At 47.0% G+C, this 121,896-nt stretch overlaps 1 protein-coding gene, 1 long non-coding RNA gene, 1 other non-coding gene and 1 pseudogene across 10 annotated transcripts in view; 2 read left to right on the forward strand and 2 right to left on the reverse strand.

Annotated features, from left to right (window-relative positions):
* LOC140615738 (uncharacterized) overlaps nucleotides 1–32,769 on the reverse strand; it is a 41,044-nt gene extending 8,275 nt beyond the window's left edge. Inside the window, exons 1-2 of one of the 4 annotated variants that reach the window (XR_012016223.1) lie at nucleotides 32,628–32,769; nucleotides 849–1,002 (exon numbers count right to left, since the gene is read on the reverse strand). This is a non-coding gene — a long non-coding RNA (uncharacterized lncRNA). Of the gene's footprint in view, nucleotides 1–848; nucleotides 1,003–1,847; nucleotides 2,513–2,552; nucleotides 2,845–32,611 lie in introns of those variants that run through there. The other 3 variants (XR_012016221.1, XR_012016220.1, XR_012016222.1) reach the window with 3 other exon arrangements.
* A 17,991-nt stretch (nucleotides 32,770–50,760) lies between these two features.
* ALOX5AP (arachidonate 5-lipoxygenase activating protein) lies at nucleotides 50,761–120,474 on the reverse strand. 5 transcript variants are annotated; one of them, XR_012016225.1, is made up of 7 exons: nucleotides 120,348–120,474; nucleotides 113,025–113,124; nucleotides 106,149–106,219; nucleotides 101,696–101,777; nucleotides 74,780–74,886; nucleotides 72,293–72,514; nucleotides 69,003–69,279 (listed from the first exon to the last, which is right to left on the reverse strand). XR_012016225.1 is itself a non-coding variant. In XM_072795573.1 (6 exons), exons 1-5 carry the CDS (start codon nucleotides 120,415–120,417, stop codon nucleotides 74,787–74,789), a joined length of 423 nt encoding a protein of 140 aa, XP_072651674.1. In that variant the 5' UTR covers nucleotides 120,418–120,474; the 3' UTR covers nucleotides 50,761–54,759; nucleotides 74,780–74,786. The 5 variants fall into 5 exon arrangements, 4 of the variants coding, with proteins under 4 accessions (XP_072651674.1, XP_072651673.1, XP_072651671.1 ...); XM_072795573.1 differs by lacking the exons at nucleotides 69,003–69,279; nucleotides 72,293–72,514 and adding an exon at nucleotides 50,761–54,759; XM_072795572.1 differs by lacking the exon at nucleotides 72,293–72,514.
* On the forward strand, nucleotides 76,473–76,576 carry LOC140616651 (small nucleolar RNA U13). Its single transcript, XR_012017067.1, has one exon. It is a non-coding gene; the product is annotated as a small nucleolar RNA U13 (small nucleolar RNA).
* On the forward strand, nucleotides 84,918–85,010 carry LOC140616654 (U2 spliceosomal RNA; annotated as a pseudogene).
* Nucleotides 120,475–121,896: the final 1,422 nt, after the last annotated feature.

The following is a 121,896-nucleotide window of genomic DNA, read 5'->3' on the forward strand; positions in this document are numbered from 1 at the left end:
TAATTAGTCGGGTAGCTATTTTCATAGTCAAGGGATGCTGAAAACATTGAGCTTATTGCAAACACATATCAACCTTTCTTCAGAATCAAGTGGATAGAGAGTGCTTGAGTGCAAGGTTCAGTTCCAAATCCTCAGATACAAGTTACATGAACGCGAACACCCACTGAACTCTGACTGTGTGCCAAGTACTGTTAGCTCCTGAGAGATAAATGAAGAATACTGTAGTGGGCTAAGGGGTGACCTCCCCCAAAAAGGATACAACTACAGCCTAATCCCTAGAAACTGTGAATGGGATCTTATTTGAAAAAAGTCTTTGCAAATGTAATAAGTGAAGGACTTTTAGAAGAGCTCATGCTGGATTAGCTGTGTGGTCCCTAAATTCAATGACAAGCGTTGTCCTAAGAGATGCACAGGGAGGAGGAGACACAGGGACAGGAGTGGTACAGCCACAGGTCAAGGAATATCTGGAGTGAGCCACCAGAAGCTGGGAGGAGCAAGGAAGGCTTCTCCCCTAAAGCCTTCAGAGGGAGTCACAACTGAGCTAATGCCTTCACTCTGGATCTCTGGCCTCCAGAACTGTGAGAGAATAAATTTCTATTGTTTTTAAGCCACCAAGTCTGTGTCCGTTTGTTACCAGCTCCAGGAGACTAATACAAACACCATCTCAACATCCAGGAGCTTAAAGACAATATTCAGGGCAGGGAAAGGTCTGATAAAATTTACTTTATAAGTAGCTTCTTCATAACAAAGAAAACAATAGGCAGAAAAAAAAATTTTTTTTTGATTAATGGTATGGTTTTTTTTTTTTTTTTGAAAATTCAAGCTAGATGGGGGCTCCCACATCCAACCTTGAGCGCTGGAGTCCTGGGCTGCCTGGAGTTGGGTCCAAGATCACGGCACAGTGTCTTTCCCAGCAGAGCTGGAGCGGTCTTTGCAAGGGGCCCCGAGGAACAGGCTTGAGGAGGAAATACTTTCTTGCACGCGCTTATTGGTATACAGCCTCTGCAGAATAAGGGATCTGATGGTTGTTGTGCACGCTGGGGTGGGCCTGGGCTACACCCACTGCATGCACGCGGGCTTCAGGCCAGGACTGGGTGTGTCCGGCACACTAGTGAATTGTGGACTGGATCCAACAGTTAAGAAAGCAAGACTAAGAAAATTCTTGCAAGACAATTCTTTCCTAGGAGGATTCTTCCTCAGAGGCCCAGGCATGGACTTCTAAAGTCTGTGAACATCTGTCTCTGAAGTGCTGGCATGTGTGCCTGTGCTCTTCTGGGACCTCACCTTTTCCAAAGGCTCTATACCCTTCCCTCACCTCGCCCCCATAGTAGTTAGGGTTTGTGTCCTCAGAACCGAGAGGAACTCAGAGAGCATGATGCCTTAGGACAGCCTCCATTGTCAGAGAAGAGTAGGTTTCCAGGTACAAAGATGCAGCTTTGACCCAGGGGGGCAGGGCTGGGCCCAAGGTGATGAGAGAAGACCTAAGCAATAATCGAAAGGCTGAGAGACGAGAGCCCAAACAGCCTGGCTTCTGGGGTCCCATGAGGCCTAAGGAATTCTCCATCCCTCCACCTTGCACCCAGGAAAGGATGAGCACACTGAGCCTTCAGGAGCCACCAGTGGAGAACGCCTGCACCTGCAGCACAGCATGCTCGTGAGATGCCCCTGGAGACACCCAGAAACCTGCAGGTAAAGCTGAGCACCCTGCTGCAGGAGGTAATGGGGTCAAGCAGAATTCAGGTGGTAATGTTTTATAAACCCCTTTCCTCCCACAGACATGGGAACATTTGGGTGACACACCACTATGTCACAGGATCTGTACCCCCCAAAAGACTACACAAATGTACCTGTGTCAATCAGTGCTCATTACATTGGTGACACATTTTAATATTCAACCCCATTTGCAAAAATCCCTGCTCAGATTCTCGTGACCAACACAACAAGAACGGTAATGCTCATTCCCTAACGTGCCAGAGGACTAGAATGTTCCCTGAACACTACAGAATGAAGAACCGCTCTGTGCATGTGGAGAGCCCTGGGGTTATGAGGACTCGCGCATCCCCACGGCCGCGGTTGCGCGCATCTCCAGGGTGCTGGGCTGGGAGGCCTGCTGTGTGGACGTGGGCAAGCCAGGCCTCCGCAGCAGCGCGGCTCCACCGCCCAGAGCCCTCGCCTCGAGGTGAACCAGAAAACAGGCTCTTTTCTCAAAACACTTACAAAAAACCCCAAACCCAAACCCCAAATGCCAAGTTGCCGTTTTGCTTGTTTTTTTTTTTTACGCTCTCATCAGAGCCAGGTAAGGGCTAGAATTTACATTTACACAGAATGGTTTTTTGATAAAATAGAAAAGGAGCTTAGGGAGTTTCCATTTTGTGATTTGCTTAAAAAAACAAAAAAGCTAAAGCCTCAGCCCTAGTCTCTATTGAAAAGGGGTGGAAAAAACGGCAGAAAAGAGGAACTTGTTGCAAAGTGGAGTGAATGCTGGCTTCTTCCCTCCGGCCCACTCCAGCCCGTCACCATGGAGATTCCTGAAGGTTCCAGGAATGACTCACGCGATTCGCTGGCGAAGCCTTTGAAATGGAAGCAGCGCCGCGGCACAAAGGCAAGTTAGACCGCAGCCCTTGAAGAAAGAGCCTTTGACTTCTGACTGACTGACTGACTGACTGACGACTGACTGACTGACTGACTGACTGACGACTGGCTGACTGACTGGCTGACTGGCTGCCCGGGCAGCTCGGCCTTCCCCCTTCCCTCCGCCCCGGGGCCTCGTTCCCCGGGCCCTTGCTCACCAGAGCAAAGATCAGAAAACACTTTAGCCTCGGATGAGGCTGTCCCCACTGTGGGAGAAACAGGGGTGTCAGCCTCACCTGGGAGGGCAAAGGCTGGAAAGGGGAGGTGGCCTGGAGGCTGGGGTGGGAGTGGGGTGGGAGGCCTGGCTCAGAGCCTAGGGAAGGCCGGTTCCAGAAGCACAGGGCTGGGAGTCCACACAGAGAAGGGGGTGATCAGCATCTTCCTGAGGAGACTCCCCTGCCACGTCCCCGGGGGCTTCTCTCTTCAGGACCTCACTGACACAGCAGGGCCTCTTTCCCCAGGGCGCCTTGTCAGCGCCCCACCTCAGGGGTGACCCCGGGTGCCAGTGGCTGCTGCCCGTGCCCTACGTGCCCCGGGGCGCTCCCTGCCAGGGGACTTGTCTGAGGCGTTGGGGCTCCCTTGGGCAGCTGTCATGACCAGCTGGGCTGTCCCCGGCTAACGGCTCCAACGCCTGCCAGCCACAGGGGAAAACCTAAGGACACGGAGAAATTTCTGGCCTTGTCTCTGACTGAACAAAAGCACTAGCCTGAGACCCCGCGCGAACACACCAGGTTTGCCTCCACCACACTTTTCCAAGACAGAAGCTCACCAGAATTCGAGTCCAAGAGGCAGGGAAACTGCCCCCTTTCTTCCCTCGAAGGGGAGGACCAAGGGGGAAGACGTGTACTCTTTCCTCCTCGCCCCTAAATCTACATGCTGGTGACTGCAGACCTGCTTAAGGCAAACAAATAAGAAATAAAGGTCTGAGCAGAAGCCCCAGACGTCTCCTCTCAACTATTTATTCTGATTTCTCGACAAGTGAGTTAATTGGATGGGCCCCCGTGACAGACATTCCATACTAAAATTCATAGCTTTCTGCCAAAACAACATATTGTGCGCTGCTATATTTTCCACGTTGGAACTTGGAACTGACGTGGATCCTGAGCAGTTTTATGTGGGAAAAGGGAGACCGAAGGCGTAGAAACGCAGGCGGCAGCTCCAGAGGTTCCGGGCCAGCCTGGGAAGGGCAGCAGCCTGTCCCCTGCCCTCGGCCACAGCACCTGCTTCTTTGCAGTTTCCTCACTGCTGGGGCTTTACAGGGTTGCGGTTCAAAGGAAGCCACAGGGAGTGAAGAGCAGATGCGTCCCCAGCTGGGACCTCCCTGAAGCCTGGGAAGGCCTCCATGGGCCTGGCCGTGCCTGGCACAGTCAAGTCCCTGCCATGAGACCCTGTCCCTTGTCCCCAGCCCTGTGCTCAGGGCCCAGAAACAGGCACCTGGATTTGGGGGGACAGTATGGTGCCTGCTGACTGCTTCCCCATGGAGGCAGGGCTGGTCCTGGCTGCCCAGAGGGAAAGGCATGGGCAGGAGCAGGCTCAGGGCTCCAGGAAGGTGCTGGCCAACCTTCAGCGACCCATCTGCAGCCCCCAGTGCTGTCTGGTGGCTTCCCTTCCCTTTCATACTCCCATAATCCAGCGATGTTTCCCCTCTGAAATATATCTCTCTTCATTTTCCAGGATTTTCTATCTCAGCATCCTGCCATCCATCTGCCAGGGTCCCTTAGTGTCCACCATCCTCCTGCCTCCTGGGCCCTTTCTCTGGTCCCCTCACATTCAAGGAGCGCCATGTAGTGATGCCAGGGCCGTGGCTCTCCTCCCAATACTTGGGGCTGCCCCCACCCCCACTTCTCCACCCTCTGTAGCATGTGCTCTCAGCACTAAACAGGCAGAGACAGGCCATAGTCTCCCTGGGAGGCAGCAGCCTGGAGCTTTGCTTCCCACTGCAGGCCCCAGAACACTGAGCAGCGAGCAAGCAGATGCCAGACTGGAGTGCACTTGCCAGAGACAAAAAGCAAGCCCCTGACTCTGCAGAGCTGCAGAGCCCCACCAGCTTACCCCAGTGTGCACCACTGAGCCATGTGGGTTCTCCAGACCTCTGCTGTCACTCTCTCCCTGCTCCCAAAGGGGTTCACCTATAGACTTCATACAGCGTTCTTCTCCACGAACTCAAGGAACACCTAAGAGCATCCTCCTCATTCTAGAGTGAAGTCCTTGGTGTGGGGTCTTCCCTCCAGCTCTCTTGATGCACCATCTCACTTTTCTCCCTGGCTCACCTCACCCCTGAGCCTCCAGTTTGGAGTCTCGGTCCTCTTGTGGTCCCTTCTCCCCTAAAGCTACCCTCTCCCTGGGCAACCTCACCCACGTTTGGCTGCCACTGCTGCTTCCAAGCAGAGACTCTCCAACCAAGAATCCAAACCCAAAAAAAAAAAAAAAAAAAAGAATCCAAACCCATACATCAATGTCCAGCTGGACCTTTACCTCAAAGTTCTGAGGTCACTTAAATTCGGTGTGTAATGAATTAAACAGAGCACCTATCTCTCAACCCTGTTCTTTCTCTGGTGTCACCTGTCTTGATGAACTGCCCCACTACGCACCAGTCACCCAGACACTGGAGCCACCCCAGATCCTCCTTCCCATTATCACCACCATGCCTGGTCTGTCACCTGAAGTGGACCTGCCGAACTACCACATGCCAGGGCCTGAGCTGAGCACTTAGAGCATTCCACTCACTTCCCACCACACTCGAGAGGAAACACTATCTTAATCCCTATCTTGAAGATGAGAACGTCAAGATTTAGAAAGACTAACAAACGAGCCCCAAAGCTCACAAGTGGGGAGCAGCGGCATTGAGAACCACACTCGGATGAGCTGAACCCAGAAGAGATGCACGGTTGTCCCTGCACTCAGCCAGAGCCTGCTCTGCACAGGAGAGGACCCGCGAGCTAGAGAGAAGCCATCTCATAAGGGAGAAAACCAAGGTTCAAAGCCATTGGAGACCTGTCCTGGGCCCGCCAGAGCTACAACTCTTCTCAAGCCTTTGAGGGAATGCTTCCAGAGCATTCAACCCTGCTTTCTGCTGTTAAATGCCAACTGAGTTTAACATTCTTGTGTGAGTGATGGTTATTCCCGCGATGGTGAACAGTTGTTCTGAATTTCCACTGACAGAGAATAAAAAGATATAGTATAAGTTGCAGCATGAAAGATCTCCATTAGACTGTACTCCCTTGCTAAGAGTGTCTAGGAAACCTCTCTCATACTCTTGTGGGAAATCCTTACAAATGGCTCAGAGACCTGGTATAGGAATGAGTTTGGAAGAATCCACAAGGAAGGTAGCTCCACCGCTATATACCACAGGCCTTTGGCCTGTACACACATTTGATTTGGCACCTCTAGTGTTTCATGAAAATCCCAATTTCTGGTTTCTCTTGAAAGATCAGTTGGTATGACCACCCTGGGCTCTCTGTCCCAGTTGGCAACAGCTCCTGGTAGAGCAGGGGCAGCCCGGCTCCTTGGACGGGGCCCACTCACTTCAGCTGCTCAGCCGCTCCAGCCAGCTTAGCTACTGATGTTACCTTCCTGGCCTCTTTAGCATGGTGAGGTGGTGACATCAGACGACACTAGGAAGGGTCAGTCTTTCATATGTAGACAAAATCTGACCTGTGCCAAACTTTGTTAGACAGCATTAGCGCACAGACTGCAAGTTGCTTTGCGTTTGGATCAGTGGGCCTGATTGCCACACTCCCATTTTATTTCTCCATGAAAATATAGCTGAATCAAGTTATCTTCCTGCTTACCTTCTGAGAAAAATCAGAAGTATTTACCAGGTGTGGAAATACAAACGTATTTCTCAGAATTGCCAACTTCACTGCATTGAGTCACATGTTGATCTCTGCCTAATGAAAAATCCAGAGCAGGCTGGAGTCTGATAGATAGAGCCCAATCGGCTGTTTACTCTGGTGCTAATCACAATCATGTTTACAGGAAAATGCCCTCATCTGCTTCCAGCAGCTCCAGCCACTCAGCCATGTGAGAGCTGTCTTCAAAGTCAATTGCCTGTCATTTTGCTGATTTATGTTGAGCAACTGCAAGGACCCCTCGAGGTATTTGTAGCTAGCTTGATGATTCCCGGCTTATAAAGTGGCAGTGGGCAGAGTATTTCAGTTCAAATTCCCATCAAGACAGAATTTAAATCCCTAGCTCTGCTGCTCATATTTGCAATGTGAGCACTTCAGATAAGCAGAAACCATCATACCCTAAATGCTGGGGGATGTACAACCTGGGTTTCTTCAAATGGAGAAGCCTGAACCCAAATCTTCTAGACCGTGGCTAGCAAAGTGATTCTAACAGTCTTTAAAATCGTGATCACATATGCTGTTTCCCAAGAAATACTGATGATGGAGGCAGGATGGAGGCTATCAGGTAAGATTGGAGAAGCATTCTCTTACTGTCTGCCTGGATTCTAACATTTCTGCCGGCAAAATCTAATTTCTGTGGAATAACTCGCCTCTTTTAAAAATGAAAATATTACTGGAAAGGGTGACCTATTCGATTACTAACCCATTAGCTTCTGGTTTAACTTCATTTTTAATGGGGCACAACCTCCCTTCTATGGCGATGCCCTCTCAACACCTACCCTCCTCCCCCACCCCGCCCCCCGGGATTCCCCCCAGGAAAGTGCTGGAAGGTTCCAGATCCCAGGGAGCTGGCCCTTCTCTACTGATGCTGAAAGGTGAAACTGCAGGTTCTTTCTGAGAATCACCACATCCTGCGGGGATACTGTCCCAGCACCGAAACTCCAGAAGGTGAAAATGGATGCATCTCTTATGTCCTCCCTTACAGCATTTGGAAGTTGAACATGGATGATTTAAGGATTGCCCACGGCTTACATTGCCTGCATTTCTGCATTGCTTGCTCATTCGGCATCTCAGATAATAAAGCCGCACAATGTTAGGGCTGAAGGGAGATCCAGAGGTCTAGATCAGCCCATTTGGGTCCGGTGACATCCCCCAAATAGGTAGAGCTCAGGGATCCTTAAGAACCCAGACATGTGAGAGACTGAGTCATCCAAATTGAGGCCAACTCCAAAAAGAGTGCCATTGACTCATCCTCCCGTCATCGTTCTCCTACTCTCTCTTACAGAAAGTGTGTGTTTCTTCCATTTAGAAGAAGACTGCTCAGATGTACTATGCCATTAGCTTCCTTACCCTTCTCTTTATAATTCAGCCACCTTTCTCCGGGTTTCTGTCACCTACCCTAATTAGCCAGCTCCAACCTAGCTATCTGTCTTCGTGCCACGCAGGGTGCTTTTCCGCAGCTGGCCTCACGGTCCTTGGACAGCTTTCACACATCTCTCCCTCTTCCCCTTCAGCTTATAAAACTGGGTTCCTGGCTCCCTTGCCGGTGTGCTGTGATGCCTGGGGCCTGCCACTGGGTGGCAGTGTTTCAGAGCAGTCCCGAGCCCTGCGACGTGGCCTTGGGCTGGGTTGGGCTGCTAAGGGTTTGTCTTTTCCAGCACAAACAGGGCTGTGGAAACAGGCAGAGCATAGGGAGACGCTCATGGTGCTGGGGAAATCGAGTATTAGATATTATGGTAACGAGGGACAGAGGTCTGCGTACTGTCTGTGTATGCTCAGAGCTTGCTCTAGTCACAAAGCTGACATCTGCCATCGTTCTAACAAAGGAATCTCAAATCCTAAGGCTGTTTGAGAGGTGTCCTTGGAGAGAATGGCCATAACCCTCTGCCCTCCTCGTTTTGATTTTTTAACCGACCATTGGGCCCCGACTCATCCATAAAAACAACAACCAAAGGGAAAAAAGGCAATCCTCATGAGCATTATGTGTTTGCTGGACAGGATAGTAATGGCCTAATCCTTCTAATGGCTTTGGTCACTGCAGGATATTAGCTATTAGAAGGGTCTGTTTACAGGGGGGCGGTGGGGGAAGGTAGGGCCATCTGCTGATTACAGCATGCATGAGGAATGGAAAGAACATTTAAAGAGACACTGTCCGTCTCCTTGGACACAAATAATCTCCCTGTCATTTAAAAGGTTTATTTAGGGCTTGGATTTTAGTATCTGAATTATTTGCATGGCCCAAACTCTAAGCGCAGTGTTTCAGACTGGAGACGGTCCCAGGAACTATTTGTTTCCACCCTCGTGCTTTCTGAAAAGAACTTCTCTGGGGACTAAAAGGAATGTGGCCTAAACACTTGAGCATTTACATCATGGGCTGATTTCTGGGGAAGTCAAACCAAATGTTTTTATTATAAACAAGTCAGCCCAAGACCAAACCGTGAAGCACCGGTTTGATTTCCAAGCTTCCCACCCCAGCGCCAGCCTCCACACAGGAAACAGTCCTCTGTGTCCCACCAGGGGCCAGGACCCCTCTCCAGCTCCTCTTTCATTGCTTGCAAGCTGTACACCTTCCCTTCCAGGTCTGACAGGCAACTGAAATCTTCCTGACTATCAGGAGGGACAAGTGTCTCTCGCTTTTTGGAAGTTCACGTCAAGCTACTTGGCTTTCACGAAAGATCTGCCTGAGTACCTGTTTTCATTAACCATAAGACATCAGAATTGGATTTTCGCTTTTACGCAAAAAGGTGAAAAGAGAAAATAGCACTGAGCGTATGTTTGCAGTGAGCAAGATAGAGGCAGCTCGGACTCCAAGAGGCGAGAGTGGCACGGCCAACCTCCTTCCCCTGGAGCATCTCCGCATCAAGCTGCCACCGCTTTGAACTGTTTCTGTGAGCATCTGTGCTTTATCTCAAGAAATCTTGTGCCTCCACTAGCAAGATGTGTCCTAAGATATCAGAAAAGCCTAAGAGAGGTTATTTGGGGGGACTGAGAGTGCTCAAATTTTTTTCCAGAGAAATTAATGGTGATTGCTTCTTTGCTTTACATCGTTTCAGCTTACAAAAGATTTCATAGGAACGCTCTACTTTCCAATAGCAAGGGAAGCCTGTATCAGGAAATGAATGTAGGTACCCATTCAGAAAAGCTAGAGGCAGGCAGACTTCACATCCCAGAAGGGGTTAAGCCTAGACAAAGAGGTGAGCAGATCCCCGGCTTTCCCTCCTGGCCAGGCCCTGGCTCAGTAAGGCAACAACTGTTGTCTCATCTGCAGGTTTTATATCCCAGCTCAATGAAGAGGAAGATGTCAAGGATATATTTGGTATCATTTCATCCCATCATCACACAAAATCAAATGTTTGGTCCCTGAACCAAGAGAATGTGAAAGCTCAGGGAGAGAGAGCTCCTGAATATTGAGAGGTGAATGCTGAGTAATGGAAGGTGGCAGACACTGTCCCGTAAACAGCCCAGGCGGGAGTTGATGCCAGTATCCAGAGAAAGGCCTCGCTGCTATGATAGTGACATCAGGTAAGCCTCAAAGGAGAGGTGAGACTCAAACTGGATCTTGGGGGAAGAGTAGATTAGCCAACCATGCTACAGTGGAGGGAGGAGGAGGGCATTCCTGCAGTTAGAGCTTGGATTAACAAGATTCAGAAGACAGGCACATTTCTGGATAAAAAGACATCCTGTGTGGTTGAGGCTGAAGGGTCTGAGAAGCACAGTCAGAGAAAAGGCAGGAAAAGTCGGTACAGGTCACATCTGCAATCCTGTAGCTGGCTTTTTTAGATGGCGAGAAGGAGAGCCACTCAAATTACCTTAAGTGAAGGGTGGTGAATCCAAGACAGGAGAGGTGAGGAAGAGCACAGAGATAAAGCAGGGATAGCCACACTGCCGAGCTCCCTAGACATAGGAGTGTGGTGTGGGAATGGAATGTTTGAAAGTATAGCATATTAATAGAAAACTTGAGGTTTGCTAGGCCAACAAATCAGAAGATGATTGCTACTGAAAAGACAGCTTGTTACTCAGAGTTCCCAAGAGAAGGGGACATAACACACCACACAGGGCCACACAGGAAAGCACAGGGCCAGTCAGGGGGCAGGAGGAGGAGGGGAGAACTGAGGGCAAGAGCCTTTATTGTGGTGCATGTGAGAAGGAAGGGGTGAGACCAAGGTAAGCCCGTTTAGGATGGGCTTATCTGAATAATTTCAGCAGGCTCTGGGGCACCAGGCTGTCTCGTTGTGTGGTACCTGGCCCTGGAGTGTTTAGTGGAGGTGAACAGGGGCCCAGGGTGTGAGAACAGAGAGAGGAGGTGGTGGGGGTGTGAGTTCTGGACCAGTTGGTTTGTATTTGAAAAGCTCCCAGATGTGTACTAGCTCTTGGTCTTGGCTCACCCTGGGAAGGGCAGTCCCTTCAGGGTTTGCAAGGCCCTAGATGTCAAGGCATCAGACTACAGAAAAATAAAAGACCTGGTTAAGACACCAGGAGATCACTCAGGACACTGTGTGGTTCTAGCAATGCTGCCGTCTTGTCCCTATGGCTGCCACTCTAGTGCAGATTGGGTGACTCATCCCCACCCCTTGCTGACTCTCCTCTACTGTCCTGTCTGCAGTTGGACTCCCAGGAGAGGAGCAGATTGGCCAAGTGGCCTCCATCCAGCACCAGCTGTTCCAGTGAGGCAGATCTTTAGGCCAGGCCACCCACACTGGCTGCCCATAAATCAAGTGCCCACTCATGGGCTAACCGATTAACTAGTGGATCTCATGGCTTGGCAAGCTATGCCTTGAGCCCACTGGCCAGGGAGATCTGGAGGGGGAGGTAGATTGACATCCTGAGGATTCCCAGAAGGAGAAAACACAACCAGCCACCCCTCTCCCCGGCATAAAGCTTCTGAAAGCCAGAAATGAATCTGAGTTACAACTGCAGATACACCCAAGGAGTTCAAGCAGGATGGGACAAAAAAGACAAATCTGGCAAAAACATAATAAGAATGGATGGGAGAGGGCAGAGCCTGGAAACTGGAAAATGATGAGGATCCTATAATAGGTCCTCATGGCTCCAGGCACCTGGAGTGGATAGTGACTATGGGGACAGGGAGGAAGGGGCAGTTCCCAGAAATAGGCTAAAGGAAGCATTGATGGAACTTAGTAGCTGAGTAGTCAAAGAAGAAAAGGGAGAAGGGTGCCCTAAGGTCAACATAGAAGCTTTGAAAGTGGGGGGAGGTGGGAACCTCATTAACAGAAATAGAAAATAGAAAGCGAACAGATCTGAGGGGAGCTTGCTTAGATATATGAACTCGCGTCTGGTGATGCACACCAGTAGCCCTCCAACAATTGCTGCATAGGAAACAGTGCGGCCCTAGCAGTGAGTCACCTTGCTGAGTAGACAGCTTAGTAATGCTCTGCTTTACTCACGAATCCAGGAACTCCAAGAACACAACTACCACTTTCTAGATTTTGCCCAGTTTTCTTAGATTCCTCAAAGGCTGGGACTGGGTCCCCAAGCAACTAAGTGCCAACCACACTTCTCTGATCTCCTCCACCCACCCCTGTCCAAGTGATTTTTTTTTAATGATGTTTAAATCATTAAAAGCACAGCTCTCCTGCAAATATATACTGAGAGCATGCCGAAGAGTTCTTTTACACACTAATGAGGAAACCAGCAGGATGGTAAAACTGGTTCAAAGAGCATTTGTGGAACAGACGTGTATATGCTCTCTCAGGAAAAGAATGTTGAAATAATTTTGCCAAGTTGGATCCAAAGCAAGTTAATGTCCTATAGAGCAATGCAGCTGTAACCTGTTAGGCTGTCTTTTCAACTGGACGGAACTGTTTGCAACTCTACTAGACAAAAGTCATTTGCCACTTAACAATTGTCTACAAGATAACGTCTAATTTCACACAGCTTTGGCCTTGGTCAACAGTTAATAGTAGGTCAAATTTGGTACATTCCTCTAAAGAGCTACACAGTTCTTGCGTGGACTTTTCCACAATGTTACAGTTTGGCACTGAAAGGTCATGCCATCACCCTCTTGCTTTATTTCCAAGTTTTGGATGATTCTTAACATTTGTCTTCCATCCTTCCTCAAGATGGAAGATCTTAGCTCAAGCATCATTTCCTCCCATAAGCCTTCCTTGACTTCCCCGATGAGATCAGATCCCCATATTTGTTTGCTTCCACAGCCCGGAGCTTTTCACCTTCACAGCAGTTAGGGTATGGAGAAATTCTTCTGATCCTCACTACAATGGTAATGAAGACTCACTCAGAATTATTGCAATAGGTGTCAAGACTATCATAGGGAAGAGAGATGAGGCTCAATGCTTAATATCAGGACAAGTGGGAGTTTACAGGCAATGAGCAGAGGCGGCAGGGGATGGAAAGTCACTAAGAGGATACATTAGGGGCAGGGAGATTCTTGCTAAACCCACTTAACTAGATTCAAGCTGAAGGCAGGCCAGGGAGATCAGATCTCAAGGAGAGTGGGGAGTGGGGGGGGGGGGGGGTTCCCTAAACTAATTTAGCAGGATTCTTGCTAAGACTGGACAATGAGGTCAGGTAGGTGGCATGGACTGGGATTGACTAGAAACAGACACCAAGTAAAAATGGGAGGGGTTCAAAAACCATTTTGACATATTGCTCAGGAGGTCACTGGGGAGAGGATTGAGAATTGATACCCAAATCCTACTCCTGGTATTTTGTTCTTAAAGAAGTTGTTTCCTGAAAAAAGGATCCCTTTCTCAATCCTTGGTGCTCAGCAAACCTCTCTCTACCCTCCCTCTCCCAAGCAAATTAAATAATGGAACAATGAAATGGCCACTGGGTCCTCACTGGCCCCCTCTGCCCCTCGGCCCCCAACATAAGGCTGGCAGGGGATCCCAAAGCCCCTGGAAAATGAGGAAGGAACAAGAGGCAGAGGGCAGGCTGTACAAACCATCTGCACCACAGACTAAGGTTAGCTGCTTCCCAGTCTTTGATCAGTGTGTTTAGGCCTCAGCAGGCAGAGCTGGTTGAGTCAGCATCAGCAAGCTGCGGGAGCAAACAGTTTGACTTTGCTCCGAGTCCCCCTGGAGCTGAATTCCCAGCCAGGCAGTCAAATGAGAAAAGGTGCAATTAAGCAAATAGAAACAAAGAAGGGAAATAATGACAGCCAGGCAGAGAATTAGCTGCAGTGTGTGGACAACTGTTTCTTGCCTTCCAGGGCAATTCCCCTGCTGAGCATCCTGGGCATTCATTCATTCATTCATTCATTCATGAAATAGTTACTGAGCACCTTCTATGCTTCAAGTCCAGTATAGGTGCTGGGATGGGACAGTGAACAGAAGCTGGCAATGGCCTTGTCCTCGGGGAGATTATCATCTAGAAGAGGAGGCAGATGCAAATGACATGGTTGCACAGATACATAAAAATTAGAGGAGTGGTAAAACTCTCTCCTTGACCCAATTTTAGATAGGCTCTCTGAGCCCTCTTTTTGACTCAGCTTCAACCTGGCTCTCATCCTGTCCTTGCTGGCCTGCGTTGTCTAGTCTTTTTTTTTTTTTTCTTAAGATTTTATTTACTTATTCATGAGAAACACAGAGAGTCAGAGACATCGGCAGAAGGAGAAACAGACTCCCCGTGGGAGCCTGATGCAAGACTATCCCAGGACCCAGGATCATGACCTGAGTGAAAGGCAGACGCTCAATCACTGAGCCACCCAGGTGCCCCAAGAAGCTGTGTTTTCATCTGAAGATTCTACCAGAGGAGACCCATTTCCAAGCTCACTCATGTGGCTGTTGGCAGGATTCAGTTCTTTGCAGCTATCATTGGACCTACGGCCTCAGATCCTCACTAGTTGCTGGCTAGAAGGAGCTCCCGGTTCCTGGCCATGTGGGCTTCCGTAGGGTAGCTCACAGCACGGCACCTGGCCTCCATCACGGTGAGCAGGTGAGAGACGAAGAGAGGGTCAACAGAATGGAAGGCAAATCTTGGATCAGCAACATCCCATCACTTTGGCAGTATCTTATTTGCTAGATTCAGCCTCCACTCAACAGGAGTCATAAACACCAGGAGTGGGGATCACTGGGGTCACCCTAGAAGAGGCTGCCTTCCACAAGATGTGAGCTTGGTGTTCTGGGAAGAGGGCTGGGCTGCACACAGACATTCCTGAGCTGCCAGGCCAGTTAGAGATGAGATAGCAGGGATCAAATGTCCAGACTGGAGAAGAGCTCTGAGCCCTCCAGCCTTTAGGAGTCGCCATCTGGGAAGGAACAGAAGGAACAGAAGAAGACAGCTTCTTGATTACAGCCCTACAAAAGTCCCCAAACCCTGAATCAGAGGACCCAGCTAAGCCATACCCAGAAACCTGCCCCACAGAAACTGTGAGATACTGAATGTTGTTTTAAACCAGTTAAGTTTAAGGATAATTCGTTGCACAGCAATAAATAACTAATATTATATATAACTATCCACTGAGACATCAAAAGGACTTCTCAAATGTAATATCTAAACCAATCTTGATTTCCTATCCTCAGAGGAGAGAGAACAGAATATGTCAATCCTAAAGCAGTACAGACAGGGCGGCGTGGAAGCACCATGCTGCAGATAGTGCTGAGGGTCAGGGGATGGACCTGTAGGAGAAATCTCACGGCAGGAAGTAGCATGCCAGTGAGATGAGAAAATTACAGTTGGCTCACAGATGCAGGGCGGGCACCCCAACTCAGGGTGACAGCCTGACAGTCACATGATAAACACCCAGCCTTCCCCATCCTTGTCTGGCCTGGCTCTCTCTATCGTGAGTGCCAGTTTCTGCACTCAACCAAACCTGTCGATTATCCCACTAAGTCATGTGGATTGGCTGAAGTGGCTCACTTAATGCTGCCTGCACTGATACTGTCCACTGGACAGACATACAGACCACCGAGCTGAGAAAGGACAGACTTCAGCACCGTAAGAAAACCCACAGACACTCAAAGCCAAGTGCGTGTCATTTAAACATTTCAAAAAATCTAACTGAGCACTAACTACAGAGAAGTGGAGAAATGCTTTCAGCTTCCTTCTTAAGTGAGCAATTTTGAAATTTTATTCCAAGTCTCCCTCAATAAAAATGGCAAAAAAAAATTGAGCTCATCTCCAACACACCTCCATTCCAGGCAGAGATGGGGGGAATCCTAAATCTGAAAATTTAAAGATAAGCTCCCTCTGTGTATTTCGTGTTTTAGTAACACCTTATATGGAGATTGCGTGTGAAATAAAGTGTGTTCTTTCACATATGCTTGCTCATTTGAGCCTCACACAAGCTGTGGAAGAAATGGAAATCATGACTTCATTGCCATTTTAAGTGGAAACTGATGCTCAGAAAAGTCAGAGACTTGCCTTAAGGTCACACAGCTGGTCCATTCTGGAACCTGCTCTAGAATCAGCTTTCCTGATGCCTGAGCCAGATAGTCACCCGTTCCTTTGCAGTGGAAGCCTAGCCCGATCTGAAGCTATGTCCATCCTGGGATTCATCTGGCCTTTTGGAAGAATAGGACTATAACTATAATCATGTTATAGTTATGTTCATCAAGGCACTACACTTCAACAGTGCTGAAAGCAGGACCAGGAGAAAAGGGGCTTGGCTGTGGACCTCATATGCCCACCACCTCACGGTCTACAGATCTTTGCAAGACTGGAGTCCACAACAAAGCAACCAAAGATGCTGAGTTCAGGGTCCAACTGTGGTGAGAGGGAGGTGGCACTCTTGGGTAGGGAGAGTGGAAGAGAACCAGGAGTGATGATCTGAGGCTCTGTGCAAAATCAGTGGGGACTTGGGACATCGCAGCTCTCGAAGTGGAGGTTTGAGGCATCTTATCCTAAAATCTGGGGAGGTCCCAATGTCCGATTACCCTGATAATGAAATTAAGGCCTGAAAGGTTTAAGGACCTGCCCAGATCATTGAACTCCCAAGGCAGTGCTCTTTTCACTGTATCATGAATTTACATGACACATCAGATCACTCGACTCTGTGGGATTTCCCCAGCCCACTCTGGGTGACAGCCTGACAGTCACATGATAAACATCCAGCCTTCCCCATCCTTGTCTGGCCTGGCTCTCTCTATCGTGAGTGCCAGTTTCTGCCTGTCCTGTGCCTGTGGACTCAGTCTAAAGGAATGCTCATTTTCTAAAGGTTTGCTCTCATTATACAGTCAGTGACAGGACTTTGCAAATCCATCCCTAGCTTATTGATTCTGACAGCATGCTCCAAGGGGGCATGGGGCGAGCACAGATCTCCTGTGTGAGGACCACCCAGGAGCAGCCTCCGTGATCTCTGGCTGAGCCTGCCTGCTAGAGCAAGGCTTCACTGGCCATGGACGGCACGTTGTTCACTCCTTAACAGCTAATCCAACAGCAGCGATCCGAGGCCTCGATCTAGAAGGGCAGGTCATGGAGCTCTTGACTCTTTTATAGCACTTCCCCAAAAATGGAGGCTGGAGACAGTTTAAATCACCCGGCAACGTGGTCACATTCACAGCGGCCAGTCATGACTTCCTTCAACACATGCTTATTAAGTGGAAGTATGTGCCAAGCACTGACCTATATGCCCAGAATTCACTGGTGAGCAAGATTGACACGTGGTCTGGTCCCAAGGCAGAAATGTGGAGAAGACAGAGAAGCAGCAGTTAGAGCTGTGCTGGGGAAGCATGCAGCCCAGGTACTGACCAGTGGGGGTGGGAGAGTGGGGGGACCAAGCCGGTGAGAATCCACACAAAGTTAGCTGTGGCAGGACAAGTTGAAGGTGCCGACACAGTGGCCAGAAATGGATTTGTTAGACACATCAGGCTGTGAAGAAGCTGGTTCTCTGAGACTTAAGAGTCACTTTTCAACCCTAACTCCTGGGAACCCTTTGGCAAATATGGTGAGTAAGGAGATATATGACATATACTTCCGTGTTCATTTCTCCAAAACTCCCTGGCTAGGCTTCTCTCACTTCAGTGAGCCTGGTGAGACCTCATATTATGGCATTGAAACCACAGATTATGGAAACAGACCCAGCTCTGCCTCTCACTAGCTGGGTGACAGGGCAGGTTCCCTAATGACAACGCCTCTGAGACCCAAACTCCTCAACTGCAAAAATGGAGATAATCGTAGGATTGCCAGAAGTTTCGTTAGTCCAGATTCCCCAGAAACACAGAATCTCTCTCTACCTCTCTATCTCCTTCATGTATATCACAGATTTATTTGAAGATGCTGGCTCATACGGCATGGGGACTGCCAAATCAGAAGCCCATAGTGCAGGATGGAAATGCAGGCAGGATTTGATGCTGGCAGTCTTGATACAGAATTTTTTCTCCAGGAAACCTCAGTTTTTGCTCCTAAGGTCTTTTAACTGATTGAGAGAGACTCACCTATATTATGGTGGGTAATCTCCCCTTGCTTAAAATCAACAGGTGCGCCTGGGTGGCTCAGTAGGTTATGCGTCTCACTCTTGATTTCAGCTCGGGTCATGGTCTCAGGATGGTGGGACTGAGCTCCATGTCGGGCTCCATGGTCAGCATGCAGTCTGCTTGAGATTCACTCCCTCTCCCTTCTGCTCTTCCTCCTCCCACTTGCACTTTCTCTCTCTCTCAAAAAAAAAAAACAACTGATAGCTGATGTTAGCCATATTTACCAAATACCCTCACAGCAACACCTAGATTTGTTTGATTAAGTAACTGGGTGCTATAGCCTAGCCAAGTTAAAATATAAAACTAACCATCACAGAGCACGAAAATGAGGTAAGATAAGCGTAACACTTAATCCCAGTCCCCACCACAGAAAGTGCTCAATATATTGAAGAGATTCTTATTTTTAATTTATTTGGAGATATCTGGTGGAGGAAGTACATCTAATTTCACCCATGTTGTGAGAGAATATTAGTACCCTACTACTACCTAGTTTGGTGTCCAGATCTAGTACCCTGCTCCTCTCTGAGCCAGCTCCTGACCGTTTGTGCCTCTAAAAGCCTCTCTCTGTACTGGTCAGAGGGTATCTCTTCATCACAAACTTCACTGCCGCAGGAAGCTATTAATAAAGAGCTCTGTAAATGCTACCAGAATTCTACTCCTCACTCAGACATTGAAGGGAGCTCAGGACTACATCTCTCTCTGTTAGAGCCAATATGAGGGCTTTTATTTTTAACCAAGACCTTTATTAGTATTTTCACAAGCTAGAATTCTAATACCTTGAAGGAAAGAAAAAAGAGAATCTGCTTTCCTCCTGTCTGGTGAAATTCCTTTCCTCGTCTTATTTTCAATGGTGCAAAAACTTTTGGCCGATGGAGGAGGTATGGGAACTAGAGCAGCAGAGGCATGTAAAACCAGAAATACAATTAAAGTTTACTTTACTAATGCCTTTGCCTTTAATAGGATGTAGCTGGTAGACCAGTATCCCATCTCCAAAAAAAAAAAAACAAAAAACAAAAAAAAACATAAGCATCTGGAACAATAGGCACTATAATGGTGGCTATAGTCCTTTTCATGGAATTTCTTTCCTTTTCTATGCCTTGATCTAGAATTCAAAGATACTTGGAGGGGCGGAGCGGGGCACAGATGTCTGTCCTTCTTCTATTTAGTTCCTCCATGGTTGAGATCAGAGCAAATATAAGCCACATACAAATCACAGATGTGAGAAGGTTTGCCCTAAATGAAGGATGCTGGGAGGCTGCTCACAGGAGGAACACCTTGATTCTTTTAGAGAGAGGTCCTGCATCCTATGGTCAAGGGTACAGGCCTGAGTCAGATTTTGAGTTCAAATCCTGACTCTGCTACTTACTGCTTGAGTAATTTGGACAAGTTACTTAACCTCTCTATTTGTGCCTCAGTTTCTTCATCTGTAAAGTGGGTTACTGTAGGAATAAAAGTTCTCTGAGTATAGAGAACTTTGCACATAGTAAACATTTAGTTTAACTACATTATTAGTATTAATATTATTTTCACTACTCTTAGTGGTAGTAGATCTGAACTCAAGCAAACATAAACACACACACACACACACACAACACAGGAATTTAATTAGAAAAACAATGACTATTTTATAGAATCCAAGGATTAGACTTTAGGAAGGCATGAGCCAAGGCAGCTCCAGGAGCCTCAGGGGGGAGGGTGCCCAGCATGTTCACATCTTTTTCCTCTCTGCCTTTCTTTTTTTTTTTTTTTAAATTTTTATTTATTTATGATAGTCACAGAGAGAGAGAGAGGCAGAGACACAGGCAGAGGGAGAAGCAGGCTCCATGCACCGGGAGCCCGACGTGGGATTCGATCCCGGGTCTCCAGGATCGCGCCCTGGGCCAAAGGCAGGCGCCAAACCGCTGCGCCACCCAGGGATCCCTCCTCTCTGCCTTTCTCTATCTGTTGTTCTCATGCATGGGTGGCTCAGTCAGTTAAGCATTTGCCTTTGGCTTAGGTCATGATCCCAGAGTACCAGGATCGAGCCCCGCATTGGGCTCCCTGCTCAGTGGGGAGTCTGTTTCTCTCTCTCCGTCTGCCCTTCCCTCAGCCCCTGTCCTCTCACTCTTGTTCACTGTCCGTCTCTTAAATAAATAAAATATTTTAAAAATGCATATATAGGTTTTTTCTCTTTCATGCTACACATTCATCACCATTTGGCTGTTGCCCAGCTCCACATCATCTTCCCCCAGGGAGTCAGGCTAAAGGAGCAGCATCTTGTTGCCAGAACAAAGAGAAAAGGAAGAAAGGCTGACCAGTCAGTGCTGCCAAAAGCTGCTGCTCAAAACTGTGGCACCAGTCATATTTGCTCCCAGGTTCCATGGCCAGGCCTGAGAGCAATAGGGTGGAAATGCATAATCCTCCTGCAGGAGAAGTATTGCCAGTGGAAGAAGAATAAAACAATCTACTGCAAGAGTCATTGAAAAGATTTCCCTTCAGTTGGACCATATGGGTAGAGCGTTATAGAGGGGCAGATCCTCTCAACAGAAGTGAAGAAGAACGCTATGTGTTTTCTAAGGGAATTCTATGCTAAAATGCTGTGTACACACACACACACACACACACACAAACACACCTCAGATGGTACACAAATAAAAAGAAACAAGAAAGCTGATTCACCATGGGGCCCCTGGCTGGCTCAGTCAGCAAAGCATGCAACTCTTGATCTTGAGGTTATAAGTTTAGGACCCATAATTGAGTATGGAGATGACTTAAAAATAAAATATTTTAAAAAAAGAAAGAAAAAGAAAGCTGATTCACCAAAGCAAAACTCATGAATGAAGATGATCTGACTGGCAGGAAGGAAGCCACATTAGTAATTAGAAATATTTAGAACAGGCAGTTAAACGTACTCGAAATCAAAGGTTACCATAAAAACAACATAAGAATCTCGGAAAGGCATTCACCAGGGGACACTGTTAACTGGGGAGAATGCTATGTCTCAGGAGGCCAAAGCTGCCCTGAGAACATTCTGGTCCAAACTTAGGACCAGGATCTGGAGAAACAAGGCAGATTTAGGCTTCCTCATGAGCATCCAGATTACACAATCAGAGACTTGACTGGGTCTAGACAATGGACCCAAAGAAGGAGTGAAACCAGAGACAACATGCAAACACATTCAGTACCAAGACTGAGGTGTCCCAGCCAGGCAATCCAGCTGTGCCTGTGCTCCGAATTTCCATTCTGCTTCAAAACACTTCTAGGATTCAAAACAACTGACTCAACACACACCACTGAAATATGTCAGAGTTTTAAAAAAGTGAAAATGAAATTGCAGAAATTCTACTCACAGAGAAGTCATTGAACCCCTTGTGGGTGAGGTGGCTGAGGACCAGCCAGCCACTGAAGAGGTAGTTTTGGTTTTGGTTCCATTGTTTCGAGGGGTCTTGATCCAGTACTATCCAAAAAGAAAGAGGTAATAATAATACTTACTTACTTGACAAGTATTTATTGTCTGTGGTGTTCTAGGAGTTGAGGATACAGCCGTGAGCAAAAAGACAAAATTGTGTGACCCTGTGGAATGTACTTCCTACCTGGGAAAGACTGACAAAAAAAACTAGTGTGGTATATATGATGTTGGAAAGTTGTGTGTCCTATGGAACAAATAGCAAAGAGGACGGAGACTGAGAGTGTTGCCGGGATAAGGTCTGAGATTTTAACAACAGAGGTCAAGGAACCCTTTACCAAGAGTTCAATTAAAGACCTTGAGGAAGTGAGGAGTCGGCCAGCTGTGCACCTGGGGAAAAGCGGTCCAGGACACAGAAAAACAGGACAAGCAAAGGCCCTTGGGTAGAGCCCACTTGGTGTGTTGAGGCACAAGGAGGTGAAGGTGGGTGGGCTTGGTAAATGGAGAATAGAGGAGGTGATGTGGGGGTGGGGTGCGTATCGTGTGGGACGTTGGCCGATCCATACCAGCATCTTGCAATGACAACTCTGAGATCTGCTGTTGATAACCCCAGGGAGGCTAAGTCACAGAGCCAACATGCAAAGGGGTCAAGACACACACATAAGTGTGCTGCTCCAAAGTCCTCACTTTTCCACTGCTCACCACTCACATCCTTCCTGTCACACTTAACCAGGCACCACTCACCAGCATGGTTGCTAGCTACAGCTCCACACACACCACCGTGTGGCCCTGGGCAGCTTACTTCACCTCTGTGAGTCTCCGTGTCTCATCTGTAAGGTGAGTCTGCTAATACTTCCTAGGATTCTCCCAGGATTAGGTAAGATACCGACTCAGCAATGAACTGAGTATGCTTGTGTGTTTCCAAGCTACTCTGGGGCTTTTTGCCCATCGCATGAAATTTTTGAAAAAAAAATTTTAAATTTATGATTCACACATACACACGGGTGCACGAAGAACTCAAACCAGACCATAAAAAGAAATAGAAAGAACAAGAGGACAGAAATGGAGAGACAGAAATGGGAGACGTGACTAAGAAAGAAGCAGAGAAGGAGGTCCTAAGGAGGATGGCAGGCAGGAGTCCCAGGGTGGGGACACAGACACTCAGGAAGATAGGACAAGCATGACAAAGCTGAGACAGACCGCGTTGAGTGCCAGCACCTCCCAGCGCAGCACGCTCTGCATTTCCAGCCCACACAAGGCCTTTCCTGTTGGATGCTGCTCTTACCATGTCTCAGAAGCCCCGCTGGAGTGGCCATGCCTGTCCTCTTTTGATCCCACAGCTCTAGTCTCCCTAGCAATCAAGGACCACAGTGCAGGCTCTTGGGGCTCTGGGGGCTCTGGGTTGTTCATTTGTTCCCCAGCAAAGATATATAGAAGGACTGGCTGCAAACATTCAGTCTCCGACTGCTGTGGCAGAAATATCTGTCTCCCTCTGAATTCATATGTTGAAAGCCTAACCCCGAAAGGTGATGGTATTTAAAGGTAAGCCCTTGGGGAGGTGCCTAAATCATGAAGGTAGAGCCTTCAGGAGTGGGATTGGCGCCCTCATGCAAGCAGCCCTGGAGAGCTCTCTACCTGCATAGCCTTCGTAAGCATGTGAGGATATAGCCAGAAGCCTGGCATCTGGACAAAGGCTCCCACCAACCATGACACACCCTGATCTTGGACTTCCCATCTCAGAACTGTTGTTCCTAAGCCACTTTGTTATCACAGCCTGGATAGACTAAGACACCTACCTGGCTACCTTCACTCTCTGTTGTCTATGAAGTATCATGGGAAAAATTTAAAGCTACCAAAGAATGGAATAATTGGAGAAGAGATCACTTGACTGGATGAAGGTACTGGGGAGGCAGATGCATGGGTGTGAGCATGCCTGCACATTCTTGCTGCCTGTGCCAGATGGCAGGGCTTTACCCCTCTCGGATGCCGACCGGCTCCTGAGCTACTCACACTAAGTAGGTCAAGGTGTGTACAGTGTGACTCCCATGCAAGTGTTCACTCCCCAGGAGGAGGGGGAATGGCTTGTCATCTGCTTGCTACAAGACTTTCTGCTCACTCAAAAGGTGCATCTGCTGCTGTGCCCCCAGTGGGTGCACATCACCCATCCAAGCCCATCCTGTTGCTCTGCAGACTTGGGGGTGGGGGGAACTGGCGTCTGCACCAGTCTGCTGACCCTCTGTGAGGTGAGGCTGCTGTGAATAACAAGTTTCTCTTCTCTGATCCAGGAGACCCATGTCTTCTGACAATTCATCAAATGCCTTGCTCGCAAGGAGGTAAAATCGCAGCCTCTCCATGGATCTTGACATGAGAACACAGCTATTATTCTCAAGTATAACTAGTGTGTGTTACAAAGCAGTCATCAATCCCCTAACAAGGGAACTTGTGATTTGGGAGCTGGACACCTAGTAATGAACACTAATGGCTCTTTTAACAAAGGACATGAGCTTCTATTTAATTTGGATCTTGGACTGTTGGGCATAAGATGACATTAATATGAAGGAAAGAATCAAAATGTAGTCAGTCTTTTCTTTTTGAAGCGTTTCTTGTGATTACAATGTTCTTGGCAAATTAACGATGCTTTGTTTTAAAAATGAAAACTCCTATAACTAAAAGTCTTGCCATAAAGGAAGAACATAAGCTTAGGAATCATCCATGAGGTGATTTTCCTGAGAAGCAAGGATGCTTTGGACAGGTGGCTGTCTTTAGGGTGAATTCCCACTGAATTCAGGAGGCACAGCAGTCTCCCAAGAATCTGGGCAGGTTGTTGAGGGGGTGTTGGCTGTGGCTGGGTGGTGGGCTAGCCCAGAACTGACCTGCACGATTCTCATCTGAAGCGGCTGTCAGTTAACAGTGACGTGGTCTCTCAATCACGGGGAAGTGTGGACGATGCCCTGGTAAGTACAGTGAGTGGAACACGCAAGACCCCTCATTTCCCTGTGTCTCTTTCAAGTGCTTCTTCCTTGCACCTGTATTGAACTTTAGCCTCAACATCAGTCCTTGGCCACAACCTCCTCAAAAGGCTCCTCCTGTGGGCATTTGATGATGGTGACAGGAAGACAGGCCCTATGTGAAAGGGTGGTTCAAACCCTTTCCCTTGACAGTTTTAGTTTTTGACTTGCTCATAAGTGAGTCTCGCCGCAGCTAGTCTTGAAACAGACACAGAACAATATGATGGGCTTGGATGGGTGATGTGCACCCACATGGTGCACAGCGGCAGATGCACCTTTTGAGTGAGCAGAAAGTCTTGTAGCAAGCAGATGACAAGCCATTCCCCCTCCTCCTGGGGAGTGAACACTTGCATGGGAGTCACACTGTACACACCTTGACCTACTTAGTGTGAGTAGCTCAGGAGCCGGTCGGCATCCGAGAGGGGTAAAGCCCTGCCATCTGGCACAGGCAGCAAGAATGTGCAGGCATGCTCACACCCATGCATCTGCCTCCCCAGTACCTTCATCCAGTCAAGTGATCTCTTCTCCAATCATTCCATTCTATGGTAAATTTAAATGATGTCCGTGATACTTTGTAGACAATGGAGATTCTGGACTGAGAACCATATCTCCCAGGCAACCCATCTCTCTCTCTCTCGAGAACATAACCCTTCTCAGAAGAGCAAATTAGAATTAAACATAAAATCAAGGTTTTTGCATCATATTCATGTACCTGGCCTATGCTGATTTATTTCATTTACAGAGTCCCTGGGGCCAAGAGAGATACTCATTTTATGGCATTGCTGGGGGAGTGGATTGCTGGGGGTGGAGGGGGTAGCTATGTATACTCTGTCGTTACATGTAGCTCTTAAAGCAGATGACTAAGTTAAGTGCTGGGTGGTAGGTATGTTGGGATATCTATTAACAACATAGCTCACAAATGCTTTTCAAAATGTCATTAGGCATCTTTCCTCTAAGCATGGTTGAACTTTAGGTCACCTTGAGGTGCCCAGTGTGGAAATCTGTTACACAAGGTGGCAATTCATTAACTGTGTCTTTTACTTTTCTGCATTCTGATGCTTTGACATGTGGGGCCTTGCTGGCCCTAGAGGGACTGACCCCACCGCCCTCAGGGTTAATCAAGTCCCAGAGCCAGGAAACAACCGGCCCAAGAGCATGCTTCTCAAACACAAACCAGCTAATGAAAGCCCACCCTTTCACCTTCCTCTGGTAGGCTCTTCCGCCCTGGGAAGGTCCATGCCACCTACACCTGTCCACCTACACTGATCACCTACACTGTCCTGTCCACCTACACTGATCACCCCAGAGCTGGGTACAGACAACCTGGGTCAGCCATATACCCCAGAGCCTGCTGAAACTACTCAAACTAGCCAACTGTAAATCTGCTTACCCTGCCTCACCTGTTCTTTCCCACAGGAACTACAATATCTTAAGATCCTTGCCCATAGTTCTCCCCTCCCCACTCTGTCTCCTGACTGACCCTGGTGCTTCCCTATGTGGCCCTCCATGACATGGCACGCCCCCTCTTCCTCCAAACTGGGTCTAGTAAATTGTCTTTCAATGGCAATCATCTCTGTTGGCCTTACTGTGCCCTCAGGTAGCCTATCAATACACTATATTTTAAGACAGGCAGTAACATTCATACTTGGCCTTTGAGTGAAAGGAGAGAAGTTGCGTTGTGTTAAGGTCTCCTGCTTCTCTCTAGGTGCAACAGGGAGGTTCTGCTCACCTTATATTGATACCACAGAGATCCAGATACTATATCCAGTTGCCCATCCGGCATCTCTGCTGGCATTCCAAAGGTAGCTCTACCTGCACTGTACCAAACTGAACCCTAAAGCTCCCCCGAAATATGTGTGTGCATGTGCGTGCGCACACACACACACACACACACACACACACACATGCTCACAGTCTATTCCTGCCTTCCTGGCATCTCATTCAGTAAGTTGCTTAAGAAAACTCGCTGTCATCCTTGACCCTTCTTCTTCCTCCATTCCAGTCTACCACCCAATGTCACCAATCATACCACCAAGATATCTCTCCACTGTACCATCTCTCTTCCTGTCTGCCACCCTAGTCTGAGCCACTATCATTTCCAGCCTGGACTATTTCAATAGTCTCTTCCTCCATTTCTCCATATAATAGCCCAAACCACTTTTTAAACCAATGAATCATACACCCAGAATTCATTCCTTTAAAACATTCATCTGTACTTAGAATAGAACACATAAACCTTCCTGTATAAGATCTGAGCCTGGGACGCCTGGGTAGCTCAATGGTTGAGCGTCTGCCTTTGGCTCAGGTCATGATCCCAGGGTCTTGGGATCGAGTCCTGCATCGGGTTCCCCACAGGGAACCTGCTTCTCCTTCTGCTTATGTCTTTGCCTCTCTCTGTGTGTCTCTCATGAAAAAATAAACAAAATCTTAAAAAAAAAAAAAAAGATCTGAGCCTGACCACATCTTCAAATTAACTCGCACTGCTTAACCTTTGCTCACTACGCTCCATCTACCCCATCTTTCCTTCCCCGCCTGGAATGCCCTTCTCCCCATTCCTGGCCTATGTGGTAGACATTACGGGCATTCACCAAGATTTCTGTTCCCTATCCTTCTGGGCTCATGTTTCCTTGAAATTAGGCAGAACCATGAGACTTTCTTTGGCAGTGAAATGTCAGGGGACACATGTCACTTCAGAAGCAGTCAGAATGGGAGGCATTTCCATGCTATTCCCTGCCGCAGAGCTCTTGGAAGACAAGTTAACATGGAGGTGCCATAAGATCAAAGCCTCCTAGAGCCACTGAGCCACACGTGGAGGGCAGCTGCCCTGAAGAGTTACCCAGAACTTCAGCCAATTGAATGTGAATGAAAAGCAAAAGTTTAATGTTATGCCACAGAGATCTGGGGTTGGTTCTTACTACCTATTTTGACTATCACAGTCTGGCTGGGAAATTTTCATGCTCCATTAAGAAGGCTTCCCTGACTCTGTCTTAAGGAATCACATCACACACATACACACACACTTCCCTAAATTCAGTTCCCCTCTGTTACAGCCTTCTTTAGTCTTCCTTCATAGATAGGCTTTATCAAAATTTGTCATGATGTATTTAATTTGTATTTATTTGCTCATCATTTGCCTTGCCTACCAGGTTATAAACTCCACCTGAGTTGGAACCTTATGTGATTTGCTTATCAGGGAGCCTCCACTGAGCCTGTGCACAGAGCCTGCACATAGTAGGCGCTTTACATTTTCCAAATGAGTGGATGAGTGAGTGAATGAATGAACGAACAAGGGTATGAACACTCTGCGGAAAGAACTGCTGCCTATGGCAGGCATGACAGCTTGCATCCCCTTCCACTGAACCCACATCCACCCTCTCTTCCCCTCCCGCCTCCTTGTCTCCTCCTACTCCTTCCTGTGCCTGTACTCCCTCAGGCTCCTTTCTTTCTTCCTTCTTGTCTTTCTTGCCTTTTCTCCACTTTTGTCCCTACCTCGGATGGTGAGAGAGACCAAGAGGCAGGATTGCCTTGCCATCTTCACTAACCGGATGGTAGATTTTAATCTCAAGACGAGTGAAAGGCAAAAGAGCTAGAAGTCTCTTCTCACTGTTCGCCTTGGGGCTCTGAAGGAGAATCTCCAATTCCCGTTTCCTCTGCCTTCTGCACATGTGTGCCCACCTGCAGGCTGTGCCCCTCTACCTTCTCCTTCTCAGAGAGTGACAGGACCAGCTAGAAATCTCAGGTTCTTGCCTCTCCCCTCCAGGCCATACTCAATAGGTCACTTTGTCCTATACACTCTATCTCCAAAGCATGAATCCTGCCCATCCCCTTCCCTGTACCCCATCCTGCCAGTTCATGCTCACTCTCCCACCTGAACACATTGCACCTCCTCCTAACTGGCCTTGCAGGCTCTAAACTAACCCCATGATGGCTTCTGATCTAGTTTGACTGGGCATACCTCCGCTTAGATCCACCGCTCCTCTGCCCCTAAGATAAGATGCACATGGTACAGCCTGGCTTGCAGGGTCCTTCAGACTGAGCTCAGCTGACCTTGTCATCTCTGGCTCTTGCCTTTTGCCTCCCCACACCCAACATTGTGGCCACATTGGACCCTGGCATTGTCAAAACCGTGTGACACCCATCCTGCTAAGAAGAGTTTTCTTATCTTATGTTAAGACATTCCTCCTCAGGGAAGAACTGCCTACACTTAGCAAAATACCTAGTAAACTGCTTTGGGATAGAAAAGTAGGCTCTAAGATGTAGTTAGAAGGAGGTAAATAAGAGATAGCTGAACCACACTACATAAGAAATGAACAGGAATTTTTTCCTTCTTTTTTTTAAGATTTTATTTATTTATTCATGAGAGACACAGAGAGATAAGCAGAGACATAGGCAGAAGGAGAAGCAGGCTCCCCATGGGGAGCAGGATGCAGGACTTGACCCCAAGACCCCAGGATCATGACCTGAGCCAAAGCCAGATTGCTCAACTATTGAGCCACCCAGGTACCTTCTTTTTTTTTTTTTAATGTAAGGTGTATTAATACATATAGAAGAGTGAGCAAGTGACATATATTCAGTTTAAAAAATAATTAACAAGCAAATCTCCATGTAGACATCACTAAAGTCAGGACAGAACACGAGCAGGATCTCAAAAGCCCTCCCCTCATGAGTCCCTCCTGGTCACAGTGTCCCATGAGTCTGAGGCAAGGTCACACTGGAGGAGAGAACACCTGAGCAGGGGGACGACACCACGGAAGGCTCGAGAAGACAGTGGTGGAAATGGCCAAAAGAATTTTTAAGTACAGAAAGCCTAATATTTGTGTTTCAATTACCTGATGTGTGTCTTTGCCATATAGGCCTTCTTGGCTTCGATTTTCAGGAGAATGTTCCGTGTATTTGATCATTCAAATGGGGGCAGGGATGGGTGCTGCAGGGAAATCAAGGGGGGTTGGGTCTGTCCTGTGCTTGAGCTGTCTAGGGGCAGAGGTCAAGGGATGTCTGCAAGGAAAATTCGGGAGAAACTGGGATCTGGAACCAGAGGAGATCCAAAGTCTTGATGTGGAGGCACGGCCACCCTTGGCGCTCTTCTTCACACTCACATCCTGATCTCTGCTTCCCCGTTCTCTCTTCGTAGGGTTCTATAATATCCTCTTGTTGGCCCTATGCATGCATGATGCTCAGATATTGGCTGTTGGAACCTAGCTGTTGGGATGTTGTCATAGGGACACAAGTGCCAAGAATGTTGAGAGCCCTTAGATCCATCGGGGCCTATTTTGGGGGTCAAATGCAAGCATCAAATCCTGTCAAGGGCCTACAAGAAGAAGATAAGAAACCCCCATACAGAAATACAAGAGCACCCCCATTCCAGATATGTTGACTGTGGCTGACTGCTTATTCTGGGATACAGGTTGTTATGGAGATAAGAGAGAACTCAAGTGGGGAAACATTGCAATGTAGAGAAATGCATTGCTTGTATAAATTTTATGAAAGTTTACTCCTCTCAATCAGGTTGGAGGTATCACACAGGATAGTTACTACTAGCTGTACTAGTTAGTGCTCTAAGGTTGCACACAATTCTGCAAATCTGGTTAGTTTTCTTCTTGTATACGCAACCCCAGGAACTTGGGAGAATATGACTAGCAAAGGAAGGGGTGGCGAGAGAAGCTCCAGCCCCGTTAAAGCTTCTGTGATGGAGGATGACCAGATCCAGCTCAGAAGAGGTATGTACTTCCTCACCCTGAGCCCAGACTGAGAAGGAAGCATGAGATAAACATTAAGCCGTGTCTTGGCAGTGAGAAGTGAGAAACATCTGCTCTCAGGATGTTGACACTTCTCTAAGGGCTAAAAGGCAGACGTTGGCAGAAGTCCAACCCACAGAACCTCAATGACCCCCACATGGGTTTGCCAGGTTGAAAGGGGAGTCATGCGCCCCACCAAAGGCTCTGCTGCTCAGGCCGAGTCCACCCATCATGGTCATCTGTGGCTTCATTCCCAAGGTTCTCCTGCCGGACCTGTGTCAGCAGAGGTGCCTTGGGAGCCAATCTAGGAGCTAGAGGCTCAGCATGCTTCCCACCCCCAGGGACCCAGGGTTTGCAGAGCACCTGCCCCAGAGCAGGGCAGGGACCCTGGAGGAAAGAGTCCATTTCCTGCATAGAGTTGGCTTGGAAATGATGATTGTAACCTAAAAAGAAGTTAAGCTTTTCATTCCGGATGCCAGCACCATGGTCACAGCAAGATGTTAAATGCCAAATTCTGCTAACCTTCGAAAGGAAGCAGGAAAATGCAAAAGGACACAAATGTCTACCACTTTGTACTTTTGATTTTTTTGTTTCAGTACCTCTAGGAGCCTTTTGCCACATCAAAGCCAACTTTTTTCATTGAGTTAATCCCTGTACTGTGTATGCCTCAGAGATGGGTGTCCCCTCAAGAACCCAAAGTCCAAGGGGACAGATAGAATGGGTAGACAGATTACCACAGGTAGGAAGTGATAAATGGAGCTGAAATGTTATGGAGTTCCGAGGAAAGAAAGGTTTATAGATAAAAATCAAGATGCCCAGTTACATTTGCATTTCATAGAAACAATACTTTTTTAGCATTTTTTTAGCATTTTTTAGCACAAATATTGCCTGGGATATACTTATACTAAAAAATGATACAATGTTTAGCACTGTTTATCTGAAAATCAAAGTTAACTGTGTGTCTTGGGTTTTTATGTGCTAAACCTGTCTCCCATATTTATGGAAGACTTCATGGTGTAAATAATATTTCATCTAAGTTTTCAAACTTGGGCAAGGCGGGGACATGTGGAAAGCCATGACTGCCACCACAGATTCGGGATGCCCTCTGACCCACTGCAGAGCCTTCCTTCTGCACACTCGGAAACTCTCCAGATTTACAGAGGAGGACAGGAAATTTTATTTCTGCTGCCTGTCACGGGGGCCTGCAGGTTGCTGGGAGGGGTGGGTGGGTGCAGCAGTCCCCACAGGCCGGGTCATGCTGAGGTAGCAAACAGCCCCCAGCATCAGCCTCTCATGTCCTCACTCCAGGACCCAGGCTGTCGGAGGGGGAGAAGCAGGAGGGGGAGGCCACTATCTAGGACATTGCCAGTTGCCATGGCAAAGGGAAAGAACGTTGCAAAGCAAAGCATAGGCTCTTAAAACTTACACTCAGGAGCGACACACTCACTTCCATGCAAATACTCAAGCTCAACAAGACAAGAAAATGCCATCCCACTCCGTGCCTGGGAGAAGAGGAAAATGTAATCTCCGGGAACAACCCTAAAGACCCCCTCAGTCAGCACGCTCCAATTTCCAGTCGCTGACAACCTGGCTTCAAACGCTCCTGCCAGCCACCCCGCCCCCGCCCCCAATGCCAGAAGCACCGCCGCCCCGCCCCCACCTAGTTCGGTGCCGTCGCTGACACGCTGGGCAAGTAGCTTTACTCCCATTGTGCCTGCTCTGTCGGAAGATGAGCACGAGGCCCTCTCCCTCCTGATGGCAGCCTTGCATCTGGGGAGAGATGCCAGTGCCAGCCGCTGGGGCAGCATCCTGCTCCTCAAACAAAGGAGCCGCCTTCAAGGTGATTCTCCTAAGAACCCAAGGGGGGGTCCCTGGAGACTGGCATTCGTGTCTGGAGCCCACCTTTCCCCAGGGGGCCGCGGCAGCGCAGTTCAGCTCTGCGGGGGCCCGCGTGCCCTCCCTCCCCACCCGAGCCAGAGCGTCAGGGAGCGGACCCAACACTGACCCGGAGATCTCTGGCACCAAATAGCCGCCTGCCTTTAAAAATCAACATGGAAAGGAAATGAAAAACACTTGCCCAGGGCCACCCAGGCCCAGCAACGGTTTACGAGGCGGTTTCTGGAAGAGGCATGACTAATGTTGTTATTGCTGAAAGTGCCCTGGCCGCGCGCCAGGAGCGCCGTCACCACCTCCGCCGCCGCCGCCGCCGCAGCCAGGTGTGGCCCAGACAAAGGGGCCTTCTGTGCGCGGCGGGGGCGGGGCCGAGGCTGCCTGACAGCGACCCCGGGGTGCGGGGCCTGCGGAGGCGCCCGGGAGCCGAGGGCGCGTGAGGAGCACGGCGGGGCGGGCTGCGGAGCCCTCCCCTCCCCTCCCCTCCCCTCCCCTCCCCTGCCCTCCCCTGCCCTCCCCTCCCCCTGGCCTGCCGCGGGCCCGGGGCGGCCGAGCTCCTGCGCACCTGAAAAGGGGAGAAGCAGAACTGCAGAGACGCGGGGAACAGGGCCCGGCGCCCTCCCCCACCCCCAGCCCCGGCGGCAGGAAACACTCTCCCTGTGCCCTGTGCCCTGTGCCCTGTGCCCTGGACGAAGCCCCGAGTGCCCCCTGCAATTACATCACTTCGCCCTCACAGCAAACCCTGTCCACGGGGATTCGTTAGCGCCCGGTTACAGCGAGCGGAACAGGCTCAGAGAGGTTCCTGGCGTGTCCGCGGTCACACAGCTCGAGCCGAGACGCAGATGCAAGTCCTCCCCGCGGGAGAGCCGGTCCCGCAGCCCTAAGCCACGCCCGCCAACGCTGCGGTGACCTGCAGTGACCGCCCCTTCCCTTCCCCAGAATGAAGACGGAGTCGCACTGGCACCTGGCGCCAAATTGAACAGAACGCCAAAAAAAAAAAAAAAAAAAAAAAAAAAAAAGTAGTAATCAGGTTAGATAAAATTTTTAATGCAACATTTTATTATTTTTTCTTTTTTTAAAGATTGTATTTATTTGTTGGAGTGAGAGGGAGAGTGCATGAGCAGGGGGGAGGGGCAGAGGGAGTCGGAGAAGCAGACCCCCCCCCCCCAGAATGAGCCACCCAGGAGCCCCTTTAATGCAATATTTTTTAAAAAAATCAGAATTAATGCAAAATATCTACAAGGAACAAAATATCAAAATTGTGAATAAAGACAGGATCCAGCCTACATTTGTGCGACCTGAGGATGACTCCCCCTTCACCTCACCCTCTACTGGCTCTGCCTCAGAAGGAGGTGGTGAGACAATGTGCACCCTCATGTACACACCCCCCAAAACATCTTCATCCCAACAGACAGAGATTCCTTCACCCCGCCTCTCACACCTGTTAGATCACAAGACCTGTTAGAAGTTCTCGAGCGTCCTGCGCTCCAGTGTGGCCAGCACCAGACAGAAACATAAGCTCTTTGGCTTTCTAGAGTCCCTTCTCGATTCCAATGTCTGCCTCTACCCCTGGCACCAGTTTTGCACACAGCTGGCTCTCAATGAACAGATTCCACCTATGAAGGTTTCATGCAGTGGTGCTCATGGCTTTCAGCTCCAACTGCACCGAAGAATCTAAACATGCAGCAATCTAGGCCCTACTGGCCAATTGAACAGGAGCTCTGGGCGTGGCCCAGGTCTCTGTGCTCTTTTTCTTTTTCTTTTTTTTAAAGATTTATTTATTTATTTCAGACAGAGAGAGAGAGAGAGAGAGAGAGAGAGAGCAAGCCCACAGAAGGGCAGAGGAAGAGAGAATCTCAAGCAGATTCCCAGCTGAGCACAGAGCCCAACACAGGGCTTAATCCCACCACCCAGAGACCAGGAGCTGAGCCAGAATCAAGAGTCAGATGCTCAACAGGCTGAGCCACCCACATGCCCCCCAGGTATCCATGTTCTTAAAGGTTCTCCTGGTGATTGTCAAGTGCAGCCGGGGTTAAGAGCCAAGGATTAAAGGAATTACTTATTCCTGAGGTTGGATTTGCATTTTCGTAATAGATATTTAAAGGCAAAAAATCCTTTAAGATCCATTTCTGAACTCAAATTATGGGATTCAGTCTCCAGTGGATCAGTAGATACTTCCCAGCATCTCTTCATTACACATAGGCAGATTCTTACTCAAAATAGCACCTGTATCTTCTATCTCAATTATCTGTCAGCAATCAGAGGCCAGGATAACATTGCAGCAGCTCCCAAACCTCACTCCGTTCCATGGCTTTAACTCTTGAGAACGCCCAACAAGGAATGATGTTACTACTTACTTCTCTTTGTATCTCCAGCATCTAGCACTATGCTGACTCCAAAAAAAAAAAAAAATTTTGCTGAGTCGACCAATGAAAGATGAATTGTTATTTATCTTCTTTATTCAGCTGTTTGTGTGACCTTGGGCTGCACCTGACTTACACAGGCAGGGGATGTACCAGCTGTTGTCCCCACCCCCAGCTGCTCAGCACCCGCTCTCTGTCCTGAGAAGCTCACCTGTCTACCACAGGAGGGGCTCCTTAACCCTCTGGTCTTTGATTGGGTGTGGCCAATGGGAGCCCTGGCAGGCTGGAAGACAGAGAGTGAGGTCAGTCTGTCAGCCAAAGTGGGTTTGTTTTGCTAATTCCATGCTTGGAAAAATCTGGGATCTTGAAACTTGGGATGTCCTCTAGGACTTTAGCTCTGCAGACCTCCTGAATGCTCAGTATTTACAGGGGTGGTTCAACACCTCCATAGTAAGAGCTGGCACTTCCCCTGAGTGGCAGGATGCTGTGCAAGCCTCACACCCACCCTGCCGTGGGAGGCAGAGGAGGTGCCCCCAAAGATGTCCATGCCCCAATTTCCAGGACCTATGAATAAGTTATCTTGAATAGCAAAAGGGACTTTGCAGATGTGATTAGGTCAAGGGCCTGGAGGGATGCCTGGATGGCTCAGTGGTTGAGCACCTGCCTTTGGCTCAGGGCATGATCCTGGAGCCCTGGGAGGGAGCCTGCTTCTCCCTCTGCCTGTGTCTCTGGCTCTCTCTGTGTGTCTCTCATGAATAAATAAATAAAATATTTTTTAAAAAGTCAAGGGCATGAGATGGGGAGATTGTCCTTGGTTATCCGATACTCACATGATCACATGGGTCCTTACAGAGAACAGTGGATCCCAGTTATGGTCAGAGGGAGATGTGACCATGGAAGAATTGTCAGAGATCAGTGTCACTTGCTTTAAAGATGGGGGAAGGGACCACAAGCCAAGCGACATGAGTGGCCTCTAGAAGGTGAGAAAGTCAAGAGGCTCTCCCCTAGAACCTCCAGAAAGATGTGTGGCCCTGCCAGCATCTTGATCTCAGCCCAATGATACCTAAATTCAGTTTTTAGTTGACACAACTGTGAGATAATAACTGTTGCTTTCAGCCACGAGGTTTGTGGTAATTAGTTATGACAAATAGAAAATCCACTTATCATTACTCTCAATGATCCACTTGGGGACTGCCCTAGTCCGTTCAGGGGCTGGAGACTGGGTGGCTATAAACAACAGAGATTTGTTGCTCATGGTTCTGGAGGCCAGAAGTCCAAGATCAGGGTGCCAGCATGGTCAGGTGAGGGCCCTCTGCTGGGTCACAGACTTCTTGTTGTGTTCTTACACAGCCAGAGGGGCAAGGATTTTCCTAGATCCTTTTTTATTAGGGCATTAATCTCATATATGAGGCTCCAGCCTCAAGACCTAGTCATCTCCCAAAGATCTCCCCTCCTAACACCTATCTTGAACATTAGGATTTTATGATACTGTTATTTATTTATTTATTTATTTATTTATTTTTTTTTTTTTTTTTTTTTTTTTAAATGATACTGTTATTTATTATAAGAAATGTGTATGTGGTCTTCTTCCATAGTTCCTGGCACCTTTGTAATTTCCTGAGTGATAAGAGCTATAAGGGCATCTTTGTTCCCAACTCCTAAAATAATTCCAAAGAGATAAAGTTCAAATCAGTGTCTTTGCTCTTCATAACAAGCCCTTTTCTGCCACACCTGAGTTTATGTGAATGAGGTGACTTTTGGAAAGCCTCTAAGGAGGGAGTTGGTCCAAGGGGATGAGAGCATTAAAAATTGAGTTAAATCACCAACGGCCAATCATTTAATCAATCATGCCCATGAAATTAAGCCTCCATAAAAACCCAAAAGAATGGGACTCAGAAAGCCTCTGGGCTGGTGAACAAGAAAAATACATCCACGTGTCAGGAGGGTGGCAACCCAAACTCAGAAGCTCCTGTGCTTCGGACTTTTCTGGCTCTTGCCCTGGGTATCTCTTCCCCTGGGTGTTAAAGGGAAGGAAATATTGGGACACCTAGGTGGTTCAGCAGTTGAGCACCTGCCTTCGGCTCAGAGTGTAGTCCCTGGGTCCCAAGATCGAGTCCTGCATTGGGCTCCACGCAGGGAGCCTGCTTCTCCCTCTGCCTATGTCTCTGCCTCTATCTCTCTCATGAGTAAATAAATAAATCTTCCAAAAAAAAAGCAAGGGAAATATTCCTCCTCTGCCCTCATGGTCTTCCAGCTAGACTAAGAATTAAATTGACATGAGACAGAATAACTGGAGGAAAAAACTGAAGTTTTATTACGAGCATGAGGAAGCCCAGTAATGAAATGGAGCCCCAAAGAAATGGCCAAAGCAGACAGTTTTTATACTTGTTAGACAATGAGACAATAAATCTGTGAGGAATAGATAGGACAAAGAAAACTTACCTTGGGAGCTTCAATTAGTAAGGAATGCTAGACAGAATTTGGGTGAGGGTCGTAAATTAGTAAGAGTAACAGGAGTTGTCCATATAGCCTCTTCAGCTCTAAATTTCCCATCTCTGGTGATAAGGGTCTATCTCTTACCTCCTGGTACAGGGAAGGTACCTGTCACGGGGGAGATGTACTTCCTGCTTCCAGGGGGATAGAGGAGAGTGAGTGTCCATTTGGCATAGGCTGTCTCTTAAGGAGCTTCTATTAAAAATAGTCAAAATGCCAGGGTGCCTGGGTGACTCAGTCAGCTCAGCACCCAACTCTTGGTTTTGGCACAGGTCATGATCTCAGGGTCCTGGGATCGAGGCCTACACGGGACTCCAAGCACAGAGCCTGCTTCGGATTCTCTCCTTCCCCCTTTGCCCCTCCCCATCCCCCCACACTCACACACTCTTTCTCTTTCTCAAATAAATAAATAAAATCTTAAAAAAAAATTAGTCGATATGCCAAAGGGGCACATTTGGGGGCAGCTTGCCCTTGGCCCCTACATAGTGCATATATTTCCTTAACAGCCTTTGTAATAGACTGGTAATCTACTAAATAAACTTTTTTTTTGAGTTCGGTGAGCGGCTCTAGCAAATTCATCAAACCCAAGGAGGGATCGTGAAAACCTCTGACTTCCAGCTCACTGGTCAGAAGCACATGGACAGCGACACGGACTTGTGATGGGTGTCTGAAGGCTGGGGGGCAGTCTTGTGGGACTATGCCTGGAAACCTGTGGGATCTGACACTAACTCCAGGTGGATGATGTCAGAATCGAGTTAAATTGCAGGACACCCCGGTGGTGTTGCAGAATTGCTTAATGTGTAGGAATCCCCCAGGTCAGGTGTCAGAGGTGCAGTGGCACTGTGGTAGAGTTCTGAGAGTAGAGGAGGCACAAGAATGTTTTTCCGTAGCAGATTTCAGCACAAGAATTTTGAGGGGACACAGTCAGGCCATAGAAGGGACTTTGTGCTTCCTGTCCCTACAACTCTGGGCTCTGCAGGGTTAGAGATCCTGGACCCCAGAGGGAATGCACTCTTGCCAGAGGACACCATGAGAGTCCCCTTGATGTACAAGATACAGCTGCACCCAGGGCTCTTTGGACACCTTGTGTCCACTGCCAGTAAGCAAGAAGAGTCGCCATGTTGGCGGGGGTAATTAATCCTGATCAGCAGGAGGAGATGGGACCACTTTCCTTCAGCAGAGGTGGGCTGGAATATGTGGGGAACCCAAAGGAGCCCCTGGGGTGTCTCTTGGTACTCCCTTTCCCCATCACAACCGTCAATGAATACGTGCAACATCCATCCTGGCCTGAGGAGAATATGGCCACCCAAACTCAGAACCTCAGGAGGGAGGGTATGGGCCACAAGACCTTTTGGGGTGACAGCTTAGGGACAGAGGAGCGTAAAAAGCAGAGCAAAGAAAAAAAGACATTGGCAGCAGTAGCGTTACAGGACCTACTGCAATGGTAGCAGAGGTAGTTCTTCCCACTCACCTCCTTCTCCTAAGGTTCTCCTTGGGTAGAAAGGCCCACAAGAACCATACCCCCCACACCTGCTTGGGGAAGGAATCCAGCCTGGAAGCAGGCTTCCACCCCCACAAGGGCTGGAATGTAGTGGCCCTGGAGGGTGCTGTTCAGCTCCACTTTCGAGAAAGCCTGCTTCAGGGATCATGGCAGGCTGATGGTCTCTAGAGGCTACACCTTTGGCTCCTCTGGGGCCTTCACTTCCTCTGGATGCTTCCAGCCAATGACTAAGCACAGTGGATACTAAGGCCAGGCCACTGCTGATCATCCTAGAATTCTTCCAACAGGCACCTCTTGCCTGGTGTCTCCCCAGAAGCCTGCAAAAGACCCTCTCAGGGCACCTGCATGGCTCATTTGGCTAAGCATCTGCCTTTGGCTCAGGTCATGATCTCAGGATCCTGGGATCAAGTCCCACGTCAGGCTCCCTACTCAGTGGGGAGTCTGCTTCTCCCTCTCCCTCTCCCTCTGGCTCTGTCCCTCCCCACTCCGCTCATTCTCTCTCTCTCTCTCTCTCTCTCTCTCTCTCTCTCTCTCCCCCCCCACCCCCCGCAAATAAGTAAAACCTTAAAAAAAAAAAAAAGCCCTCTCAAAACTTCACAGCATTAAGACAGCCTCCCCAGCCAATCTTCCTTCCCTATCCCTCCACGGTGTCAGACCTGCCTCCCTGTCTGCAGGCTCTGCCCACTTGCACTCATTCTCCCCTTGTGCTACACACACACATCCCCCAATACATCTCTTGCACATCTCATCCCGACCCGGGATCTGCTTCTCAGAACATCTAAAGGAAATTTCCACCTCATTCCCAAGCCAGAGGTCCATGTTGGCCCTCATTCAGAAGCACAGAAATCTGGGGCACATGTGTGATGGCCCTTGGGAGGCAAGTCTGGAAGAAGGCAGGAGGCCTGCCCAGTAAGCTATGCCATGCCAGAGTGGGTCTGGGTCTGCAAGACAAGGTGCCATATTCTGTGTCGTGCTTCCCTTCCGTTTATCCCAGAACCTTTGTTGGAGCCCTATAATCATTTCAGCCTAGTCTCTGCTCTACAAAGAGGCATTGAGAGAAGGACCTGCTCCACACCCAGGAGAACAGTGTCCTCTCCCCCACTGTGTGGTCAGAGTAAGATCACGACTGGGCCTCGGAACAGGAGTCCCACACGGGGCCTCAGCAACAGGTGGCAGCAAGGTGGCGAGATAAGGAAATGGGAAAGGGGCTCTGAAACCTCTCCCCAAGGCCACCAAGGAAGCCCTGGTGGCTCTCAGAAAGAACTAAGGGAAATGTTGCGTGAGGTGCCAATGTCCAACCAGAAAGCCACTGGGAGCTTGTGATATCATAACTGAGGTTGAACGGGAACATACAGGAGTAAAAGGACCCCTAAATCCTCCAAATGAATAATAAAAAGTGGACCGCATTTGTGCTACTTGGCTGCCCGATACATGTCTGGTTTTTTCCCTTGATTCCTGTGGTCAGAACAACTCTGATTTTCCCAAGCCCCTTAAACCCAGAACACCCACCCTTCCAGGCCCTGACTCCCTTGGCTTTCTATCAGTGTTTCTGTAAACTTTAATGACCACAGAATCCCCAGGGGCATTTACTAAAATGGAGATTCTTGGTGGATCTCAGATTTTCACCTAGCAGGTCTGATGTTGGTCTCAGGGTGTAAGTTCTATTTGTTTTCTTTTTTAAGGATTTTATTTATCCATTCATGAGAGACACACAGGGAGAGGCAGAGACATAGGCAGAAGGAGAAGCAGGCTCCATGCAAGGAGCCCGATGTGGGACTTGATCCCAGGACTCTGGGATCATGACCTGAGCCAAGGGCAGGTGCTCAACCACTGAGCCACCCAGGTGTCCCTGCACTAGTCTTATTTAGATTGTATTTTATCGGGGGGAAGTTTGGTGGTAAAGGATAGAATTGATGAAGACTGGAGGGGAGCAGCTAAATTCCAAGCCACCTCTGAGAGCTGTCCCTGGAATGGGCAGGCTATCAGCCCAGTGTCAGAAAGGGAGAGTTAAACCAAGAGAGAACAAGTGGTAAGAGTCGGAACACAGGAGACCCACATTAAGTGGCTGAAATCACAGGAAGACACGAACAGATGGGAGAGGAGTAGGGTTTCAATTTGTGGGATGGGATAGAGCAGTAACCACTTGGAGACACTGCCTGAGTCTTAAAGCTCCACCTGGCCTGGGGGCCTCAGCCCTGCCTACTTGGGTTCCCACTTGGCTATGAGCCCTTCCCTTCCCACCGCTGTCACCAGAGAAGATGTGGGTGGTGGTGGTGGTGGGGAATCTGATAAAGTAAGGTCCGGGATAGTCCCCCTCATTGAAGGTACTTCTCAAAGTCCTTCTGAGTATTTGAACAGAGTATAAGGAGAATCACAGCTGTCACCTTCATTTTGGGGTTCCTTTTGTAGCAGGAGGTATTAGGGAGTCAGAAAACCTGGAGCAAAGTAGCCCCCAGCATAATAAGATGACACTCAACAAAACAAAAATCAGGGCAGCAAGTCTCATCTCCCGTTCCCCTACACACACATGTGCACACGCACACACACATAAACACGTGTGCACACACATAGATATCCTTGTTTGAGTTGTGGTACTCGTTAGTACCTTCTACCAAATATTTTTGGTTCTCCTCTTAGGCACCTGACAGATTTGTGCTTCCTAGCCTCCCGGAAATTATGAGGGAATGTGTGACTTTATTTGAACAATAAAATGTAAGCACTTCTCACATTTCTGTGAGAAAATTTCAAGAGCCCACGAGAGATTCCCTGCAGTATTTTCACCTCGGTCTCATCGATCAGATGGAAGCTTCTCCATCACGAAGGTCCCAGAGGGAGGTCCAGATGATCAGTGATAGACATAAAGAAGGAGGAATTTTTTTAAAAAGACAAATGCTTTGCTGCTTCAAACACTAAATTAGGGGAGTTACCTGTTACCAAGGCTAGACTCTGCTCCCTAATGTGGGGTATGTTGCTTGACCTCTTACCTGCCCCTGTCACATTTTCCCTGGGACTAAGGAGGAATGCAAGAGATTTGAAAGTTAGGGACAGACTCTGTATGCGCTCAGTGGAGACTGGTCAAAGACAGGAAGACAGAAAATGAGATGTGACAACTGTCCCACGCCACCAGCACCCATGTCTTCTCATTTATACTTCATTGGTCTGTGCAACAAACACGAAATAAAAGCTATGCAATCCAGACCTGAGGGTTGCTCTAGTCTTTAAAAAACAAAGATGAACCAACCATCAACCAACAAAGATGAACCTCTGTCCTGGGGACATCCAGGGTGTGGTGGGGTGACAGGCATGAAAACAAATGGTCACCACACAAGTACAGTTGGAGACCCAAAGACAGAGCTCCAAGGGGAGCAGCAGGGAAGAGTGGCCTTCTGCTTCAGGCAGCTGGAGAGGGCTTTGTGGAGAAGGCTGAGGGCACCCCAGCTCTGGGGACAGATGGGCGCTGTCCAGGTGAACACAGAGTGGGAATCCATTCACAGTCACAGAGTCTGGCCCCACCTGTGACTTCTCTGTGAGCATAGGGCCCAGCCTCATCTGACAGAGCAGGCCTCTGGTCCCTGGAGGTCATTGGCTGGCTACTGGTAGCTGTGCTAGAAAACAGCCTGTCCACAGGAACTTCACAAGTAGAATTGTTTTCAAGCTGGGGAACTAGCAGGCTGTTCCCAAGACGGGTTTCATTGACCAAATCAGAGTCAATTTTAGCATGACCCCCACAGAGGTGTTGATTAGCTGGGCCTCGGCTCTCTGTATTTTCAGGAGGCCTAAACACTGAGGAACAAGCCCACAGTCTGCAGGAATAATGTTAGGATCACAGACCGACGCTGGACTCTGAGGTGTGAGATGAGGACATTATGCAGAATCTCCCAGAACCTGGAGGAGAGCTTGCCGTGCAGAAATGAATGCCATGAAGATAAAGATAGATGATAGATAGATAGATAGATAGATAGATAGATAGATAGATAGATAGATAAAATAAGATAGGTGATAGACAAGATAAATAGGTGATCAATAGACTGATAGATGATAGGTAGGTAGATAGATTCAATAGATAAAAAGGTAGATGATAGATGATTGATTGATAGATAATTGCTAGAGTAGATATAGGTAAATGATAGATAGCCAGCCAAAATGAGGGTATAGAGCTCAAGATTTCTGGGGTCTCTTGGAATGACCCAGTTTCTAAAACAAGTCTCAGCACCACCTGCCATCATTTTTTTTTATTATTCTGATTTGTTTTATCATCAAGTTTTATAAAAATAGGGGCACCTGGGTGGCTCAGTGGTTGAGTCCTTTATTCAAAAGCAGATGCCTTTGGCTCAGGTTGTGATCCCAGGGTGCTGGGATTGAGTCCCGCAACGGGCTCCCTGCATGGAGCCTGCTTCTCCCTCTGCCTGTGTCTCTGCCTCTCTCTCTCTCTCTCTCTGTGTCTCTCATGAGCAAAGAAATAGAATCTTAAAAAAAAAAGTTTCACAAAAATATTAAACTGTAGTCTTTTTATTTTGTCATATAATAATTGCTTGTACTAAAAATATTTCATGACATCCAATCAGGAAATCTCAGGTGTACAGAGATCCACACTTGGCTCTACCCAGGGACAGGTCTGACTTGTGCCTTGGTAGGATGTGCTGGCATCTCTGCTTAAAGGAAATCAGAAAGTCGATATATTTGTACATTCTTTAAGTACAGGAGTGAAGAATAGGTCGTTCTTGCCTCTCCCAGCCCTGTCTCACCTGGTCATTAGAGAATAGACCACTTGTTGAAGCTGAGTCCATTTTACTTATGCCCCAAAGTAATTACCCAAACTTCACCCTCTGCTGGGAAGAATGACTTAGACTCCTAAAGAAGATGACTCAGATGAGGCACAAGGCCTCTGTTATATGAAGTCCAGTGCCAAGGACTCTGGGGACAGTTTTAGAAAGACCAGCTCCCAATATAACAGAAGCCAATGTGAAACAAAGGGCTGTCATTTGGATAGCCATTTGCGGAGTAAAATTTGCCTCCCAGTGTGACAGTCACCCCTTTATTCAGGGACAGCCTCAAGGTCAAAACAACTAAGAAATTCTTTAAATGAATGCACATACTGGTTGTCTCCTTTGATAAATGGGAAACTACCCAAACACAAGGCTTTCTCTTCTCCTTTCCACTTTTCCTCCCAATCTCTGCTTGGACTAATTTTTCTCCCTTTGTTTTGTCATTCATGTTTCACCTTCTTTCTCTCTTTTCCTGATACTCATTCCTACTCAAGAAGACATGGGACTTTGGATTAAGTGCCTGCCACAATGTTTGTAAAAATCTGCTCCCCAAAATCACACTAATGGTCTGTGGAATGTCTCTAGCCCTAATTACTTGGAAGTAGAAATCTCTGTGGGCTGCTTCTCCTGCAATCAGTTCGGCCCGTAATTACCACAAGCCAGAGCAGCTGAAGCCATGTGCTGGGAAAAGTGTGGCATTGGGTCAGGCTGAAATGCCTGCTGCTGACTTCATGTGTGCATGACAGATAACAGAGAGGTGAAATGTGGAGCAGGAAGGACCCACAGAGTCCACACAGTTCGAGAACCAAAGTCAATTTCTAGAAAAAGAGAATTCATTTCTGTACAACTAATACTGTTTTTTGTTTAGGCCACTTCACCTAATCTTAGATGGTTTTAGATCAACTTGCCTAGAGTGAGGTCTTGACATCTTGGCTCTAGAAGTCTGTCACACAAGGAGAAGACACCAGGGCACATCGAAGGCCAATGGACAAGACTTGGCCTTGTCCAGCCCATGCTGCCATAGAGCGAAACTTTTAATATGAAAGATAGCAGATTAAAAGTGAGGAACAATGCTAGTGTGCAGAGGCCTCTATTACTCTGAAAACGTAGTGAGGAAGGCCCTGGAAGGAAAGAAACGAGTCTCACTGTAGCTCTGTCTAGTACTTTGGGCTACTTTGGGCTAAAATATTATAAAATCCAATTACAGGCTCCAGATTGTCATCCTATGTTTCTCTGAGTTACAATTTTTATTGAACTGATCTCAGCCCTGTTTTTCATAGCTTCCAGGACCTGGAAGAGCATTTTCAAAAAGCCTTTAATTTACCCTCTTTTAAAAGGTAGCACCTACTGCATGATAAAACACATTCATTGCCTGTATCCCCAGCACCTAGGACAGTGCCGGGTGCACCAGAGGCATTTGGTACTTACCTATTAAAGGTTGATTTAATGAAAAAGAACAGAGCATGTTATGGGGTAATTTGCTTACAGGCCTTAGTTTTCTTACTAAATGTTCCAGTAATCATTCCAACACCAAATTCATTAATTCAACAAATATTCATGGAGAATCAGCTTCATGCCAGTCTGGGACTCTGAGGCCACTGTGGTGAGCCAGGCAGGCAACCAGCCTTGTTAAAGTCACTAAGAACCATGGTCTCCACCCTTGAGCTGCTTATAATAGGGTGAGGGAACAGAACAGATCAGAAGCAATTAGAAAACAATTAAGTGTTAAATTATATGCCTCTGACTAGCCCAGGGTATTCTCAGAGGGAGAAGACGCTAATGCAGTCATTGCTGTTTTCATGGAAGAGGTGGGTCTTTGGCTAGGCCTTGAAGAATGCTCTGGATTTGGGAAGCAGAGCAGAGTGGCTAGAGGAGGGGAATGTTCTCATCAGGAGCTAGCTACCTGGTAAGCACCCAACGAAACTGAAGCCTTGAACATGCAGTTATACACTGGACGAAAATCGCTCCCAATTAAAGAGCTGGAAAATGCTCTAAGGGTTTGTAGAGTTTGAAGTGAACCTGGAGATAATAGTCAGTTGTGCCACAGAGGCTCATCTTCCTTCCTCTAAAATGCCAGAACGTGACCCTACGGTTATTTCCTTCAGGCCACCCTGCTGGAGGAGAAGCTAGAAACATCCTCCAATTGCTGGCCCAGGCTGACTACTTGGGCACCACCTAAGGACCATCTCTCCTGATGCCCCCCCCCCCCCCCCCCCCCGCCAACAATCTCTGCTTCAGTAACTCTGGGATGGGATCCAGGTATGTTTTTAGTTTCCCAGGTGATTCTATTCATCAGCTTGATTTAGGAACCACTCTCTTAGATTTATTTCAAAGACATTCTCTTTTAGGATGAAAGGGAAGGCATCTAATAATATCCAGGGAAACAGATAGGACTTATACCTACAAATCCCTGTAATAGACTGCCTGGAGAAGTCACAGAGGAAAGAACACAATTCAACACATTCTACTTCTTTGACCTCTGAGTCAAAAATGGTAAAATTTTGGCTAAAATGAATTAAATTTTGCTTGTATGGCATAGGCACAGCCTGATGAATGAAAATGACAGATTTTCTTTTTATTTAAAATATTAGGAAGATAAACATGTGAGCCAATTGGAGCAAAACTAGATGAACATACTGACTTTCTATATTTAGCTGTGTCAGTTTGTGTCTCCAATCTCAGAAACATGTCCATTGGTGTATAAGGTGTTCCAACCTTAAAAATCAGGAATAGCATATCTTTTTGGTCACATATACTGTGTGGAGAATAATGCCACATCTATCAGCATTTAAGAGGGTTGAGAGGATCATTTCGGACCTCGTGTGCCGTGTTCCATGTCTCCATCTCCCCCTTCTCTAATAGGTGATGCTTATTAATGTTTCAAGATGTGTTCCTCCTCTTGGATCACCTAGCAAATCCCTGGTTCTATATTCATTTATGTAGCTAATTTATACTCTGCCCTGGGAATTGGTTTGCATTTTCTCTTTGGGTGTTCAATCCCTATTACTATCAATGGGAGCTATGTGCTCAAATTGAAAGCTTAAAATCTACATCCAAATTTTTTCTTGGGCAATACACATATATGCGCCACAGACACACACACACACACACACACACACACACACACACACACACAAGATCCTTCTCTTTCCACTGTGTTCTTGACCCTTGCTTAATCCAAGATACCAGCGTTCAATTTATTTGTGACATTTCTAAAATCTGACTGAGGTTCCCTGAGGTCATCCCCGCACATGGAAGTTAACTAGTTTCTCCCATTCTGAAAGCAGTACTGGTTTCAGAGGTCTTAATGGCTCAGAGGATGTACTTATTCTCTGTAGACCTAACTGTATGACCTAGTTTATTATTTGTTCAGGATTAGTTCTGAATCGCTGGGAGCAAATCTCACTGTATTCATTATTTTCTGCTTAGAGCAGGTTATCATGCAATGGCACCCAATTCTTGGCTGGATTTGTCTCTACATTGTTTTAACAAATAACCAGCCCAATAATTATCATGGAGTTACAATAACACAGAACAGAGGAGACATCGTGAGCGCATACACCAAAAAAACTCACCTGTAAATATTCCACATCATTATTTCTACGATGTCATTGCAATTTTAGCATCTACTTTAATGATAGATTAGGATTCAAGATGTATTTCCACAAAAACTGATAAGTGCAAAAGGTAGGGCACAAACACCAGGTCTAATTATATCTATAGTCATGTTACATTAGTCACAATCCTACAGGAAAAGAAACATCAAACTAATCATTAAAGTGACAAGCTAGACTCTGTCTCCCTCATATACATGCCTTAGAAGGTTCAGAGCATTCTTTTCTTTTAGAATTCTTTGTGGCATCAAATATATACTTTTTTCCAGAGCTGCTAATGTTGGATTATTCTGATGAGTTGGCACAGACATCAAAGGCCCTTTCTGGAGGTGTCTTGGTGGCTTTATTCACTCGATAAGCATGTATTGAGCAAGCACATTGTGCGTGGGCACCTTGCAAGTGGCTGAGAGTACCCTGGTTAAAAACAGACACGGTTCCTAGTTTCATGAAGGCCTGGGCTAGCAAGGGAGACTCTGGAAAATCAAGTAATGACAGATAAATGTATGACCAGAAGTTGTACTGAATGTTAGCACAGATAAGCAGGTCTCTGAGAGAGATGACAAGACACCTGGCCTGGGCTGAGGGTCAGGGGACGTATGAATAAGACAGGGCTGTGTCTGAGCTCAGTTATGATGGATGGTCAGGATCAGGAAAGCCATAGGACTGGCACGTGCAAAGAGCAGGTGGAGAATGGACCCAGCCCTGTGATATAATGGGCAAAGAAGACAGGTGTGGCCTGAGCAGGGGCTGACAGGACAGGAGCTTCCTTCTCCCTCTGCCTGTGTCTCTGCCTCTCTCTCTCTCTCTCTCTCTCTCTCTCTGTGTGTGTGTGTGTGTGTGTGTGTTTCTCATGAATAAATAAATAAAATCTTTTAAAAAATAAAGGGAGTAGAAGAAGCAGGCATTGGGAATAATCAGATGTCTGGGAGTGATGGGCAGGGCGAGGGGGGGTGTCAATAAGAACTTTTACACTTGTGACTTGCATAATGTGATGAATGTGGTGTCCTCAGCCAGAAGTAGACCAGACTTATGGGATGGGGTGGCAGTGAAGCATCTGAGTGGTGATGTTTGAGCAGCCATTGGAGACACACAGATGAGAGATGTGGACCAGAGGACACTTGGAATTCATCATCACCGAGCTGGTCATTGACGTCACAGGCATGAACGAGGCAGCCAAGAGAGAGAATAGAAGGAACCTCGGTTTTCTGGAGAAACCATTCTGTAATGTAGAAATTATACGAGTCATGGAATTTCAAATCAACCTTCTAAATTTTAATACCCACATTGATTCATTGTTCTATGCAACCCATCTATGATTTTAACAGCTAGGCTAAAGGGTCATTGCTATTTCTACATTGGGGAAACCTTAGAAAAAAGGCTTAGTTATGGCAGACCACCAATAACACAGGATTCCATTTTTTTTAAGTCATTTATCACAAAGTTTCAGTCAAATATGCTTCCTTGTGCCCTGATCCATTCTGAGAGATTAGGCTGACGCAGCAAGTGGGAAGCCAGCTCAGTGTCTGCCGTGATTAAGATGGAATGAGCCCCAGAGTTTTATTTTCATGGCTCTCTTATACAAAATCAAAGAAGCGTGCTCCCGTCTCTCTGCTCATTTATCTTGCTCACTAATTTTATTAACCTCTATCAAGCAGGTCCAGGATACATACGATCTTGGGGCAAAGATCTTTATTTTTTATTTATCAGCCCTCTAAGAACATGTTGATCGAGGTACAGTATAATTATCAATCCATTAACTCACCAGCCAACTTTTTGTTCTAGTAAACAAATGCAAATTCAGGTTCTTGAACACTCTTGAAAAGCATTTCTTCCTTCCGTTGTCTTCCCAAATAGAGTTTTCTATAATCAAACCCCTGTGTAATCGGCCTGTTTTTATGTTGCCTTTAACTGGGAGACCAGCAGTCAGAATTTCCCAGTGCACCAGTTACTACCAAATTTTGGTCTAAGGGGCCCACCCCAGGCTGGGAGAGGAAAAGATGTGAAGCGACAGATACTGCTCCCTAAGTCAGAGAGTCCCAGCGGGTAACACCATGTAGAAAGTGGCGGAACGTAAGATTTTTACAATCACTTCTCAGATTTGAATTTCTAGAACCTGGTCACCCAGAATTGCTGCCAGACTTCCCAGGAAGTCATCTGCAATTCTAATATCTATATTGACACAAACTATTGACAATTTACAGTCCTTCAGAAATCCTTTTGATTTCCTCGATTCCCTGTGATTCCTCTCTTACCTCCAGATGTGTTACCTATTTCTGTCCAGGATCCTCTTTTCCCTTCCTTGTCCTTCCTCTTGATGGAACTCAATCTTACTGGTCCAGCTTCAGCTTAGCTGTCATTTTCTGGAACCTCTCTTGGACCCCCTCATTCTTTGAAGCTCCTGCCACATTGTTTCCATGATACCCTTCACTTGCCTCCTCCTAACTTTCACTTCATTGTGAATGTGTTCTCACTTAAGTGTATCCCTTCTATACCAAAAGGTCTGGATCAGCCCTCACAGGGCCACGTGAGCATCATTGTCACTGTTAGATGCCTCTTGCATAGTGCCATCGGGTAAATACATGAATGAACAAATTAAATCGCCAAAGGACCCTGCCACTACGAAGGGCCCTGCGTATATGGCCCCAGAGGGAGCCAAGCAGGCCAGGCCTTGTAAGATGAGAGTGTGACTATCCGTCTATGAAGTAGCACCTCCCTGAATTAAGCAACCTCCCTTAAGCTGGACAATTCCAAGTGCATACGTCACAGGTCATGCAGCCTTTGCAGAGGGCATCTAGACAACGAAGGCCACTCAGGCAACTATATTGACATTGCCAGTAGATACTGGGGTCTCCTTCCCCTCTCCCAGACTATGTATCTAGAAGACTCTGTGTCCAATGGCTCCCTTCCAGACACCAAAGAAAGACCATAGGTAGCATCAGGAGCAAATGTCTTCTTAACCAAGGAATACTGAGGCCAGCCCAGAGCCACAGCCGTACTTTACCCTCTCTACATCAATGACAAAGAACCGATGGTCCAATTCCAGATATAGCTTTTTAGCTGATACAAAGCAATGGTGTGGGGCAATTGGGGGTAGGTTAGGGCTGGAGCAAACATAGCAGAGTGGGCCTTGATAGAGCCATGCTTCCTGGCACATCTGTTCCAGAAGTGTGGTGTGACCATAGTTACAGGGGAGAGGACCACAGATTGGCTATGAGATGGCCCCATAGGACTGGAGGGCTGCATCCCAGGGAAGCTGAAGCTACAGTCTACATGCCAAGACCTCTAGGTGTCAGAAGCACAGCTCAGCGCAACTCAGAGCTAGATAGATGCTCTTACTGTTTGTAAGAAACATCAGAGACTTGGGTCCAGTTCATTTACTTAGAAGGTGGTCCCACGAAGAGGGAGACAGGGAGGGAGACAGGAAGGAAGGCAAAGCCACTAAAGGTGAGTTACTGAGCAGGTTACTGCTGTGACAGCTGGCTCAATCCTACTGGAGGCCCCTGGGAAATAATGTATGGGTTTCACAACTGTGCTTCTGAAGGATGTGGGGCTCTTGTTCACATGGGCTGAGGCATGCCCCAGGGCACATTAACTATCCCAGACTTCTAAACTGCACCATAAGATACTTGGCAAATTCCCACAGCTTCCAGGCGGCAGGCAAGCAGACAGCCACTCCGGCACTAGAGCCAGGACACTGGGTCTTGCTCAAGGGTATTTTGTGGCTATGCACACAGTCAAGACTACAGTCAGCTCATTTCTTGGTGTGTGCAGGACCTTTCAGCTCTCTTGAGCCTCAGTTTCCCCATGTACAAAATCAGGATGAGGATAATACCTAACTCCAAGGATAAAAGAAAATATGTTATAAAAAAACACGTAACATGCCCTAACACACTTTACAAATGTAACAGATGAAACTTTAAGGTGGGAAATCAGGTTCTTTTGTCAGTAAAATGTAAAATGGCACAACCCTCCAGAGAGGAGTTCAACAATATCAAGCGAATTCACATACGTATTTGCCCTTTGAAGTGACAATCCCACTTCTAGGAATTCATTCCAAAGATAAGCGGGCAAAAATATTTTTTAAAAATATGAAGAGAAAAACACACGTAACTACTTTTTGAATACCTGAATTATTTTTAAAGATTGTATTTATTTATTCATGAGAAATACAGAGAGAGAATGAGAGGCAGAGACACAGGCAGAGGGAGGAGCAGGCTCCATGCAGGGAGCCCGATGTGGGACTCGATCCCAAGACTCCAGGATCATGCCCTGGGCCGAAGGCAGGCACTAAACCACTGAGCCACCCAGGGATCCCCAATACCTGAATTTTTAAAAAGCAAAACCACATTGAAATAAAAACTTAACTCCATACCCTCTTGGTGGTATAGCCACACAAACAGAAACTGTACCAACAAACTTATTTTTTCAACAAACACCATTATTTTCTTGTAGATCTCTGATGGGATATAACCTAAGCACAAGAACTAAAAAACAAAAAACAAAAAACAAAAAAACCTTAAACTTATTTCAGTAAACATTGTTCTGAGATTAAGCATGCATATTATGGAATAAAGCAATTTTAGCATGGAAGAAAGGAAAGACATCTCCAAAACCAGTGGGATTAAGTAAAGTCCTCATAGTTCTAAATTAAATGTATCAGTATAAATTCATGATCTATTTTATCTTAAATGAATAAATGTATAATTCCTGACTCTGACCACTGGAAAGGCAGGAAAGCCGATCTTGGTGGCTTCTAAACACTGTCTCCCACTAAAAGGAGCCTGGGCTCCTTAGAGAAATGGAAGGTAACACATCAGAGGAAGGACATATAGGAGATAAGCCAGGACCATCTTTCCACATAAGGAAATAGAGAAACTATCAAAGACCAAGGTATCATGTCAGATGTCAACTGAAAAGGCCCCCGCTGGTAAGAGGACAGTTTAGGCACCAATAAGGATGCTAAATGTAATTGATTGAAACACACAAAATGTTTTTTCATAATAATACTTAAAGAAAAACTCATTGGTTAACATTAGAGGTGTGAGGGAACCAATCCAAAACTTTAGAAAAAATTGATAAATCAAGTGAAAGAATCAAGCATTTACCCTTTCCTTCCTAAATGACCCATAGTCCTGAATAACCAGAGAGTTGATGAGAGCAATTTTCTTACAGACAAATGTGTCAGCTAACAAAGTTCACCATTTTCCAACTCCTTAAAAAAAAAAAAAGATGGATGAATGAACAATTGGAATTTGAAATGAACATACAATAGCATTAGCATCAAGAAAATGTAATAGGAACAAATCTAACATAATATGCACAAGAACTACATGAGGAAAGCTACAAAACTCCGATGAAAGAAATCAAGGAAAATCTAAATAAATGAGAGATATTTCATGTTCACAGGTGAGAAGAATCAATATTATTAAGTCAGTTCTTCCCAGCCTGATCTATAGATTCAATGTGATCCCAATAAAAATTACAGGAGGTTATTTTGAGGATACTGGAAAACTAATCCTGAAGTTTTTGCAGAAAGGAGAAAGACCCAGAAGAGCTAACAGAGTGCAGTAGAACAAAGGACTAATAAACCCTGATTCCAAGATGCACTATAAAGCCACGGTTATCAAGATGGTGCGGTACCAGTGAGAAAGTAGGCAAATAGATCAATAAAACAGAATACAGCGTCCAGAAATAGACCCACACAAATACAGTCAGTTGATCTTTGACAGAGGTACAAAAACAATTCAGTGAAGAAAGGGGTCTTTTCCACAAATTATACTGAAGCAACTGGACATCTTTATAGAAAAGAATGAACCCAGAACTTACAACTTGCATAGAAACAAGCTCAAAATGGATTCCAGGCCTACATGTAAAATGTGGAATTATAAAACTCCTAGAAGACAACAAAGGAGAAAATTAAAATAGCCTTGGGTTTGACAATGAGGTTTTAGATATGCTCAAAGCATGATCTATGGTAGAAAAGTCAATAAGCAGGCCTTTATTAAATTAAAAACTTCTGCTCTACGACAGACATTAAGAGAATGAAAACACAAGCCACAAACTGGGACGAAATATTTGCAAAATATATCTGATAAAGGACTTGCGTCCAAAATATATAAAGAACTCTTAAAACTCAACAATAAGAAAACAAACAACCTGCTTTAAAAATGGGCAAAAGATCTGAACAGACACCTCACCAAAGAAGAGACAGATAACAAAAGATATGAAAAGATGCTCCACATCACATCATTAGAGAATCACAAACTAAAACAACAGTGAGATTTCATTACACATCTATTAGGATGGCCCAAATCCAAAAAACTGACAAGATCAAAAGCTAGCCAGCCAATGGGACATCAGGTATCCTCATTCATAGCCAGTGGGAATGCAAAAATGGCACGACCACTGGGAAGACAGCTTGGCAGTTTCTTAGAAGGGAAGCAGATTCATACCACATGATCCAGAAAATCCTGCTTCTTGGTATTTGCCCAATTGAGTTGAAAACTTATGTCCACACAAAAGCCTGCACACAAATATTGATAGCAATTTCATTCATACTTGCCCCAAACTGGAACCTTCAGTATAAGTTAAATGAGTAAACAAACTGTGGTACATCCATACAACAGGATATTATTCAGCAATAAAAAGGAGCTATCAAACCACAGAGAGACATGGGAAAAACATAACATGTTGCTAAGTGAAAGAAGTCAATCTGAAAAGTCTATACGCTATATGATTCCAGCTAAGTGACCTTATGGAAAAGACCAAACTATGGAGACAGTATAAAGATCATTGGTCACCGGGGGTTTAGAAGTGCAGAGGTGGATAGAGAGGTGGAGCACAGAGGATTTTTAAGGCAGTGAAACTGTTCTGCATGATCCTGTAATGGTGGGTCCATGTCATTATGCCATTTGTCAAAACCATAGCATTGTACAAAGAATGCGTCTTAATGTAAATTGTGGACAAAACAAGAAAATACTGGTATTGGTTCATCAATTGTAACAAACATACCACACTAAAGCAAGATGTTCATGATAGGGAAACTGAGGAGGAGGGTGCATACGGGAACTCTCTGTACTAATTGCTCAATTATTCTGTAAATCTAAAACTACTTTTAAAAAGTCTTTTTAAAAAAAAATGGGATCGATCTAGGCAATAATCGTCAATAGCTGCCAACACACAAAAAGAGAAACAACCACACGTTATGTACCCCCTGACAGAAGAACACAGTACCACCCATAGAGTAATCTTACCCCCAAAAAATGAACCAAAAACAAAAGAAAACTTGAATCTCATCAAGCTCTTACCTCTAACTTCCAAATAGCAGAAAATAGCACTGTATTATAGGAAATTCGGAGAACAAAGGAATATATCCAACAACGACACAAGGGTGTAATCAGAAATACAGACTATAGGAAACCCTGCAGAACAGAACACAATTTCTTCAACAAATCACTTGTAAAGAAAAACAAGACAGAGATAGAAAGAACTCGTAGATGAGGAGGCTTAGGGGACAGATCAAGCAATTGCCATTTAAGGGTGTCATCTAGATCCTAGCCAAACAAGCTATAGGGAAGAAAACACAAAATCTATAATCGTACACATTTATGAGACAGTTGGAAAAAAAACGAATACTAATTGGAAATTTTATGATATTAAGGAGTTATTGTCAATATTTTCAGATGTGATAATGACATTGTGGGTTTATGTTTAAAACCAGAGAACTCTTTTAGAGGCAAATACTGAAATGCAGATATGGATGAAATCATTTGTTCATTAGAGCTTGGCTTCCAACACTGCTGCCGGGAGGAAAAAGGAACAGGAGGAGACAAAAAACAAGATTGACCGGGAGTTGGTTTTTGCTGAAAATGGGTACATGATGGCTGCAGAGAATCCTCATATCATTTCAGGGGTCTGAAAACCAACTGTTTTTGCTCTGCCGATGAGCCGAGAATGGCCTTTACATTTTTACATGTTAGAGAAAAGCTAAAAGGAGAATGTTTCATAAGATGTGAAAATGATGTGGAACTCCAAGGCCAGCGTCGGCAGGTCGAGTTCTATCAGATCACAGCAGTACCGTTGACGCGCCGTCCGCGGCTGCCTTTGCGCCCCAACAGCCGAGGTGAGCCCTAGAGGCAAAGGAAAATATCACTGTCGGTCAAATCTCTTCTCAAAGGACTCCCCACTTTTGCCATTTGGCAAAACACACCCCATGCCTCATCTCTCCTCCTGGAAGCCTCCTGCTCTGCCACTCGGGAGGTGTCTATTACATTGTGAAATAATATTTTTCACTGAATTAATCTTGACCTTAAGTACGGCGTGGAAATTGCAACATTAGCACATATATGGCTTGGCAGCCCCGGCTGGATCCTCATATTAAATTCTCTACCCCAAGCCATTCTTTGATTATCTACACCCAGGCTGATATTCAAGCAAATGAAACTGTATATTAAAGCTCCGTACATTTTACGTGACCCATGGCAGCTGTATACTTGGAGATTGGTGGGACTTTCATGAAAGCCTGCCAATTTAGGCCCATTACTTATGATTCCGGATTCTTCCATTGCAGGTGCTCGCGCGGCTCCGGGTTATCTGCCGCGCGTTTCTGCTGAAGTCAGGCAAACCGTGCCCGGGACCCGCTAGGAGGCACCGCCTCGCCCCCAGCCGCGCTCTGCGGCAGCCAGCTCCCCACCTGCGGTCTTGTCGCTCGCTCTGCGACAAGTCCGGTCCTTCAGGGCCCGTCCCTGGGAAGTTAACTGGGCGGGGAAGAAAAATGCGCCTAAGGAAGGCACCGCGGCCTGGAGGCCTCCGCACCAGCCCGCGGCCCGGCGCTCGCCCTGCCCTGCCCGCCCTGCGGTGCCCCCTGCCCTCCCCGCCCTCCCCGCCCTGCCCTGCCCGCCCTGCGGTGACCCCCTGCCCTCCCCGCCCTGCCTGCCCTGCGGTGCCCCCCCTGCCCTCCCCGCCCGCCCTGCGGTGCCCCCCCCCCCGCCCTGCGGTGACCCCCTGCCCTCCCCGCCCTCACCGCCCTGCCCTGCCCGCCCTGCGGTGACCCCCCTGCCCTCCCCGCCCTGCCTGCCCTGCGGTGACCCCCCTGCCCTGCCCGCCCTGCGGTGACCTCCTGCCCTCCCCGCCCTCCCCGCCCTGCCTGCCCTGCGGTGACCCCCCTGCCCTGCCCGCCCTGCGGTGACCTCCTGCCCTCCCCGCCCTCCCCGCCCTGCCTGCCCTGCGGTGACCCCCCTGTCCTCCCCGCCCTGCCCTGCCCACCCTGCGGTGACCCCCTGCCCTCCCCGCCCTCCCCGCCCTGCCCTGCCCGCCCTGCCTGCCCTGCGGTGACCCCCCTGCCCTCCCCGCCCTGCCCTGCCCACCCTGCGGTGACCCCCTGGCCTCCCCGCCCGCCCTGCGGTGACCCCCCCGCCCTCCCCGCCCGCCCTGCGGTGCCCCCCCGCCCCCCGCCCTGCGGTGCTCGCCCTCCCTACGGTGCCCGCCCGCCCGGAGGAAGCCACGCGGCTCTGGGGCAGCTCCGGGCCTGCAGCGCTGCGTGAGTGCTCCTGGGGCCGAGCTGGGCCGCTGCCAGCTGCTGCCGGAGGGAACGTCGGGCAGACCTCGCGTGGGCCCCGGCACGGCCTCTGCCACCCCTGGCAGGGCCCGTTCACCTGGCACCGCGCACGGGGCCCAAGGAACCACCTGCCCGGTTCCCTCAGCGGGTCACCCCCCGCTGGTGCCGGCTTCAGGCCTGCGCGCTGAGGGCGGCCTGCTGTGTGCCGCGTGCTTCCTTTGATCCCAAAAGCACGGGTGCGAAGGTCCCTGGCAGCTACTGGCTGGCTTGGCTCCTTGGGGAGGGAGGATGCAAAGCTCCAGCAGCCACGACCAGGTCCGGTTACCCGACAAGCCTGACTCCTACCTTTGGTGTGTCAGAAGCCATAGTCTGTGTCTGACGCCAGCTTCCCTCAGCTGGGAAGTGGAGGAGGAGGAGGACATGAAGCCCTGTGGAGCTTTGCTCAGCCTTAAGCAGACAAACACCTTTCAGGGCACAACTGGAAAGAGGCTATCCAGAAAATACCCATAGTGGCTGGATGACCATGGGGGTGGGCCCTTTTAAACGAAAAAGCCAGGAAGCAGTGAGAGACTGAAATGAGAATAAAAGTCAAAACTCTCACCATGGCCCAGGCTCTAGTTCATCCAGCCTCTGTTTCCTCCTACCTCATGTCATGCCACTTTCCCTCACTCCTACCCTGTCTCATACCAGCTTGTTCAGTGGTTCAAGCATATACAGCCTCACGGCCTCAGGGCCTTTGCACATGCTGCTCCCTCTGCCTGGAACACATCATGCTCTCCTTCTGCATGGTCTACTCTCTCCTGGTCCTGACCTCCATCCTGCCTCTGCTTATAGTCCACCTCTTCTCTTCCATTAGGCCCTAGGGGAGAGCTCTCCCTGCCTGCTCCTTGCCCTCTCCCTCAGTGGGGAGTCTTAGCCTTTTTTTTTTTTTAAGATTTTATTTATTTATTCATGAGAGACACACAGAGAGCGGCAGAGACATAGGCAGAGAGAGAAGCAGGCTCCTCACAGGGAGCCCAATGGGGAACTCAATCCCAGGACCCCGGGATCACGACCTGAGCCAAAGGCAGACACTCAACCACTGAGCTACCCAGGTGTCCCACCTTTTTTTTTTTTTTACTCTGTCAGAGCCCCCAGTACAACTGAATAGTTCTCATTTATTGTTCTACTTACTTATTTTTGTTTCTATCTGTCACAACTAGACTAATTCCCTTCCAGACAAATACCATGTCTGACGTATTTTCCACAGTATACCCAGACCTAGCACAGTTTCTGGACAGAGTAGGTGCTTACTAAATGTTTCCTGAATAAATGGATGACAGCTCCAGTGGTCACTACATTCAGTTTTCCTTCTTGTTCTCAGTTCCCTCTATAGATTGGCCGAGTGATATTCTCAAGGTTTGGCGGGTCATTCTGTGCGTTTTCCAAACCCTTTCATTTCCCCTCCCCTGTCCTCTTGTGTTTGGTCTTTTAGTCACGTTGACACTCATGAACAGCTTTTACCATAGATGGGCAGAAGGAGTGGTAGGGAAGGTCCTCAAAAAGACATAACTGTCAATTGACCTGTGAGCCCCCTGGGCCTGGCAAGCTTCTCATCCCATTCCTTGTCCCTGGAATGTAGGCTCTGCCTGTCTTTCCCACTCCCAGGAGCTGCCCCAGGGACACAGCCTTGAGATACTGGTGTGGTGATGAGCACATCTGCACAGCACATGTGTCTGAACCCAGTTAAGGCCTCCCGATAAAGTTTTAAGGTTTGGGGGTGCTGGGATCCACTCATCTGGCTGCTGCCCACGACAAGCCTCATATGTAAGCTCCCTTTGCTTATTAAAACTGTCCCTTCTGACCTGGAGCCCATCTCTCCCTCTGTGTCCAGAGGCCAGTTTTGGATTTCACCTGGGAAGCTCCCGAGCAGCTTACAAACCAACAAGGAGTCATTTGCTTTTTTTAACTGATCCCACACAAGACTTGGTCCAACCAGAGATCTAATGATGTACTAAACTATCGTTTGGCGATTATATGTTATTTCAATTATCCATGAGATTTCTGTCCACTCAGATCAGGCAATTGTATTGGTCAGAAAAGGCTGTACAAATAGCCCCCAAATCTCAGATGCTTCAATCAATGTGGAGCCCAATATGAATGTCCTGGGTCTCACGGTCCTCCTCCAAGGAGTGACTCAAGGATCCTTCTGCTGTGTGACACTTCATCGTCAATGCTTGAGGGGCAGAAGACCAGGGAAGACACCTGGACAGCCCCCCCTGCCTTTGTCAGTAGTGACACATGCAGCTTATATGCATTCACCAAGTCACACAGCCCCATAGTGACACAGGGTCTAGCATGGGGTCTGGGAGATGGAAGCTGTGGTTGGCAGCCTCCCCCAGCAACAGCTCTCACAAGGGGAGCCTGAGGGTTCCTGCCACAGCAGCAGGCCACAGACCATAGGAAAATATACCCCCAACACCTTCATATCACCCGCCTCTGAGGCCCTCTTGGAAGAAACAAGTGCACTACAAAGTCCAGGGCGTGGCCCACATATTGCGTGTTCCCCTGGGGCTGTACCATGTGGTGGCCCAGCTTACGAGCACTAGTAGGGTGTTTCAGGTGCCTCCAGTTTCCCTTGTCTCCAGCTTCACTCTTCCTGGCTCTTCTCTCTAAGGCCCTGGCAAGTGATAGTGCCCTGATGGGGCCCTGCTGGCTGCCCAGCATCCCTCACTCAGTATCCTATCCTAGGCTCTACTTCCTATTTGAATGTATCCTACTGCCCAGGCCTATCAGCCCCAAGAGAGCTCCCTTTGGTAAATTATCTCTTTCTCTCCCTCTCTCTCTCTCTCTCTCTCTCCTTTCTCAACTTGGCTCATAATTGGGTGCCAGGAAGAGAGCAGTCCTCCTAGATCTACTCTTGGTCATAAAGGACAGACCATGGTATTGTAAGGACAATCTATGACTCTCAGTTCCCAAGAGGAGGGCATCAGGTCGGTCAGGTGGCAGAGACAGGGGCCTGGGGGCAAGAGCCTTTATTGTGATTTTCCCACAGGGACGGATGGGCAAGACTGGGTAAGCAGGCTTAACACTGGCCCCTTTGAATAGTTTCAGGGGGCTCTGGGGCACAGGCTGTCCCTAGTTGTCTGGTACCCAGCCCTGGGGTGATTAATTAGGATGAGGGGAGAAGTGGCCCAGGTGTGAGAGCCCGATAGATAAAGGAAATGGTTGGGATGTGGGCTCTGGATCGGTTTGGTGTGTATTTGAAAAGCATGCGCAAGGGCAAGCTGTTGGCTATCTCTAGGAATTGGCTCACCCTCTAGGGGCAGCAAGGCCCCTCAGATCAAAGCATCAGAAAATAAAAGTTGTGATTAATGTACTTTCTCCAACTCATAAGCTAGTTGATGCAGTTCAGTGGATGACAGTCCCGTCTAGTGGCAAAAGCACATCTGGAGATAATAACTTGCCTTATGATCAATCAATTGATCATTTGCATGGACCCCTCCCTCTCCTTCAACCCACATCCAGTCTACCACCCAGTCCAACTGGTTCTAGCTCCAAAACAGCCCTGACCTACTTCTGAGCCAGGCCCCACCGTGCCCTGCCTGAACTACTATTGCAACAGTCCTCTCACTCCTCCTCCCACTCAGCCCCTCCATAATCTGTTGTCCACAGGGCAGCCAGAGAGGGCATTTTGCTATTGTTTTGTTTGGTCTGTTTGCGGTTTAAAATGTTCTTTCTCCATGTTGTTTCTTTTGTAGTTTAAAGCATTCTTTTGTAAATTTTTTAATAGCCATTTTCAAGCACACACAAAACAAAAGAGCACATAATATCCCCCAGCCCCAGCTAGTCACCTGGCTTTAGTACTTATCAACTCCTGGCCAGTCTTGTTGTAACTATACCCCAACCCTTCTCCCCTCTCCTCACACTACTTTACAGCAGAGGGTCTTTATAAACAAATCAGATCAAGTCACCTCCACGTTTCAAAACCTCCCACGGCTTCCCAAGGTATCCACAGGGACAGCCTGCACCCACTGTGGCACCGAAAGCCCTGCTAACCACTCCGGTGACATTTCCTCACTCTGCTCCAGCCACCATGGCCCTTATGCTCTCTGGACTCACCAGAGCATATCCTACCTCCGGGCCTTCACTCCTGCCATTCTGCTCCCTAGCACAGCCTACTGTTCTACGTCTACACGTGGCCTGCTCCACTCTGGCATTCACATCTCAACTCAGGCTCCCCATCCTCTCCGAAAGATCGTCCCAACAGGCCATCCCTGGTAGCCCCCCACCTCTAACCAGACAGTCTCCACCAAAACACTCTGCAATTAGTTCACTCATTTCAAAAAATTTGCTTGTCCTAAAATCAAAGCTTCAGGAAAGCAGAACCCTTATCTGTGTGTTCAGTGCTATTTCCCCATAAAGTGACTAGCGTATAATAAGTACCAACCACTTGTCAAGCAAAAGCAAACAAAAAAAGAAGGAAAATGAAAAGCATTAACTTCACAGCAGTTTTTAAAATTAAACTTTTCTGGTGCATTTATAATGAAATTAATGGTTTAATTAAACCTCACTTGTTAGGAAAAATATATGTGTACAAATATATTTGCCGGAAATGGGGTGGGGGGAACAAAACCTCTTACAGTGCAAAGATACCTGCATCTGTGAAAGATCCTAAATGAGCTGAGTTCTGATTCTGCAAAAAGAGAAAGAAAAGTCTGGGATGAAATGACTATTTTTAGTCCTTAGAAGTAGCTTGGGCTTGGGGCACCTGCATGGCTCAGTGGTTGAGCCACTGCCTTCGGCTCAGGTCATGATCCTGGGGTCCTGGGATGGAGTCCCACATTGGGTTCCCTGCAGGGAGCCTGCTGCTTCCTCTGCCTGTGTCTCTGCCTCTCTCTGAGTCTCTCATGAATAAATAAATAAAATCTTTAAAAAAAAAAAAACACAAAAAAGATGTAGCCTGGGCTCCAGCTAACGTGAGAATGGGGAAGGGGAGGGCTTCACTGAGATGAGAATCCAGGACTCTCCTGCTCTTAATGCCACGCCACACCAGAGGGGGAAAAAAGCCTCTAAGGAGTCAAGAATAATGAATTCTGAAATAAGAAATAAAAGAAATTTAGTTCGTTTAAGAAAAGCCTCCATTGAAGGCCTTTGAGTATTTGGGGTCCTATTTGATGGAACTCAGATTCTAAGGTGAAATCACATTGTGCTTCTCAGGATTCCATAATGTGTTTTAAAACAAATATATAAAATATAATTTTAAAACATAATTATTATTTATTTATTTATTTATTTGAGAGAGAGCAAGTGAGAGTACAAGGAGAAGAGGGGCAGAGGGAGAGGGAGAGGAAGAAGCAGGCTCCTGGTTGAGCAGCGAGCTCGACGCAGGGCTCAATCCCAGGACCCCGTGATCATGACCTGAGCTGAAGGCACACACTCAACTGACTGAGCCACCCAGGTGCCCCTGAAAACATAATTTTTATAAATCTGTGAAAACTCATTCCAAAAAAAAAAAAAAATCCTCCTTTCTCCCCAATCCTCCACCCCCACACACTGCTGTCTACACAGCCCCTACCTACCCTCAGCCACTACCTTTCATCTAACCTGCCTTTAGAACTGGCTTTAGAACTGAGACTCTGGCTTTTCATCTGCCTGTAGAAATATTTGTGTGGAACTGGTCAGTGTTTCCAATTGTGAGTACGAATGGTGTTACACAAAAAAATGTGTAAGGGAAAAGTTTCATATTGATTACATTTGTATTCATGTGACGCTTTCAAACTCGCTAGACAGGAATCCCTTCGCAGAACAAGGGACACACCCCAGAACCTTCCACTGTAAGCTCAGAGACCCGGCTAATGGAAAGCGGGTGGCACCTCACAGCAGTGGGGCCTCCCCTTCCTCCTCCAGCTCCCTCCAGCTTTCCAGACAGCCTGGCGGGCTGACAGTGTACCCTCAGCCTTCTCCCACACGTCCCTCGTCTCTGAGGAAAACAACAGCATTATTAATTCAGGCACTGGTAAGAATGTGCAGGGGCTGGGGCAGGCTCCTAGCACAGGAGCGCTTTGAAGATAGAGCACTGAGGCAGCCGGGGGAGCTGAAAGGCTCTTAGCCCAGCAAGAAAACCCCCCCCCATAAAAAACAAAAAAACTCATCTGGTTTCTTTAACTCCTTGGCTGGCCTCAGGCCTCCTACCTCAAGGCCTAATGCGGCTGGGCTGGTCACTGTGGGTTCTGTGAATGGCCGAAGTCTGATGACTTCATAGATATAGATATGCCCCCTCATTCTGAGCACTTTTCTGTGTGCCAGCAAAAAACTTTCCATGATTGACTCACTTAAACCTCAAATATCTCTGTGGGGTAGGATTAATAGGGTTTTCTACTCTGTTGAGGAAACTAAGTCACAAAGAGGTAAGAAACCTACTGAGATCACACCACGAGTCAGAAGAGGAGCTGGGAATGTACCCAAAGCCATTTGACACCAGTGTCTAGCTTCTTGACCACTGGTGGATCCAGAGCCAGGACAGATAGGGATTAAAAAAAAAAAAAAAAAAAAAAAAAAGCACAGATCCACACTACCTGGGCTCAAATCCCACCTCTGCTGCTCTTTGGCTGTGTGATTTTAGCAGGTTGCTAAACCTCTGTGCATCGGGTGCTTTAAGTTTACATTGAGAGTAATAATAGGACCTATCGCATGGGATTGCGTGTGGATTGAATCAGTTACTACGCGCGAGTGTTTCATGGTGGCCTGGTATATAATAAGTGCTGTGTGTCTGTTCCAAGTCCTACAATGCCACTTCCTATTCCTGCATAAACCTGTATTGCTGGCTCCTTTCTCCACCTGCTAACGGCAGACATCTAATCCCCTGCAAACCCAAGTCAGTTATTTTGGGAAGGAGGACCTTTTGGAAGAGGCCCTAGAAGATGCCACTTCATAGATACCTTCTGTTTCTTGCCATCGGGACACTGTTCGGTGACACTCACTTCCAAAGCCAACTACTTCGAAGGTGCCTAAAGCCCTGCGCCCAGAGCTAGTGGGCCCCATGGTCTCCTGAGATAATGTGGGGCCCTCCCCCACCCCTGCCAGATGGGCAACTGGGCCCCGGCACTCCTGGGCGAGCCAGTTCTGCTCTCTGAGCCCTCATTGTGCCAGAGCCATATGGGGCCAAGCCGGGCAGCCTGCCTTCAGGGCCTTGCCGAGCACTTAAGGGAATTGGCTTCCTATTTTTTTCTCACAGAATCCATGAGCTCATGGGAGGCTGGGCTGAGGGTCAGATCTGACCAGAAATTAATATTAAGTCCTCTCCAAAAGCTTGAAGCTGTCATTATCCCTCCCCCTCCCGCCTCCCCCCTCCCCCAGCCCTCCAGTCCCCACACCACCCCCATCTCCCTCAAGTCAGGGGTTCTCAAGGAGATTTAAAAGGCCTCTGGGATGCCTGGGAGGTCTGCAGTCTGAAACTGAATGTGTGCGCGGGCATTTCCTGGGAAGACTTCCATGGTTATTAGCATGTTCTCCAAAGGGGTTTACGATCCCCCAAATGTCAGGGACCCTAGCTTCCATAGGACAAGTCAATCTATTGGGTTGGGCTCTCCAAGAAAGGCCCTAAGCTGGAGTTGGGCATGCAGGCAGTAGCTGAGAAACTCCAGCGGGAGAGATGGGGGCGGGGTGGGGTGGGGGTGGGGGAAGCAGAATATGGGGGGCGGGCAGGCAGAAGAGAACCTAACCAGAAGCTGCCCACTGGGATTCTGGAGTAGAGGAGTCCTGTGCTGGGCAGAAGCGCTGGAGCCCTGGACCACAGCGATGCTCTCATATTGGCCTGGGCAGCCTTCAGAAGTTTAGGGCCTGGTCTGACAGCTGAGGCACACTCTGAAGGAGCTGACAGCTGGAGGCTGGCTGCAGGCCACGCTCATTGTAAGTGGGGCTTGAGCTATTTGTGGAAGGGGGTCTGGGTGGTGCATCCCTGCACCCACTAGGTGCCCTGGGCAGCCACTGCACACAGTCCCTGGCTGGTCCACCTTGCAGTCCAATCAGACCTACCCAGGCAGATCCAAATCCTACAAGCGGCCCCGCCTAAGCCAGGCCAGGGGCCCCTCATCCTTGACCTATACACAGGAGCCCCAGAGACCTGGGCCCTGAACTTAACCTGAGGAGGAGAGCTAGGGAGATGCCGGGCAGGAGAAGCAAGCTGTAGAGGGAATGGATTGTATGCTTGATGGTTGTTTAAAAATTGGAGTACGTTTTCTCGTGGAAATCCTATTAGGAATGGTTTCCGGGTTTATTTGCAAAAACCTATCGAATTCACAGCGATGCTGAAGGGTCATCCTGAGGTCGGAGACCGTTAGACCCCCATCCCGAGCTGCTCTGAGCAGCGGTGCCTCCGCGGAGGACAAGGGACAGCTGCCAGCATCGGGGGCAGACGCAGTCGGGGGAAGCCCGGAGGGCAGGGGCGTCCCGGGACCGCGGCGGCGAGGGCGAGGGGGAGGGCGAGGGCGAGGGCGAGGGCGAGGGCGAGGGCGAGGGCGAGGGCGAGGGCGAGGGGGAGCGGCGGCGGCGGCGGCGGCGCACGGAGAGTCGTGGCCCACGGGGACCCCAGGTGCGGAGGGGGCCCTGCGGCGAAGGGGCGCCGTCCGAGCAGGGAGGCTGGGCCGCCCCTTTCCTCCGCGGGCGTCCCGCCGGCCCTCAGCCCAGGCCCACCTTCCATCGCCCTCCGGGAAAGGCGCGGCCGGGCGGAGGAGCGCCCCGTAACCTCCGTAACCTCCGGCTTCTCCTCCCCGAGCGCCCGCAGCGCCAGAGCGCGCCCGGCGGGGGCGGGGAGCGGGGAACGTTCTGGAAGCGGCCACTAGAGGGCGCGTCCGCCCTTCCCTACCCCCGGAGCGGGCGCCAGAGAGGGCGCGGGAGGCCCGCTCCGCTTCCCCTTGCCCCCTGCTGGGAAGGCTGCGCCCCAGGTGCCCTCCTGCAGGGGCGAGCTCCAGGCTGCTATTAAAGGGAACGGCTTGCTTATCCTCTAACGTGAAGACGCTTCCACAAGGCATCACTTAAACACGCCTAATGTGATCCGAGTGGGAAAACATCTGAAGGATAGAATGTAGAGTTGTCAGCATTTAAAAACATCAGACCACCCACCGGGGCCTCTGTGGTGTGTGTAGACTGGTCCTGGGGAAGGCCTCAAGTGTGCCTGTATGCCGCGGGGTGCTGTCCCCTCTCCAGACAGGCTGAAGGCTGGGGCTTGCCCAGGTGTGGTGCCCATGGACTCCAGACACCGCGGGTAATCTGGCTTCATACTAATTTTTCTCACTGGCCCCACATGGACACTCATATTAATCCAGACGCTGGTTACAATGTGGGAGTTGAAGAAACAAGGCCACTGGTGGTATTTTCAATCCTGTCTACCTTACGTGTGGGGCAGATTCTGGAAGGTGCCATTGTCTGGACCAAAGTAGGTCCACATTGAATAAGTATGTTCCGGGTGTGGGGTGTTCAGAAGCCGGTGACACACCAAGAAAAGGGGACCTGAAATCTTAAGCACGATCCACTGTTGTGAATTCTGAACTGCTGGAGGGGATGGCCAGACCCAGGGTGCTGTACGTGATACAGAGAGCTACCTCCGAAAGGCCCTCAGGAAAAATGCCCATCTCCCCTTGGTTCCAGAAATAGTGATTTCCTAAGCAGTGGATCTGCTTTAATTTCAACACTCATATGTTTCCCCTTTTCCCTTCCTCCTGGTCCCAGCTTGTAACTCTTTGAAAGGAAGCATACCAACTTGCACCCTCAACTTTGTGTATTTCCTCACCCCACTCCTGGTTCCTTGTTAGGTCTCCACTCTTCCCGCTGCTTTCTCTCTTGCTCTGGTTTTCAGTGTGTATTAAGCTTATATTTTGTTTCTTCTTTGTCAACCACCTTAAATCCTTCATGGATTTAAGCAAACTGCAAATAAAACAGACATCAGATACATTCTTTCTGTGGCACAGCATTAGGCCAAAGGGCTCATGGATATTCGGTACCTGTGACCCTATGCAGAAAAGGAGGATTTTAAAGTTCTGTGCCAGACTGCCTGAGTGGTGACATTTGCCAATACTATCTACTCCCTGTCACCCTTAATTTTGCTTAATCTGTGATTTGGACACCTCCAAGCTGTGTCTTCTAGACTCTTCTCTTTTGTATGTGATACACAAAGCCTTCTTTTTCGGATTTTCTAATTTCATAAAGGGTATTCTAACTTCTCACGTAAGCCACAGATATTTTTTAAATTTTTTTAAAATTTTAAATCGGTTTACAAATTTAAACCTTTTTTCTCTCAGAAGACTTAAGTACTGCAAACCAGCGATATCGTTTCACCAAACTTGCTGGCACCTTTGAAACATACGAAGAAACAAAGAAGAAGTCATGGCGGGTTGACTCGAAAACTCAGATATCCCCAAAGCAATATACTCTTTTGGTGCCGTTGCTATTACAAGTAGTGATACACTATTTGAAGGCCTCAATTTAGGAATCTCAAAGATTTCACGCCAAATCAGAACACTGTTATGTGCTCAACACTATTTGTTAAATGAATAAAGAAGTTAACACAACCCAACCAAGCCGCTAGGGAAGAATGGGTGAATTGCCTAGGTCGGGCCTTGGTGGTTCCATTACTTGGGTCCTCAAGTGGGATTGACCAGCTTTCAAAGATGTGAGGATTTGCGGAACTGCTGTTGCTGTGGTTTTCTCAAGGAGGAAGGGACCGGGCTGGAAAAGGCTGATCCCTGGAAAAGGCAGCTCTGAAGGAGAAAGACTTGTGGACAAGGAAAGCTTTGGGGAAATGCCTGGAATGTCATTTTTTCTTTTTTTTTTAATAAAATGACTCCTTTCCTTCTCTGCACCCCCGCCTTGCCTCCCTCAAGTATTAGCAACTTGCCACATGAATGCCAGCAATGAAACCCCAACACCCTGATCCCACAGCCCCTTCTTTCCAAGCTTATTTCTAAATGTTTGTCCTGAGAGGTGTTTTTTTTTATTTTAAACTTTTACTTATTTATTTATTTAGGTTTTTCGTTTCTGAGGATTTTATGTCATTGGCCAGGCCTAAAAGTTTAAAAGAACAAAGAGGGTAATTAGTCTGCGGGTTTGGGCTGTGTAAACAACTGATTTCTCTAATTCAGGTCAAAGGCCGGACTTAGCAAGAACACACATTTTCATGGAAAAATGCATTTTCTATTAGGAAATTTCACCAGTGGTATTTTTTTTCAACCCCACGGATGTGTCTCATTCTCTCTGGCTCCTGTTTCTTTTGCTTTTGCTTTGACTCCTTTTTTTAGGACTTTGAAACACACCAGTGTTGTGGGGCCAGGCTTTACAAGAAGCAGACAGTGTTTGGTAAGGGGGCCTCTCGGCAAGCTGGAAACATTTACTTTCCTAACCAGCTTCCCTCCCTGCCAAGGAATCAACGAGCCTGGGGAAATGCTTTCCCTACTATGTTTACAGAGCACTAAATTTTCAAAGTCATTAATCCCCTTCATAAAGAAAGGGCCTAATGCAGTTGTCTATTACTCACTGAGATAGCAGTTACAACCCTGAAAGATCCAGAAAGCAATAAGGAGCCTAAATTGAAGTGGCTGTGGGGTGAAGGCACAACAAAATCGGTCCTCTTTTTTCGCTGTCAGATTTCTCCAGCAGTGAAGGGAAATATTTTGAATATCTCAATCGCTACCTCACACATTTGTTTATTTTGTTTTCCTTTTCAGAACATTGGGAAGTGTGTAGACACAGACCCATTCTTCCTCCATGTGTGTGTTTTTCAAAGGAAAGCTTCTTTGTCCAGAAGGGTCAGGATAACTGTGTCCAGTGAGGAAGCACCCAGTGTAGGGGGGGGGGGGCAGGATCTCAGCCCCCAGAGGCCAGCGCCAGGGCTGAGGGGCTGGCTGGTGTGCCAGGAGGTCCAGTGCTCAAATGACTCCTTGGAATCCAGGCTTCAGGGGAGCCTATTAACACTTTCAGGGCCTTAACCCTGCAGTGACCCCCGCCCCCAGCCTCCCACCCCTGCTTGTCTACCTCCGGGCAAGCCCAGGTCACCTAGTCTGGGCTCTGGGGAAAGGAGAGGGGACACTGTTCCTGGTCAGGGCACAGCTCCCTGCCCCGCCCTGTTCCCGGGGCCTTAGAAGGGCCCTCCACAACTCCACAATGGAGTCCAGGGAAGACTCCTATTGGCCTCAGTGTAGATTTGTTTTCTAGAGAATGCCCCAAGACTCCAAATGGCTATAAGGAGTGTCCCTGTGGCCAGCGGAGAATCCAAAGGAAGCAGTGTTGGCAGGGAAAGCAGCCGTTTTCAAAATATGGCCCGCAGACCTCTGGCATCAAAATCACCCACAAAGCTTGTTAAAAATGCAGACTCTCCCCCACCACCCCTGCCACCAGCACTGCCCCCCTACAGACTCAGAATTTCTCCGGAGGGGGAGGGGATGGCAGGGAGGACCAGGGCTCCCTACAGGCCCCTGAGATTTGCAGCCCTCCTGGCCTCTCCTGATGGTCCCAGAAGACTCTCCCTCCAGGTGCGGGAGCTGCTGGGCTCCCATGGGAGGGGACACTGCCTGGAGGCAACAGGGGACCCCAAGGCACCGTTTCCCCACGGAGCGGCCGGCAGACTGTACCCACCAGCCTCCCGGACTCTGACACCTTCTTGCGTGCATCGGCGTTTTCACCTCAGTGCTCCTGGGTAGAATCCAAGAGAGAATTAGTCTCTCGCTTGAGAGCGTGGATTTCAGTTACCCTGGAGATGGCTTTCGTCCCCCTGGCTGCCTGTCTGGCATGCGGGTCTGGCCCTATCCTTTTCACATTCCTAGAGAGACACTGCATGAGCCATACTCGGTGGAAGAAATTTATAGACAGGCACAGGGATCAGGGCTGCCTTTAGCGAAAGGAATTCCCCACCTCTGACTATCACAAGAAGCCAGGGCATGTGGGCCACTGGAGCCCACTTCCTCGGGGAGCCTTTCAAAGATGCTGGGAAAGATCTTTTGTGCAGGTTTGCCTCTGTGTCATGCCTTTAGAGGCAAGGAGCCAAGAGCTAGACCCTGGCCATGCCTTTGATGGCTGTGTGACCTTGAGTACATCACTGTCTCTGAGCCACAGAAGGTCTTATCTGTAAAACAGAAAAAAAATTATAGTCCTAAAGTTCCTGCAACATCAGTGACATGAAAGCTCATACCAGGTGCTTAGCCTGTGCTTAACCATATCTATCCCCTGACCCCGACTTCCTGCCTGTCCCTAACATTCTTACTACGTGGCCACACCAGGGACTTAGGTGTGGACCTGGACGCTCAGAGAACTGGGACCAGGAAACCATTCTGACTGCCTAAGATTGACAAGTGCTCTGTCATGCTTGATATTCCTGAGTTTGAGTGAAGATCATCATTGTTAGTTTCTGAAAGCAACAGCTTGCCCAACCTGATGACGATGAGACCTCCCATCAAGACGTATGCTCCACCAAGCTAGGGATGGGTGATGCCAAAGCTATCTTGCTTCTGGGACTTTCTTCTGAGCCCCACCATGCCGGAGTGACTCTGAGAGTGGTAAATATTTAAGCACCTGTCTTGTAGAACTGTCGTGGATCTGGACACATCAAGAGCCATGAAGCAACAAATCGACACCTGCCTAAGTGTCCCAGCTTTGAGTGATGCTGCTATGGGGCTACCAGCAGCTGATAGATAGCAGAATTCTGTGGCCTATTCATGGTCTTGGAAACAAATTCTTGAATTGGGAGAAATAGAAAGCAACTGAAATTAAAGCTCTCCTTGGACAGTGTTTCTCAGTGAAAGGAATTGGCACATTTCTTGTGTGCCCATTAAGCTCCAGGCACGAGGCTAGAAACTTTACATATATTGAACCTTTTAAACCTTACAACAGCCACCAAAGGGACTATTATTGTCACCAAGAAGCAGAGGCTCAGAGAGGTTAAATTATCTCCTCAGAGTTTTACAGCTACTCGGTGTCAGAATGAGGGGATGGAGGCAGGGATGGGAAGTGTGATTATGGAGAAAGGGGACCAGTGACACTCTATTGAACCCTGAAACCTTGCCAGGAGTAGCATGCTCTCAGACTCTCAGAGACTGGGTATCTGCTTCACTGAGGTCGATGCTAACCCACTTCCTGATGCTTCATGGATGCCCACTGGGTCAATCAGCTCTTTCTTATCTTTTAAGACTCAAGGGAATGGAAAGACATCAGAGACAAAGCAAACAGATGCAGGATTAAGATGGTATGCCACCTGCAGTGAACAGAGCCCAGGAATCCACATTATTAGAGGGAGCCCACTCCACCTTCAACTTCGACCCCCTCCCATTTGCACTCTCCCTCTGCTTCTCACACAGAACTCCAGGTCCACCAACCACAGCAGGCCCTTCCACCCTCTGTTCCCTGGATCGTTCCCTACATTTACATCCAGCAGCTCCTTCTTAACACCTCTCCAGACTCCACCAGAAGACTGGCACCACCTGCTCGTTCTCACCTGGGCCCTACTCTTTCTGTGCGGCATCATAATTGTACGTTCATACATTTTGCCCTTGTGTGAACAGTGAGCTGTTCAGAGGCTGGATCTCCCATTCCCATTTGTGGCCTGCCCTGGGATGTTGTGCATGGCTTGGCACATGGAAGGCATGCTGCAAATACTAACTGGTAGACTGAATGAATGGAGAGGGGCCTGGGAATAGAAACTTTGTGTCTCCGATACATATTCTAGGACAGGAGCATCTATCTGGTCATTGTTTTCATTGCAACCTGAGTGCAGTACATTCTCATTCAGAGATCGTCAGCCTGACAGCAAACAAGGCTTCACTGCCTCATGGAGGGCTCCTAAGGAATAACCAGTAACTAAACAATGATCGAATGCTCACAAGATCATAGAAAAATGAGAATAAGAGGACCTTAGGAATTCAAAGACAATAAACAACACTGGAAAACTGTATTTTTAAATTTCCAAGCAAGCAGTTTAGTAGATACCAGGACAATTCATTTCACTTTTGTAAGAATCACTTCAACAACTCAAAAGTGTTCATTGAGCACCTCCCAAGTGCTTGATGCTATGGGGGAGAAGTTATTAAGATCTTTTCCATACAAAGTGCTTTATGGTCCTCAGCACATTTCACAGAATTGCTTCTATCTTTCTCAGTGTCTTCACTAGGTAGGCCGAATGATGGCTGGGGAAGATGCCCAGGCTCTAAACCCTGGAACCTGTGAATATGTGACTTCACAAGGTAAAAGGGACTTTGCAGATGTGATTGGGGGAAATGGTCCAGAGATGGGGAGATAATCCTGCTTATCTGGGTGGACTCAGCGTCATCACCAGGGTCCTTATAAGGGAGAAAGAGAACGGCCAGAGTCTATCGTAGGTGAGACAAGTGAAGCAAATGGTTGGGGCCATGTGGCCAGGAGCCAAAGAATTTGGGCAGCCTCCAGAAGCTGACAAAGTAAGGATTCTCTCCCAGAACATCCAGAAGGAATGCAGCCCCACTGACACCTCGATTTTAGACTTTTAGATTTGTGGTCATTTATTACTGACACATAGGGAAATTAATACACACATCGTTACAGTGGAGAGAGTGGTCGTCCTTACTTCGTGGGCTGTGCTGCTAGGTAACAGGTGAAGAAGGTCCAGAACAGTGCCAGGTGCATGGATGTTTTGTTAGTTGTCATTATCACAGAATTATTATTTTATTGCTATTTATTTGGAGGCAGGAGAGGCAGGCCAATGGGTGAGTGTGGAGAGCAGCCACAGAAACCCAGAAGGTGAGGATAGCAGGCTAGGCAAAGAAAGTCATGCAGGGCCTTGTGAGCTAGTCCCAGTCAACTAGGAGGGTATCTGGGGAGCCTGCTAAAGGGTCTTTTTTTAAAAAAAAAAAAAAGATTTTATTTATTTATTCATGAGAGACACAGACAGAGAGAGACAGAGGCAGAGAGGCAGAGACACAGGTAGAGGGAGAAGCAGGCTCCATGCAGGGAACCCGATGTGGGACTCGATCGTGGAACTGCAGGATCATGCCCTGAGCCAAAGGCAGACACTCAATCACTGAGCCACCCAGGCATCCCAAGGGTCTTTGAGTAATAGAATGAAATCAGTATCTTAGAACTACTAATAGATCTATGAGGCTGGGACTTACCTCGATGACTCCACTGTGGTACATGGTCTATTGCTATTTGTTGAACTGAATTGAGATTTGTAGGATCGCTTGGGAAGAATGGCGAAATCTGGCTTCTCATCTAAATCCTACTTGCTCAGGGTGCGTGGGTGGTTCAGTGGTTGAGCATTTGCCTTTGGCTCAGGTCGCAATCGTGCGTTGGGCTCCCTGTGCTTCTCCCTCTGCCTAGGTCTCTGCTTCTCTCTGTGTCTCTCATGAATAAATAAATAAATAAATAAATAAATAAATAAATAAATAAATAAATAAATAAATCCTACTTGCTTATTCCTCGTTGGAGGCGGAAGCTAATGGTTGCCTACCTCCACAACGACCATGAGCCCTAATATTTGCAGAAGGTTAAAAAGTCATCCCAGATTGAAATTTGCTCATTGTCTTTGACCTTTCCTGGTATATATTAAATGTTTTGCTAAGTGCAGATTGAAATGACGCTTTTTAGCTCCTATTTTATATCTGAGTATTGACTATTTATAACTGAGTGCAACTGAGTATTGACTCAGTTATAAAACAGGAGCCAAAAATGTGATTTCAGTGCCAGATTCTGATGATAAGAAGCAAAGTCTTCTCTGGCTTCTAAGCCTTCACACAGTAGGACTGCTGCCCGCACCATCCCTGCATGCTGGGAGTTGGTGAATGGAATGGGTAGCTTGGCTGCCAAAACATGCCAAATATTGTGCACCAGAAATAATAACAACAACACGAGGGTAGAATGCTAAGAAACTATTAGCAAGTATAATAGCAAACACAACTAGGGCGAAGTGAAGAGACACTGATTCAGATAAGCAAATGATGGTGGAGACACACTAGCCTGGGGAACTACTGGAGCGGAGACTCAAGTTCAAACAGAACCTTCCAGCCACTTTTGCTACAAGCTCCTCTCTGACATGTTAGCTACTTTCTCATCAACAGATAGTGGATTCTTTTTTCTCCAGGAGGTGGGGACGACCACCAGCAGCTTCCAGGCTCTTCTCCCCCTTCCCAATAAGGAACACCTCTCTGCCACCAGCTGTCATTCTGATAAATCTCAGGGATGGACTGTCTCCAATGTCCTCCCATCAAGGGGACTGAGGCCAGGGAGGCAAAGTCACAGAAAGGGATGACAGTCCCCTTGTGGTCCATGTGGCTGGAGTCAGGCAAAAGGTAGTGTCATCACAGAAGGGCTTGCATAGCAAGAACAATAGTAAGGAACCATCCCGGGCTAAGCACAAACTTTAGGATCTCACAGCAGCTTGTGGTGAAGTTTGGCCTGGGAACGTTCTCTTATCTTTCCAGGTCATCTTGTCTGGCTTCTGATTATGTGCCTCTGATTCCTGCCAGCCAAGAGACCTCACTTATCTGTCCGCCTCTTGGAGTTGGTCTGGGCTCTCTCTCCACACATCTCCTCCACAATGGGTCTTCTGAAATTCCTGATCTCTATAGTTAAAAGTTCAACGTTTCCATCAAGTTAACATTATTTCAGGCAGCAATGACAGAGACGTATAAAGACCTAACATTCTTGTCAAAGATTCGTGAGAACCTACAGCTTCAAAATGTAAGGCAGCAGTGAAATCAGATTAGGTTGGATTTGACTGTTCATCAGAAGTGGTCAGACTCTTCTCCTAATGACTATGAATCTGACATGAGCGGCAAAAGCTCAATGACCAATCAAGTCATTGGTCATTGTTCTCACAGGTGATTGAACCTTAGCTGAGGACGATCTCACTTGTTGAGAAAAAGGCCTCACCGGGATAAAATGTTGACTTTATTTAGGGATGGTACAATTTTATCTGTACCTGCTATATTCCACTATTGATACTACCACCCTGCCCTGCTGGTTACAATTGTTTTAAATCCTCTGGCACCACTGATTGATCCCTAATTGACCCCAGATGCCTGAGCATCAGGAGCTAGCCCTGATTTGCTTGTCACTGGCCCCCACAGCCAGCACTGGCTTTCTGTGCCTGTGTCATCTGCTGTATGCCACTGAGCTCAGCCTGGAAGGCTACTCCTCTAACTGTGAGTCAGCCAAGCCCACAGCCAAGCTCCCCAAGGAAACTCAGCAAACAATAGAATCTGCCTGTAGCTAAAATATGTATTTTGTTTCTTATGTGAAGCTAGTTAGAACAGAAGCCTTAATTTTCTGGTTATTTGGCCAATAGAAATCCCATCAGTCCTTGATTATCAGATAGCTAGCAGTTATTGCCTGGGCTAGTTATAACTTAAAGAAATGTTTGGGGTGCCTGGCTGGCTCTGCCTGGTAGAGCATCCAACTCTCCATCTCAAGGTCATGAGTTCAGGCCCCACATTGGGTGTGGGGCCTACAAAGAAAAGGAAGGAAGGAAGAAAAAAAGAAAGAAAGAAGAAAAGAAAGAAAGAGAAAGAAAGAAGAAAGAAAGAAAGAAAGAAAGAAAGAAAGAAAGAAAGAAAGAAAGAAAGAGGGGTGCCTGGATGGCTCAGTGGTTGAGCTTCTACCTTTGGCTCAGGTCATGATCCCGGGGTTCTGGGATTGAGTCCCAAATCGAGCTCCTCGCAGGGAACCTGCTTCTCCCTCTGCCTGTGTCTCTTCTTTCTGTGTGTCTCTTTTAAAAGAAAGAAAGAAATGTTGAAAGTAGATTCACTGCACTCAGAGATAAACTCTATCCCTTTGTCTTCGGGATACACCCTGAGCCTTAGCCAGCTGGCTTTGAAAGTGTCACATGCATGAATGGGTGCCTGGCTGAGCAGAGCTCCCTCACCTCCCCCGCCCCTGATGATAGGTGGCTCCAGGTGTCATCCTGATGCAGGGAGAAAAATAGTGAGTTAATGCATTGAGAACTGACCCCTGCATGCGAGAGCATACCAGCTGGGTCTGTCGGAGCAGGCTGGGGCTTCAGGAAGCCACATTAGGTATGAGACTTCAAGCAGCACTGGTTTGGAGGTGCATTGGCAGCCTGGAGGAGAATGCATTTAAACCCCACTCTAAAACAACAGAGCCTTGAGGCCAGTGGTTTATTGGGTGTCTCCAGTAAAGATGCAGAGCCCAAAGCCTCCCCGAGGAATCCCTAGCACAGTAACACAGCACACATGTATCTGGCCACATTTGCAGTTTTAAGCACTTAGGAATATCCAGAGAAGGGGCCTGTGTGCCTTTCCAAGCATCATGCTGGCCTGCCTCTGAAATCAAAGCTGTATGGTCGGATTCAGAGAGCAGAGGGAGTGGTGCTGAGCCAGGAGAAGCATTAACGGCTTGGGACGAAATAGCTCCATGACTGCAGACAAAAGTATGCTTTTTCTTAAACCACGAACCTGGAATTTGCCCTCTGATGATGATTACAGGCCAAATCAACACTCGAGTGATGGAAACCAGGCCCACACTTTGCTCATGGTGTCCAGGCTGGGACAGCTGTGGCCTAATGAGATCCAGAAGCCCTACCGTGCTCACTGGCGGGTCCTCACGGGAGGGGGCACCCAGGAGCTGTTCTGAAGGGCTCCTTGCCCAGCTTGGGGGGCTCAGCAGGTGTGCACCAGAGCCAACCCTGTCCCACACATTGACCCCTTGCTGGGGTGACAGGAAGGGGCCGTGGGGTCAGAGCATTGGGACAGAGCTATTCCCAGATCTACTCCCCAGCTCAAGCCATGACCTACCTGCCTCCAAATCTCTCATTATCACACTAACGACATCTGAAAATGCAGGTAAAGTTTGCTCTCTTTGCACTTGGTGGAAATGATGTTACTATTTGATACATAATGAAGCCCCACGATAATGCACTCACAATAACATAAGATCGGATGAATATACAGTGAAGGGGACTGGCCCCTGCCCCCGGTCATTCAACCTACCCCATTATAACACAAGGCCACATTTTATGGGACTGAATTCTGGGGAACCTACTTAGGAATTTACTATATTTGTTTAGTAACCCAAATCCACATAGAGATATGCCAAGCATGCAGAAGCCCCCTCCCACCTGCTGCCAGGGCCACTTTGGTAAGAGAAAGCCCTGGTGAGATGCTGCTGTCAAGGACATCTATACCTTAAGGAGTGGGCATTTTCAATGCCCGTGGATCACTGTCATCTCTCAGTGCCCTCCCCCAGGTGGAGGCTCAACAGTTAAAGGGGCGCACATGGTCCTGGTAATGATGTTAGTCCCTCAGAGAGCTGAAGGGTAGAAAGATGGCTTAACAGATCCTTTTGTAGTTCATAAACAAGATGATCGGGTGTTCACACCATCATGTGACATGTGCCTCCCTCAAACCTTGTTATGACCTCAGCACATTACCCGTCTGATGTGAACTCGGAGAGGGGAAAAAAGGTGGCTTAACAGAGAAGTAAGGGCAAAATCTTTGCCCTGGTCCGCGCAGGATAGCAGATCCAGACTTGCGCTTGTTAATAAGCTGCCTCCTCACACAGCTCTGGGGAAGGAAATTTGGCTGATAATTAATTCTCCACCATTCTGGATAGTATGTGAGGAGGCAAAGCACCAGATCCAGCTGTTCCTTCCAGTGTTATCTTTCCTATCACCATTATTGGAGCCACTGGTCCTGAGAGATGAAGCATTCTTGAGAGGTTGGAGACCTACACATCACTAATCTTGCTTCGTGTCGTTGTCAATGACATTCTCAAGTGTCAAGGAGCTACGATTCCTGAACAAGAAAGAAAAGTGCCTTCTCCATGCTTCAGCACAGAAAATGACCTTGCAGAGGAGACATCCAACCATGGGGGGGATGGGATAAGAGGAAGCTACTGGTTTTCCACATTTAAAATTGTTCAGGCTTTCTGTAAAAGAAATCATGGTACAATTTAGACTTGCCTACACTCTTGGAGGACGTTTGCTTCACTCTCTGGAGTCCTGGTCTCTTTAAAGGGGCAGAACTCTCCAGATGTGACTACAAGGCTGTTATGGTCCTCTTTGGGGCACCCCACAATCAGACAAGTCAACAAACCCAGCTCTTCCTCACAAACAGAATCCTGTGCACTTCTCCCTGCCCTCTGGCTTCAACCACAGGAAGTCCATTCCAGAATATACTAGAATGTTCCAGAATTTCTTGAGAATTCTGGAATGCCTGGACTCTCCTACCAAGCCTACCCAGCTCTCTGCTCTGGAACCCTTGCAGACTTTAGAATCTCCCACCCACAGGTTCTTTCCCCTACATGGACTAGAGTTCAGAGACTGCTTGTACTACATGTCTACTACCTCACCACTCCAATTTTTTTTTCTACTCAGTATGTTCTCACTATACTGCATTTCCTTTTTCTCTAATTTTTAATCACAGTCCACAGTGGATGTGTGAGAGGCTAGAGGGCCCCCACCTCCAGTCTTGTCAGCAATTGGTAGTAACTATAGGACCTCCCTGACCCCCAGAGGGGTTATATGCTCTTCCTTTGGGTCCGCAGCCTTCAACATAAAAGCTCAATACACTTTTTCACATTATATGGTGACAGTTTGATATTCCTTCACTCTAGAAAATGACATCACTTACTGAGCACCTCCTCCATGACAGTGTTAAAAATAATTATTTCCATTTCCTTAAGATAAGTATTCTACATACTATAGATGAGGAAACTAACATTCAAAACAATGAAGTAACTTCTCCAAGATCACACAGAGAAAGATTGAGCAGAGAAATCAAGCTTCAATCAGTCAGGCCTCGCTCCAAAGCCAACCTTCTTTCTGTAGCCTCCCTGCCAGTCAACATCCTATAAACCTGAGGTCTGGGCTCAGACTTTCCTCTCTGTCCTGGAGGTGAATGCTGGGACTGAGAAGTTTCACGGGATGTGGGACTTTTAGTGTTAAAGCTAGGCCAGATGGCCATCTATAGGGAGTGTGGACACCCGGACCATAAGGTGGGCCTCAGGTGTAGAGGGCAGATGCCAGGGGAAACAGAGCCAAGGAGAAGAATGCCCACTATGTGCAAAGACGCCCCTGCAGGGCTGATGCTGCAATAACAAGTCTTCCAACTTCAGAGGATTATAGCTTTAGTCTCCAAACCAGAACACAATTGTGATCATTTGGAGGGTGGAGATGGGTTAATATGCCAAACATTAGAGAAATATCCCCCAATTTTTCTTCCGTTTATGTGAATTCAGGGAAGCTAAAACTAGATACAAGTTTTGAAAATATTCATGGATCCATTGGACTCACCCACCTCAAATGTCATCTCTGAGAAGACTTCCAGGTCCACATGCCTCCAGGACGTGACCCAAGGTCCTTAGGTGCTCCTGATCCGATGCCTACCAAAAGCTCCCATACCATCGACCCCCACACACACACAACACAAACACACACACAGACACCACATGACCTCATGACATGACACATTTTGCTGTTTCATGCCACATTTCTATACACGCAATGGCCATAGCTAAGACCCAATCTTTCTTTCCATAGCCTTCCAGACTACCTCGTCCCTGCCTGGGTCACATGGCACTGTCCCTTTTTGTTGTACATCCGTGTTCATCTCACTCTCCAGGCTGGCACACAAGAATCAGTGACTGTGTCTTATTCCCAGGGTTCCCAGTATCCACCACAGTGTTTGCCAGATGATCAATAAATGTTTGTTTCAATGAAATGGACACCGAGCTGCACAGGGCACACTGGTAATGAAGCATCCCAGCTTGAAAGGCACTCTGCTCCAGGTTGCAGCCACCCGAAATTCCAGGTTTATATAAACACTAAGCTTACCGTCAGCTTCTAACCAAGACTACTCAGTCCCACTGCTGTGGAGGCCACTTCTTGGTTGCCATGGGAACTAGCCACTCACAAAACCTCTGCCCACCTGCCCTCCCCCCCCAGAACTCCACCCACACTCCCTGCTGCAGAGCCCTCTTAGATGCTACCAGGAGAACTGCCCAGGTGCCAGAGCCTCCCTCCAGCTACCCTCCCCTTAGAGTTGCCTTGAGCCAGAAGACGGGGCCCGGGTTTTAGCAGTGATCCATGTACAGACGCTTTTATGGAGAAATGCACTCGAAGTTGCAAAGAGACCAGCAGTAAGTGATTCGTTGGAACACAACCTGTGAGATAAAGTAGCTTTGCTCTTTGCAGCTGGTTTGAGAAGGGTGAGAACCAAGAAGCAGGCAGATTGGAAAATGGAAGATGGATCAGATCTCCTTTATCCCCAGAGTGGGTGGAAAGTCTGATGGTGGGAAAAGGGAGCCAGGGAATGTCAGACCTGCCAGAGGTGGGTCCCAGCAGAGATGTTATCAATTGTCCTTGGAAGGCAATCTGTGCAGGGTGGATACCTTTTGTAGATGAGGCAACTGAGGTTCAAAGAAATTAAATGAATCCATGTTCATTTCTTCTTCCCCAGGCAAATGCAGCCCGGCCTCCCTTGCAGAGGAGTGGCCATGCAGCTATCCAAGGGAACTGAGAGAAGGTGATATGGGCTTGGTCAAATCTCCCATGCACACCTCCAGGCTCTAGTCCTTTTATGCCTGGCTGGACTGACGATGAGCCCTGGGCAAACCTAGAAGTGACCAGTGATCTGATGAAGATGGCAAAGCCTCTGACAGTCCAAGTCCCCAAATGAATATGCAGGGTGGGTTGCCCCACAAATCTTTATACCTACCTGGAAGTATTACTTGAACAACAACAAAAAAACTTCTAGTGACTATACATGGTGAGTTCTGTTTGTTACAAGTAGCCTTCCCTTACAGCACAGTCCTGTCTGGCTTTCAGCTTCCCTGTACCAAATGTCACGGGTCAGGACTAGTTCCACGGCAACCAGTGGCACCCAAGATATATAGGCTCAGCTGGACAAGCTCAGAAATGCTGGGATCAGAGCTGTTTTATTCATTGTAACAGCTATTTCCTATGTTCTGGAGGACTTCCAAGAAGCTGACTTCAAGACAGAACATGAGTCGTCCACATGACATGTTCCCAGGGAGATAATGGATTTGCTTCCTGATGTCTGGTACTTAAAAGATGTTCTGTAAGTACCTATGGGACGGATGGATGGATGGATGGAAAATAGCTTCTACTATAGGGGAAAGAAAGAATGTCCTTACATAGCCATGGAGTCTATTTGAGATACAGAAAGGTAGGTAAAGAGAGACAGCTGTTCACTCCAGCAACAATACCCATTTGTGGGGATCCCTGGGTGGCTCAGCATGGCGCCTGCCTTTGGCCCAGGGCGTGATCCTGGAGTCCCAGGATCGAGTCCCGCGTCAGGCTCCAGGCATGGAGCCTGCTTCTCCCTCCTCCTGAATCTCTGCCTCTCTTTCTCTCTATGTCTATCATAAATAAATAAATAAATCTTTAAAACAAAAACAAAAACAATACCCATTTGCAGTCTAGCTGGGTTGAGGGAGGTGGGTGACCGGAGATGGACAGGCCCAAGGAGACAGCAGATGTGTTAGTGGCCCCTACTGTGGGTGATGCTGCACACCCATCCCCAACAAGAGTTAGGATTGCCACTTTAGCAGATAAAAACACAAGATGCCCAGTTAAATTTGGATTTCAAACAACTAATATCTGCCCATATGAAGCTTGGGATATACTGATACTAAAAAATTATCCATTTTTCTAAAATCTTAAATTCAAATTTAACTGTGTGTCCTGTAATTCGATCTGGCAACCCTAAAGTAGGCTACCCAAGAAGTGATCTTGTATGGACAAATGGAGGAGACAAGCTGATGTGGCCTGATCAAAGACCATTATTACTTCAGGGACTTAGTCTTATTGTCAGGGTTTTTTGCCTCTTGTGAATAACCAGGAAGTAGAAGACCTGTAGCAACTTCATTTGGCCTCTTTCTGCATTCTGGAAAGTATTCTAAGTATAGAAAATGATAAGTCTATAAATAGTGGTGTAAATTAGAACAGAAAAAAAAAAAAAACTTTGGCCTTCAGTCCACAAGTTCCAGAAAAGAAATCTTCCAAGCCAAAGACTGTTTATTAAATGTGAAACATACAGACTCATTCATAACAGAATTTATGGAATGGAAGCACAAGGGGCCTTTCTGTTTTTAACCTTTAGAAGAAGTCTCGGTGTTTCTTCAAGATTCTTAAAACAAACATCATTCACATGTAGTTACTACTGTCACTGTCAAAAAGCTGATATTTAATAAATAGTCCATTGTCAGCACAGAATTCTCCATTGGTCTTTGTTGAGACACTCTTGTTCTCCCCCTTTAGATTCCACACAATTTTAGCTTATCTTAATATTCCTAAGAGCCATGGAAGAAAGTTCTAGAAGTAAAGGGAATATAGCCTCAGCTTTCCCCCATCCCCACACACTGATCACATTACAAGGTTACAGTTAAAACCTCCTTGGAGAGAAAAAAGGCAAGAGGGCTGAGAGGGTGAGCCAATCACCATCCTGGGCCGGGAGGATTGGTCAGAGATATCTGGTACCACATCCTGGCCGGTGTGATGATGCCTCACGTTAGTGACAAGATTCAGAGCTGCATCTAAGCATCACATTGTGGCAGAAACTCTATCATAATCACCCCCATTGGCCATGTGTTTTACTTGTCACTGTCCCCCACTGGTGTCCCTATTTTAAGGCTTGCCTCTCTGCAGGCCATTCTCAACACAGCAGCAGTCAGAGAGATCTTTGTAAAATGTCATTCTCTCATTTTAAACCTTCCAATGATTCCCCAGCCTTCTAAAAAATATATATATATCTCCAAACCCCTTAGTGTGGTCTACAATGCACATGACTTGACCCCTCTGACCTCACTCTCTTCTACTCTCCCCAACGACATTCACCCCATGCTACAACACTGGCTGCCTTCTGCTCCTCAAACACACCAAGCCTGATCCCTGCTTAGGGCTCTGCATGAACTGGTAACTGTGCTTGAAAAATTCTTGCCCTGGGTGTTTGGCTGGCTGCTGCTTTTTGTCATTTAGGTAACAGCTTAAAATTACCTTGGAAAGCAGCTTTTCTAGATCAGGAGACCTACAGCAATTCCCTCCCCTATGCTTCCCCATCTCCTCAACCCTATTTTATTTTTATCATCACACTTAGCACTAGCTCATAATTTTTCATTTATCTGCTTATTATCTGTATCCTCAAAATAGAATGTAAATTCCAGGAATACAGAGACCCTATTTGTCCTATTCAACCCAAGTCCCCAGTACCTAGTATGGCATGTAGCATGCAGTAGGCAGGCTGTCAATATATGTATCTTGCAGAAACTTTCAAAGCATCATCATATTGCCAGGCACCAAATCCTTATGAAGACAGCATCATGGAGAAATCCTCATGAAGATAGCATATACACAGACTAATAATACTAGCAAATATTTATCCAGAGCTTACCACATGCCTAAGCACTTTACATGTATAATTAATTCTCCTAATCCTCACAGTAGCTCTAGGAATTCTGTTATATATTATCCTATTTAACAGACAAAAGGTCTGGAGCACAGGTGGGGAAAGTAAGTAAGTAAGTCTTGCCCACGACCACACCAGAACTAAGGAGTTGCCTGGATATACCCAGGTGATCCAACTCCAAGCTATAAGCACTGTTCACCAATCTGTGTTGCTAACCCCAAATAAAGCCCAAATCCTGGGACTTAAATGGGAACGAGTCCAAGCAAGTTTCTGGAAGACAGTCCCTGTGAGGCTTTTGGTTGTCTATGTTGGTTTGTTTTATACCGTTTGTAGAGTTCTGGTCATATGTTAGGAGGAAAGAAAACCAACCATGACTCGGCAAGAATTATGAGAGCCAAAGACAGAAAAGGAGGGAGGCCAGTGAAGACCTCAATAAACCACTGTCTTCTGTGTCTACCCATCCGTTCATCTGTCAGTTACTCCCCTCCATGTTTTGAGCGCCTACCTGCTGCCAGGAACTATTCTAAGCACGTTTGTCCATCACGAGGCAGTGAGAACTATAGAGGCATAGAAGCAAGGTAGAGGAATATAGAGTGCCGAGGATAGAATGCTGCTTCATAGGCTTCATGGGGGGAGGGGGCAGTGGGGACAGTAAGCATAAAGGCCCTAAGGCTTGGGCATAGGCCTGGTATATCCTGATGATAAACAGGGAATGGGTCTGAGACAGAGAGAGTAGTGAGGAGGGATGAGGTCAGAGGAGAAGAGAGAGGCCTTATAGTTGTGGTAAGGTATTTGGATTTCACTCAGTCTATGAGAAGCCATGGTTTGACTTAACGAGTGTAAAGAGTCGATTTGGCTCCTCAGAGACCATGGGGGCACCAGTAGAAACTGGAATACCAATGATGGCGATGGCTCTGCCCCCTAATGGACAACGTCTGGAGATATTTTTGGTTGTCACAACTTGAGGTGGAAGGAGAGGGTGCAAGTGGCATCCAGTGAGTGGAAGCCAGTAATGCTGCTGACCATTCTATGGGGCATACAAAGCTCCTGCTGGAGAATTACCCAGCCTAGAATGTCATTAGTGCTGAGGTTGAGTAATCCCAAGTTAGGAGATTACTACAATAATCTAGGCAAGAGATTTACTCATTAAATGGGTACTAAGCACCTATCATGCACCAAGCAATGTACCGGGAACGGAAGATACCAAAATAAACAAAACAGACAAGGTCTGTGCCCTCACAGAGCTCATGTTGCAGCGATGGTGGAAGTTCAGAACAGGGTGGAGAGAGAGGGTAGGATGGTGAGGATGGCTGGATTTTTAAATGTCTGTTGAAGGCAAAACCGACAGAGTTTGCTCAGAACTGGATGTGCAGAGAAAAGAGTCAGATTTTACCCCAACGCTTTGTCCATTCAATTAGTACAGAGTTGCCATGTATTGAGATGAAGACCCCTGGAGGAGAAAGTGGCTTGGAGTATGGAGTAATCGGGGGTTCTGTTTGGATATATTGAGTAGACATGAGGGCAACTGAATATTTTAGTCTGGAGATTGGAAAAAAAAAAGGCATGAAGGTAAAAAAAAATTAGAGACGAAATCTTAGAAATTGGCAAATGTAAAGAATATTCAGGGATTCGGTTTAAATGTAAGAACACATCCAAGAGATCCTCACACCAAGCCTGAGCTCTCCACCAGGGGGAAGCCAGGGAGGAACTGGCAACAGAGAATGAGTTAGGAAGATAGCAGGCATGCGGAATCTTGTTGGAAGCCAAATGAAGAAAATGTTTCAGGCAAAGAGAGTGGTCAAACCATGCTAGGTAAGTGCTCCCAAGTGCTCCCTTTCTCCATAGGAAGAAAAGGCTAAATACCACTCATCCCCACTTCTAACACTCTAAATTGTTCTAGTGAGGCCGGCACGAAACTTGGTCCACCCATCGCTGCCTTAGCTGTGCAGTCTCTCCAGGATAATTACTGAGCATGTATCCTGACTGATAAATTAACCTGGAAGTTGTATAAGATACAAAAATGATCAATACATAGTTTCTGTTCTCCTGAAGCTTTCTCCTACTAGGGAAAATACAACACATCCACAAAAGCTTCTGTCACATTGAAAGAAGGAATTAATCCCTCGGTATTTGTTGGGTATCTACTAAACTCATAGCACTCTCCTTGTGGTTAAAAATATACAAGAGAAATGTAAGACAAAGGCTTTTGTCTCATGGAATTTACAGTACAGTTGAGGAGATAGGGATAAATATAAATGAAATATTTTGAGAAGAAATCAAGGTAAACCATTATAGTGTAAAGTGGGAATGCCCTGGGTATTTGAAGGAGGAAACCATTCATATTATAAGGCTCTCAATTGTTTCTCGGCCTTTTGGCTAAGATCAAGTGTAGTATCTGTTCATATTATAAGGCTCTCTTCCTGAGCTCCAGCCTGAAATGCTTCCCTTTTGCCGTAGTTCACATATGTGTGGGAGATTGGGGCGGGGGGTGGGGGGCCACAGAAGTTAAGGATCAGGCAAGATGTGAATAAATCAGCATCTGACCATAACCACCTCTGAGAAAGTGGCCACAAAGCACACTGGCCACCTGCTGCCAGTCGGAGGAGACTTCTCCTAGATGTTCAGCCTCATGATTAAGCATCTGCTAGGCTGGTGGTGGAAGTAGAATTAGGGCCAACATGGAGCTGAGATATCTTGATGTCTCTTCCATTCATTAGCTCCTAGCTGTTATTTCCCCCAGAAGTAACCAGATAAAAGAGTTTTTGCATTTGAAATGTTGAGGCTTTGGAAAAATCAATTTCCACACCATTTTCTCCCTCAGTCTGATATAGTAACCCAAAATGCTTCTCAATTTTGCATACCCAAACATTACAGTGGAAAGTTCATGAATTTCTGCATAATATAACCAAATCCTCATATTATACTGAGCAAAGCTTCGATGCTCACAGGAACTCTTTGTGTAAGGGGCAGATGATCCTCAAAGGACAATCAGGTATTTGCCTGTTTTAGCCTAATTTCTGGAGTATGGGCTGGGCAGTTAAGTAGTGGCTTGCTGGGCATGTGTAAGTAGAATATGTTGCAAGTTATTGTGAAATTTCTATGCCTCTTTCTGTACAAATTTCAAATAATGTTTAAGATAAATGTGTATGACTCAAGTAGAGAAGGGATAAGAGAAACCATATATTCTCTTTTTGTGCTAATTCCTGAAATACTATTTCGTTACAACTCAAGATAGCTCAGAAGGAAGATGGAAGAACAAATTATTTCAAGATAATATCTACGTCCTCTATCTCCCCTCCTCTTCTTTCTCAAGTCAGTTTGCCTTAGCAACAGTAAGATATTTCAATTATCTGTTCTGTCAACACCACACCAGAGCCAAAGGAAACATGATCATTTTGCTCTGGTCCAAATAAATAAGGGAGTAGATTATTTTTTTCAAACAGCAAAGGACCATAGAGTTAGAAATTACCTATGAAATATGGAAGACTTATACGGCCATTATCAGGAAAATTCCTTAAAGTCTCTTTTCCCTAGCAAGGAAACAATTTTTAAAAATCCATATTTTCATTTTTCACAGTATAGAGCCATCCAGTTCTCTTTGGGCCCAGTTTTATATTGGAAAATTCAGAAAAAATAAATTATAAATACACAAGATCAACTGATTTCTTATGAATGTGATTTTTCTTACTTGACATGTGTTTCATAAATTAGGATAATGTTGCTGTGTTTTTAGATTAAAAGACCCAGTTCAATATGTCTGTCCAGGGAAGAGGAAATGAAACATCTGCTTCTTGCTTCCATTAGGAAGATGCCTTCTAACAGGCAGCTGTCAAGCAAGGCATCTGGATTCTGACGGTGCTGCTTTAGATCATGGTGCTGAAAGTCTTCAGAAATCCAACGAAAGTCATAGAACCTTACCACAGCCCTTCCCCACCCTCATGTTCCCCAGAAACAACATGAAGGATAAGGACACCTGCACATGCACAACCCTGAGGATAACTTCAAGGTTTTCAAGCTTCCAGATTTGAAACTAATGGGTGTGGAAATAGTTCTGGCCTGGGATGTGGTAGGGGCACCCTAGGAATTTAGTTGCATAGTGATTCTGTTCTCACCCAGGCTCAGAACCAGTTCTCTTTTACTCTCCTTCTCCTTCCCCTATTCCCATGCAACCACTCATGCTGCCTCTTGGTTGTTTATTCATGATGTTATATCATCTACTCTCCATCTGCTCAGCCACCATCTTACTTAGTCCAGGCCCATCTTGCATTTAAACCATTGAAATTTTCACCTGCCAATTATCTCCAGCTTGTTCCTCCTCCCCCATCTATTTCCTTTCTTCAACTATTTTCGACAAAACTGCCAGATTAGTCTATTAAAATCTTGCTTTGTACAAGTCATCATTCTCTCAAAAACAAACATTTTCAACAATTTTCACTGAGAGCATCCAAATCCCATAGGCTAGGTGGCAACTGAAGTGTCTATGACCTAACCCGTGGACCTTCCTTTTAGGCAATCTTTCACTCTGGTCAAAATGGTTTACTCATTATCTCCTATTGATCCCTGTGTTCACAGTCCAGCATTTCTCAAATCGTCTCACCAGTCTCTCTAAATTATAGAGGAGGTTGACTCAAGTACATAGTAGGAGATGTTACTTTCAAGTCTTGTGTTTTATATTAACAGTCATATCAATTTTGCATATGAATTTTCCATATTTCTCTTAGTGGTAGAAGCTTTTCTGATGCTATGCTTTAAAATGCTTCCAAGAGAACAATAAAAAAGAGTAATAAAAGGGGAGCCTGGGTGGCTCAGTGGTTGAGCACCTGCCTTTGGCCCTGGTTGTGATCCCAGGGTCCTGGGATCAAGTCTCGCATGGGTCTCCCCACAGGGAGCCTGTTTCTCCCTCTGCCTGTGTCTCTGCCTCTGTGTGTGTGTGTGTGTGTGTGTGTGTCTCATGAATAAATAAATGAAATCTTTAAAAAAAAAAAAGAAGTAGTAATGGCTATTTTTTTATTTAATTTTTTAGCATTTTATCAAGGTCAGAAATTTGTTTGACTTGTTTCATGGTAACACAGTAGTTGAGAATTCACAATGTGGAACATTCTGGAAGAGTACCCAAGCAACTCTACTTCCTGGCAACCCATTCCCTTTATCCGCCTGGCCTCTCCCATTTAATTCCTCAATAACTGCCTCACCACAGGAGAAGAATGAAGTCAGGGAACTCAGGAAAGGAAGGGCTTTGAAATAACATGTTACGGGGAGATGAGGTTTGGGCATTAGCTGTGTTTTCTATGGTCCTCATTAACCCAGGTGATTGAAAGTGTGAGAGAAAGGATGTGTCAGCTGAATCACAAAATGTCATAGTGGGTTTTGCCTTCTCGGTAGGCACGAACTACACGCGTGCGCACACAGACTTTCCCCAGCACCCCCTCCTCCATCAGGCCTTTTGCTGAGGGAATTTACAAGAATCAGCCAGCCGTCTCCTGGTGTGAGTCGCATCAGCCTGCACTCTTTTCATGCCAGCTGATGCACTGATAAGTTTAAATATAATCGGGGCAAAAGAAGGAGGCTGGGTGCCCGGTGGGCGTGGCTCTTGGGCCCCAGGTAAGAACACACATTTCCAGACAGTGGCTGTGGCCTTGTTCTGGTTGCCATTATACTGATGTCCAGGGTGCAAACATATGCAGGGAAGGAAGTCATCCTGCACCACTTGTTCGGTCTTTCGCGGTCTTGTTTATTGGCTGAGCAGTTATTTATTAGTTTGAATTCCGAGAAGGCTTATATTTCATTATGTTTATCCAGTGGCTTCCAGTCTATTAATAGCAAGTCCATTTTTGCAACAGTCTTCAACTATTAAGGCCAATTTCCATTAAAAATTGTTTCTAAAAATTACCATGAGAGAAGTAGAGTGGTTGCTTTCCTATAGATAGACCTTCTGATATTCTTGAAGCCTGTGCTGACTTCTTTTAGGCAAGTGGAAGTGTGCCCATTTACAGGGCTGCAGGAAACTCTAATGCATGTACTCCATACAGACATTCTGTGCTACCTATCAGCACGGCATCTAAGTACTTAGGCGAGGATAACAAGAAGAAAGGAGGATAAACTTCTCCCCAGACTCTGGTATAGTGGTGTGCCAAGCCAAATTTTTAATTTGGAGAGCAATTCTGCAGAAAATGAACAGAAACTGCTATCTAAACATTTTAATAAGAATAAGCCCCCAAGCCAATATGCAATCGAGTGCACTGCTTTCTAGTAATTTCATTTATACAACAGCTCCACAAGCTGTTTCTCTCTCCATATTCAGATAACCCTCGCCCCTAGGGTGACCGTAAAAATGATATTTTAATAATGTGCCACATCTGTGATCAGAAATACTTAATGAAACACTCTCATGATCATATGGTAACAAGCTTCAAAGAACTATTTCCAGATTTAGACAGGACCAGTTTGCTTCTTGTGGTAACTTTCACTGGCACATTTTTCCAGTATTTTCTGCAAGAAATCATACTTAAAGATAAGTGCTCAGGGTGAGGTCCAGCATTTATTTCAGCTGTAAAGACTTGCTGGCTCCCACAGAACTTCTAGATCTATAGAAATATAATGTGAACCGTATATGTAATTTAAAATTTCTAGTAAAGAAAAGTGTAAGGAAACAGGTGGAATTAATTCTAGTGATACATTTAATTTAACACCTATATCCTCAAGAGTATCATTTCAATGTGTATTCAATATAAAAGAATTATGATTGGGATATTTTACTTTCTTTGTATTAAATCTTTGAAATCAGTGTGCATTTACATTTACATCTCAATTTAGAGGAGTCACCTTTCAAGGTCTAATAGCCACCACATCGGGTGGTGCAGCTATAAAACAAAAAGCTTTAGAAGGAGTGGTTTCAACCATCTGCATCAGGAAAATCCAGAGAAACTTAATAAGAATATGAATTCCTATGCCTTATCCCTAAACTACCAAATCATATCTCTGGGGGTGGCACTAAGGGATTTGCATTTTTTTAATGGATTCCATAGCTGGAGCTTTGCTTACTCAAATTTAAGATCATCAGTGAGCCTCCGTGACCCAAATTTGATCATCACCCCTTAGCCAACACCACTACAACCTACCACAGTAACATAAGCCAGTAGACACAAGCACACAACCCATTCTCTTCTATTGACTCCTTTGGTACGTATGGAGCACTGATTATCTGCCTAACACTGTTCTAGATCATAAGGCTAGAATGATGAGAAACACAGGCCAAATCCTTGCCCTTTGGAAGCTTATAGCCCTAGTGCAGGAGACAGACAGGAAACATGTAGAGGACTAAATAGTGATCTAATTTCAGGTGATGGAGAAGACAAAGTAAAAGCAAGGATGGGAGATAGTGGATGCGCAGAGAAAGGATTGTGCTTCTACAAAGACACGGTGTGCTGGTCTGGAGGGAGGGTCCCGGAGGGAGGGACCACTGGCCGACTGGGAATGCGAGTAGGAACAGAGCCACATATCACCTGGGGGAAGAGCCCTGCATTAGAGCCAGAGCAGGAAGGCCAGCAGGGCTGGAGCTGAGCGGGCCATGGGGAGCAGTGCCAAGAGCACAGTCACCAACTGTACAGGCCCTGGAAGGCCACATCAAGACATTTGGGGTTCTTCCTAACAGCAATGCAAATGTCCTGGTGGGTTTCAAGCAAGGGCATGTGACATTACCCCAGATGGGGTGGCTATGCAAATTGTCCAGGAGAGACATAATGTTGGCTCAGACAGCAGGGACAGCAGTGGGGATGTGTGTTGAGTAGAGCTGGTGGATTTGGTAATGGATTGGCTGGGGGGGAGTGGGGAGATAAGGGGGAGTAGAGGAACAGCACCTTCTTTTGGGGCCTGAGCAACTGAGTGATGGGTGGGACATTTACTGAGAAGGATGAGCATGGCTGGAGGGCAAATTTAACAACCCAGTTGCATAGATTATCTCTTTCTGATCGGGGAGATTCTTATCATAAAGATAGCCTATTTTCGTCAAAATGGAAAGGGAGAGGGGAGTTCATTTATTATTTGTCTCAGTTTCATCTGCCCTTTCACTGTCCTTTTCCCACAGGGGAAAAGGTTATGAAGCTTTCTTGCTCCTGAAGAGTCAGAGGAGATCCCAGCCTCCTTCTTCATAGAATTCTCACCCAGATGTTCACACATGCACATTCACACACACACACACACACACACACACACACACACACACACTCCACCCTGCTTCTGCCCAGAAGACCCATAATCTCACCATCCATCATCCAGCTCCCTTTGGCTCTTCTGAGACTGGCATATAAGCTGGGCAGTCAGAATCTTAAAATGACCCACACCTCTGTATAATCCCCTCTCCTTGAGTGTGAGCAGGGACTGAATTGTAATTTCACTAAATCACAGCATAAGGTAAAAGTGAAGGGATTTTGCAATGTCACTGTGGTCACAACTCAGTTAACTTTAAGTTAATCAAAGGGGAGCTTGACCTGGGTGGGCCTGACCTAATCAGGACAACCCCATAAATGTGGGTCTAGAGGTCAGAGATGAAAAAGACACCAATGTTGCTCTCCTGGTGGCCTACAAGTGGTAAACTGCCATGTTGTGGAAAAGTCCATGTGTCAAGGAAGGGGCTTCCAGGAGCTGAGGGCCTTTGTCCTAGAACTGCAAAGAACTGAATTCTGCCAGAACCAATGAGCCTAGAAGAGAACCCTGTGCCTCAGCTGAGATTGTATCCTGGGCTGACATGTTGGTTATGGTCCTCTGAGACCCCAAGCAGAAGACCCAGCTCAAGCACGAGGAACTCTGACCCAACAAAACTATGCCATGGCAAGTGTATGGGGTTTTAAGGCACTAAGTTTGTGGAAATTTCTTACACAGCAATAGAAAATTAATACAAAAAGGTAATGATAATAAACATAGCAATAATAGATAAAAATATTCAGTGCTTATAATATGCTAAACATTTTCAATTGCTTTATATCCTTATTCTTTCCAGCAACCCCATACATTTGGCACTATTATTATCCCGATTTAATAGGTTCGAATCTTGAGGCTTAGGGAGAAGTCACAGAACTGAGGAGGTGACAGAGCAGGGATTGAGCCCAGGCCTAGAACTCAGAAGACAGAGTTTGACCACTAGGCAGTGCTGCCCCCAACCAGACGAGGGGCCCCTCATGAAGGAGTTCTGCACCTGAGACCCTCTTCTTCGAAATAATGAAGCCTGCTCTGCCTGCATCTCAACCCCTTAATGCTCTCAGTCATGCCCTCTCCACCCGGGCCAGAGTCAGCAGAGCCTCGGCTGGGCCATCACATCCTTTCCTGTCTTTGCACTCTGGACGTCCCACAGTCGGCGTGGACAGTGCGACCTCTGCGAGCTACGGTGTCCCCAGGCTCCCCTGAGCATATTCTGGCCTAGCTCCCCCTTAGGGCAACCAAGTCATCTTGGTTTTCCTAGTACTGTCCCAGTTTTAAAACTGGGAGCCCTTCCTCCCAGGAAATCCCTCAATCCCAAGCAAACCGGGAGGGCTATACTACCTTACCACCCTCCAAAGCAAGCCCAGGCTGAGGTAGGACTTGAGGCCACTTCCACTCAGTAGTTTGCTGTGATCTTTCCTTTCCAATGCCCACTAGAATATTTGAGTCTGCTCTCTATAGAGGGCTAGGAGCAGAAGCACCTCTACTGAAACAATTGGTACCAAAACGCTTCTACTGGGTGGAGTTTGGCCATAAAAGCCCAGATGAGACTTTAGTCTGGACAACCAGATAGGCCTAGGAAACCCTATCCACATGGTGGGGGGGGGGGGGGGGGTCCTTGAACTGAGAAATATGCTTGCCTTGACCATCACACATGAAGTACATCGATCCCAACAACACACAGGCCAGACTCCATGTTTCCATTCACTCCACTCCCCAAGCAGGCCACTCAGAGAAAGCTGGGGAGTTTTGGTCCTTGGCTTTGTCTCATCCTTCCTAAGACTGTGACCATCATAAATAAGAATCATCTAGGGGTCAAGAGGACTCATCTATTATTGCTGGTCATCTCAATTGAAAGCTAAGTCCTCATGAATTGACTCCCTTTGTGAGAGCTGGCTTCTTTCTGTCATGTGTCTTGGACTCTTGACCACACCCAGCTATCTCAGTGCCACCCAGCTATCTCACCCATTGTACTCAGTGCCAATGCACACTATGTACGACAGTGGTTGGACCACCATGAATCTATCCCCAATATGAAAAATGGCTCAACACACATAACTCTATTAAATATTGTCAGCCAGTGATTTATAAACTCATTCACTCATTTGTTTTTGTTCAATAATTGGCCCCCTCCCCCCACAACAGGCTGTATCCTGACACTGAGTTACAGCACATTTTAAGCTGAAATGATATGATGGGTGCTAGGCATGATACTAGCACATAAAGATACCAACCTAATCCTCATGGGGTGTGTGGAGGATTCTTCAGGAAGTCAAAAAAAGATCTTAAGGAAATCTGTTTGTCTATAGGAAAGAAAGAAAGCATGGGTTTTTTTGGGGTTTTGATGTTTGCGGTGTTTTGGGGGTTTTTTTGTGTGTTTTTTTTTTTTTGCATTTCTCCACAATTTATCCCATTAAAACATTGAAAGAAAACACATCTAATCTCATAATACTCACCCCAACTGTCCTCTACAATATAGCACTTTACAGGACGCCTGTTTGAGTTCTAAAATAGCTTGAGGCAGGATGCCTGCTATGTGACAGTCTCCAAGCTTGGCACAGGAAAAGCAAAATAAATAGGACATCAGGGATATTGGAGAGCTAATGATTTAGTGGAGAAGGATGACACATGCTAACAAATATCTTTACATTGTAATATGGATTTGCTGTGGTTAAGATGTTCAGAGGGTGCTGTGGGAAGTCAGAGGGCAGCACTAGGCCAACCTAGAGCTAGGAAAGCTTCCCAGAAAAGACCATGCTTCAGTTGTGTCTCTTCTGGTGCTTTTTTGAGTGGTATTAATTTTATCATTAAGAAACTTCAAATAAGGATGCCTGGGTGGCTCAGCAATTCAGAGTCTGCTTTCGGCTCAGGGCGTGATCCTGGAGTTTTGGGATTGAATTCCGCATCAGGCTCCCTGCATGGAGCCTGCTTCTCCCTCTGCCTATGTCTCTGCCTCTTTCTATGTGTGTCTCATGAATAAATAAATAATCTTTTTTTAAAAAAGAAGCCTTCAAATAATTCATGAACATATAAACCACAGAATAAAACTTACCCCAAATCTCTTCACCTGGAGATAATCATGGTTGACATTTTGGTGTGTACCTTTCCAGGCACATGTGTGTGTAAGGACAGTGTACTTTCTATTATTATCACAGAGGTCGAGGAAAAGATTAGTTGTTCAAATGCAGCAATTGGGATGGCTGGGTGACTCAGCGGTTGAGCCTCTGCCTTTGGCTCAGGGCATAATCTTGGAGTCCCGGGATCGAGTCCCACATTGGGCTCCCTGCATGGAGCCTACTTCTCCCTCTGCCTATGTCTCTGCCTCTCCCTCTGTGTCTCTCATGAATAAATAAATAAGATCTTTAAAAAAGAAATCAAATGCAGCAATCAACCCACAAAAGACTCAACCACCAGCCTAAAACATACCTCTGTATTTTATTTTAGGAACACATTAATGTGGTCACAAAACATCTTCAGAAAGCGGGAGAAGTCAAGAAACATACAGAATGGGTCTGAATAAGAGATATGGGGCCACTGCCATTCTCAAGGGGTGGAGCGGACACAAAGTTATTTTCTTCCAGGGAAAGCAAGGTTAACTCAAGCTGCGGAGCTCAGATGGTCATTAGATTTACAGCTGTCTGAAGAGGAGCCACATCTTTGCAAGGGTTGAGTTATGATGACTTTAGGTATTGATCAGAGGAGAGCGCTGACCCCGTACTCAGCGGAGAGTCAGGGGATTAGAAGCAGAGGGGAGATGGTGGTGCTTACTGTCTTTATGTAGTTTTCGAAGTCACTTCCGAAAAAGAAGATGAGGTAATAGTTGAATATTCCAGCAACAGACATGAGGAACAGAAACAGTATGATTCGCTTCCCAAATATGTAGCCTGGCGTGCTGAAAGAGAAAGAAAACTGTAGAAGCAATAAAATAACACTAACTCAACCAAAAATGTTATCACTTCGAGATACATGGGGTTTAAATTTGAGTTCCTTTTACTCAGGAATGCTCCATTGACTTCAAATGAAGAATGGAAGGGTCTCCACTATTATCCATCACAGACCATATTTCAAAACCAAGCTAAAAGAGCCTAGACCCCCAAACCCGTCATCATTAGGGCTCTGCTGTGCAGCCTCTCCAGTTCCCTGAGGGTGTGAAGGTGGTGGGTGCTGTCAGTCGGTTGGTATCGGACATTCTGACCGGGGATAAGGAACCCCATCAACCTGGTGTGACCCCCGGGTTCTGCTCCAGGAGCGCTTGGGAAGCCGTGCTGGCTGCTGGGCCTAATGCGGGACGGAAGAACCTCTGTGAGAGGGGTGCTGGTTTCAATGAGCCAATAAGGCTGCTGGAATCTAAAAGGTGCTTCAGTATCTGAGAGCTCCATCTACGCTCGGGAGGCTGCTTGGGAACAGCCCATGTTCGCACTAACGAGAGCTGGGCCCCTCACAGCGGAAGACAGGCTCTTACATTTTAAGTGAATGGAGAGGGGGGGAAGATGTTTTAGTACATTTATATGCTTCTCTCGAAGGCTCTAAATCCTAAGCTGCTTAGGCAAATCAGCAGCTGGGGTCAGGGCATTTCCCCAGTGATATGTGACCGCCTAATTGTACACAGCGGCTGCCCTGGCTTCCCTCTGCACAACGCTCTGTGACCGCTGTGGCTGGATCCATCTGTGCAGCACTAGCGCGTTAGGAGAGTCCAGCCAAATGGCTCGTTAAGGCTGTTAGTAACGACCCCGGCGAGGGGACCCTTTGGCAATCAAGACCGCTCAACAAGAACAGCCAGCTCAGCTAAAACAGGTGAGTCGGTGCTGCTGAGCCTGGTTTTTGACATAATCAAGAGAGAACAGAATTTGGCATCTATAGGTTCAACCTGAGAAATTGTATCTTTTTTGAAATGGACCCCAGAGGTTCATACTGTAACTCGTAACTTTCCTATGTCTAGAGTCTGAAAACCCTTCAGCAGTTGACTATTTCCTTGCTACTCAAAGTGTGGTTCATGGACCAACCACACTGGCATCCACTGGGGGCTTGTTAGAAACGCAGGATCTCAGGTTCCTCCCTGGATCTGCTGAATCAGAATCTGCATTCTGCCAAGTGCCGCCGTGACTCACAGGGCATTAAAGTTTGAGAAGCACTGCTAGCTGCCCGGCCCTTGCTCCTTGGCCACTGTATTCTTCTCTCCTTGGTTTCCTGTTTACAGTCACACTCATGAAGTGAGACATTCCATCTCTTTATTGGGGAAATATATTTGGCTCCCAAAAGCATTATGGGCTGAACTGTGTCTCCCCCTCCCCAATTCATATGTTGAAGTCCTAACCCCAATACCTCAGAACATGACTGTATTTGGAGATAGAGTCTTTAAAGAGGTAATTAAGGTAAAATGTGATCACTAAGGTGGACCCTGACTCAATAGGACTGGTGTCCTTATAAGAAGACAAGATTTGGGGACACCTGGGTGGCTCACTGGCCGAGCATCTGCCTTCGGCTCAGGGTGTGATCCCAGAGTCCTGTGTTCGAGTTCTCTCTCTGCCTGCTTCTCTCTCTGCCTATGTTTCTGCCCCTCTGTCTTTCATGGATAAATAAATAAAATCTTTAAAAAGAAGAAGAAGAGAAGATTTGGACACAGACACACAGAAAGAAGACTATGTGGGGACACCAGGAAAAGACGGCCATCTGTGAGCTGAGGAGAGAGGCCTCAAAAGAAAACAAGGCAGCCAACACCTTGAACTCAGATTTCTAACCTCCGCAACTATAGAACAATCAATTTCTGTTGTCTGAGCTCCCCCCACCATCTGTGGTACTCGATTCTAGTGGCCCTGGCAGACAAATTCAGACAGTTACCTGCTAATGCTGATAAGGAAGTAACAAAGTCTAAGTAAGGGATATTTTTTCTAGTCAGAGAATAGAGGGTTCAGAGAAATTAAATTGTGAAAAGTCAAATATTGTAGTGGCTCAGATTTATCACATGAATGAGGCCACCATATGCTCATTACAGAAACAAGAAAAAGTGATTTGCAAAGCTGTTTCAGAACGTGCTCGAGATAAATCTGTGGTGAAGGATGAAATGGCAGTGCCTGCTGCTGAAATTGTGGTGTTCTTGACTTTGGGCAGCATTTTTCAAAGGCCTCAAGGCTGATCGCCCCCAAGGAGATGGTGTGGTGCCTTAACTCTTCCCAGACCGAATGAAGGGTGCGGGAGGCAGGAGCTCAGCACGTGCCCATCACCTGCAGGGCTAAGTGTGAATGGAGGTCCCCAGCTCGGCCACCTCATTAGCTCTATCTTTCAGTCTCTCAAGCTCGGAGATGGGCTGGGACCCTGGGAGGTAGGCATGGTGCGCGCAGAGGAAGGGCCTGCCCCAGGCTCCAGCCGAGCCATGGACCATCTACATAACTCACCTTTGAAATTCAAGGTTTCTCTCTTAGTGTTTCTAAAAGTTGATACAAATGGGGTGGGGAAGGTCAGAATTAAACTAAGCATCAGAGAGACCAGGCCTTTTATATCTGCGACTTCACTGAATTCTCAGGGCTACTCTGTGAGGTATTGTTAGCCTATTTTCCAGGTGGGAAAACCAAGAGCAGACAGGTTGAACCATGGGCCTAAGGCCGCACAGCCAAGAAGAGGCAGAGTGGGAATTCAAACCTGTCCGTTTGAGTCCACAGTCCTGTTCCTTCTGCCTTCCTGAGGGCCCCTTCGGGTTTTGGAGATTAGGATTTTGTGGTTAGTTTTGAAACAAATGTATCCCCCTTTTCAACACACACACACACACATACACACACACACACACACACACACACACCATGAAATCTACTTGAAAACATAAAAGAGGCCTGGTGACAAGCAATTCGCATCTCAAATGTGTCTAAAACTTTGAGGAAGAGGAGCTGTGGTAGGAGACAGGTGAGCCCAGGCATCAAGGCACCTGAGCTCCAGTCCCACCCCGCTCACTGCCATGTCACCTTGGGCAAGTCACTGACCTCCCCACCTTACACAAAAACATAGACAAAATGTGGGTAGGAAAAGAAAACTTTATGGTCCCCTCTGGCTTTAAAAGCCTCGTTTTCCATCGAAAGATGACTGGATAAAGAAGATGTGGTCTATGTATACAATGGAATATTCCTCAGCCATTAGAAACGACAGATACCCACCATTTGCTTTGACGTGGATGGAACTGGAGGGTATTATGCTGAGTGAAGTAAGTCCATCGGAGAAGGACAAACATTATATGTTCTCATTCATTTGGGGAATATAAATAATAGTGAAAGGGAATATAAGGGAAGGGAGAAGAAGTGTGTGGGAAATATCAGAAAGGGAGACAGAACATAAAGACCCCTAACTCTGGGAAACGAACTAGGGGTGGTGGAAGGGGAGGAGGGCAGGGGGTGGGGGTGAGTGGGTGGTGGGCACTGGGGGGGCGCTTGACGGGATGAGCACTGGGTGTTATTCTGTATGTTGGCAAATTGAACACCAATAAAAAATAAATTTATTATTAAAAAAAATTCTGTTCTTTTCAATAAGGAAATATGACTTTAAACCTGGAATCTTCTAAAGGGAATAAAAACTGTGAGGCCCATGAGAGCAAGATATTGTGCCTCTGTCCACCCACATACTTCCAATAAATCAGGCCCTCCATACATTTTTGTCAAATGAATTGTTCTTAGAAAAGAGGCATGAACAGCCTTCTGTGAGTCCCAAACTGTGTGTAGAAGTTGTTGAAATACATACACCGGGCTCCCACCCCAGAGATTCGGATTCCATAAGTTCAGGGTGGAGCCCCAGAACCTACATATATATTTCTTAAAGATTTTATTTATTTATTCATAAGAGACACACAGAGAGAGGCAGAGACACAGGCAGAGGGAGAAGCAGGCTCCATGCAGGGAGCCCGATGTGGCACTCGATCCCGGGACTCCAGGATCACGACCTGAGCCGAAGGCAGACATTCAACCTCTGAGCCACCTAGGTGCCCCCAGAATCTATATTTTTAACAAGCACTCCAGGCAATTCCAGTGTCATTGCTTGGTGGGCTTCACGTTAGAAACACCAGCCTTAACACCCATAGACTCACCTCGGGGGTTCCAAGAAAACGAGTTCATCTTCTAACTCTGTGAAGTAACCCCAAGGTCCCCATATGGCAGGGTGGGTAGAGAGTCTAAAATATTGATACTGAAGGGGAAAATGACTATGAGGGATCAGGACTTTTGATAATTGTGCCCATAATTATTTCTCTAGTATTTTTGGTACTGCCCCTGACTCTAGCAGAGCCCAGGCCTCCTTGAGGCAAGGGCTGTGCCATATTTATTATCATCTCAGCAACTGACTCAGGACCTCACTGCAGGCAGGTGGTCAGTAAGGAGGGATGTGGAGTAAAAGAGGAGTGAGTTAGCAATCAGGGGAAGGTGAAGTTGGCCAACCTCAGTTTATTGGTCTCAAGAGTTGCCAGTCATCGCCTGTCCACCATTGGGTTGAGAACTTCAAACTGTGGAGAGGAATTTAGTAGGCGTTCCAAGGGGAACAGGGTTCTGAGGGACATGAAGATAGGGCAGCGTAGCACCAGGCAGGGAAGATAAATAATAAAAGGCAAGTAGTCTTATAAATGCCAACCCCCACTGAGTTTGGGTCTCATAGAAGTTTAGAATGAAAGGGGAAGAAATTAAAATTCATTCTTAAGTGTGCATAGAAATGCTACAAACTACCTATTCAAGACAGAGAGAAAGGAGTCAGGGAGTAGGATGTAGGACAGAGAATTAGGGCCATATACTTCAAAGGGACCACAAAATCCCAGAAGGAAGAAGCTTTGGTGGGGGAGACACATCAAGGAATGTCGCACCTACCCACTGGACCAAAAGTGACCCTAGAACTTCTAATGTGGATAGGGCAAAGCAACTTCTGCGGAGGAGCAAAAGATGATTGTGAGCCCAAGGGAGAAATTCCTGGAAGGGTCTCACTGAGCTGTATCTTCCTCTGTTGATGAGCCCAAGAAATAAGCAGATCCCAAAGACATGAGGCCAGGAAAGCATCTGCAGAGTGCAAGTGTGACGCAGCCCAGGGACTGAGGTGGGCCTCCACAGTGGAACCTACAGTGGGAATGTATTAGCACATAGTTTCTAGAAGGCAGAATTGAAAATTCTCTTGGACCTAGCCACAGAGGCCCTCAGGCATATATCCATCTTAAGCGATATTTTCATCTAGATTAGGATTAGACATTTCATCTGGTATATATAATTTCTATTGATGACAATAGCTCAGAACTCTGTATTTAAAAGTATTTTGAGATCACGTTTGGTCTCAGCAGGAAAGAGCACCATGATGGACTAGTAAGGAAGGCTGTGGATGCAGGCGAGGTAAAAAGGCTGTAATGCAACAGAGCTGGGGTAAAGGGGCTGGTGGGATCTTCCCGCCCTCTCCCAGGAGATACCAGGCCAGGATTTAAGAGGTTAGGCCAATTACATTTCAATGAGATCCAAGGAAATCTAATAGTTTTAAGATTTTAAGTCTATATCTTATTATTTTTGCCACCTCAGTTCGCTCTGTAACAGTGATTGCCTTGAAAATGAGAAGAGCCTGTGGTAAATGAACACATTTTGTCATGCTCCACAGACTGTCTTAGAATTAAAGCAACTTTAAGATCTCAGGCAAGTGGTGACAGATGAAGAGAACAGTGACTGGGCCAAATCCCTAAGACTTTGGGGAGGAAGACAGGGAGGTAGGCCAAGAGAGCAGAAGCGCCTCATTCTATTGATAGACACCCCGCCTCTTGACAACCGGTGATCTCCCAGGGAAAGGCAGAACAGAGGCTTTCCAGGGTGGAAGAGAATAAAGAACATTCATGACAGGTTGATATGCATAAGAGACATAATGGAATTGTGGTTTTCGAGGATAAATACGAACGCCACCAGAGAGGAATGAAGAGACGAGGGCAGGAAAGAATTGCTGGAAGAAGAGTCCTTCGTCTCTGGGCTGCAGCTCACCATCAACCCCCACACACACCCTGGCCCGCCTGCCTGTCCCCAGCCATTTAGCTTCACAGGATCTCAAAGTCCCCAGATGTAGAGCTTTCACCTGCCAGTGCCATTGTCACGCCGAAGGATGCTATCTGAACGGAGAGCCTGTTAACCACGAGAGAAGCACGCTACTGTGAGAGATCGAGAGGGACGTGAAAAGAGACAGGGAAGAGAAATGGAGGGGAAGGCTGGAGTCCACGTAGGGGGGTGTGGGCAGCCTCTCAGGACGCATGCCTGCCTCTTGGAACCCTCCCAGTGCCTTAGAAATTCTAAGGAACTGATGGCAGACTAGAACTTGAACACTTCTTCTGTAAGTATCCTCATTTATTTTATGAAAATCCTGATTCCCCAATCCGGGCGTAGTCAAAGTATAACTGCTGCTCTGGAGCTTTCCGTCTGGCGGCATCTATAAGCAATGCAATGGGGACTCTATTCAAAGACTCCGTCCTTTGCATGTGAGGGCATCCTATTTTTTGCAACATTCTTCCTGCTGGTTCCTGGAAGATCTGTGACTCAAGAGGACTTATCAAAAGGTGCAAGCTATAGTTCTCATTTCTTTAGGCAAACAATGCAATGTTTCACTCACTGGAGACCTTGAGAAGCTAGACACAGAAAGTCATTCAAGGCCCAGACTCTGAAGGGTGGGAGTAGAGGGTGCGGGGTTGCAAGAATGTGCAGCACATGGTGTTAAAGCATCCTTTGTGAGCCCGACGCCATGTGAAAGAATTTGTTACGGGGCACACGAGTCGAGTCCCCCAGCAGTTTCTGCAGAGCTCGCAAAGTTCAGTTCAGTAAAGGATGAGGGCTACTAGTTAGCCTTCCCCTCCTAACCCTTAAGTGATCACCCAGAGCCTTAAATCTTAGGCAGAACATGGTTGTGAGTAATCAGTCTTGCTCAAAGCATGACTCATATCCCAGTTCTTATACAGTCCCTGTGGCCTACCTCTGAGTTCTCTCTCCCAGGTAGCCGACGAAGTACTTTTGCCTCACAAACAGGTACATCAGTCCAGCAAAGGCGGCAGGAACTGAGTGGAGAAAGGGAAATGACTGTGTGAGTTTCACAGATGCCAGAACAAGCCAAGTTTAACGTAATATTAATACAGTCATTGTGCAACTAGCGTTGGTCACAAAATCTAGCAGAGACCTCAGGTTCTGGCAGTTGGGGCTGATGTGAACTGTAGCAAAGACCTCGGGCTGATAGGAACCTAGAACTTCAATAATAGTAATGTTACTTTCTATCAGCAGCATGGTACAGTTTACAGAGTGTTTTCCTGCCCATCACTTATTTGAATCCCTTCCACATGATCAGTGTCATCTTTTCTATTCCGGATGTGACAACTTGGGCTCCAGTGGTCAAGGAGCTTGTGTAAGATTGTCAGGGTGTGTGTGTGTATGTGTATGCATGTATGTGTGCATGCGCATGCTTGTGCGCATGTGTGTGTGTGTGGTCCAAGGTAGGGGTAGGAGGAGTCAGACATGAACCCCAAGCCCAGCTCTAGGCTAGCTCTCTTAAAAGCATGCTCTTCCCCCCTGGGACTCTAGGCAGTGTATTGCTCAACCTTTTTTGAACAGTTACTGCCAGTTCAGAAAAGATCTCTAGGGAGGAGGGCGCCTGGATGGCTGCAGTCGGTTGAGCATCAGATTCTTGGTTTTGGTTCACGTTATGATCTCGGGGTCATGAGATCAAGACCCGCATTGCATTCTGAGTTCAGAGAGGAGTCTGCTTGAGATTCTCTCCCTCTGCCCCTCCCCCTGCTCATGCTCATTCTTCTCACTCTCTCTCTCTCAAATAAATAAATAAATCTTTGGGGGGTGGGGAAAGAGATCTTTGGGAAGAAGATTCCCTTTACCATCTAATCCTATGAGGAACAGCCATGAGCAGCAAGGTCCTGAACCTTGGAGCTGAGAGTTAGAAAACCCAACCCCACCAGGACTGCTATGGTCAGGAGCTAATACTTAACTCATCCTACGTTTGAACGAAGGGCTGATTGTGGCTTTCTTACCTATCAGGAATAGTCATGGGGGTGAAATAGGTGCATGGATATAAAAGCAGTCTGAAGACCTCCCAGCAGTATTCAAATGCCAAATAATTACCTTGACAGAGAACTTTTTAATGTCAGGCACTGCCCCAGGCCCTTTGGGTACTTGGGTCTCTAATCCTCCCAGCCACTTGGTGAAGAGCACATTACAGGAAGTCAGTTCACCCAGAGTCACTTACCAGACCAAAAGACCCATGAGGACAGCCATCTTTTGCTAGCCACCATCTCTGTGCTTGGCATAGTGCCTGGCATATACTGGCTTTCAAAAATTATTTGTTAAATGAATTCATAAAAGTCAAGTGAGCCAAGGAAAAGGTTGTTAAAAAGAAAACCAAAGGCCCAATATGGTGTCACCTAGGCCAAGTCCCTAAACCAGGGCTTAATCCTAATCTAACTGCAGTTTCAACTTCCCCCAGAAATTTGGTCTTAACTTGTAGTCAGGAATGTTCCAACAGGAGTCAATGAAGTAATCAGCCACAAGGCCCTCTCCTTCCTTTGAGGAAAGATGAGGTAATCTGTAGGATAAGACCCCCTACTCTTCTCCCCAAGGGAAAGAAACCTTGCCTGGAACAATCCTTTTCTTTCACTAACAACCTTCTTGCTCTACCCTCCTTCCTCTAAAAACCTTCCATTCTGTACAGCCCCTGGGAGCTCCCCTCTGCTTGCTAGATGGGATGCTGCCGGATTTGTGAATCCCTTGAAAAAGCCAATTAGATCTTGGAACTGATTTGGTTGAATCATATTTTTTAACAAGGTGGAATGTGAAACCAGGTTTGTATGATTTCAAAACTGTATTACCACCAGCAGCACCATTCAGAGTGACGTCTACTGGGCTTCTATTGTTGGGCTGGATTAGATGAAATTACCATTTTTGCGGGTCCGAAACAGTCAGACATTGGCAGTTTTATGTGGTTCAATCTAATCTATGCCAGGGAGTGTGACAGAGGCTTTATGCACATCCTCTCACTTAATCACCCTAGGAACTCGATTATTTCTGCTTTATGGATGGGGAAACTGAGGCTCAGGAAGGCTGAGTAACAGCCCAGGATCACAGCAGCAGAACTATCTGCAGTCTGTCAGTCCCCGGATCCGTGTTCTTTCCACAACTGCACCCTGCCTCCCAAAATACTAGTGTTACCGACTGGTAAGAAAACCAAAGCACGAGAGAAGCTGCTTCTGAGGTCCATCCTAGGGTCTGAAGGTCACAGAACTCTCACAATTCACAGTCTGCTCTGGCGAAGTCTGCCCTGGTTTGTCCCATCTGGACGGCTCTGCTCTAACTCACCAGTCTGTGTCTCCATGGGAGCTAAACAGAACACCAGTGTGCACAGGAGTCATGGGTGGGAATTGGCTGTGCTCGCTGCCCTCCTGCAGAGACTGGTGCCTGCCTCATGGACCCAGGCTGCTTGGAACAGCAGAAAGGGCATGCTGGATTCAAATCTGGACTCAAAAATTCTGAGGGTTTTTTTTTTTAAGATTTATTTGTTTATTTATTCATGAGAGGCAGAGACACAGGCAGAGGGAGAAGCAGGTTCCCTACAGGGAGCCCGATGTGGGACTCAATCTCAGGACTCTGGGATTACAACCTGAGCCAAAGGCAAAGACGCTCAACCACTGAGCTACCCAGGTGTCCCTGAAAATTCTGAGGTTTGAGCAACCACCTGATCCTCTCGGGCTGGGGCTCTTGCTCCTGTAAAGTGAAGGGTCTGGGCTAGAATGATCTCTGAGGTTCCTTTTGACTAAAATATTTGGTAGTTGACAATAGTCCTAAGAAATGATGATCAAGGTGGTTTAGCACCACCTGCAGCCCAGGGTGTGATCCTGGAGACCCTGGATCGAGTCCCATGTCAGGCTCTCTGCATGGTGCCTGCTTCTCTCTCTGCCTGTGTCTCTGCCTCTCTCTCTGTGTGTGTGTCTCTATGAATAAATAAAGTCTTAAAAAAAAATAAATGATGATCGAAGAGGGTCTACTGACACGTTTGTCCCCTAGCAATGCTGACATTTATTTGGGCAGAAGTGTGGTTCTAGGACTTCAAAACATCTTCAAACTCCCTTTGTATTTATCCAGCTAGAACAACTCTAGATTCATCTATATCAAGTATCATCTAAGACAGAAAAGGAGTCATAACTCCTGGTATGAGCCTAGTTTGACTTGATTTTTCAAGTTATCCCCGACATGTTTCTTATTTTACTCAGGATGGATAGTGGTAAAAAAAAAAAAATAGTGAGTAATGACAGCCTTATGGAGCACAGAAGGAGGCCACATGGTGTCTCTGAAGGAGTTTCTGCTGCCATCTCTCACCTCTGCTCTCTGCCACTGCACCTGATTCTTTTCCTTCCTGGCATTTCTCACTTTCAGCAGTAACTTACCCATTAGTTTTTTTCCTATGGTTCATCTCACTGAGTGCTATGTGCTCCACCACCATCTCTTTTATCTGTCACTGTGTATCCGAGAGCAGGGCTTGCCACATAGTAGGTGTTCAATGTACAGGCAGTATATACGTGAATAATGCAGAAAGATACTTGTGAAAAATCCAGGATTGAACCCAAAAGACCTGGGCTCTCATCCTGGCTCTTCTTTCACCTGCTGTGTAACCTTGAACAAGTTACCTTGTTCCCCTTGAACCAAAGTGTCCTCAGAGATAATAGAGGGAGATAATATCCACTCTACCTATAAAGTAGGAGTTAATGCTAAGGATTACACAGTCCGTCAGAGGACACCAGTGACCTTTTCTCATGTACACACCCTGCTGGGCCACCGTGTGGAAGCTGGCCAGGTCACGCCAAGCTTCCACAGGCACAGTGCCAAGCTCCAAAGGGAACCAAAACACACTGGCTTCCATTTCATTTTAAATCAACTCTGGGAGTCAACCTGCTAAAGTCAGGACTGTAGGCTGCTGATAACCCGGGAGAAGGCTGCAGACCTGAAGTCCAGACCGTGGCTCTGCAGACACATGCCCAGCAGAGGACCGCCACACTGGAAGCTTATTAGCAGAAGCGCCGAGTGACAGCGGTCCCAGAATAGATCCCTCAGGCGCTCTCATTTATAATGCCCTTGTATCTGAGCTAACACTGCTTAAGGATTCTGAGTCACATTTAGCCTTAAACCACCCTTGTCAGCGCAGCAGCTCTCAACCAGCCACTGGGGAGCAAGCATTAGCAATGCATTATCGCACCCGCTCCGCCCGGGCACAGAGCATGCCTGAAACACGACCTCCCGAGGGTTCTCACCTCTCCAGGGCTTCACAGCTTAGAGCTGGAGGTCAAGCAAAGTCTTTTCAATAAAAAAACCTGCACTTGAACCTCCTCAAGATGCACATTTCAGAAAGAGAACACGCAAAGAGAAGCCCGAGTTACCTTGGCTGCAGAGGAGCCCCGCACTCCAGAGCACAACAAGGAAAGTGGGATACGCATCTACACAGTTTTGGCTGTAGAATAAAAAATATGAGAAGAAATATCAGAAAAACAGGTTACTGCAGCATAGTCTAAAATTACCTGAAACCCCAAATTGATCATCAGCATCCCACATGAGGCAGCAACTGCATTCATCATTCCACCGACATCTACCAATAAGACACGGCTGCCACCTCAGAAACAGGCAGTGGTACGAGGCAACCACATGTTCAGAATCCATTTACTCCCTTCCTCGGTGAAGCCAATAAGAGACTTGGTTTCTTGATGGATTCATTTTGGCACGGTTCCTGTTCCTGGCTGTGCCAAAGTGCTTCTTGGAATTGAAAAGTGAGCAACACAGACAGCAGGGCTGTGGCAGCTTTCAGGATTTGGGGGGTTGGGTGTAGGGGACAGGAGCCCAACTGAGGAAGACTTTGTCAGACCCACAGGCTGGGCTGGGGAAAGAAAGGTAAGCTTCAACCATTAGAGAAACCAGGGTCGACTCAGAAAAGCTGATGCACAGAAAGGTCTCCTGCTACGCATGCAATTACAGTGTGTAGGGCTCAATCCTGGTTCCTGTGGCCTTCCCTACAGTGTGTAGGGCTCAATCCTGGTTCCTGTGGCCCTCCACACCAACCCCCGTGCTGGTATCTATACCCTATGTTTCCTGTAAATTCACTGCGGTCCTGTAAGTGTGCAGGAGTAACTGCAAACATTTTCTACAGCTGCTAACAGGTAGCCACAAACTCAGTGGCTTCAAACAAGACACACTGTCTGGAGGTCAGAAGTCCAAAAAGGGTCTCACTGGACTACCATCTAGGTGTGTCAGCATGGCTGCAAACCTGCTGGAGACTCTAGCAAAGATCTGTTTTCTTGCCTTTCTCAGCTTCTAGAGATCACCTGCATTCCTTGGCTTGTAAACCCTGCTAAACACACCAATTTTTCTCCCTCCTTTTTCCACATCTTTTTTTTTTTTTTTTAGATTTTATTTATTTATTCATGAGAGACACAGAGAGAGAGAGAGAGAAAGGCAGAGACACAGGCAGAGAGAGAAGCAGGCTCCAAGCACCGGGAGCCCGACGTGGGACTCGATCCCGGGACTCCAGGATCATGCCCTGGGCCAAAGGCAGGCGCCAAACCGCTGAGCGACCCAGGGATCTCCTTCTTTTTCCACATCTAAAGAACCCTGTGATTACATTGGGTTCCTTCCAGATAATCCAGAATACGCTCTTGATTTCAAGGTCAGCTGGTCAGCAACCTTAATTCCTTCTTGCGGTGTAACAGAGCATCTTCACGGGCTCCCAGGGTCAGAATATGAATATGTTTGGGGACCTTTCATTCAGCCTACTGCAACTACTTTCATTTTCACATGAGAAGCCGGGGTTTGGAGAAGCTGAGTAACCTCCTCACCATCACGGAGAGACAGAATGGCAAAGCCAGGATTTGCATCCTGGTCAGTCCAACTCTAGAACCAGATCTATTACCTCTTCAACTACACTAAATAAATAGCGAGTGTCCTCTTGAGAATTTTACAGTCTAGATCAGGACGATCAATACGTGCGTCCATGGAAAAACAACCTCACAACAGGTGGAGGCATGAAGGGGAATAGAGTGGAAAGGGCAGGTGACTAGGATGTGGTCACTGACCTGACACTGACCAGTTGTCTGTCAATGGTAAAGCAATCATTTTGGACTTAGTTTCCTTCCCTGAAAAACTAAGACTGATAGTAACTCTAAGACCCACGTAAACTCTAAGAATTGATGCTTTAATGAGGAGCTGCTCAAGATATGGCCCCTGGATCAGCAGCATCAGAATCACCTGGGAACTTGTTAGAACTGCAAATGTTAATGCCCATCTCAGACCTAGAGAATTAAAAGCCTCCGGGGGAAGAGGGAGCCCCTCCAGGTGACTCAGAAGCATGCTCAAGTTTGAAAACCACTGGTTTAATGTAATGTGATGTTCAAACTGTACCGGTGAAAGCAAAGATGCAATTTGCAAAATGTATTCAGCCTTTTATCCAAATTCCTTCCTTGGATTCCGCCATCTGGATCATTCCTGATCTGGTTCTCATGATTTTCCTCCTAAATGAGCTATGAACTCTTGTTCAGGCCGATCACATCTCAGGCCTCACTGGTAGCACTGGGATGACCAGCCCTCGGTCCATCCCCTGCGGAGAACCCAGAGAGGAAACTTTATGTCCCTCCGATAATCAAAGGATCCTCTACTGGAGAAGTCAATGAAATTAAAGGTAAGAAAGCAGTGTATCCCATCCTGGGCTAGAGGTGCAGGGGAGAGAACACAGCCCCGCTGACCTCGCCCTGTGCCCAGAGGGTGCGTGCCCTGGTCTAGCGGACACAGTAGAAACTCTGAAGGGCAGGATCCCTGAACAAATTTATCATTTGGGGAGGAGCACTTAGTGAATAAACAGGTCCTGTATGTAGCTATGGAGCATGAGCATCACATCTATTCTTCTATACTAGAGGCACAAAACCATAGCCTTGGGTTTCCGGACGTCATCCACCTCCCAGTTCAAGAAAACAAGGGAGAACATTCTTTTTTATTTACTTGAATAATGTTCTATGCCTGATGGGATCTAATACCTGATGTTCCAACAGTTTGAAAATCTGTTAATACCAAGATCATCCCGGCCTCCTCCTCATTCTCATGCTTCTGTTTTTGTTTGTTCTTGAGTACTGGTTTCATCTAGATGATGCAAAATTTTTAAAAATTCTTAATTATTTAAGGAATTTGCTCATTAGAGAGGATGGTATAGTAAGGTGACATTGAATCAGTCATTCAATCACTCCTCCTATTATCTCAAGGCAACTTGGTCCCCAATAAAACATGGTCTGTCTGGAGTTGAATGAAACTCTCCCAACTTTAAGAGAATGGGCTCCTCCTCTGGATTTTCAGAATATACCCAGAATCCTGTCCCTTGCTCTGGCTCAAGCCAGTCCTGTGATCCAGGATCTGCGATATGTCTTCTACCCACAGCTCCACGCAATATGTCCCTCCTTGACAAAGGGCCACCACTGGGTTGAATTCAAGTATCTTTGGCCAGTGAAGCAGCTGTCTCTTGAGGTGGAGCCTAGCAAATGCTCACACGGTCTTTAAGGTCACATAGCCTGGGTCTGATGCCTCGTCAACCACGGTGCAAATGTCAGTGCATTCCCTAGCCTCACTGAACCTCAGTTCTCCTCATCTATAAGAGGTGAATGGAGACATTAGTAATTACTGCCTGGCTTGTGAAAATAAAACGAGATAAAGCAGTGTCTGGCTCATAAAAAGCTTTCAATAAATGGTGGCTATTACTGCTCCAATAGCTTCCTTCTTACAATCCCCAGTGGAAATGTCTTTCCTGCTGACAAATTATCATTATTCCAAATTTTCTTTTGTGGAGAGTTTTGTGCCATTTTTTTCTGCAAGACAAAATTGACAAACCCATCTTGGTTCTCATTACTTGAGGTCTAACTCAGAGGTGCTTGCCAGATTTGTTGACAATTCACTGTGTGGCATTCAATTTGATACACTACACTATCAATGTTTTTATGGAGAAAAGGACTCATTTTTTTCCCTTTTGTCTTTCTCCACCTTTGGAAATCAGATACAGAAGTACTTACATAGTGTTTTGTTAGTTTGGATTAACTTAAAATAAGTAAATATCACTAATAATAGTAATAGTACCACTGCAAGTCGATAGAATCAATATAGATCTAGTGCCTTCAAATTATTTACCCACTTAGAAGTGAGTCTGAAGTGGATTTTGAGAGGGGCAGGGGAGAAAGGATGTTAAGGTGGCATTTCCCAAAATGCATTTTGTGAAACACTAAACCTGTGATACACTCTGCAAAAAATAAAAAATAAAAAAAATAAAAAAGGCAGGGGAGGTATATCTGTAGTTTTTTGACTTCCCTTTCTTGGAGAACCAAGAATCACAATGTTCCTCAGTACATTAAAAATTCTCCACATTCTTGCTGTCCAGAACTTTTTCTTCTCCGTAACATGTGTTACCAGCCCACTAACTTATAATGTGTGGAACACGTGTCCAAAAATTACACTTCTCCGGAGGCCTTCCTCCTCTCTGCAACCTGTGCTCACCTGCACTCATGAGGAAGAATCTTAGACCAGTTAACTGAGCTTCTCCTCCAGAAATCAAACTGTTCTAGCTGTGCTCATCATCTGAGGACAGGGCTTTAAATTATGTTTTATACCCAAGAACAGAGAGTCAAGGTCAAGATTCTTTTTCTCTCTCAAACTCTGACTCAGCTCTGCCCTGATGGGTGATGGGTGATGAGACAGACCACTAACCGAGGCCAGGTTGGAGCCAATGGGCCACACCTAGCTGCAACGTCTGTTTATCGACTGCCCCAAAATCTGGAACCATCTGAATCAGTCAACCGTCATATTTTATGCTGAAAAATATGCATCTGGTTTTTCAATCCATCAGCATCATTTATCCTTTATGCTAGTTTTTCTTTATAGCCATGGTCTGGAAACATTTATGACCTCACACCCCATCAACCAGAAGATGTGATCATGCAAACCTGTGACAGGTATAACACACACGCCGCTCTCAACCTGTATATTAAAAATGAGTAAAGCTTAATTTCTTATTTTTTAGATAGCGGGATTAGATAGATGTTCTCTTCTTTTGGCAGATCCATGGCTCAACCCGCACCCGCTTTGGTGCTTTTGGGGGCCTCTAGACAAGCTACTTCCGGACAATTTCTGCTAGATGAACACATAACCCCTCCTGTGGCTTCCAGGCAGAGGCCAGCAGACTGGGTGCCTCTGGCTCTGCCAGCACACAGTAGCCCGCAGCCCTGATCTTTCAGCCCGTCTATAAACTACCACCGGCACACGCAGTGCTGTCTGCTGAGTCGGGGAGGAAGTGGTCTTTGTAACAGAACCACAGCAGTGTCTGGGCAGCCTTCATCTTAAGGAAATTCTCCTTTTCGCCTCCTGAGTTCCAAACTCTCCACATCTATCCCTCCCCCTCATTCTTCTCGCCCTGTTTTCTGGGCCTGGGGAGCTGGGCTGCAGCGTCCGCGCCATGGGGACCCCAGGCAGCAAGAACATCCCACCACCCTCCTCTGGCTCCTCCTTAGGTCAGGAACCCACACCATTGCAGAACTTTCAAACCGCCCTTCCAAATGACGCAGCACAGCTGCCACCAAAGAGCACTTCTGCAATCTGGGGACTGGCCCCAGCGAGGAGGGGGCAGGTGTGGGCACGGTCCCTTCTTAGGCGCGGAGTTAGCTCACTCCTGGGGCAAACGGCAGGAACCCAACCACCCAGCCTGTCCCATTTCGTCTTCATTGCTGGCAAACTTGAAACTGAACTTCTCTCGAGGTGCAGTGAAATTACACTGCGTGCCAGCTGCCTTGTCTAACTTCTCCAGAATGGACCAGTTGAGTTTGTAGGAACACAGTGTGACTGATAATAATGCAGAGATCCGGGAGAAAGAAGCTTTTCTTTCCAAACTAGAATAGTATGAATATCTCCCTTGGGTTGTTTTCAGAGACGTTTCGGCATGGCCCCTCTGGGAGTATCTTTTGCCCCCAGATGTGTCTGAGAGATGCTCCCACATCTCCCCCTGCAAGTGACACAAAGCCACCGACGCACCCTACCTACATCCCCTACCCTCCTTTCAATGCAAATGTCTAAAATAGCTGAAGCCATATCTTCAAACTTCTTCCATAGATTCTGAGAATGAATATATTGAAGGTCTAAATGTTAAAATAGAAATGTCCCTGTAGGTAGGTCAGCAAAAGTTTTCCTTGAAATCAGCCTGCCAGAATGACCATGCCTGGGACCACTTAATACGAGGCAGGGGGAGCAAAGCAGGTAGCCAGGGCCCAGGAGAAGGGGAGGTCTTGTAGGTACTGTGGACACCCAGAAGCAGCCTGAAGCCCCAAACCCAAAAGGCAAAAGGCCCCGACAGGGTGAAGGGACGAGGATGTCCACCTGCAATGATTTTCTTGGGTGTCCATGACTGTCCCTTTGGAAAGATCTCAGTGGCCCATCAGAGTCACCTTTGAGTTGAGAGTGAAGGCCGGCTCCTTAGCCAGCTCATATCTGGAACCTTTCCTTCTGACAGGTCCCTAGTGACAATCACAGAGAAACAGGCCATAGCCTGAAACTTCTGTTCAAGTACATTCTGCAGAAGGAAAAAATGAGTGTTTGAATAACATCCATTGAGATTTGCATCCCAAATAGCTCCCATCTCCTTGACTGAGCTGTTCAGGTGTTTCCAAGCAGCTTTTTTATTCAAAAGTAAAAAATGAGAGGGGGGTGGAAGCAATGGCACAGTTCTCTCATTCTTATGGTTCTTGTTGTAGCCTCTCGAAGAAACTGGGCATTACGAAAGGTCCTGCCATGTCTCCAGATGTCCACCAAGGGGGCCGCAAGGGGCAGTGAGCAGAAGGCTGCCACCATTGTGTCTCGCCTGTTCTTCCAAAGCCAGCCCACAAGTAATGGCTGGTTTTCCTGGTAGTACCTCTGAACTAATTGCCCAGGAAATTGGTTAACACTGTGACCACACAAACTGGCTCAGAGGTTTCTGGAGCAAGGGGGATCTGTGGTGATCACATATCCCCACCTCCAATATCTCCAATTCCTTTCTTTAAACAATAGCACTCATTTAGATGATGAAGAATGTCCACAAACCCACCCCCAGCCCACCCCAGTGAGGTTCAACCTTCCCTCAGAGCTCTGCCTCCCTGGCACTCTGAAGGTTGGCTCAGACAGACATGTAGCCTTGAGAGTGGTTGTCTTCACTCCTGTAGGGAGGCCCCCATGCCCAGGGCCCCACTCTGTTAGTTTGCAGTATCACTCACTTGGCAGTGTAGACCCGCTCAAAGGCAAGTGTTCCCGTCCTCTGGAAGCTCCGCCCATTCTGTGTCTTGCTTTCATGCTCCACCTTGTGGGCAAAGAACCCTGGCAGAGGGAAAGGTTTGGATCTGGTTTATAACGGACATGTTCATGAGCCTGATATCCCATTATTTTACTAGAATATTAAATGTTCCCTCTGTGTGCCCTCCAAACAACCTTAAATGTCTTCCATCCAATGTCATTTACCAAAAATTCATTCAGCAGCTATCTCTACTAATCACTGCATTTGGTGATGGCAGGTGATGGTGAACAAGATGCAGCCCCATTTTCAAAGATCTTACAGTCGAAGGAAATAGACAATCAGAGCAGAAATTACACTCTAGTGATTCATGCTAAGATGAAACTGACTGAGAACAGGAAGCCATCGAGGATCCAAGAGGCAACTTAATTCAGTGTTGGAGTCACAGGGATCTAGAGGAAGCGACATCTAGGATAAGATTTTCTGAACAGGTAGAAATCAGCCAAAGAGAAGGAGAGGGCAGGGGGCAACAGAGGAGATCACCCCACTGGAGTGGAATAGAATATGGAAAGGTGCAGAGGCAAGAACTGTCTTTGGTTTGGTAGATCCAGCTTATGATGAGGGAAATTGGGAGCAGGGAGTGGAAACAGATAGAATTATATATGAGGTAGATGGTGAATTGTTCTTTCAAAGACATTTTTCTTTGTGACTTGCCATATGCCAGACACTTAGCTTGCATCCGAGAACAAAACACACAAAGAACCTTGGCCTGAGGAGCTTATGTTTTGGTGAGGGTGGAAGAGGAGGAGATAGAGTGTACAGAATGAACAAAACGCTTAAATTAAATTATACAGCGTGCCGAATCATGGACAGAAGAGAACGCAGAGCAGGGTGAGGGGCAATGTGAAGTGCTCATAGGGCAGCCAGAGTGAGAAAGCAGTAAGTGAGCCCAGGCCTGAAGAAGAGGAGAGTTGAGAAGTGTGACAGTGACCTTGATGAGAGCCATGTTAAGAAAATCAGAATTTATTCCCATCTCACAAGCAATAAGGAGTTACTGACAGGTGTAAGCTGAGGGATGGTGTAAGCAGAAAGCCATTCTGTCTTCTGCATGGTGAGTGTCTAGAGGGGTCAGGCCCACAATAGGGGGTAGATAGGAGGGCGCCGGCTAGGATGATGGCCATGGGGTGTAGCCAAAATCCTGAGGGCATGTCTATAGATTGGATAGGAGAGCTTCCTGCTCTCTCTCCCCTCCCCTCCTGTTACAACGTGCCTGTTTGGAGCACAGCTACACAGCCACTCGTAGAAAAAGAGCATCGGCCCTGCTCCAGGAACCCCAGCAGACACCTGACATCTAGTCCCTTACCGGGCCTAATGCCAACTCTGCCAAGTGGACAGTGCTGTCCCCACTTCGTAGACAAGGATATAGTGACTTGGGGAGGTCAGAGAGCTCTCTCAGAGTCACCCCACTGAGAAGTGCAACTGGAGATTCAAATCCAGGGGGGCAAATAAGGATCCTTCTTTCCTGTTACTGTCACATTGAAGCTCACCGCAGGGATTCCATCAACTACACTGGATTTAAGTACACTTCTGTCTGTTCTGGATGTCTCTTCTTGCCACAAAAATACAGCAGAAAATTTTGCTGGAAGACCAGTGTCTTTCCAGACTTTCCAGAACCCAATGGGATGGCCCTTGCCTCTGAATGTGTAACACAGATGGTATTAAGAAAGCCAGAGGTTTTGGACACCTGCACCCCGATGTTTCTAGCAGCAATGTCCACAATAGCCAAACTGTGAAAGAAGCCTCGGTGTCCATCAAAAGATGAATGGATAAAGAAGATGTGGTTTATGTATACAATGGAATATTACTCAGCCATTAGAAACGACAAATACCCACCATTTGCTTCAACGTGGATGGAACTGGAGGGTATTATGCTGAGTGAAGTAAGTCAGTCGGAGAAGGACAAACAGTGTATGTTCTCATTCATTTGGGGAATATAAATAATAGTGAAAGGGAATATAAGGGAAGGGAGAAGAAATGTGTGGGAAATATCAGAAAGGGAGACAGAACATAAAGACCCCTAACTCTGGGAAACGAACTAGGGGTAGTGGAAGGGGAGGAGGGCAGGGGGTGGGGGTGAGTGGGTGACGGGCACTGGGGGGACGCTTGACGGGATGAGCACTGGGTGTTATTCTGTATGTTGGTAAATTGAACACCAATAAAAAATTAATTTATTAAAAAAATAAAAATTAAAAATAAATTTAGACACACACACACACACACAAAAGAAAGAAAGCCAGAGGTTATTTCCGCCAAGCACCGCTTGGGCTACGCTTCTCTGCATCTGTTTTTCTTCCACTCCTGGCTCAGAGAAACCAACCCCTTCCCCTTTTCCAAGGCTTGCCTTCTACCTGTGACCTTGCGCCCATTCCTGCCACCTTTTTGACCCTTTTGCTTCATCGGTGTTCTCCTTATTTCCTGGACCATCTCTCTCTTTCTTTTTCCTTCTCTTGACCCTAGAAACATACTCAGATCTTTCCTACCCATCAAACAAAACAAAATCAAGACTGCCTCAGTCCACTAGGCTCTCCTCCTGTTTAGCTAAACTTGAAAGAATCTGCCTTCCTTTGCCCACACCTCACCGCCCACTCCCACCCCAACCCTGTGTTATCCTCCACTATGTTACAGAAACTTCACGAGCAGAGACCATTAAACACTTATCTTGGCTAGCTGCTGACAGTAGGCCAAACCAGAGAGAGAGAGCCAGAGCCAGAGATCCAGAGAGAAAAGGCTACAGGCCATTCCTGAGCACCTACCATATGCCAGGCCCTCCTGGCTACTTTCCCTCGGTTATTCTACACAGTACCTCCAACAAGCAGGCATAGAAGTTATGATAGCTCCACTTCTTGGTTAAGGAAATTGAGAGAGGACCCAATAACTTTCTCATCACATAAAAAGATCTTGAGATTTTAGTTAAGCACAAAGTTACTATGAGCCAACAGTGTGATACAAGTGTTCAAAGAATGACACACCCCTGATTATTTGAATAGAATTGATGTTTGGATCTCGGGAACAGTTTCCCTGTGCAGAAAACATCTATCACCTGCAGCTTAGAGAGCCCAGGGCAAGATGGGTGGGAGGCAGAAACCCAGTGACAAGGGACTCTGGAAACCAAGTCACATGAGGAATGACATGGAAGACAGGATGGTACAGCTGACTCTGTAAACCCAGAAGCAGCAAGCATAGTCCAAGCTTTTCCAGAGAATAGAAATAGGACCAGTGAGTAGAAGTCATAGGGCAGCAGAACTTCTTCAGGAGTGGGTGTTTGGATAAATGTATTTGAGACAATATATATAACATAAGTGTCTACTTTTTGGAATGGATTTGAATCCCAGTTTCACCACTACTGGCTCTAGGACTTTTAACCAATGGTCTAGCCTTTCCAAGCCCCACATTGCCTCTCTGTAAAATAGGAATAACAACATTATATATTTCACAAGCCACAAGGATTCAGTGAGATACTATTCCCAACACAAAGAGCTATGCTTGACAAAACAAACTCAATACACCTAACAATGGGAAGGGCAAGCTCAGTATGTCATGAGCTCTCTATCATGGGAGGGATCAGGTAGGAACTGTTGAGAATGGTGTAAATAAAATTTCTGATTTGGGGCACTTCATGAGTCCTGTATCTAAAGCCCATCCAACTCCAGGTTGGGCTGGTAGGTGTTCCAATATGGTACCCATGAGATTCATTATGAGTGTGTGTGTGTGTTGCGGTGGGAGTACCAGGGATGGCATGGGAAGGTAGGTGCTCACTACCAGCTCTGTATCTCTCCTTATCACTATTCTCACAGACCCTTGTGTCTGCAAGGCCATCATGTCTCCCCCTTTTTGGCTTCATGATAAGAAGAGAGCTGAGGAGAGACGATGATGCCAATTCCCACCACTTTTCCCTACAACCAGAAGGGCTGCAAAAACAGCTCTCCTGCTGGAGGACCTCTTTTCTCTGCTGTTACCATTCAGGCTTCCATGCCCAAGGCTCAATGCCCTTCCCCTCAGCTCACCCTCCCCTGTCACTCTAATTAGTTTGGCTTCCTATGGAAATCATTTTCTCCAAATCTGTGTTTTTCAGGTTTGCTGCTTATCAATGCTGTTGGCACGTTGGCAGGAGAAGTTGGAGGATCTCTGGATGCTATTCATATCTATACTCCCTGGGAAACCAGGATTTGGTGGTTCTGGCCCAGCTTTCTTGGAATGATGTATTTTAAACTAGTTCTGTGCTTCCAAATCCATGTTTTGCTGGATCAAGCTGGAAGAGGGCCACAGGTTCAAAGATCTTGATGACTAAAGAATGTTTAAGAATCAGAGGAGGAAGTTCCTCCAGGCAGGCAAGGCTCTGACCTCTTCCCAAGAAATAAGCTTCACGCAGTGTACAGAGAGCACAGGCCCCGGATACCATTGTGGACACCTGTAGACTGGACCTCTTTGTCTTAGGACAAAGCGTGCAGTGTCTGGCAACAACATGTAAATACTCCTTAAAACTAACAGGATGGGCTTGAAATGGCATTTTACGGGGCAGGAAGGGAAAGGTATGGTTTTTGCATATTTTCTGAACTCTATATGGAAGATCTATGGTTGCAGTGTTGAGGTTCATTAGAATTGCAAAGAGAAGCTCGGGACATGCACTTGAACCTCAGTGTTTACCTAAAAACTCATGGTGCAAGCAAGTACAGATGTTCTCTTCCAAGCCATTTGGCTCTCTCTTGTTCTCTGACAAGAGCACATTTAACAGTTACAAATAAAAGGTTTCACATGGCAGTCTCAGCATCCCATGGCAGTCTGGGCCTCTGCCTCAGAGAGGAGCATGGCTGGGCTGCTTCTGTGGCTTCAAACGAACAGCAGGCTGTCGCTTCCCCAGCAAGGGTGCGATAGTGCTATACAAAATCACTCTGCCCCCGAGTTGCCCTGGCTGCTCACAGTGGGCTGGGGAGGATGGATCACATGATGTGGCGGCCACATAGGGTCTGCCCAGGCTGAAAAAGTCTCCAGCCCGAAACAGTAGCTCCATTCCGGTCCATACATGTATCTTCTCACCAGGAAGCCTCCATTTCACTCATCAGTTGCTGGAACTCTATCAGTGAAGCCACTGTGTTCTGTCGCTACCTACCTGAAATGGCCTGTCCAAAGTCAAGACCCTTGAATAGAGGTTAAGACTCAGGCATTGCGCCAGCTATAATCTCTCCTCCCATACTGTACCAAAGAAAAAGACTTGGGATCCCTGGGTGGCGCAGCGGTTTGGCGCCTGCCTTTGGCCCAGGGTGCGATCCGGGAGACCCGGGATCGAATCCCACGTCGGGCTCCCGGTGCATGGAGCCTGCTTCTCCCTCTGCCTGTGTCTCTGCCTCTCTCTCTCTCTCTCTCTGAGTGACTATCATAAATAAAAAATAAAAAAAAAGACTTAATCTCACTGCCAAAGTAATTAGGAACCTCACTGTCCCCCTCAAGTCTGATTAGGGTTTATTTTGCCACCAAGGGAAGAAGCCCAGGACCCACTTGACAGACCAAGGCCAGGTTCTGCCTCTTTGGAGAGATGAAGAGACTCTGTTCTCACAACAGGAGACCATGTAGCCTCCCCCAAGTCAGCTCTGAACTGAGAGGAAGCAGCTCAGGGTGAGTGCCAGCCTTCTAGCTAGCTTAGCCCCATCCACACAGGCAAGTGACAGGGCACTGGTTTCCCAGTTCAACGATATTTGTCAGCTACGTTGATGCTTATAAGGGGAAGGACCAGAGGGGAGACCCCATATGGAGCTGAAAAAGCAATGCCCGTCCCATCCACCCATGCAAAACTGCCTCCACAGACATGAGAAGGGCCTTTGAAGGCTTCCCTCTGACCATGGCTGGCCATCTTTTCTCACTATCTTTTCCTTTCACCAGGGGGCCCCGACACCATAGCCACTATATCCCCATAAAGCCAGGACACTGCCTGTCACAGCAGGTCCCAGTAGGTGTATGCAGGGTGAATAAATGAATCCATCACTGATGTGTAAGACCACGGGAATTCATGGTACCTGCATGAAATAGCAATGGCTTGAGGAATGGCAGCCTAAACAATCCATTTGTTCCCTCCCTGTGCTGCAACTTGATCGTGTGGACTTAGTATGAAAGTATGAAATGTTTTGGGTCAAAACATGGCCAACTGCTGTTCCATATAGGGAACATACTTGGAGGATGCAAAGTTGGGCCTCTCTGGTATGGGGAGGTCTCTGGGAAGCCCTACTCTGGGCTCAGAAGGCAAATCCTCAGCCTCTGTCCACCTTCAAGCTGGGGGGAAATGACAAGGTCTCCCAAACTGGTTAAATACTCAAACTTCCCAAGTATGACAGTGTGTGGGCACACAGTTAATACCCATTCGGTTATAGCAGCTGCCCTTAGCAATTACCATCCTTTTTCCTCTATCTTAATAAACTACAAAACACAAAGCCCCTGGAAATACTCATAAAAAAAGTCTGTAGCAGACCTAACTCAGAACTCTAAAGGGAAAATTCAACACAGTCTTGTCTTTTTCAGGTCTGCGTACCTCATATGGTTTTTTAGGCGCTGGCAAGGTTAATGGAAATGCAAACCCCACACAAGAAAAATGCTTCCTCTCTCTCTTTATGTAAATATGTAATGCATTTTTTAAAACACTTCAAATTTATTCATTACTAGAAAAAAAAGAGAAAGTATTATAAAGCATCTATTTTTCTCCAAAAGGAAAAAAAAAGAGCAATACAGAGATAAAAAAAGATAAGATGATTTCTCCATCCCACCTCCCAAATTCTTTCTTTCTTTCTTTCTTTCTTTCTTTCTTTCTTTCTTTCTTTCTTTCTTTCTTTCTTTCTTTCTTTCTTTCTTTCTTTCTTTCTTTCTTTCCCTACAGGTGACAGAAAATCTCAGTTACATTGAAATCAGCCCATCTGCACTACTGCAGCCCAGTGTCTGAGTAAACACATATTTTACTTTCCCTTTCTAGGTCTCCGGCCACAGTAATTAATAGTTAAAAAGCTGATTGTGACACTTCAGTAAAGGTTTTGATAAAGCTTCTAGGTTGCTGCCCTGGCTCTGCAAACATGGTTAGTCACCACCATTTAAGTGAAAGAAATACCAGGAGAAAGAAAACCCCAAGTTCAAGCATGAATACACACACCCTATACATTCAAAGAAAAGGAAAAAGCGCGCAGGGACAAAGAACCGTGTGAGCCTGACTTTCTAACAACTGGCAAACAAAATCTACCCTTGTCTCCCTCTGTGAGTGAGGACCTTCCCTTACCGTTCTGGACCACGCTGATGAGGGTGATGATGGCCAACAGGACAATATTCCCCACGGCTTCTTGATCCATGTTTGCTTCGAGCTCCCCAGTAAGGACTGCTCCAGTTTGGTGGCACCCAGGCCTGCACTGAGCAGAAAGGGGAAGTGAGGGCCCACACTCTGTCTTTCATCATTAGAATTTCCAAAGGTCCCAACACAGTTACACGGTGACTTCTTCTTTCTTTCTCTCTCTCTCTCTCTCTTTTTAACTAGCCACCAAAGTGCCCTAGCTCAGTGTGACCTGCCAGGAGAAGCAGAGCTTGGAAGAGGAGCAGGAAAGGAAGAAAAAAATGAAACTTGTGTTTTATTTATAGAGCACCAAAAAGATCTGTGTTTTGAGTGCTTTCTTTTCTTGAATTCCCAGGGGGAAAAAAAATACTTAACACATGGCAGGTTCCAGAGTGGCAGCCATATAAAAAGGCCTGGATGAGTGAATAGATGGATGAATGAATGAATGAATGAATGAATGAGGAAGTGGGCTGCTGACATCTCCGTTTCTCCAGGAAAAAAAAATCAATAAAAGAATTAAAACCAAACCTTGGCTAAGGAGCAAAAATGAGGATACAGATGACCCATAAGGAAAACTTCAGTCCAGCCAGGCATGAGTATCATTAAACACCGCAGCTGGCTCTTCAGAGGTAGTTCTTGAAACACCTTCCTGGAATCTTCTCAACATAATAATAACAGTAGAGAGAAGGTGTGAGAGTGAGCCTGCTGGGAAAGCCAGGTAGTCACCTGGCATTTTACCGATCGCTGTGTAAATGACCATCTCTCAGAAGCTACACAGAAAATGCAAGACTTCAGCCCAGACTCAACAATTATTTGGCAATGGGTAAGAGGAGCTTTTTATCAAAACCTCACTCTGAAAGAGAACCTCAGCCACTATTCTTGGTGGCAGCAGGGAACTGCACCTTCGTGTGGGAGAGGCCAGCTTGAGTGTCCTCCATTCAGCTGAGAGAGACAGAGGTCCACGGAAGCAGTGTCCAGAGCTTGGACACATGGTGGCCTTGTGGCAAGGGCAGTCCAGACAGTACTCATGAGTACTCTCTGAGTGCCTGGAGCACTCTGCCAAGCATGATGTCACAAGCATAATGGTTAGGGGCTCAGTCAATACCAGGAAGATTTGCATATTCATCTTAATGAGATCTTATTTATATGGGAGGTCTGGTAAGTTTCAGAGGATGTGTAGGTCCCAGGAGTTAAGGAGTCTGACCCTCGTAAAGAGGTGGCCTTTCTAACACTCAGCATAACTAAGGACAATGCATCAGAAGTGATGGCCAGTCCCTTTAAGAGTATTCCAGTTGCAAAGAATAGAAACCTAGCTCAGAGGCACCTGGGCAGCTCAATTGGTTGAGCATCTGCCTTCGGCTCAGATCATGATCTCAGGGCCCTGGGATGGAGCCCCACAGGGGGCTCCCTGCTCAAAGGGGACCTTGTTTCTCCCTCTGCCTCTCCTCCTGCTTATGCTCTTTCGCTCTCTCTCTCTGTCAAATAAATAAATAAATAAATA

Source organism: Canis lupus, chromosome 24 (assembly GCF_048164855.1).
Source record: "Canis lupus baileyi chromosome 24, mCanLup2.hap1, whole genome shotgun sequence".
In the NCBI taxonomy this organism is placed as follows: domain Eukaryota; kingdom Metazoa; phylum Chordata; class Mammalia; order Carnivora; family Canidae; genus Canis; species Canis lupus.

Bases quoted from the DNA above. Each gene is read 5' to 3' on its own strand.
- ALOX5AP (XM_072795570.1), bottom strand. From the start codon at position 120,417: ATGGATCAAGAAGCCGTGGGGAATATTGTCCTGTTGGCCATCATCACC. The intron at 101,778-106,148 runs GTAACTCGGGCT...TTCTCCACTCAG, and splicing joins GGGGCTCCTCTGCAGCCAAG to TTCCTGCCGCCTTTGCTGGA. The intron at 94,647-101,695 runs GTAGGCCACAGG...TTTCTCTTTCAG, and splicing joins CTGGGAGAGAGAACTCAGAG to CACGCCAGGCTACATATTTG.